Genomic DNA, 144179 nt, shown 5'->3' with positions numbered 1-144179 from the left:
TGAGGGGAAGTATGCACTGGTTTATTGCTACACCAAAAGCGGCTGCAGAAACTCACGACTGGCTGGCAAGGGTATAGCCTTTATTGTTGCGGCAGTTTTGTCACGAAGCCAGACTAACACTGGCTGATCATGATGGCTATATATTAACATAGCCATGTGCTCTTTATGTTGAGATTGAGGATTCGTTTTGCGAAACATTGTGTGTCATAACCAGGCAACACGGAAAAAAAAAACGTCCGGCGTGGAGTAGTGGTTAGTGCGCTCGGCTGGAGATCGGAGGGATAGTGTTTCGATTCCAGGTGGAGAGATGTTTTCTTTTGTAATTTAATGCGGCAGGCACATTCAGCGAACGAACACGAACTTCACCACGAGCCTAGAAAGACCTTCGCCTTAAAATTGCCTAGTGACAAGGACCCTTACCGCCCGTGCAATCCTATTAAAAATTGGCTGTGGTTTAGCTCTGGTTAAACCTAATCGAGTAGCGATAGCTACAGACCACTGGCTACGCTTATGCTTCGTTTGTAGTTAGACATGTTGTTAGGATATTTAGTAGTTTCCCACTAGACTAACAGAAGAAAAACGTTGTAGTCAACCAACTGGTGAGACATTATTTTTCACCTGCCTTCAAAGATACAGAAATCGAGCAGCATTCATCATCAGAGGTCGGCGCAGTAGATTCATCGTCAGAGGCTAAGCGAGTCCGTCTTTCGGCATCGGTTAACGGCGTTTGGCCAAACGTTTGGCATGCTCCTCTTGGGTCTCCTCAGCGCGCTGTCTCCTCATTTCTACGGCGATCCCTGGTCTCCTTCAGCCTGGCCGACTTCTCACCATCCATACTGTGGCATGAACTATGGCAGCGGCGACACGGTGACGTCATAAAAAGGGCGCAGCGAGCGCCCAATGGAAGGAGCAGCGACCGCAACGAGCCGAGTTTCCGCAGAATAGAGGCCTGTGGATTACGTCACATAGACGGTGCGGCGAGCTGGCCAGCTGTGGCGATCTCTGGGCAACGGCGTACGCGCGCCTGTAGGAGTGGTGGCCACGCGGCGACCGCGACGAGCCGTTGTGTGACGCGTCCGCGGCGCAACATGTAGGCCCCCTACTATCGGGTTTTACATTAGAGCGCATAGCAGCAGCAAAATGAGAATGAACCTAAAAAGGCGAAGAGAGCAGCGATACGCTTGAGAGGAGAAGCCGCGCCGTTTGTCGTGCAGCCGGGGAGGTAGGACGGGAGATAACATCTAGTGGCGCTCTATAAAAAGCGGTAGGTTTGTCGGCGCCACCGTGTTTTGAGTCATGGAAAGCGAATCGGAAAGGCTTAAACAAGCAAGGCTTATGCACTGAAATGAAAACAGTGAAGGCGACGAGCCGAAGAGACCTAGCCAGACAACCACTCTAACCTGGACGTGCAATCAAAAGTAAGCAAGGCTAACCAAGCTCTGCCTTAGCACTGGCTACGTAATCCTGGCATAGCCGAGTTAAGCCACAGCCAATTTTAAAGCGAAAGACTTTATTCGCTCATACTGTCGTGGACAAAATGCACCCCGCTTTTGCGGCGGCTTTGATTGGTCGAGACGGAATGACGTCATGGAGGTCTCGACCAATGACAGAGTACCACCCCAGTATGCGCAAATGCGTGCCTTATATGGCCATGCCAATAAGAGATCAATTACTAACTATTGTATAATTTATTTAGGGACTAATAATACCTAATTATCTGTTATCAATGACTAATAATGAATAAATAATTAATTACTAATAAATATATGCATGACTAAAACGATCTAATTATTATTTAATAACTACTCATGCTAAATTACTAATTAATGACGAATTGTTTTATTTAAAGACCTAGCGACTAAATAATTAGGCAATAATTGCCGCCTAATCATCGCTAGTTATATATTACCAACGACTAATTACCAACGACGAATGAATGAGTGATTATTTATTTTATTGATACCTAATTAATGACTAATCAATGCCCTAAACTTGGGCATTTCTAGATATGTAGACAATGCTTGGAACATTCTCGAAACTCGTCACCACTTGACAGCTCAATGCACTAGCAGAATGTGAAACAGTAGACGCTCACTTTACTCGTAGCAGCATTCATCGCTGCATGCGTAACAGTTGCGTAGTAGAATGCGGCACTCAGGCTTTCGCCTTTCACTACTTTAGGCGCTGAAGTCCCTCATAGTTTTTTTCTTTGGACATCTAAAATGCACAGTGACAGGTTGTTCACTTGCTCCTGGAAGGTTAAATGAAGGCCAAAATGAAGCCTGTGCAAAGACCGGCTTCACCTAGCGTAGTGAAGCTTTCGCTTCAAAAACAAAAGCCCAGGATTCATTACTTTGGTGCGCGTCAAGGTGCATGAGGCTAACAGCTTCTGCATTAAAAAGTGTCGAAAAAGAGCTCACCACTTTGCACATGTGCAGTAAAGTTCATTGTTAAATCCATTTTAACATGCAATGCTACCACTAAGCGGGGCAACATGATGGGCCGGTTGCTGGAGAGCAGTTCATGAAAATAACCGGTCTCGCTGTGTTGATATGTGGTACTTCGCGAGCACTTAGTCTGCATCGGTCGATGGGTTTTAAATTTGGCTGAAGCCCTGCTGGAAGTGAAATGCCCTTTTATGATGTACTGCGTAGAACTTGTGATAAAAAGGCAATTATGATGTGAAGTATGCTAAAGAGAACTACGTCTTGTGGGAAAACAGCCCGAAGGATTATTATGCACAACAGCACTTTCAAATTTACAGTATTGGCACGAAACTGCGCTACTTTTATGCGCGAAACATAAAAGGTAACACTGTTATTAAAGGGACATTTGAAAGTGACTTTGTATGCCGAGGCGGAAATTTTAATAATATTAATAGTAATAATTCGTTCACAGGAAAGGAAAGGCTCAGTATTTGTCACACTTGTTCTGTGGACACAACCGCTCCGTAAGGGAAGGCAGGTAGGAGTGAAAGCGGAAAGAGTGAAAGTGGTGCCTCTTTTTCGACCACCTGCCAAGACTGAAAATATTGTTTTGTGCAGAAATGTGGCTCTAGGGAAATCAGCATAGGGTGGCAGTCCCCTTCTGTCAAGCTTAGTGAGCCGACATGGGGCCTGACAGGGTTACTCTGCTGCCTCGTCTGCATACGTGTGGTCATCATGGCATGATAGATGGTCTACCGCTGTGTACCTTTTTCTTCTCATACAACCTGCTATGGAAATCAGACAAGTTATAAATTTCTAAGTCAACAAGGCCAAAATCATTATGCACGGCGGCATGTTGCGGAATCTCTAAATAACAGCTTGGGGGGCGAGTTGGCGCAGTATAGTACACAGAAATGTGGCGCGACAAACACATTCACATGAGAAGAAAACATAACACAGGCGCGTGGGTTAATGGAAAAAAGTTAAAGGAGATGTGGCATATAGTGACCAGACAACGTTTGTTTTTTTGTGGCTATGTAAGGGTTAATTAGAGGTGCTTTGAATGGACCTGTCCTACTGCACAGGTGACATGCTTTGGATGGACCTTTCTTACTGCACATGTCTGGAGGTTTTTTGCTAGTGTGTGTCTATATGGTGAACTGTGGCTGTCATGCTTGGACAATGGTTGTGTTGTACTGGGACGATTGGGGTAATAACTGCTTGGCGAAGAAGAGGTGTGTAGAGATGTACTTGGGTGTAGAATTTGTGATTGTCATACTGGCACGATGTCTGTGCTCTACTGGGATGAATGTGCTACTATCTGCTTGGCAAAGAAGAGATTTCTGAAGATGTACTTGAGTGTAGAAGAGGATGTAGTAGCTGAGTGGTAAAGAGAAAATGTCTGTTCACTTCCATATTACAATTGGTAGCATTTTTAGCGCGCATGTTCTGGAGAATAATTAAACAATGAAGTGATTAAACCCTACGCAGCAGTTCACTCCTTATCTAAGAGATTGCGGCAGAAATGGGAAACTGCTCTAGGAAAATTTCATATACGGAAGAATGTTCCAATCTGTGCAGTGAAGACACTTACGTTGTGCCAGACATTTCTTCTAGGATGAAGCCATTCATTGTGCAAGTGCCTGTGTAAGCACCAGCGACCACATCGAACACTGACAGAGAAAGTCTAGATGAAAAATTCGGTGGAGGGATTTGGATCTCTCTTAAAGAGGTAAGGGGAAATCGTTTCCTTTTGTTTTTTCCACTTGTTTGATGCTTTTTTACTGCTTTTCTTTTTTCCGTCTCCTCTTTTTTGTTCTTTTTCTTTTTTACTGTTTCTACTTTTTACTGCTTTGATTACTTTCTCTAATCTTGCTGGTTTTCTTCTCTCGTCATTTCTTCCCCTTTAACTCTTGCCTAACTGTTTTCGGTTTTGTGAAGCAGTGACGAGGCCTGATGTTAAAGCTTTGCAGCATTTTTGTACGCTTTAGCACAATGTTTACTTTTTTTACACAATTTCCACAACCGTGATTGGTTTGATGTCTGGTACTATATCGACGTCCTTAGCTATTAAACGTAGAGTTGACTTTTTGGTTGTAATTAACTAATTACTCCACATGATATAAATTTTTCACACAGATACACTTTTCACCTCACTATCCGATGCAAATGTTCTTTCTGTTTATCAAAGAATTCACTTTTCGAAAATAACGATCTGACACACCCCACAGGCGCCCAAATCCTGTCCACACTCAACAGTCTATAAAGGCCTTTAGGCAAACGAGCTATGTGCTCACTTAAACTGTATACTTACTATATACTATAGTTACTATATACTTACTGCGAGAACTTCATGTTTATCAAATTGTTTTTTAGGGTAGGATGGGCTAGAACTTAGGTGAGTTTTGTAGAAGCAAAAGTTTAATATCACTCGGACGAACCATGCTAAACACAAACGCGTCTAAGCTGGTCAGTGTTTGTTGAATGGATGTGACCAGTTAAACCACTCATTGTGTTCTTTTCAGTAACTCACGAAAGCACTATTCACTCGCAGCTGTAATGAACAAAAATGTTAGTGAACATGTCAAGTTCTATCCTGTGAAGCACGGCCTACATCTGTCTTGACCTGTTGGAGAGGTTTTCCGAAAGACAGATCAATTTAGTAGTCGTGCCAGGAATGCATTTTAGCACCCTGGGAATGAAAGCCATAATGAGACGAGCACTTGTGCTGCCGCTGCGTATTTACTTACCGAGAAAACATATTTTTTCAGTGTACATTGAAAAATGTCATGCACTATAAAGGGAGAGCTTCAAATGATGCTGTACAAAGAAAAGCCTTGATGTCTATCTTGTTTACCAAATGGACGATATGAGCAAGCCCTGACGCAGATGAGGAGAAGCGGTATAGCTCTCCAGGAAGGGCGTACGTGGATTAGTAGGGAGCTGCGTTGCTGGTGGCGTGGTGAATGCGTGGCTTGTGAACTGGTTCAATATTCTTCTAATGAGAATTGTTGCGCTGTTTCATGCTGGATATGATCACATTTTGCGAGAGGGGACGTAATACTTTCACTACGGAATGAAAAATGAAAATGGATCTATCCGCTGAAGCGAGAAGTGCAACTTATGCCTGGTAGATAGAACTATTTTTGAACACCGCTCATGGGAAATTTTCTCATGTGAGCACAGGTATATGGTGTATGTTCCGCGCCTCAGCGCCAGCGTGGGTGAGCTTCGTGAGCACCTCTGGTCGACTCGCCTCTAAATCACAGGTCATAGATACATTGCCGTTTATGTAGCGATAATAAATGGAACAATCCAGATAACGGATGCCAGTCGCATAAAGGGGCTAATTCGGAGGTACTCCCACGAAACACCAGGGACCTGGTGTTTCGTGGGTATTTCATCACCTCATTGAACAGTGGGCCCTCACTTCTGGCGGTTGTTCGCGCCGAGTTTTCATTTATCGTTTTCCCTCACGCAGTCTTCGTTTTCTGTCTGACTCTCTTTTCAAAAAGAAATCAAAATCTTGGCCGTAAAAAGCAAACCTGTCTACTTTATTGTCTATATATGCATTGTTGCGCCTCACGGTGGTGGCTCTTTGTGGTTAGAGGTTACTGTTGAGTAGGGCAGCCTCGGTTAGATTCCAGCCGTGGCTGCAGAGTTTCAATGGATACGTAACGTAAGGCACCAAAGTTCTGTCTCATGTCAGTTCACGTTAACAAACTCCAAGCCGTAAAACTTATACAAAGCCACGGCCTCCCTTGTAGCCGATTCGTAGGTATGCAGAGTTTCTGGGCTCTAGTATTGCTACCCTCAACTTACTAATCGTGCTGAGGATACTGATTTATGTAGAGCAAACAATTTTGAATCCATTCAGGTCAATTACTATGGTAGCAAGGCATTCCCATTACATCTGGGAGCACTTCTGCTTAACTCGTCTGCCCTGAGAAGCACATTGCGGACCATATGTAGCTGCATATACTGTGGCTGAATCATTGCCAAGTTGAAGCCGTTCTTAAAATTCTGCTGTGTGCCAGCCTATATAGTGATGTCTTAAGCAAGCAACCGTAGACATCCTGGTAACTTTCCTTTATATTATAAATATTTGATCCTGCAGTTTAGAATGTGTGCTGTTGTTGAAAGCGGTTAAGGCTAACTTGGCTTCTGTCGTTCAGCATTTTATTGGACTTCAGTTTCCAAATACATTTTTATTTCTATTTTTCTGTCTTTCTCTCTTTCTCTCTTCCGAATAATTCAATGAAGCACTTTTTGGTTACATGAAATTCTATACCGTTGCAATATTTATCATTAAATATAATTGCTTTTTATTTCTTGTACATCAGCGTTCTTTCCTGTGTGTTTTTAGAGTGTAACCACCAACAAACATTTAGATTCTACTCTAGCTTAAAATGCAGGCACGGTAAACACGAAGTGCTGAGGAGGATGAAAGTAAGGCGATAGAAACGAGGAGGGGAGGAGGAGGAGGAAATAAAAGTACGAGAGTACCGTGGAAGGATAGAAGTACCGTGGAAGTAAGTGGAGGAAAGCGTAAGATCAGGGTATGATGAGAGTATCTGAAGATGGGATAAAATGAACAAAGATAGGACGAGAGATGTGGAATTTGCAATGCTTCATCTGCGACGGCAGCTCCTGCAAAACGCTTCTGCCGAACAGAGGCTTGAATCCGCTCTTTCAGGCTCTGCGTCCCGTATGCATACACCTATCGTTCCAATACCACAGCATATGCGCTAACAACAGAGACAATTTTTTTTTTCCAAAAACACTTTCTGGCTTGCATTCGGATACTGTCTTCGCTACTCATCTATTGCTCTTAATACAGTGGAGAACATTATGGATAGGAATTTCAATGGACAAATATCCGTTCCGCATTAAAGCTCGACCTCTATTACACGGAATAAAAGCGGTTTGAACTACGCTGGTAGGTTTAAGATGAAAATCACATTACTGTGGACCATGTATCTCGAGGTCGAAAGATAACACTTCTTCTAAGGAGGTGCGGACGCTACACATAGCTTCCCGCAGTAATCCAGCAGAAAGGTCTCTGTCCTGAAAATTTTCATCTCGCAGCGCTTGTTTTATTCGCGACCAGAACGGCCAGCGGTCGCCTGCCCCTCGAGTCCGTCCTGCCCTGGCAGTGAGCGGTGGTAGAGGCGCATGGCGTGCTTGACGCTCTGCACCAGCGGGAAGTGCTTCTCGGAGCACACGCCCCGGATGTCGTCCTTCTCCACCTGAACCAGCATCACGCACAGGTCCGGGTACTTGAGCAGCGCCAGCCGCACCTACGTCATCATGCAGCAGACAAATGCCGAGATTGTCATGGGGCAAACCAAAAGTAGGGTATTATTTTGGCATAAACGCAACTGCACTCACAAAGAACATGTCAATTTGCCGGACGTCGGGCTCGAAAACAATGTCTATACGCATCTTGAGCCCATGGCCAAAGTTTACAAGGCGTAGAAAATTTGCTTTAGGTCTCAAGAATGCGGAACAGTAATTTGCGCATAAACTCACCCTAAACTACTCGCACACCTTTGTGTGATTGCTTCATATGCGAAATATCATGTGCAGCCGAACATTGCCAAGACAGTTTGAAAACGCGTACACAATCTTAAAGATATGTAAAGCATTAAAACAATTCAATAGCCGCTAGATGCCGCTCTTACGAAGCTCTTATTGCTCTATTAAATAAACAAATTAGACGACCTGTAAAATTTCTGCTGGCGTCTCTCATAGCCTGAGTCGCTTTGGGCCGTTAAACACTAAGAACCAAACCGAAATTCTTGTTTCTCCTTATATATGCATTGGGTCTCACCTCAGAGTAAAAGTTTGAGGCGCATCATGACGAAACGAATGCATGGCTTAACTTGGGCCAGATATAGTAACTAAAATAGTAATAACATTACGGATACCGGGAATCTAAGTTACACCAAAAAACGCTTCAGGCATGTCGTCGCGTAGGTGTGTCGACGCGGGGCTGGTGGCACACTACCGAACTGGTGAACAGGTTTATGCGGTCTGACACTGCTGCACATATCCATGACAGGAAATGCTCCGACAGCAGGTAAGGATTTCTAGAATACCAATTGGACGTTTGCCTAGAGTAGGCGCAGGCATCTTGAGTGACATGATGGTGCTTGTAACATAATTCAACGTTAGCAAGCACTTTAGCCACGATGCTGACGTCAATGGCGATCATTTCGAAGCGTGATGCCGATGATGTGACAGGACAGAGCCTAAACAAGGAAAGTGATAACGATATAGAAATATATTATGCTGCTAAATAAAGCATGTCTTGGTTGCCCATACCACTGAAAGCAGGATGTCGTTCTTCACCAGGGATAACGGCTCCCTTCATTTCTTGGGAAGTGAATCGTTGTTTTAAAGGGGACATGCCATGGTCATCCAATATATTACACTTTTGTAGTCTGGCAGATAATAATGAACCTTTTTATTCTATTTATGATATTTGAGCGCCCTATACGTAATACTTATTTCGAAATACGTGGCTGAAGCGTATACTGCGAAGCTCCTCCCACCGATAGCGGTCGCCATGTTGAAATGCTTGGTGACGTCAAAGAGCGACACCGGCCAACGCATCGTCTGCTGCTATGCCGGCGCCGATACTGTGCTATGTTCGTGCTTGCTAACATGAATAAATGCACTCAGCATATTTTTGAAAACGGAAGACAGACTGTAGCGAAGCGTTATTTTGTTCTTGCCAAGCCATCCACCTTCGGCGCGGCCGCCGCCATCGTCCGATAGCAGCACTGACCTCACTGCCGTAAACAACGCCGCGAGGGCCATGCCTTCCGCGAGAGCCGTCCGGCGGATCCCTTGCGGCAGTGTAAGAAAACAATGTTTCATTTTTTTTTGTAACAATAATAGTAGACCCTATTATTGTTACAAAAAAAAAGAAAAAAAAATCGAAAATATGCTTCTTGTGAAGTGCCGAACCATACAGTAGAAGTTTTGGCTCACAGCCGGTGCGTTGCCAGTGTTCTTGTACGCTAGCTCTGCTGAAAGCGTCGCGGAAAATAATCATTTCAATTACTACTAAACAGTGGAGATTAGAGTAAAGAACTTTCATGACCGATTAGTCCATTTACTAAAACTTCTCGCTGGTCTCACGGAGTGCCGTCTGCTGTGGCTTCGCTGCGAAATAATTTAGGCCTAGCGATGAATAGGGAGAAGCAGACAGCCAGGGCGCTGTCGTCCTTTGCGACCGCGGGAGTCGTTGCTGTAAGCTTGCCACATACGGTGCTGTGAGCCTAATGAGTTTGTGGTGGTGGTAAAATATTTATTTTGAGAACCAGCGTACATTACAAGGATTGAGGTGGTTCCTAATCCCGACTGGTGTATGTTAGGCCGTCCCTGGCAGTGACCGTTTCAGCCCAGACAACCAGCACCTTTTGCGCTGCTGGGTCCGATCTGAAGACCGCGATGTTCCAACCCTCTTGGTCCGGAAGCCCCAATGGGGCAATGGCTTGAAATTTTCGCATAAAAACATTATGTGATTGAAGGTCCTCTAGGGGTGCCACATATAGAGAATGTGGGGTCATTCAGGCCTAGGTATAGGGCAACCAAGCTGGAGAGGGAAAGATTTAGGCTTGTAGCTGTCGCCAGATTACTTGATAGGGTTTTCAGAGAGAGGTGTGAAGTGGGGGATATAAGTCGGTGTTCTCGGCAGTGAAGTGTTATGTCATGATAGGTGAGCAATCTGTAGCGCATGCTTCCCCCCAGTCTTCGGTATGCCCCGCTCGGTTGACGTGCGATGAAGCCGTTGACTGGGCTGCCTCTTTACAGGGGTTGCCTACATGACCTAGTACCCAGACGATGTGAATGGGCCGGGGAGCTGTGGAGCCAGAAGTTAAGGTTTGATGGGCGACTGGGTGTGTTTTCCCTCTTGAAAAATTTGGAATGGCTGGTTTGGAATCGCTGAAAATGAGTGTGGTAGTGGAAGAAGACATGGCCAGCGTTATGGCTGCCTCTTCGGCTTCTGTCGACGTTTTTGATTTGACAGAGGCAAAAACTGTGTGATTGAAGTTATAAGAAATCACAATGATGACAAATGCCGTGGGGTATTTGTATTCTACCGCATCTACTTAGGCCGCTTCGGTGTCAGTCGCGTGTGCATTGTGTAACGCCTTGGCTCGAGCTTCTCGTCGTGCCTTGTGGTGAGCAGGGTGCATAATTTTAGGTTAGGGTTGGGCGGTAAGGTTGCCACGGATGTGTTGAGAGACTAGGTGGCTGTTTCCAGTGGGGAACCATATTGGTTGGAGTTTCAGCGCGGCGAGGATAAACCTGCCCGTCTCTGTGGGGGAAAGTCTGTTGATCTGGGCAGTACGATGAGCTTCCACTATTTCTTGGATTGTGTTGTGTACTCCCATGTTTAGGAGGCGTATGGTAAGAGCGTGTCTTAAGAGGTAAAGAGCGATTTTGTATGCCTGACGGATGAGTGCGCCCACTTTCTCTGTTTCTGCCTTTGTAAGATAGAGATACGGGAGTGAATAGACCATTTGGCTGATGACGAATGCCTGTACAAGGTGCCGGAGATTGTGCGCTCGCATGCCTCAGTGCCTATTCGCTATTCGTTTGATGAGTGATAATTTGATGGGTGGTGATAGTCAGTTTCAAGAAACTTTCTGTGTTGAGCTAATTGTTTTGCAGGAACATTCCCATAACTCGAAGTTTGCTAACCTCGTGTACTTGGACCCCATCTATGGTGATGTGTATGAAACCATGTTTTTGCTTGGTAAGGTGGTGGTTTGGGTGGAGCAACAGCAGTTCGGATTTGGTGTGGGAGCACGCTAGGCCGATGGATGCTGCGTGCGTTGCCACTACGTCCGCTCATGCTTGGAGTGTCCTCTGTTTCTTACATTTCCCGTGGTTGCCCACAGGATAATATCATCCGCATAGAGGGTGTGAGAGAAGTTTGGGATTTGTGTTAGTTTTTGAGCAATCGGGATCAAGGTCATGTTAAATAGTAGGGATGAGAGGACTGAACCCTGCGGTGTTCCGCGTTTGCCTAGGCAGAAGGCGGGGGATTCTATAGGACCGAGTTTGAGTTCCGCGTTGGGGTCGCAGAGAAATGATACAATATATGAGTGGGTGCGTTCTCCTACCCCTCGGTTGGAGAGGGCATCAAGGATTGAGTCATGTTGTATATTGTTAAATTCTTTGGTGAGGTCCAGAGCCAGTAAGGCTCTCGTGCTGTTTCTATGCTGATGTGGAATTTCTTCTGAAATTTGAAGCATTATGTCGTGTGTGGATAAGTGGCTTCTGAATCCCAGCATCGTGTGTGGAAAGAGATTGCGAGTATGCATGTGGTTGCGTAATCTGTTAAGGATTACATGCTCGAAAAGGTTGACCATGCATAATGTGAGAGTGATTGGTCGGAGGTGGGTTATGTATCTCTCCGGCGACTGGTTTGTAGTTTGCTGTCACAGAATAGGCGGCATCCATTAATTTGCCCATGCTGCATTTATACACACGCAGAATTGTTGTTATGTACACCCCATATGTTCACGGAACCTGTATATGTGACCATCGGTCGGGCGCGCAAGAACGCGTACGTGCACGTTGCCTCGGAACAGTATAGCTTTCCCTGTGTTAGCTACAACTCTCTCCATGCTCCATCAAATGAGTACATGCTGCCTGTGTCGCACGTTCTCCACTCAGTCACCCCTACTACATCCAAAGTATAGAACTTCCTTTTTATATGCGTATATTCTTTTTTTCCCTGACAATGTGACCCCTCGAAGAACCGAAGTTGGGGGCGTACGCGACTGTTGGTTTTGTTGTGAGTTATGTTTTTCAAACCTAAGATGTCGGCCATGGAGTGCTAAAGTGTGGTGTGTATACGTGCGCCTTCCTCTGTGAGTGAACTACTTTGTGCGCTCTCAGTTTGTGTTTTGTTTCGGACTGTGACCCTGCGCACAAGGCATCGTTGACAAGGGTTTAAATAGGAGCCGCCGAGGCCCCAAAGTCAGTCCGCCCAGTTCGCTCCCGAAGAAGGAAACCCGAGCTGCCGCGTGCTCCCGGGGGATACCCGAGCGCCGCTGCCGGCACCGCATCCTCAGACCGCAAGCTGCACCGGAAGGATATTCTCCTTCGAGTGCCGCCCGTCAGCGCCGACCCAGTGATGGACTGCCGCCGCGTTCCCCGGTCAATTGTATGTTCGAAACTGTTCTGAACTTTCTTTCTCTTGCTGCTACTTGAATTGTTACTTCCTTCCCGGAAAAGCATGACCCTGTATACTTAATTCGAAGTATTTAATTAGATTGTTCCTTCACTCATGTCATTGCCTTTTAGGATGGTAATTGCTGCTCTCTAAAATGTTTTGTGTATTCCCCGTTCTGAGCCTATAAACATCTTCTTATTGTTGTTTCAAGTCAATGCGTGTTCCTCTCATTCTCCACGTTTGCTTACCGGCTACGCCGGGCATTGAATGACCACCTCCCTCTTTTGTCATGTCTCGGTGATGACCTCTGGTGATTACCGAGCGCGTGACACTTGAACTTAAACAAAACTAGTAATTAACAGGAGAAGGTATTTACTTTTGCATAACAAGTCTTTCACGGGGCAAATTTAGTGTCGTTTTCAAAAATTAATATATTACTAATTTGCAGTTCATGACCAACACACACAAAAAAAAATTCTCATATGCTTTACTCTGTTTTAAGGAGAGTTGACATTCTTCATACTCGCGTATAGGGTTTATTGACATTGGCTCCAAACGCACGCACTTCATCATCAGTTCGGCACTAAACTTTCCAAGCTTACACACGAACAGTCGGATTTGCTTTGCAGTGAGAATTACTTTACAGTAATGGCACAGCGGGAAAGGTTCGGAGCTTTGCAGGCGTTGTCTATTCAGGGCCAGGGTACTCTAATTTGTCATTGCGACACTGACACGCGCAAGCTGGTGAAGACGTGGACAAAAAATATAGGGCAGATTTCACTTACGTGCAAGACTGATGACACAGCAATCTTGTTTGTGTTTGTCCGACTCAGTTATCTATGGTTATACTTCTATATACGTGATTGTTGTCAATAGCTCCTCCTCCTCCCAAAATCAATGAACACTCAGTCATCAGCGAGTAAAAGTGTTTATTTTAGTACCATCGTGTGGAAGTTGGCCATGGACATTTACAACATTTACTTAGTGGTCCGAAAGTAGTGACTCTTGGTCTGAACACTGGCAATTACGTAGTCGTTCGAATGTCTATACATCACCAAGTCAAGACTGCTACCCCATTTTGTAGTACTCTCGCTCTGCACTACTCATAGACAATTCTTCGGCATTCAGAGAGTCCATGAAACTACTCTCGCTCACTGAATTTGTAGAACGCCGCCGGGCTCGCCATTCTACGGCATAGGCGCGTTGCTTAGCCAACCGCTCTTGCCTTTATTCTGTCTCCTCAGCACGGTGCCGGCGTTTGCGCGCAGCACGTCGCTCTAGCGATGCCTTGTACAATTCCTCAAACATAAGCGGAGTGCGCCTGCGACGCCCCGTTTATCCTCTCCTAGCGGGCGCCCTCACGCGGCGGGCCGAGGAGGCCGTCACGTGGTAGCCGCCGCGCCGTGCGAATGAACGACTACGGCCGAAGAGACGAGTTGGGGGCCCCTGCTCTCCTCTGGTCGTGTCGTAACGCTGTCACGTGGTAGCCGCCGGGCCGAGCGAACGAACGACTACGGCCGAAGAGACGAGTTGGGGCCTCTGCTCTCCACTGGTCGTGACGCCACGCTGTCACGTGGTGCGCCGGAGCGAAGGAACGGCCTCCACTGACGGCAGAAAAGTGCTAGCAGTACTGCTTTCGCAATAAAAAAAACACACAAAATGCCCCGCCGCGGTGGTGCAGTAGTTAAGATGCCGGCTACTGTTCCCGAGTACCCGAGTTCGAGCCAAACCGCCGGGGGCTGTGTTTGGAGGGGACGAAACCGAGGAGCGTCTGGGTGCTGTGCGATGTAGGTGCTCGTTAAAGATCGCCACGTGGACGAAATTACTGCGTAGCCCTCCACTACGGCTCCCATTTCTCCCCACTTTCACTCCCACCTTCCTCTCTTCCCTTTACGGCCCGATCCAGGGGTCCACAGAACAAATGTGACATATACTGCGCCTTTCCTTTCCTGTGAACCAATTATTATTATTATTATTATTATTATTATTATTATTATTATTATTATTATTATTATTATTATTATTATTATTATTATTATTATTATTATTATTTAAGCTTAGCAGTGGTCAAACTTGATTGAACCAAAAATTGAAGGTCGAATGATAGCTCTTCATTATGCTGTGAGTTTGGCATTCGTTTGCTGCATCAGATGACTGGGCGCCGGTTTGAGCGAAGGCTTCTGCACTCGCTTCTTGCACTTTCGTTCACGGGTCCGTTCCTGGTTCTTTGACAGTTGTAATTACCGTTGTTCTGGAGTTTCCGTATTTATGTTGGCTCGCCATCGCGGTCGGCCTCGAATTCGGTTTCTCTACGAAGTACATCCGCTGTGTAAGTTGATTCTGCCTTTAGTTGTCGAAGATATTTACAGCATTGCGAGCTTCACTATCCAATGTGCTGAACCCCTAATCAATGAGAATTATACTAAGTAATCGCGCAATCTTTTCGAATATAGTCCTCACAGAGCACGGTATCCAGCTGCTAGCCACAAGCGACCCTTCGAAGTAGGTATAAATGCTCACCTTTTGCAAGCTGTAAGAATACGACAGCATGGACTAGCAGGAGGATGCTCGATTCGGCATCCAAGAAGCCTGGAATCTCATTTCGTATCCCCTTCAAGCAAGTTGGTACCTCCTTTCAGCTTTGTTGCTGCATGTGTATCAGTAACTCACACCACCCATCGACTTATCAGTGCTACTCCATATCATCGGCCGACCACCATTTGGCACATGGCTCAAGGTCAAATGTTGATGCGATTTATGCGGCTCACGTGTCAATACTTATGTCACTGTAGTTTGACTGCGAATACTCGACCTTGACTTTGGCTAAGATCCACTACCGACGCAGGAAACTCGTCTATTGCTTTGAGTAGAGCTCTCTCTGCGCAATTCAGTTCTGTGCGTTTTCTCACCCGCGCCCTCGAGCTCGATACATGACGGGTGCCAATGCCCAAGGGAGAGCTCCAAAACAAATAAATCACGCAATTGTGCGGGGAATGCCGAGTGCGAGGACTTTCCCTTCTCGTCTCCCATTGCTAGTCGTGATACCACGGCGTCCTCGTGTCGAAGCAGCCTATCCGTGCGGCGGGTGCTAGCTGATTGACCTACTGGCCTGTCGAAATAAGAAGACGAGAGTGAGAAGTGTGGGCCTAAATTGAACATTAAAAAGACAAAGATCGCGGCGTCTTGCCCTATCAAGTCCTGGAGCATCAAGGACAAGAAGTGGAAGCTGTGACAGATTTTCTCTTCTTGGGCTCCAAGATTACCTCGAAAGGAGACTGCAGCCATGAAATTAGGAGACGCCTGCTTCTGGGAAAGAGAGCAATGGTTAGCCTTGACCACCTAGTAAAGAGCAGAGACATTAGTCTGCCAGCCAAGATCCGTATAACTCGTGCTATAGTCTTTCCAGTTGTGATGTATGGATGCGAGAGTTGGACTGTGAAAAAGGTTGACCGCCGAAGAATTGACGCATTTGAATTGTGGTGCTGGCGAAGACTCTTGAGAGTTCCTTGGACTGCCAGAAGATCAAATCAGTCGATATTGTCGACCATAAACCCTGACTGCTGTTAGGTTTCGGGTCGCGAGTGCCTGGGTAGCGTACCGCTGCCAGCAGTTATTACGAGCGGCGCGCGGCCCCTCGGTAGCGCTGGCCTGGCGGCTCCGTGGAGGGCGGACGGCATCAACGGTCCCAGCAGAGACGAGGCGTCTTTTAACGAAACAACCTTTACTAAAACATCATGAGGGAGCGGGCAGAGAAGCTGACTCGGAGAGAATACAGACACGTTCACACAGCTGGTGTCTAGCGTCGTCTCTACGGCGCGTCAAAGTAGTCTCTATCTCAACGGAGTTGGCCGCTGCTTTTTATAGGTTTTCCAGTTCACAGGGAAAGGCTAAACCCTCACAGGAAATGGAGCGCCCAACAAGTCTGGGCAAGATGGGATGACTCAATCGCGGGTGGTCCGAACGCATCTCCTCCACCTCCTGCAGACAGGCGAGGGCGGCGCACTCTCTCACGAGCTCCAGGCTTGGCCGGCGTTTGCACACACACGCACGCACACACATTTGGCGCGTGGCAGGATCACGTTGAGACTTGTCCGCGGGAGGAAGCGTTGCGCGGCCGATGAACGGCGCCGAAATGGGCGATCCGCTCGCGGTTCTGCCTGTTGCTATGCGGTGGCCGCATCAGCTGTCCCACTTGTCGGTGGAGAAACGTAACAGACTGCCCCGCCGGGGAAGGGAGATCCCGAAGGGCACGGGACTGCATCCGCTGTCCGGAGGGATCGGGATGTTGCTGCTAGCCGGGGTCGTCAGATTCTGCTTCTCTTGAGCCCAAACAGCCTGAAGAAGTCCTTGAGAAGTCCGGGTTTCCAGGGAACTCTGCAACTTGTCTTCAGGAGAGTTTGCTGACACCCCACAACGTCAAAACCACGCTAAAAACACAACTGGTCAGCCAGCAAGCACGGCACAATCTTCACAAATTATACCAGACTATTTCCCTCTTATGCCCCCATCTATATTAAAGGGCAGCTCAGCAGCACTTGGAACGCGTCCACAAGTTTGAAAATCGCGCTTTCAAAAACACCACTTTCAAACAAATATAATACAATACAATATGTTCAAAATCCTATGTCAGGAAGAAAAACACCAACAAGTGAATACAGGCTTCTTCTCACGTTAGGGGCTCCGACTTAAGCAATCGGCGTTACCATTAATATCACCCTTTTCACTAAAGCTTCTGCTGTCCATTTCACGAAACAACCTTGCCTTCCTGTTTCAGGGCAAAGACCCCCATGAGGATGAATCACTCACTTTTCGGAACAACCTATCCCTGTCCTTACGGGTTGCGCACCAGTCACGCATTTTCTTGGCACGAGCGCATTTGTGCCATTGGGATAGACGCTTTCTTTTTCGCAATAGCTTCCACTTGCTCCATTCTTTCTCGCGCCTACCTTTCCGCGTTTTCCTGCGGCAGCACTGGAACACAAACTTTCTGCTTTCTTTTCGCAATCGTTCGAGTTGGCTCTCCTTACGATGGCAGCATTCTTTCTCGCGCCTGCCCTTCCGCGTTTTTCGGTGGCAGCACTTGAATACTAGCCTTCTGCTTTCGTTTGGCGCCATCTATGACAAGCTAGCGGTAAACTTTCTAGCGGTAACCGGAGCTATTAGGACACCGGGGTCGTCAAAGCGGTCAAATTGCGGCGCCGCGTCTGATTCGCGGCCAGCAGCGCAGGACTCACTTTCAGTCAAGTCTGAACAACAACAACGGCTGGCGTCAGTCCCACTTCTAGGCATTTGCTCTGGTGGCGCGCCACTCAGTGCGTCGCCTCGCTCAGAGCTAACCGGCGAACGATCAAGCTCCTTCGACAGCTGGGGCGCTTCGGATTGTGTGAGGGCCATAGGTGCTACGTCCGCGTTCGCACTGGGGTTGCTTTCGCGAATACAACCTAGCGTGGTATCGGGGCACGAACGATTTTGACTCTGCTCTGGTCGCTCGCTGTCGCCTTCGCAAGTCTCGCTCTCCACAGCATACGCGCACTCCTCGTCGGTCTGCCCTGGCTGATCACAACTCGCGGGCTGTGCAGTTTCCCTGATCGGCACTTCGTTTTTCTGCGTGCCCTGCTCTACAACACAGTCGATTTCGGAAACCGAAATTCCGTCATTTCCTAGCTGGTTTCCTTCTCCGCCACGCCCTACACAAGCTTCTGCATTGAGAGGCGGTTCAGTTATTACCAGTTCCCCACACTCATTTGATGGAACTGTATCTCCTACAGCTACTTGGGTCGGCATGCAGTTCACCTCGCTTAACGGCGTCTCTTCGGACTTCTCGCCGATTAAGCCTGTGCTAACCGTCTCAGCTAGTGGCTCGACCAAGGTAACACAATACTCCTCTGTTCGAGGCTCGGTCGGCTCGCTACTGCGGTCACCTTGCTCGGCCGCTTCCCCAAGCTGTTTCTCACACTCCGGTGCAAGTTCGATTTGCTCCGGAACTTCCGCACTGTCTAGCCATTCGCTTACAGCGGCTTTCAACTGATAGGCCAAATCAAAGTATGCCCCGTTACGATGTTTCTCGCTCTCATATCTCTTCCGAAGATCCTGAGGCGTTATCTGATATCGTATCAGCAATGACTCTTTTAGTTCATCGTAATTTTTCAAGCGGTCGCCAACCAATCGCATGATTTCTTCCGACGCTTCAGCGGATAGAAGAGCTACCAACTTCTGCGCCCAACTATCTCGCTCGAAGCGTTTACTTCTACAGACATTCTCAAAGTCTGCCAAATACTCGTCCACATCCTCGGCAATGAGGAACGGTGGCGGACCATCTCGCGGTATTGAACCGTTACACTGAATGGCATTGAAAGCTTTAATCCTTTCCACGCTCCTTCCATGTGCTGAAATCTCCAGCTGCATCAATTCCTTACGCGGGCGTCCTCTTTCTCGAAACGTTCCCTATGTTCACGCATCTCTTTCTCGTGACGTTCGTCATTGATCTCAAGGCATTCCAAAAGCTCGTAATCTTCAGCTTCCAACGCAAGAACAGCCTTTAACACTTCTGGTTTTCTGAGTTTGTCTGACAAATTCAGACCCAACTCCTTCGCAAGCTCCAGCAATTTCGATTTGCGCAACGACTTCAAATCCAAATTCATGGCTGTTCCGAGTGCTGCCTTCTCTACTGCCCACTATTGCCTTGCTGCAATTAACCCAGCTACAACGACAGCACAATTACCAGCTCTGTTCTCTGCTTAACAAAAGCCTGGCAAAACTGAGCAGAAGAAAGTCCCGCACTCACCAAACCTCGCAGCCAAGAATCCAACGCAGTCGTTCCGCTGCATGCAACCAGTCATCACAAAGGGCTCGTTACACTGCTCCCGACTTTCCGCTAAGCTGCTTGATTCACGAGTCACGCCTGGGACATCTCCCCTCTTCCCACCAGATGTTGCACCTCGGTCAGGCCTGTCTCGTTTCACCGACCACGGTCACTCCTTGGGCGTCCTCGTCCCTCCGCTGTTCACCAGTTGTTGGACGACGGTATCGCCTGGCTCGTCCCTCCGACCACGGTTACGGCTTGGTCGTCGTCGTCCCACCGCTGCCTACCAATTGTTACGTTTGGGGTCGCGAGTGCCTGAGTAGCGTACCGCTGCCAGTAGTTATGACGTTCGTGGCTCGCGTGCTCAGCTCACCGCTGACGCCAGTTGTTACGTGCGGCGCGCGTCCCCTGGCCTGGCGGTTCCGTGGACGGCGGACGGCATCAACGGTCCCAGCAAAGACGAGGGGTCTTTTAACGAAACAACCTTTACTAAAACACCATGAGGGAGCGGGCAGAGAAGCTGGCTCGGAGAGAATACAGACACGTTCACACAGCTGGTGTCTAGCGTCGTCTCCACGGCGCGTCAAAGTAGTCTCTATCTCAGCGGAGTCGGCCGTTGCTTTTTATAGGTTTTCGAGTTCACAGGGAAAGGGTAAACCCTCACAGGAAACGGAGCGCCCAACAAGTCTGGGCAAGATGGAATGACTTAATCGCAGGTGGTCCGAACTAAAATCCCTTGATAATTTGCAAAGTATCAAGGGGCTTTAGTCCGAACGCATCTCCTCCACCTCCTGCAGACGGGCGAGGGCGGCGCACTCTCTCACGAGCTCCAGACTTGGCCGGCGTTTGCACACACACGCACGCACACACATTTGGCGCGTGGCAGGATTACGTTGAGACTTGTCCGCGGGAGGAAGCGTGGCGCTGCCGATGAACGGCGCCGAAATGGGCGATCCGCTCGCGGTTCTGCCTGTTGCTATGCGGTGGCCGCGTCAGCTGTCCCACTTGTCGGTGGAGAAACGTAACACTGCTCATTGGAGGGTCAAATTCTAAAGTTAAAGCTCAGCTACTTTGATCATCTGATGAGAAGAGAGGAGTCGCTGGAGAAAGATTTGATGTTGGGAAAGGTTGAGGGTCGCCGGAGAAGGGGTAGGCAGCAAACGTGATGGTTAGATGGCATCCTCGAGGCACTGCAGATGAAGTTATGTGATGTTAGGAAGATAGTGAGAGACCGGAAAGCGTGGCGTGACATGGTCCATAGGGTCACGAAGAGTCGGACACTACTGAACGACTGAACTGAACTGAACTGATGTCCTTCCTCACTAAAGTGTGTTGCTGGGCGAGTTGGTGACTGATCATGGTAAAGGAAATAGCGTAAGAGGCGGGACAAAAAAGTAGACACAACACGAGCGCTGACTAACAACTGAATGTATTCAAAGCATGAGCGTATAAATACAATGAGCGACAGATGCATAGGAGTGAAAAAGAATAGCCACAACGTCAACAGAAAAATATCATGCTCATTATTAAGAGTTACGATAGGCGAGCTCGTGGCGCGACAACGAAGCAGAAGGTACGCTTGCGCATGAAGCCCTTTTGCGGGCGATGATAAGAGCTTCAAAGATTTCCCTTGTATGTTTTTGAGCGTAACATTTCAGAATGGTGAACTGTTAAAAAACATTAATTGTGGTTCAGCTCTGGTTAACCCTAGTATAATTGCGAAAGCAATGACTTCCGCCAATGCTTTCTTTTGTCTGCTACATTATTCCCCTATCAAGCCCTATCAGTGTAAAGTACTACGTTATTGGGGACTCTTAGGCTCATCCTTTAAGAGTATGACGCTAGAGCGCAAGCCACCAGCTCACATATAAAACCCGTATGGACTTGCCTGCGTGTCGTAGGGGTAAAGCGAAAGCAAACGGTTCTGGCAGGCTGATTCTGATACAACCCTCCCATATGAAAGGAGCGACATGAGTTGGTAGCTCCTACCCGTGGCATAGAGTTAACGTGAATTCAAATTTCACGGCAGGCAGATTTCACCGAGGCGAAGCGGGCTTTCGATATTTAACCATTATAATGATGATGAATTTCCATTTGATGTAAGGGTGCTTCTTGGCCTCCACTGCATGTGGCGCTCTATAATGGCTTCGAATTATTTTTCGAGAGGAAGTTTGCACTAGTTTATTGCCACACAAAAAGCGGCTGCAGAAACTCACGACTGGCTGGCAAGGGTATAAGCCTTTATTGTTGCGGGTGTTTTTATGTCACGAAGCCAGACTAACACTGGCTGATCATGATGGCTATATATTAACATAGCCACATGCTCTTTATGTTGTGATTGGGGATTCGTTTTGCGAAACGTTGTGTGTCATAACCAGGCAACAAAAAAAAAAGTCCGGAGTGGAGTAGTGGTTTGCGCGCTCGGCTGGAGATCGGAGGAATAGTGTTTCGATTCCAGGTGGAGAGATGTTTCTTTTGTAATTTAATGCGGCGGGCACAACCAGCGAACGGACACGAACATCACCACGAACTAGAACGGCGTTCACCTTAAAATTGCCTAGTGACAAGGAACCTTACCGCCCGTGAAATCCCATTAAAAATTGGCTGTGGTTTAGCTCTGGTTAAACCTAGTCGAGTAGCGATAGCTACAGACCCCTGTCTACGCTTAGGTTTCGTTTGTAGTTAGACATGTTGTTAGGAAACTTAGTGGTTTCTCACTAAACTAACAGAAGAGCGACGTTGTTATCAGCCAACGGGTGAAACATTATTTTTCACCTGCCTTCAAAGATACAGAAATCGAGCAGCATTCATTATCAGTAGTCGGCGCGGTAGATTCATCGTTAAAGGCTGAGCGAGTCCGTCTTGCGGCATCGGTTTCACTGCGTTTGGCCAACCGTTTGGCATGCTTCTCTTGGGTCTCCTCAGCGCGCTGTCTCCTCATTGCTACGGCGATCCCTGGTCTCCTTCAGCCTGGCCGACTTCTCACCATCCATACTGTGGCATCAACTATGACAGCGGCGATGCGGTGACGTCATAAAGAGGGCGCAGCGAGCGCCCAATGGCAGGAGCAGTGACCGCAACGAGCCGAGTTTCCGGAGAATCGAGGCCTGTGGTTTGAGTCACATAGAGGGTGCGGGGAGCTCGCCAGCTGTGGCGATCGCCGGGCAACGGCATACGCGCTCCTGTAGGAGCGGTGGCCTCGCGGAGACCGCGACAAGCCGTTGTGTGACGTCGCACAGAGCGCCCAACGTCCACGGCGAAACATGTAAGTACGTCCCGTACTAACGGGTTTTACATCAGAGCGCATAGCAGCGAGAGGAGAAGCCACGCCGTTTGGCGTGCAGCCGGGAAGGTAGGACGTGAGACAGCAGCTGGCGCGCGTAGTGGCGCTCTATAAAAAGCAGTGGGTTCGTCGGAAAGGCTTAAACAAGAAAGGCTTATGCACTGAAATAAAAACAGGCGAAGGCGATGAGCCGAAGAGACCTAGCCAGACAACCACTCTAACCTGGACGTGCAATCAAGATTAACAAAGGCTAACCAAGCTCTGCCTTAGCTCTGGCTACCTATATCCTGGCATAGCCGATCTAAGCCACAGCCAATTTTAAAGCGAAAGCCTTTAATCGCTCATACTGTCGTGGACAAAATGCACCCCGCTTTTGCGGCGGCTCTGATTGGTCGAGACGGGATGACGTCATGGAGGTCTCGACCAATGACAGAGTACCACCCCAGTATGCGCGAATGCGTGCCTTATATGGCCATGCCAATAAGAGATCAATTATTAAATATTGTATAATTTAATTAGGGACTAATAATACCTAATTACCAGTTATGAATGACTAATGAATAAATAAGTAATTACTGATAACTATATACATGACTAAAATGATCTAATTATTATTTAATAACTTATAATGCTCAATTACTAATTAATGACGAATGATTTTATTTACAGACCTAGCGACTAAATAATTAGGCAATAATTACGCCTAATCATGGCTAATTATCAATTACCAACGACTAATTATCAATAACTAATCAGTGATTATTTATTTTATTGATACCTAATTAATGACTAATCCCTAAATGCCCTAAACTTGGGCATTTCTAGATATGAAGACAATGCTTGGAACATTCTCGAAACTCGTCACCACTTCCTTCATTATTACAGCGCAAAGACGGACGGGACAAGAGGAGGTCACAACACCGCTGACAGTCAAATAAATTTTGATAGCTCAATGCACTAGCAGAATGTGAAACAGTAGTCGCTCACTTTACTCGTAGCAGCATTCATCGCTACATGCGTAACATTTGCGTAGTAGAATGCGGCACTCAGGCTTTCGCCTTTCACTACTTTAGTCGCTGAAGTCCCTCATAGTTTTTTTCTGTGGACATCTAAAACGCATAGTGAAAGGTTGTTCACTTGCTCCTGGAAGGTGAAATGAAGGCCGAAATGACGCCTGTGCTAAGACCGGCTTCACCTAGCGTAGTGAAGCTTTCGCTTCAAAAACAAAAGCCCAGGATTCATTACTTTGGTGCGCGTCAAGGTGCATGAGGCTAACAGCTCCTGCATTAAAAAGTGTCAAAAAAGAGCTCAGCACCTTGCACATGTGCAGTAAAGTTCATTGTGAAATCCATTTTAACATGCAATGCTGCCACTAAGCGGGGGCAACATGATGGGCCGGTTGCTAGAGAGCAGTTCATGAAAATGACAGGTCTCGCTGTGTTGATATGTGGTACTTCGCGAGCACTTAGTCTGCATCGGTCGATGGGTTTTAAATTTGGCTGAAGCCCTGCTGGAAGTGAAATGCCCTGTTATGATGGACTGTGTAGAACGTGTGATAAAAGGCAAGTCTGATGTGAAGTATGCTAAAGAGAACTACGTCTTGTGGGAAAACAGCCCAAAGGATTATTATACACAAAAGCTCTTTCAAATTTACAGTATTGGCACGAAACTGCGCTACTTTTATGTGCGAAACATAAAAGGTGACACTGTTATGAAAGGGACATTTGAAAGTGACTTTGTATGCCAAGGCGGAAATTTTAATAATATGAATAATAATAATTCGTTCACAGGAAAGTAAAGGCTCTGTATTTGTCACACTTGTTCTCTGGGTACAACCGCACAGTAAGGGAAGGAAGGTGGGAGTGAAAGCGGAAAGAGGAAAAGTGGTGCCATAGTGGAGGGCTCCGAGTAATTTCGACCTCCTGCCAAGACTGAAAATATTGTTTTGTGCAGAAATGTGGCTCTAGGGTAATCAGCATAGGGTGGCAGTGCTCTTCTGTCAAGCTTAGTGAGTCGACATGGGGCCTGACAGGGTTACTCTGCTGCGTCGTCGGCATACGTGAGGTCATCATGGCATGGTAGATAGTCTACCGCTGTGTACCTTTCTCTTGCTATACAACTTATACAACCTGTTATGGAAATCAGACAAGTTATAAATTTCTAAGTCAACAAGGCCAAAATCATTATGCACGGCGGCATGTTGCGGAATCTCTAAATAACAGCTTGAGGGGCGAGTTGGCGCAGTATAGTACACAGAAATGTGGCGCGACAAACACATTCACATGAAAAGAAAACATAACACAGGCGCGTGGATTAATGGAAAAAAAGTTAAAGGAGATGTGGCATATAGTGACCAGACAACGTTTTTTTTTTGTGGCTATGTAAGGGGTAATTAGAGGTGCTTTGGATGGACCTGTCCTACTGCACAGGTGACATGCTTTGGATGGACCGTTCTTACTGCACATGTCTGGAGGTTTTTTGCTAGTGTGTGTCTACATGGTGAACTGTGGCTGTCATGCTTGGACGATGGTTGTGTTGTACTGGAACGATTGAGCTACTAACTGCTTGGCGAAGAAGAGGTGTGTAGAGATGTACTTGGGTGTAGAATTTGTGATTGTCATGCTGGCGCGATGTCTGTGCTCTACTGGGATGAATGTGCTACTATCTGCTTGGCAAAGAGATTTGTGAAGATGTACTTGAGTGTAGAAGAGGATGTAGTTGCTTAGTGGTAAAAAGAAAGTGTCTTTTCAGTTCCATAGTACAGTTGGTAGCATTTTTTGTGCGCATGCTGTGGAGAATAATTAAACAATGAAGTCATTAAACCCTACGCAGTACTTCACTCCTTATCTAAGAGATTGCCGCAAAAATGGGAAACTGCTATAGGCAAATTGCATTTACGGAAGAATGTTCCAATCTGTGCAGTGAAGACTCGTACGTTGTGCCAGGCATTTCTTCTAGGATAAAGCCATTCATTGTGCAAACGCCTGTGTAAGCACCAGCGAACACATCGAACACTGATAGAGAAACCTAGACTAAAAATTCAGTGGAGGCAATTGGATCTCTCTTAAAGAGGCAAGGGGAAATCGTTTCCTTTTATTTTTGTTTCCACTTGTTTGCTGCTTTTTTCACTACTTTTCTTCTTTCCGTCCCCTCTTTTTTGTTCTTTTTCTTTTTCGCTCTTCCTACTTTTTACTGCTTTGATTACTTTCTCTAATCTTGCCTGTTTACTTCTTTCTCTCATCATTTATTCCCCTTTTATTCTTGCCTAACAGTTTTCTGTTTTGTGAAGCAGTGACGAGGGCTGATATTAAAGCTTTGCAGCATTTTTGCACGCTTGAGCACAATGTTTACTTTTTTTACACAATTTCCACAACCGTGGTTGTTCTGACGTCTTGTACTATATCGACGTCCTTAGCTATTCAACGTAGAGTTGACTTTTTGCCTGTAATTAAGTATTTACTACACATGAATTACATTTTTCACTCACTACCTGATGCAACTGTTCTTTCTGTTCATCAATGAATTCATTTTTCAAAAATAACCATCTGACACACCCCACAGACGAACAAATCCTGTCCACACTCAACAGCCTATAAAGGCCTTTAGGCAAACGAGCTATGTGCGCACTTATACTGTATACTTACTATATACTATAGTTACTATATACTTACTGCGAGAACTTCATGTTTATCAAATTGTTCTTTAGGGTAGGATGGGCTAGAACTTAGCTGGGTTTTGCACAAGCGAAAGTTTAATATCAGTCCGACGAACCATGCTAAACACAAACGCGTCTAAGCTGGTCAGTGTTTTTTGAATGGATGTGACCAGTTAAACCACTCATTATGTTACTTTCGGTAACTCACGAAAGCACTATTCACTCACAGCTGTAGTGAACAAAAATGTTAGTGAACTTGCCAAGTAAAGTTCTATCCTGTGAAGCAGAACCTACATCTGTCTTGACCTGTTCGATAGGTTTCCCGAAAGACAGATCAATTTAGTAGTCGTTCCAGAAAGGAATTTTAGCACTCAGGGAATGAAAGCCGGAATGCGACGGGCACTCCTACTGCCGCTGCGTATTTACTTACCGAGATAACATATTTCTTCAGTGTACTACATTGAAAGATGTCATGCACTATAAAGGGAGAGCTTCGAATGGTACTGTACAAAAAAAACTTTGACGTCTACATTGTTTACCAAATCGACAATATGAGCAAGGACTGACGCCGAGGAGGAGAATCGGTATAGCTTTCCAGGAATGGCGTACGGGCATTAGTAGGTAGCTGCGTTGCATGTGGCGTGGTGACTGCGTGGCTTGTGGACTGGTTCAATATTCTTCTAATGAGAACTGTTGCGCTGTTTCATGCCTGATATGATCACATTTTGCGAGAGGCGACGTAATACTGCCACCACGAAATGAAAAATAAAAATGGATCTATCCGCTGAAGCGAGAAGCGCAGCTTATGCCCGGGAGACAGAAGTATTTTTGAACACCGCTGAATGGAAAAGTTTCTCAGAGAGCACAGGTATATGGTTTATGTTCCGCGCCTCAGCGCCAGCGTGGGTGAGCTTCGTGAGCACCTCTGGTCGACTCGCCTCTATATCACAGGTCATAGATACATTGCCGTCTATGTAGCGCAATAAATGGAACAATCCAGATAACGGATGTGAATCGCATAAAGAGGCTAATTCGGAGGCACTTGAGTGGTGTACGGAACTACGTGGAGGTCCCTGGTGTTTCGTGGGTATTTCGTCAGCTCATTGAACAGTGGGTCCTCATTTCTGGCGGCTGTTCGCGCCGTTTTCATTTATCGCTTTCCCTCGCGCAGTCTTTTCGTTTTCTGTCTGACTCTCTTTTCAAAAAGAAATCAAAATCTTGGCCGTAAACAGCAAACCTGTCTACTTTATTGTCTATATATGCATTGTAGCGCCTCGCGGCGGTGGCTCTTTGGGGTTAGAGTGAATAACTGTTGAGTAGGGCAGCCTCGGTTAGATTCCAGCCGTGGCTGGAGAGTTTCGATGGATGCGTAACGTAAGGCGCCAAAGTTTTGTTTCATGGCAGTTCACGTGAACAAACTCCAAGCCGTAAAACTTATACAAAGCCACGGCCTCCCTTGTAGCCGATTCGTAGGTGTGCCGAGTTTCTGGGCTCTAGTATTGCTACCCTCGACTCACTAATCGTGCTGAAGATACTGAATTATGCAGAACAAACAATTTTACTCCATTCAGGTCAATTACTACGGTAGTAAGGCATTCCCACTACATCTGGGAACACTTCTGCTTAACTCGTCTGCCCTGAGAAGCACATTGCAGACCATATACTGTGGCTGAATCATTGCCAAGTTGGAGCCGTTCTTAAAATCCTGCTTTGTGCCAGCCTATATAGTGATGTCTTACGTAAGAAACCGTAGAAATCCTGGTAAGTTTCCTTTATAATATAAATATTTGATCCTGCAGTTTAGAATGTGTGCCGTTGTTGAAAGCGGGTAAAGCTAACTTGGGTTCTGTGGTTCAGCATTTTATTGGACTTCAGTTTCCAAACACATTTTTATTTCTATTTTTCTCTCTTTCTCTCTTCCGAATAATTCAATGAAGCACTTTTTGGTTACAGGAAATTCCATACCGTTACAATATTTATCATTAAATATAATTGCTTTTTATTTCTTGTACATCAGCGTTCTTTCCTGTGTGTTTTTAGAGTGTAGCCACCAACAAACATTTAGATTGAGCGGCGTTGGCTACTCTAGCTTAAAATGCAGGCACGGTAAACACGAAGTGCTGAGGAGGATGAAAGTAAGGCGATAGAAACGAGGAGGGGAGGAGGAGGAAATAAAAGTACGAGAGTACCATGGAAGGATAGAAGTATCGTGGAAGTAAGTGGAGGAAGGCGGAAGAGTCAGGGTATGATGAGAGTATCTGAATATGTGACAAAATGAACAAAGATAGGACGAGAGATGTGGAATTTGCAATGCTTCATCTGCGACGGCAGCTCCTGCAAAACGCTTCTGCCGAACAGAGGCTTGAATCCGCTCTTTCAGGCTGTGCGTCCCGTATGCATACACCTATCGTTCCAATACCACAGCATATGCGCTAACAACCGAGACAATTTTTTTTCCAAAAACACTTTCTGGCTTGCATTCGGGTACTGTCTTCGCTGCTCATCTATTGGTCTTAATACAGTGGAGAACATTATGGATAGGAATTTCAATGGACAAATATCCGTTCCGCATTAAAGCTTGACCTCTATTCCACGGAATAAAAGCGGTTTGAACTAGGCTGGTAGGTTTAAGATGAAAATTACATTACTGTGACCATGTACCTCGAGGTCGAAAGATAACACTTCTTCTAAGGAGGTGCGGAGGCTACATATAGCGTCCCGCAGTAATCCAGCAGAAAGGTCTCTGTCGTGAAAATTTTCATCTCGCAGCGCTTGTTTTATTCGCGACCAGAACGGCCAGCGGTCGCCTGTCCCTCCAGTCCGTCCTGCCCTGGCAGTGAGCGGTGGTAGAGGCGCATGGCGTGCTTGACGCTCTGCACCAGCGGGAAGTGCCTCTCAGAGCACACGCCCCGGATGTCGTCCTTCTCCACCTGAACCAGCATCACGCACAGGTCCGGGTACTTGCGCAGCGCCAGCCGCACCTACGTCACCATGCAGCAGACAAATGCCAAGATGGTCATGGGGCAAACCAGAAGTAGGGTATTATTTTGGCATAAACGCAACTGCGCTCACAAAGAACATGTGAATTAGCCGAAATTCGGGCTCGAGAACAACGTCTACATGCATCTTGAGCCAATGGCCAAATTTTACAAGGCGTAGAAAATTTGCTTTAGGTCTCAAAAATGCGGAAGAGTAATTTGCGCATAAACTCACACTAAATGACTCGCACACCTTTGTGTGATTGCTTCATATGCGAAATATCATGTGCAGCCGAATATTGCCAAGACATTTTAAAACCGCGTACGCAATCTTAAAGATAAGTAAAGATTAAAACAATTCAATAGCTGCCAGATGCCACTCTTACGAAGTTCTTATTGTTCTATTAAGTAAACAAATTAGACGACCTGTAAAATTTCTGCTGGCGTCTCTCATAGCCTGAGCCGCTTTGGGCCGTTAATCACCAAGAACCAAACCGAAATTCTTGTTTCTCCTTATATATGCGTTGGGTCTGATCTCAGAGTAAACATTTGAGGCGCATCATGACGAAACGAATGCATGGCTTAACTTGGGCCAGATATAGTAACTAAAATAGTAATAACATTACGGATACCGGGAATCTAAGTTACACCGAAAAACGCTTCAGGCATGTCGTCGCGTAGGTGTGTCGACGCGGGGCTGGTGGCACACTACTGAACTGATGAACAGGTTTATGCGGTCTGACACTGCTGCACATATCCATGATAGGAAATGCTCCGACAGTTGGTAAGGATTTCTAGAATACCAATTGGACGTTTGCCTAGAGTAGGCGCAGGCATCTTGAGTGACATGATGGTGCTTGTAACATAGTTCAACGTTAGCAAGCACTTTAGCCACGATGCTGACGTCAATGGCGATCATGCCGATGATGCGACAGGACAGAGCCTAAACAAGGAAACTGATAACGATATAGAATTCTATTACGCTGCTAAATAAAACATGTCTTGGTTGCCCATACCACTGAAAGCAGGATGACATTCTTCACCAGGGATAACGGCTCCCTTCATTTCTTGGGAAGTGAATCGTTGTTTTAAAGGGGACATGCCATGGTCATCCAATAAATTACACTTTTGTAGTCTGGCAGATAATAATGAACCTTTTTATTCTATTTCTGATATTTGAGTGCCGTAGGCGCAATACTTATTTCGAAATAAGTGGCTGAAGTTGATACTGCGAAGCTCTTCCCACCGATATCGGTAGCCATGTTGAATGCTTGGTGACGTCAAAGAGCGACACCGGCCAACGCATCGTCTGCTGATATGCCGGCGCCGATACTGTGCTATGTTCGTGCTTGCTAACATGAATAAATGCGCTCAGCATAGTTTTGAAAATGGAAGACAGACTGTAGCGAAGCGTTATTTTGTTCTTGCCAAGCCATGCACCTTCGGCGCGGCCGCCGCCATCGTCCTATGGCAGCACTGACCTCACTACCGTAAACAACGCCGCGAGGGCCATGCCTTCCGCGCGGGCCGTCCGGCGGATCCCTTGCGGCAGTGTAAGTAAACAATGTTACATTTTTTTTGTAACAATAATAGGGTTTAGAAAAACGAATTTCGAAAAATATGCTTCTTGTGAAGTGCCGAACCATACAGTAGAAGTTTTGGCTCACAGCCGGTGCGTTGCCCGTGTTCTTGTACGCTAGCTCTGCTGAAATCGTCGCGGAAAATAATCATTTCAATTATTACTAAACAGTGTAGATTAGAGTAAAGAACTTTCATGACCGATTAGTCCATTTACTAAAACTTCTCGCTGGTCTATTACGGAGTGCCGTCTGCTGTGGCTTCGCTGCGAAATAATTTAGGTTTAGCGATGAATAGGGAGAAGCAGACAGCCAAGGCGCTGTCGTCCTTCGCGATCACGGGAGTCGTTTCTGTAAGCTTGCGACATACGATGCTGTGAGACTAATGAGCTTGTGGTGGTGCTAAAATATTTATTGTGAGAACCAGGGTACATTACAAGGATTGAGGTGGTTCCTAATCCCGACTGGTGTATGTTAGGCCGTCCCTGGCAGTGACCGTTTCAGCCCAGACAACCAGCATCTTTTGCGCTGCTGGGTCCGATCTGAAGACCGCGATCTCCCAACCCTCTTAGTCCGGAGGCCCCAGTGGGGCAGTGGCTTGAAATGTTTGCATAAAAACATTATGTGATTGAAGGTGGCTCTAGGTGCGCCACATATACAGAATGTGGGGTCATTCCGGCCTAGGTATAGGACAACCGAGCTGGAGAGGGAAATATTTTGGCTTGTAGCTGTCACCAGATTATTTGATGAGGTTTTCAGACAGAGGTGTGAAGTAGGGGATATAAGAGTCGCTGTTCTCGGTAGTGAAGTGTTATGTCATGATAGGTGAGCAGTCTGTCGTGCGTGCTTCCCCAGTCTTCGGTATGACCCGCTCGGTTGACGTGCACTCGAGCAGTTGAGTGGGCTGCCGCTTTACCGGGGTTGCCTGCATGACCAAGTACCCAGACGATGTGAATGGACCGGGGAGCTGTGGAACCAGAGGTTAAGGTTTGATGGGCGACTGGGTGTATTTTCCCTCTTGCGAAATTTTGAATGGCCGTTTTAGTATCGCTGAAAATGAGTGTGGCAGTGGAAGAGGAGATGGCTAGCGCTATGGCTGCCTTTTCGGCTTCTGTCGACGTTTTTGATTTGACAGAGGCACGAACTGTGTGATTGAAGTTATAAGAAATCACAATGATGACATATGCCGCGGGGTAATTGTATTCTATCCCATCTATGTAGGCCGCTTCGGTGTCAGTCGCGTGTGCTTTGTGTAACGCCTTGGCTCGAGCTTCTCGTCGTGCCTTGTGGTGAGCAGGGTGGATATTTTTAGGTTGGGGTTGTGCGGTAAGGTGGTCCCGGATGTGTTGAGGGACTAGGTGGCTGTTTTCAGTGGGTGAACCAATTGGTTGGCGTTTCAGCGCGGCGAGGATAAACCTGCCCGTCTCTGTGGGGGAAAGTCTGTTGATCTGGGAAGTACGATGAGCTTCCACTACTTCTTGGATTTTGTTGTGTACTCCCATGTTTAGGAGGCGTATGGTAAGAGTATGTTTTAAGAGGTAAAGTGCGGTTTTGTATGCCTGACGAATGAGTGCGCCCACTTTCTCTGTTTCTGCCTTTGTAAGATTGAGATACGGGAGTGAATAGACCATTTGGCTGATGACGAATGCCTGTACAAGGTGCCGGAGATCGTGCTCTCGCATGCCTCTGTGCCTATTCGCTATTCGTTTGATGAGTCTGATAATTTGATGGGTGGTGATAGTCAGTTTCAAGAAACTTTCTGTGTTGAGTTAATTGTTTTGCAGGAACATTCCCATAACTCGAAGTTTGCTAACCTCGGGTACTTGGAGCCCATCTATGGTGATGTGTATGAAAGCATGTTTTTGCTTGGTAAGGTGGTGGTTTGGGTGGAGCGACAGGAGTTCGGATTTGGTGTGGGAGCATGCTAGGCCGATGGATGCTGCGTGCGTTGCCACTACGTCCGCTCCTGCTTAAGGTGTCCTCTGTTTCCTACATTTCACGTGCTTGCCCACAGGGTAATATCATCTGCATAGAGAGTGTGAGAGGTTTGGGATTTGTGTTAGTTTGTGAGAAATCGGGATGAAGGTCATGTTAAATAGTACGGAGGAGAGGACTGAACCCTGCGGGGTTCCGCGTTTGCCTAGACAGAAGGTGGGGGATTTTATTGGACCGAGTTTGAGTTCCGCGTGGTGGTCTGGATAAAGGCTACAATATATGAGTGCGCGCGTTCTCCTACCCCTAGTTTGGAGAGGGCGTCAAGGATTGAGTCATGTTGTACATTGTCAACTGCTTTGGTGAGGTCCAGAGCCAGTGTAGCTCTCGTGCGGTTTCGATGCTGCGGATGTAGAATTTCTTCGGAAATTTGAAGCATGATGTCTTGTGTGGATAGGTGGCTTCTGAATCCCAGCATCGTGTGTGGGAAGAGATGGCAAGTATACATGTGGTTGTGTAATCTGTTGGATTACATGCTCGAAAAGTTTTTCCATGCATAATGTGAGAGTGATTGGTCGGAGGTGGGTCATGTATCTCTCCGGCGACTGGTTTGTAGTTTGCTGTCACAGAATAGGCGGCATCCATTAATTTGCCCTTGTCGCATTTATACACACGCGGAATTGTTGTTCTGTAAACCCCATATGTTCACGGGACCTTTATATGTGACCATCGGTCGGGCGCGCGAGAACGCGTACGTGCACGTTGCCTCGGAACAGTATAGCTTTCCCTGTGTTAGCTACAACTCTCTCCATGCTCGAGCAGAAGACCACATGCTGCCTGTGTCGTACGTTCCCCACTCAAAGTCAGCCCTACTACGTCCAAAGTATAGAGCTTCCTTTGTCCGTATATTCTTTTTTCCCTGGCAATGTGACCCCCAGAAGAACCGAAGTTGGGGGTGTACGTGACTTGTTTTTGTTGTGCGTGATGTTTTTCAAACCTAAGATGGCGGCCATGGAGTGCTAAAGTGTGGTGTGTATGCGTGCGCCTTCCTCTGTGAGTGAACTACTTTGTGCGCTCTAAGTTTGTGTTTTGTTTTGGACTCCGACCCTGCGCACAAGGCATAGTCGACAAGGGCTTAAAAAGGAGCCGCCGAGGCCCCAAAGTCAATACGCCCAGTTCGCTCCAGAAGAAGGAAACCCGAGCTGCCACGTGCTCCCGGGGGTACCCGAGCGCCGCCGCCGGCACCGCATCCTCAGATCGCAAGCTGCACCGGCAGGATCGTCGCCTTCGAGTGCCGCCCGTCAGCGCCGACTAAGTGATGGACTGCCGCCACGTTCCCCGGTCAATTGTATGCTCGAAACTGCTCTGAACTTTCTTTCTCTTGCTGTTACTTGAATTGTTACTTTCATCCCGGAAAAGCATGACCCTGTATACGTAATTTGAAGTATTTTTTTTAGATTGTTTCTTCACTCATGTCGTTCCCTTTTAGAATGTTAATTGCTGCCTTCTAAAATGTTTTGTGTATTCCTCGTTCTGAGCCTCTAAACCTCTTCTTATTGTTGTTTCAAGTCAACGCGTCTTCGTCTCATTCTCTACGTTTGCTTACCGGCTACGCCGGGCATCGAACGACCACATCCCTCTTTTGTCATGTCTCGGTGATCACCTCCGGTGATTACCGAGCGCGTGACACTTGAACTTAAACAAAATGAGTAATTAATTGGACAAGGTATTTACTTTTGCATAATAAGTCTTTCACGGGGTCAAATTTAGTGTCGCTTTCAAAAATTAATATATTACTAATTTGCAGTTTATGACCAACACACACAAAACAAATTCTCATATGCTTTACTCTGTTTTAAGGAGAGTTGACATTATTCATACTCGCGTAATGGTTTATTGACATTGGCTCCAAAAAGCACGCACTTCATCATCAGCTCGGCACTAAGCTTTCCACGCCTACACACGACCAGTCAGATTTCCTGTGCAGTGAGAATTACTTTACAGTAATGGCACAGCGGGATACGTTCGCAGCTTTGCAGGCGTTGTCTAGTCAGGGCCAGGGTACACTAATTTGTCATTGCGACACAGACACGCGCAAGCTGCTGAAGACGTGGACAAAAAAAGCATAGGGCAGATTTCACTTACGTGTAAGACTGATGACACAGCAATCTTGTTTGTGTTTGTCCGACTCGGTTATCTATGGTTATACTTCTATATACGTGATTTCTACCTGTTGTCGATAGCTCCTCCTCCTCCCAAAATCAATGAACACTCAGTCATCAGTGAGTAAAAGTGTTAATTTTTGTACCATCATTCATTCGGGTTGAAGTTGGCCATGGACATTTACAACCGCTTCAGCCATGTCCCCCCCCCCCCCCCGCGTAAAGCCTACGTGAGTTGCGACACTGCGCGCAAAACTGCAGTTGCGGTTGGCGGAACCTTCAAGCACGCCACCGTCAAGATCTGTCGAAACAAGTCGAACGACGGCGAGCTTGAGATGGAGAGCTCAACGCCTTCATCCTTCAAGAAAGTAAAGTGCGTCATCGTGGACGAAATCAGTATAACATCACGCGGACCAGCTCGACGCCATCGACCGTTTATTATACCACTCAGTTACGTCATGTCCCCAAGGGCGTCTGCGGTTGCATTAGTTGTCTGCTCGGAAGGGAGCGTTAGGCGTCCGTGGGTGACGTCACTACTGCGAGCACATGCGACTGTGCATGATCCCCGGAAAACCCACCGGCTTAAACAGCATCGCTTTAAAAAATGGAAATGGCTTAACTGTTCTAGTTAGCGAAAAGAGCGGAAGCTCTAGTTAAGCAAAGTTACACACTGTGTCTCCTGGTTCTGTGCCGAGCCGTTCTCTCACTAGGCCCGGCCTCCATGGCGACAGGGAGCGACTACTTAAGTAGCTGCGGCGCTTATATAGTGCATGGGCGGAAGGGCGACGACAGCGAAAGAGCAACTGCGGCGGCGCATCACGGGGTTCGACACGTGCTTAGTGACGGGATCAGGGCAGTTGGGGAGCCCGGCGCAGCTGGGGAGGTGCTCATTGTAAAACGTCAGGTCTTCCTTCGGGATTAGAGTTTAAAATATCTTTCCTGTCGTTCAAAGTTGCAGCTCGAAGAATAAGTGCTTCGCTCTTTAAAAAATCACTAGACTGCGCTTAAGTTGGCTTAAGAGTGGAAATGGCGAAAGCTCATTTGTAGGACGTTTTCCTAACTGCATCGCTATTGTCATTTTCACCATCACTATCGCTACAATTATTGTTGTAACTAAATGAATCCTTATTTTTTCACTATTACCATCAGTATCCTTATAACTATGCAGCATCATTATAACTTGTCGCATCGTCATTGAAAGCACTATCATCTCCATGCAAGACAAGGAGAATTGCAGTTGGTGTCTCTCGGCTGATGATACGAAAGATAGTGTCTCGATTTCTGGTGGAGACATTTTTAAAGATTGTCGACTTCAAATAACCCTCATAGTGCCACTGCTAGGCTATGGAGATTTTAGGCACGAGAGCATAGTGCAGCTCCAACCGAGTGCAAACCACATCACCAAAAATAAAAGACAGGTATTCACATGCCTTAATTTCCTGATAAAATGAACGGTGGTGCAACAGCGACACTAACAAGGAAGAAACATAACTGTTAGTGTCTTTGTTGCACCACTGTTCATTTTATCATAAACTAACCCTCCTCTCAGGCCGTTATTCTTGATTTCCTGCAATCCGCGTTTTTTATTCTGACCCACTGGCCAATTTTCTGTATTTGGAAAATTTTGAGCAGTCAATCACTCAATTATTCTAGACGGAAGGTTTTTTCTATAGCATAGAATCTGCCACAATCTTGGAAAATAACCTTAAACTAATCTGAAGAAAAGCTGCTCTGCCGAGAGCCATACTGTCCGACCAGCAAGAGCTGATCCCGAAGGCCCGCAGGATGGCAGAAGTTATCGGAATCCTCGACTGTAAGTGCCGCCCACGCCTTCCGGACCACCAGTAACTTTTACTTATATAAAATGCTTTCACTAGCATGATCTAACTAGGCCGCGTTGAGGCAAAGACCAATAAGTAAAACTTTTACATATGATCGGCTTTACTCCAGTATTAGTATTCCCCGAGGTGGTGCATATTTTTGAATGGGGAGTCCTTACTCATTAGCATTCACCGAGACGTAGCCGTAAGGCTACAAAGAACAGTACACAACCCTGAAATAAATGTCGTAAATGACGGAGAGTTAGTCCCAGCAGGGGATTCGAATTTGGCACGAGTGCCTGCGAGGAGCAGTTGCTGTATCATTTTTTTCCCTGCAAGTGCCAAGCTTCCGTCATTATGGCTATGGTCGAATGCACACTTCACTTCCGGCGCTTTTCAGCCATTTCATTAACTCATTGGCGACTCGAGTAGTTTGCGCTAAATGCTCAATGGGACTGCCATGTGCGAGCCGTCGCAGTTAGACCGCTTTTCAGAGCGATGAACCTTTCAAGCCGCGGAGCCAGGTTCAAGGCATGGAATGGAAAAATTCGTCAATTCCCAAGTTTCTGCTGCATATAGAGATCCTATTTCGCATTCATATAAATTACTTGTGTGGCTCCTTATCAATTGTTAGTCATCTAATTTAAACTCATTAAATTATGGTGGTAGATAGGAAGGGTCTGCTCAGTATGGCTCATACTTACGCTTCTAAGGTAAGTAGATCTTTCGTGAGAAACAGTCATATAATATGCAGCAGCCACATGGTCCGAGCCAACTTCAAACTACAATACTGACCCAAGGACAGGATTGCGAATGACAGGTATTAGCACCTCTTGTGTAATAATAATTGTATTATAAGACTTTTAATCTGGCAACAACTTACAGGCCGAACATGTCAATGTTTTGCGCGACTAGTCGACGCTGTTATTTTCATTCAATGCGAAGGAGGTTTAGGAAAAATATTGGAACCCGGCTGCTGTGCTGCCGGCTAGTGAAATGAGCACGCAGTGGGCTAGGTTCGTATAGGAGGAGGGACAGTTGGGATAGGAGTGGTCGGTACTATATTGATAGAGGAAGGGGCAGGAGGAGGTAATCAGCGCACACATTTGGATGTGCCGAAGCAAGCCTCCGGTACTGTGAGTGACGGATGAGGAGGTAAGTAAGGGCGTTTATCAAGCCGAAGTTGGATGGTGGCCTCCTAAACCGTGCGCTGAAGGAAACTGAGAGGGCTTGAGCCATTAGATAAAAAGTGTGCGGTTAAGAGTCCCGCGGGCGAGTAGATATGGACCAAAATAGTGCCGTCACTCCCTGAATGCCCAAAAACGCCCAAAGAGCCGCGAGCGGTGCTCCGTGGCCGCATGACGACGAGCGACATTGAGTTGTAGGGCACATTGGACCCAAAGGGCGAGAAGATTGTTGTGATCCGGTATGGGTGGAAAGAGGCACGAGCGGAGGCTACAATGAAATGAATACATGCTTGAGCTAGTAACCGCTGACCTTAGCTAGAAAATGAAGGGCGGGTAAGCTTGGAGTCACGAGAAAGTTTCAGTTAACAGAAGAAATCCAGAAAGGAAGAGGCCCATGCAAGTTAGTATAGTGGTAGACGCCGAGAAACGAGTTTTAGAACAGAATTGTAGATGCCCACGATGGCGGTCTGAATGTGTTCAGTTGAGTGTGCGTGAATTACATGTGTGTCACAAGGCAAGGCAACTTGCATCGATTGAGTGGGCAACTGATTAAACATAAGTCTCGTGGAGATACGAGCGCCTTCTGCCCAAATGGCGAAAGAGGGTTACCCAGTTACAGCTGGCAAGAGCAGAGTGGAGGGCTTGTCTTCATGCAAACATCCATATTAACTTAATAGTGTCCTCCTCCATATCCTTCCCTAAATCAACGCTTCGGCACTCGCGGTTGGCTACCAACACCGTATGCCATCTTGATGAAAACCCTCAAAGAACCACGGAGATCAGCAGTCTCTCAAATATGCCTTTTTGTCACAGAGCTCTACTTCTGTCATGATGTCTCCACTTTCAATGGAAGCAACGGCGTTGAGTGCTGCTTCATTGTAATTGATCAATAATAATAAGATAAGGACGCAGATCAGAGTGAGTGAAAGGGTCGCTAACCTTTGCCGCGATGGTCTTCTCGGTGTCGTAGCCTACCCATGTCCTGCCACTACGCGCGTAGTAGCCGATGGCGGGCTCGATGTACTTCACCTCGTTCCAGTGCCTCTTGCAAATCTGAAAGCAAGAGATCGAAGAGGCTATGGAACAGACTCAGCGTGGCAAGTTAATAGACCTGCCTACAATATCCACCAGTTCCTTTTAAAGCAATAGTCAAGCAATCGTTGGCTAAATAAAACCACAAAAATTTGTGGCACCGGGAACAGGGGCGCGTAAGCTCAGCCTTTAAGGGTATGCGACCTGAGAACTTTAATGGCTCCCGTCTGCGGCAGCACTCGTTCGCCCTCTTTCAAGCAGCACATGCACTCTCCTATTTGCTCTATTGGTGACTCTAATGCTTCAAGCATACTTATTACCACAGAGCCATAAGCTACCACACTGAAAAAAAACAAACCCGATACAGAAGTAAAGAGCGTCTCTTCGTTGCCTAAGGGCAGTGTGTCTGGCCGGAGATCCAATGGTACTTGAGAACTCGATCTCACTGTCTCCCTTCCTGCTCAAAGGGGCGTCTCGAGTGGTTGCTGCTTTTAACTCGGTCATCTTACGCGGACTCGTGACGTAACGCTGTTCGCGGATCATTAAGTGCTTGGCTCTGTAGCCTGTCGACTATAACCTACCCAGAGGCATATTCGTGATTTTTCGCTCAGAACTCTGACAACCGCAAAGACAGGTATTCCGAAGAACGTAAAGCTGATAACGGTATGTTCCTGAAATGGGATTCTCATAAGGCTTAAGCAGACACTTTGGGTGAAATATAGCAATAGCCATAAACAGCCCATCGTCAAGAAAATGCAGCGTAGGCGTTGGCAGGCGCTTCCAACATTGTGGTCTCCATATATATGGCAACAGAACCTTCCTGAAACCTTGGATTCCGAGGTAGAAATGCTATACTGCTATATAAGCATGCGCGTTCGTGTAAATGTGGTTCAAGCGGGGCTGCATATTTGTGTTGGTTGGTCTTGCTCCTATTGTGGAAAATTACGACCGCATGTTTACTAGGACGTGTGAGATATATATTTGGGCGATTATCTAAGTGCATGTGCGCGAACGAAGATCCGTAAGGTGAGCAGGAAGAGAAAGCTAAAGCTACTAATTCTCTCGCGTCACACCCTCAAAAAGAGAGTTAAGTGAACAGGTTATTTACCTATGGTTGGTGGCTTCTGTCGCTCATAGCTAAAACAATGATTGCTGCTACTTCCAATAATAGCTTGTGCAGGGGCACTTTGGCTCCTGGATGCACTTCTGATACAAAGAAGGCCATGTGTACACTTGCCTCCCCGTACGAGGTGTCCTTGATGTGCTTCGCGGCCGCCCCGAGTCCATGCTGTGCGACATCCCGCAGTTCGAACTGGTTTCCACCCAGAGTGAGCGTGAAGCACAGGTGGGACTTGGGGGACCGGGCTGCCAGCTGGGCTATCTTGTCGATCTCATGACTCTGCGTGTGTCCAGGAAGAAGCAAGCGATGAAATAATTAAGACGATGACCGACACAAAAATATTAGGTGTCGAAAAGACGCCATCACAAACATCGCCCTGTGCGCAATTTACTCTCGTGGACGGGTCTTTTCTGCTGGTTTTTCTGTTATCATACATCAAGCGTCCGAAATACTGCGTTTCCTCAGTGCTATGGTTGAAAGGAGAAAGCAGGAGCATCACTAAACTTAGTTCTCGGTGTACATGTGTGTTCTGAACATTGTCTTCTCGGTCCTATATCATCTGTTATTACTGTTGAAAAATAATTCACGTGCACCTGGTGGACCAAAATTTTGTAGCGGCTATGAGAGACATCGTAGCAAAAGGCTAGAGGTAAACTGGCATCTAATGGCTGGCTTCCTGCGGCCTGATACGTAGAGATCGCCAAAGCGATCGAACAACTGAGGTGGAATGAATGTTGTATCACAAGTGGCGTCAAGCCTAAGTAGAAAAGGAAGCCCTGCAAATGGCTTCGAGCCCGATGCATTCGACCGATATTATGCCTCTCGTAAGAGTTTATGCGCTAAAATACAAGCTGGAACTACCGAAATGGGGTTGCAATCAGCGAGGAACTTCGGCATGTGTTAAGACACAATGCTTTAAAGAAGTGTAAAGCCGTTCCCGATTGCTCGAGAGCCTACGAAAATGGTGTACATGCAGCAAGTTAGCCCGCATATATCCCAGCCCATTTGCGCTTGCGCTGTTTGCATCTATGGCGACGGTATAGTAGCGTAAGGCTAGGAAATGCAATGTTGAGACATCCTTGTGCGAATTAATCCGGTCAAGTTACCAAATAACGTCCACAAGATATTCCTCGTATGTCATGTGGAGCAACTGTTACCATGATAACTGCTCACGAAGGCAGGCGTCTGAAGGTAGCGCCATGCTCCTACGCTCCGGTGTCAAGTGCCGGTGAGAGCTGACTGGTGTTCGGCGAACACTGTTAAAACCGAGCGCCTCATTGGCTGACATCGATCTTGCAACTTTTGAATCCCTTTGAAAGAGACGGTCACGTAGAAGAGGATAACGGAGCCATATCCTGGTCTTTAAACATAAGATGCAAGCAGTCGCGGACAATGATGAATTTCGTAGGGTATAGAAGCATGAATTAGTCCTTGCGAATAAATATAAGTTACATTCACGCTTTGCAGTGAAAACAAGGCCGCACACATCGGCTCGTATAGGATTGACTAAAAACTTGCTGTTAAGTTAGCTTTGTAGACTTGCAAACAATTTTAAAAGCGAAAGCTTTTAGTTATCGCTATGTAAATGATTTGCCGTGCGCGTGTTTGACCTTCAACCGAGGGGTAACCACATGGCATCTATGACTAGACCCTACCACCGTCGCCGAAACAAAGACACGGTGCTCGTTTCTGCCTAGTCATACAACAACCATGACGTCACTCAAACGTAGCAGCACTGGAGTCATGGAGCTCGCTCTGTCTATATAGCCTCCGCTTCTGCTGAAAAAGAATTTGGAGGACGCTTAAGCTTCGCCTTCAAGAGTGGAACGCGATAGCGTTATTGCACCTCTTTTGCACCGCCCACTCATTCGCTCGGTATGCTCTTGAGTCACACAAAAACATAGTTTGCCCCGCGCCGGACTTTGCACTCACGAATCACGCGGTGAGCGCCGAGCAACGCAGCGTTCGGCGCGGCAACGAAACGTGCGCCTGAGCAAGCGGAACGAACCAAAGAACTCGGTGTCTCGGAGGGAGAAAGCCGGGCAGCGACGCGCCATGAAGGCGGACGCGATCATGGGGCTGACGCCTTGATGGGATCGTCCTCTATCTCACTTGGGAGCACCACGCAGAAGCATGATTCCTCGGAAGCAGCTCGGCACACATCGCAGGGGACGCTTTCCCAGCAGAAGCGCTACGGCGCAGCGATCACGTCAGAGGCGTCCGGCATCAGACGCTGCACCTAGCAATCGCGCTGTGAGCGGAAAGAGGAGCCGCGTCGCCTAAACACCACTGTTCGAGTGACGCACGCTGAATGTTGGAAGGGGAGAGAGCGAGAAAACTTATTAAACGCAAGGGTATTGGGGCATCCTCGCACCGTTACCCGCGCGGCCCGAAGGGGAGAAGCGAGTGAGCAAAGATAGTGATCTAAAGAAATGAAAGACGCTTGATTCTACAACCCGTGAGGGTGCACGGCGAAACGTCAGGGGCGAGTTGCGCGCCACGTGTCGGGGCAGCGCCGCACATTGCGAGGAGGGGTTCTTCTGTGTTTGCCGCAAGATGGCTCTGCATGTGCGCAGAGCGCAGAAGAAATGTAGCGGAAACGTACTTCGGTACTCGTGTAACTGCGACTTCTGTAAGTAACATGCTCATAATTACCGATATACACCGCAGTATAAGGTTCTACGGCACGTTTCTAAGGCAACACCGCATTCACTAGAAGCGCTTTTGTACCGCTTTCAAGCATCGAACTCGTGGCTGAGTGATTCTGCTTCCGGCCACGACAGTGAACGGACGCAGGATGAAGGGCTCCTCAGGAGCGGCTTCAGCGGCCATGTCAGGCCGCGGTAACAGGACTGCTGAAAAGGACAACACTTACCAGGTCGTTTTGCCTGCACTTCCAACAGGTCGGTTTGTTTTGAATACCGTTTTTTTGCACGCCGATATCAGGGCCCGCCCGTACCGGGTGGAAGATTTCCGGGATGCTTTAGCACAACACTCGCTAATCCCCGATGTTATCGCTATGGGGGCGTATCGGATGAGCCACGTCTGGGCCGTCACTCTTAAGGATACTGAAGCCGTCAACAAGATTGTCAGTGTAGGTGAGCTGTCTGTGAAAAACGGTCGCTGCTTGGTGATTGACCCGGCGAACCAGGACGTGCGACTCAAACTTCACTGGCTACTTCACAACGTGCCAGATGAAGATGTTCGTGCTGCATTTGCGCCGTACGGAAAGGTGTCAGACGTTTCCCGGGAGCGCTGGCGTGTTAAAGGTATGCTGGAAAAGGGCTCTACAACTAGACTCGTCACGCTGAAGCTGAAAGCTGGCATGAAGCTCGACGACCTGCCGCATCAGCTGAATGTTAGCGGTGAGCTCGCGCTCGTCATTGTGCCAGGCAGACCCCCGTTGTGCCTACGCTGCCGGATTACGGGTCACATCCGCAAAGAGTGCCGGGTTCCTCGCTGCGGAACCTGCCGACGGTTCGGGCATGAAGACAACCAGTGTGCACGAACCTACGCTAGCATTGCCGGACCTGGGACCAGCGAAGACTCGTCCGAGTTAATTATGGACGAGGCGGATGCGGAGGAGGCTGCTGACACTAGAGGTCAGTCAACGAAACAGGACGCGCCTTCCATGACGGATTTAACAAAGGATAAGGTGACGGTCTCAAATGAAAAGAATGAACCTCGGCATGTCTTGAACGCTCCATCCCAGGACCATGAAAGCGAGTCAAAGGAAGGGTCAGAAGACTTAACCAAATTTTCTGACGCTGAGGATCATCTCAGTACTGAGCCTTCCTGTACTGATGCCATGGAGGTTGGGCCGGAAACAGCAGCCTTAATTGCCGCGAAACGTCCGCATGAGGAAAGCGTCGAGGAGACTCAGCTGCCAGGCGGTGTTTGTGGTGAGCCGCCCCCGAAAACTTCTGGCATCCGAAGAGCCACGTTAAGACCGAAGCCGAACTTCTCGGCCGGCACGCGGCAGGCGGGTAAACCGCCTCCGTAGTTTTTGTGGTGACCGGAACGATTTGTGGGTCGGCTGCCTACCGACCAGCGTCACGAACCTTCTACAACCAAGTGGTGCGTGTGTTAGCAAAAATGAAACAATGGGCTTGGAATTCGTTTGAATGCATCCCGACATTCTGCTGGCAGGACATTACACGCATGCATACGCCGCTGTTTGTCAGAAGCGGAGGCCACGCAACCATGAAGGTAGGCACCATGCCGGTACTGGCGTCTCTCTCTAGTACATGACTCTCAAGCTTAATTCGCCGTTACACGTAGCTACTTTAATGTTAGAGGACTGGGAGCGAGAAGGCGACAATGCCAGCTCAGTCGCCTCCTTGTGGATAATGATATAGATATAGCAGCCGTGCAAGAGTCAAAGATTGAGAGCCAAGAAAGCACTGACCGTATGGTGGCTTCTTTTCAAACAAACTTTTATGTGTGTGTATGCCATTCTGTTGGTGTATCGGGTGGATGCCTTTTATTTATACGTAACACGCTGGGAGTAAGCGTAGAGTCCGTTTTTGCCTGTCCAAGTGGTCGGCTTTTGGTTACCGATTTTACCTACTCTAATTTATGCTGGCGTGTTGTGTGTGTATGCTCCCAATTCAGGGCGTGAGCGTGAATTGTTTTTTCAGTCTATTGAGTTGTGGTTGAAGGTCGACAAAATCTTGCTTGTACTTGGTGACTACAACTGTGTGTGCGCAGCTGTGGACCGAGCGGCCAAGTGTAAACCTCGAAGAGACAGAAGCTCCGTGCTGTTGAATGCACTTGTGCATGAGTATAGCCTTGAGGATGTTGGTAGTGTGTTCTCCACTGGAAACCAGCCAGAGTTCACGCACTTTCAGCGAGACAGCCATGCTAGATTGGACAGGGTGTATGCCTCGGTAGATCTTGTTTCCCTATGTACTGCATATGAGGTCAAACCTGTGTCTTTCAGCGATCATTGTCTCGTGAGTGCAGTGTTTGGTCGCAAAGGAAAGAAATCGCGCTTTAACTGGTACCTATGGAAAATGAATGCCAAACTTCTCGCCGATGAAGAGTTCCTTACGGAAGTTAAGACCGAGTTTGAAAATCGTCTTGCTATGCGACCAGTAAGTTTTGCAGAGGAATGGGACAGCTTCAAAGAGTGGGTCAAATTGAAATCCATAGAAAAGAGCAGTAAGGTGCGGCATAAAGAGAAAGAAAAAGAAAAAGAACTGAATGAACAACTCCAGTTTTTTTTTAGCATGGGAAGTTCTGTGCCAGGGCATTTCGCCAGTAAAATACGAGAGATAAAAACCGATTTGGAAACAATCGACAGCGAAAGATACACAGCGGCTATCATACGTGCAAGGGCTGAAAAACTTTGGGCTGGAGAAGTGCCGACAAAACGAGCGCTCGCAGACGAAAAAAGATACGCCTGCCAGAAAGTAATAAGGAGTATAAGGTATGCCGGCCATATCACAGAAGATGCTAAAGATATTCAGCGTGCGGTAGCAGAGCACTTCGAAGAACTGCTTAGCGCTAAGCCTCAGACTGTAGGCGGCTTTCAAACAGATTTTCTAAGACTGATGCCTGCACTGGATGACGAAAGTAAAGCGCGCCTAGAAACACCGATAACGTTGCAGGAGATAGTATCTGCAATAGATGACCTGACAACTGGGAAGGCCCCTGGGCCGGATGGCCTAAGCGCTGCCTTCTTTAAAACGTTTCAGCAGTATGCGGCTCAGTTTTTGCTCTGTGTAATCACTGAAGCTTATGAACGTAATACTGTCCCATTGTCTTTCTCTACATCGCACATTGTTCTAATACCCAAGACAGATGATCCGGAGAAACGTCTGTTGGTGGGGTCATATCGACCGATTAGCCTCACCAATGTTGACTACAAGGTGTACATGAAGGTTTTAGCAAAACGACTGGAAAGCGTAATAAAGAAATTGGTTGGGTCTCATCAAACGTGCGGCATCAAGGGTCGATCCATTGCCACGAATATACATGTCGCAAGAACCGTACTAGAATGTGTTGATGCACTCGGTGGTCAGATAGCCATGATGAGTTAGATTTGGCGAAAGCCTTTTACCGTGTTTCTCACGAAATTCTGTTTTCCATTTTGGAGCATTCTAACCTTGGTGACGTCATAGTGGAGGGTGTTAAAATGGCATATGCGAACTGCACGACCCGTATTATAGTGAATGGTGAACTGACTGACAGCATCGCAGTACATTCATCGGTAAGGCAGGGCTGCCCACTCTCACCCCTGCTGTTTGCACTGTATTTAGAGCCACTTTGCTTGGCTATCATTGATAGCGATCGCATTTTAGGGTTCAAGCTGCAATCAGCACACGTGAAAATGCTAGCATATGCCGATGACATAGCAGTGTTTTGTGCAACTAGAAAGAGTATTTGTGAAGCCACGGGTGTCGTCCAAACATTTTGTGATCAAACGGGATGTAAGATCAATTGGGAGAAAAGCTCTGGGTTTTGGCACGGTGATTGGGACGTGACACCTGATTTCTTCTGTAAGCTGCGATGGTCTGCTCTCCCAACAGGATATCTAGGCGTGCCTTTAGAATGTTATCAAGATCCCAACGTGCACTGGATGGAAGAAACATCCAGAGCGAAAGAAAAAGCGGATGCCTGGCAAGGAAGGCAACTCTCAATATTTTCGCGCGCTTCTATTTGCAATGTTTTTCTTATTTCGAGGCTGTGGTACCTCAGGAATGTGTTGTGTGTCTCACGAACCTCAATTCAGAAAATGCACCGCGTTTTTGGTGTTTTTATATGGGCATCCACATGGGAAAAAACCGCCCGGACGAATTTGTTTATTTCTGTTAAAAGGGGCGGGCTTGGCCTTGCACATCTGTTCTTGCGTCAGGTGGTTTCGCGATTTATATTCCTCCGTGATCAAAAAGATACCTTTTTAAGAACCGTGATGCAAGTGCGATTACAGAGGCTGCTCCCTGAATGGATTGTGTCATGTGAAAACATGCCTGGTACTGTGACTGGCTACCTGCGCGAGGTTGTTTTTTCGTGCAAGTTGCTTGAAGTGCGGTTTTCTTTTGATTACCTTTACAATGTTCCTAGAAAAAAACTGTATAAAGATCTCATTGACGTGATGCTGCCGGTGCCTTTTTACCGGGCATTAAACTGTGGAGTCCCAGGGCAGGACGTTTTGAAAAGAGTTAAGAAGATGCCCGTGAGGCCATCAGCTAAAACATTCCTTTTCAAACTTCACTCTAATACGCTCCCTGTTAAAACCTGGCTGAATGAAAAAGGTATCTTCGTCCCATGGACAACAAATTGCCTGTTGTGCAAAAGACCGGAAACAATTGAACACGTTTTCTTACAGTGTTGGGATGCTGTCTTTCTATGGGACGTCCTCCAAAGGACAATTAAAAAGGAGCTTCCATTAACTCCTTACGGTATAAGATTTCTACCAGTGCAGAACGATGATGCACCTTATGAATTAATTATGCTTCTTGGCCTCCATAGTTTGTGGAAAACACGAATGCAGGTGCGTCATGCAGATATAGATACACGATCTTCGCGTGAAAACTTTATTGAAAGTGCTGTTTATATACGTGAAACTTTCATGAGGCAGCAGGATCCGCCACAATGGCATTGTCTCTTTGATGAGTTAGTGCACTTGAAAAGATTTTAGCCACGTACGCGTTAGCTCAAGTGTAGTTGACGTTTTTTATCATGTGTATTTTTGTTTTGTGTTTCACGGTAATAAAGAAAAAAAAAACTCGTGGCTGAGTGGCAGCGTCTCCGTCTCACACTCCGGAGACCCTGGTTCGATTCCCATCCAGCCCATCTTGGAAGTTGCTTTTTATTTATGAAGTGCATGCCGGGATTTATCGCTCACGACCAACGCCGCCGACGCCGACGACACCGGTCTTTCTGGGACACGAGCTCCTTAACGCTACCGCGTTGAAAGGGAACCCAAGGGTCGCAGCATGGCGCTGCAGGCGCCAGTGACAGCAACATCTCCGACCGGCTCCGCGTAACCTATCGGGCAGGCCGACGTGCACTGCTACTGACTTGCGTGCGTCTGCCCAGTCTACACGTGACAGAAACTGGTTCCGCGTGCGCGTGCGCTTTCTAGCTTGCTTGTGCTGTACGTGAGGCCGCTGTGAAACATTTCATTGGTGTGCGCTCATGTGGGTTAGAGAATTGGTATTTTGCGCCTATCTCGTCAGTCATTTTATTTTTTCGTGAGGGAATAATCACGTCGTATACGATGTGAAAATTAAATGGATACCCTAAACGAGTCTGCGGCACGAATGTTTTTCGCTTTTTCGTGTCATCATACTGTGGATGCTTAGGTCGCCGTCGCTTGCCTCCTCCGTCTTCGTGTACTGGTTGAATTTATTTATTACATTTTGCTTTTTTCTTTCCGTAGTGATGTACTCGCTTTGGCTCCAGGCCCTGACCTAACGTCCCTGATTAGCTCTTCCCATTTTCTGATGTGAAATAAATGCGAAAACGTATTTTGCTGATGTCGTTGCACGTGAATGAACACGGGTAGCTGAAATTTGAAACTGACGTTTCTAGCGTTTGTCCAATTCGAGAAAGTGGTGGTGGGTTGCTCGTCCGCTGCTTTCAGAAAACTCGACGTACGCGATCGCCCGAGTTCGTGCTGTATGAACTACTAAGGACACGGCGTCATTATTCAATAGCGTCCGCAATAAAACGCCCCAGTTGTTGTGGTGGGAAGGCTTGAACCAGATTGCCTGCCTTAGACTGCCTGAGAGTTGTGACGCCTGAACCATCCAAGACACGGCGGCATGGTGCCGCGTGTCGATGAGTGTCAGTATAACAATGTGCGCATTTTTGTTTTCGTGGAGTTGGCTGCGGTAGCTAACTAACCGACAACTGGGACAGCCGTGTCTCTCGAACCATATGCAAAGGCGCCCGCTTGTTCGCTCCTTTAAAAGGGCGCCTCGTCTCCTCATCGGCATTCCTGCGCAACGATTAAATAACGTGAGCGATGCGATGTGACCAATCTTGAACAATAACCGCACTTATTTACGAGCCCGTCTTCACAGTTCCCGGGATAGCATCTTGCCGGAAGATGAGTAATGGGCCGAGCACGCCTCTGTTGGGCTATTTCGTTAAGGCTGCGCACAGGACTAAACAGAAGAGATTACAGTGATTAGGTATTATATATTAAGAGTAAATTCTTCACCCAGGGACAGGTGCACAGGGAACAACTTTAAAAACGCTGAAAGGTCTCCGTGTCTGTGCTCATCATAAACCTGTTAACTTCTTTCTGAATTACGGTCCTTCGCTGCTTGCGCGACCGCCGCCCTATGACCGAGTGCCTGAAGCCGACGCCTTACTCAACATCTGGCTGCCCTGTAATCTTAGCCTGTGCATGATGCCTTAATTTATAGTTGTGGTTAGCATATTTACCATATGGGCTACTCTAACAAATCCGAAGGCCTCCAAAACAGTTTTTCCCGCCAACTACAGTCGTTTTTGGATAGTTAATCTCAAGAACTACTACCAGGACATCGCTTCCGTACGCTTAATGCGGCACCACCTTTGCGCGGTCATATCGAAGGGTTGTAAACTCCAGAGCGGCGCTCCTTGCTACCCTATGTGTACGGCAGAACTTTGCATCAAATGCCCCTGCCAGTTTCGCCTTTGAAATTGCACGCGCTGCCGGTTTACAGGTGCGCAGTATGTGCAAACCTATAGTGATTAAAGGGCCGCCGCCACGCTCTCCCTTATTGCTGCGAGCAATGTATCATTCCAGTTGCTTCCCAGTTACAGCCCTACTGCATTTATATTTTACTTGCATATACAATCGTGGTACCTGCCTCGAGTTTAACTGCACAACCAGTAGACGAATGCGTTATCTGAGGCAAGCAACATGCAAGGGAGGCAAGCGCGAAGCATCCCCGCTTTTAGGCAGCCGCGACACCATTTCAAGCATAACAGAACTGCCCAGCGAAGAATATAACCGACACGCGGTGCTGTCGCCGGGTGTCTGCTTCACGCGCCGTGGTCGAGAGCAGAGGAGAGCAGCCTCTGTTGCACGGTCACGAGCGCTGCTGAATTTCGCCGCCAAGGGTGGTTGGTTGGTTGGTTGGTTTGTGGGGTTTAACGTCCCAAAGTGACTTAGGCTATGAGAGCCGCCGTAGTGGAGGACTCCGGAAATTTCGACCCCCTGGGGTTCTTTAACGTGCACTGAAATCGCACAGCACACGGGCGTCTTGCTGTTCATCTCCATCGAAAAGCTGCCGCCGAGGCCGGGATTCGATCCCGCGTCCTTGGGAACAGTACTCGAGCGCCAGGGGTGGTTGGTTGGTTGGTTCTTGGTGATTAACGTCCCAAAGCGACTCAGGCTATGAGAGACGCCGTAGTGGAGTACTCCGGAAATTTCGACCCCCTGGGGTTCTTTAACGTGCATTGACATCGCACAGCATACGGGTGTCTAGCTTTTCGCAGGGGCGGAGCGCATGGTGTAGTCGCGCAGGAGCGCAGTCCTGGCCAACACCACTTAGATTACAAGACCTGTGCAAGCTTATGTGACGTCATCGTAGTGAGATCATACTGAAGGTCAGCTTCACCCTACGCGGTTGCGTCTTTTTTCAACGCTGCTCTGGAGCTACCTCTTGAAGTTTTTAGTGCTAGCGCTGAAAAGGGTTATATTTGTGTGACCTTTGTTATCTAATATTGCCAGTCTTTTAAAGTATATGAGAAGTTCGACACAATCCACCTGGCATTTATTTCAATGGCAGAAATGAAGTTGGGAGGAAATTTTCACCTTCATTCAGAGTTACTTGAATAAACATTAAAACAGGCACAAAATTCATCTGAGAGCACATTTACTGTTAGATGGATAGATAAAGATAAGAATGGCAGGCAGAGATATTACTCAGAAGGGGGACCTTGACGACACCCAGTGTAGCTTGTCGTGAATAGGAGGTCACTTTCTCGGAAGTGCTGGTCACAAAGCTTTAACGTAAATATGAGAAAAGCTTCTTAAGCTGGGATCAGCGATTTCCATGAGTATATTAACGCAGCGAGCTGCTAACTCGGCTCTAAAACAATCATTTAATACGGCAACTATGATCATGTGGCCACTAGCGCAATAAAATTGTTTCCATAAAAGAATAATTTAGGTTGCAGAACAATTTGGTTCCGCACTCAAAACAGGGCGAATGCTACTCGATTATTAGTAGCTGTGCAGTCCAAATTGCGTGCTCGATATAGGCATGTCTACGATTTAATACAGCATGCTAAATCAAATAGTGGTGAATGCTAATAGCAGCACAAGTATTAGGAAGCAAACAAGGACGATTTCTTACCACAGTGCACTTCATCGGTAATAAGTTTTTCCACGGCAAAACCTTTGTCCACGCTGCATTTTGAGGCGCGTACGACGGAAACTGTACACTTGCGCTTTGGATGCATTGGCATAGTTAGAGCGCCAGTTTAGCGCACAACAACACCCAGAAATTGTAGATACCTTGCTCGCAAGAGTCTTTGCAGCAAATATTGGCTGAAAAACACGCGCTCGCAGGCCGAATCGTTCCAGATCGCCTTGCTTATTTATTTATTTATTTTTTATTTATTTATTCAAATACCCACGGGCTCCGATTGGAGTATTATGTGAGGGGGGTTGCATAAACGGGGTGCGAAACAGAAGCATGTAGAAGATGGTTATTTTAACATCGTTATTTTCAAACGTTAACAATATACAATGGCAAACACAAGAAAAGAGAACAAAATTTGAAAAGCACACTATAGAACACACTTCAGTAACAGCACACTTCAGAACAAAATGTTGCCTATTTTTTCTTTGAAAATAACATAATCTGAAGTGTGAACAATGTTATCAGGAAGACTATTCCAATAAATGATGGCACGGGGCAGGGCTGATGAGTTGAATGCAGTGGTTCTTCCCGAAAGGCGTTTAAAACTGAGGTGATTATGCAATCGGTGAGATGTGCGGGCCGGTTTTGTGAGAGGTATAAACAATTTTATGGAAGAGACAGATAAGTGCTATTGTTCTGCGAGATTCTAAGGATGGAAGGGATAACGACGCCTTAATGTTAGTTATACTGGAATGTCGGCAATAGTTGCGAGAAATGAAACGAGCGGCACGATTTTGTACGCGCTCTAGGGAATTAAGCAATGTTGGTGGGGTGACCAAATGGAAGATGCGTATTCAAGTTCAGGGCGAACAAATGTTTGATATGCCAACTGCCGCGTGGAAGAAGGTGCACCTCCGAGGTTACGTTTTAAAAAACCTAATGTACGGTTAGCTTTGGCAGTAATTTTTTCTATGTGGGTCTTCCATGAGAGATTTGGCAAAAAGTGCACGCCAAGGTACTTGTATGATGACGCAAGGGTGACTGGACTGTGATTAAGCCAGTAAGTGAAACGGTGAATAGTCTGTTTACGGCTAAATGTCATTAAATGGCATTTAACAGTGTTAAGGGACATTTGCCATGATGCGCACCAGTTATTAAAGCGGTGTAAATCTTCTTGAAGGACGATGTGGTCATTAGCAGAGCGGATTTTGCGATAAATGACGCAATCGTCAGCAAACAATCTGAGTGTTGAGGTGATGCTTAACGTATAGGTCATTGTTGAAAATTAGAAACAGTAAAGGGCCTATTACACTACCTTGCGGTACGCCTGATGTTACATCAATTAGAGGGGACGAATTGTTATCAACAGAAGTGAATTGTTTACGAAATGATAAAAAGTTTCTTATCCAAGAAATTGTTAATGAATCAAGGTGCAAGGATGAGAGTTTCGCGATTAAACGACAGTGTGGAACGCGGTCGAAGGCTTTAGCATAGTCGAGGAATATACAGTCGATTTGAAGATTTTCGTCCATACCGTGAAGCAGCTCATTAGTAAACTTGAGTAGTTGTGTCTCTTGCTTGTGTTATGCTTGCATTCGGCGCCGCCGATCTGTCCCCAGATCTCACTGTTGTGACGTAGGACAAGTGGAAAGGGGGACTTGCGCTGGCTTTCTCTTAGTCTAGGCGGTGTTGCTCTGGGCCAAAGCTAGCGCGTGCTCGCGCATGGGTTCGGCCAGACGCTTTCATCAGTAACATATAGGCCTGATTGCTGATTGCGTCCTTCTTTGATTCCGCCATATCTTTTCGTAAGGAAACCCGGGAACCAGTGCTGGGCAAGATACTTCAAAAAAGTATCTTCGATACCGATACTCAATACCCTGAAAAATTGTATTTTCGATGCCGATAGAGGATACAGAACTGAAATCGGGTTTCGATACGGATACTCGGTACTGTATCGTAGATACTTCGATATCTCACTGAAATTCCAGCATAATAAAGGTGATAATACGATTAGCGACATCAGAAAACTGTACCGTGTTTTCTAGAACCTTTACAGCACTCCTATAGCGTAGTTTTTATGAAAGGGCTTAAACGAATACGCCAGCACGTAGTTATTGAAGCTCCTCTGTTTACTAGCTGTCCTTGCCAGAAGTTCATACTGAATTGAAGCCATGGTTGCAATGAAGCGATTGCTTCCACAACAAACCTAGCGAAATATTTCTTTAAAAGAATGCTGTTCATGCGAACCGACCTATGAGCACTCGGCTATGCATTAAATACATTTGAATTTTTTTTGTTTATTTTTTCGCTTTTCATATCATACGACACGTTACTTACCCGGTGGCTTCTGCGTAAATTTCCGTGCTAAAACGTTCAGCCCGACTGCGTTTGGAGAACTGAGTTATATTGCCATTAGTGCGATAAAAACCTTTGAAGCTCTGCATATTGTTAAAGGTAGAGGGAAAACAAGAGGAGAAGAGCCAGGGAAGAGCACAATGTGGGCGTGCTAAAAGTGACAAAAATGAGAAAAGCCTCTCTACATACGCATCATGAGCTCACTGCAATGTTGTATTAGATGAAGATGCTTTTTTATTAGCGTGTAAGAGTGAACCATAGCCGCGTTGACACAAGCATCCTGGAGGTCATTAGGAAACTCGATGTTCACTACCGTCCTGGAGAACTACGGCTGGTTGTGGATAAAAAATGGAAGTGCTTTTTAACAGAAAGTGGCTAATATGGTGTCAATCAATTCGCATATTTGAAAACGTACAATTTTTTTAAAGATAGAAATACCTTTACAAGATTTATTCAAGCTTTGCTTAAACATTTTTTTCAAAACAAAATGTTTGACAACGTATAGTTTCTTTTTTGAACTGTGCTGGAAATTTTCATTCATAGCTTTTATGTCATCTATATCAAAAACCCTTAGACGTAATATCTTTTCCAGAAAAACAGTCCAGCGGAAGCCTCATCCCTGTTCAGTTACAAAGAATGGATTTGTTTGCAGTCAAACGCAGTGAACAAGAAGAAAGGCGGTTAGCCGACAGCATCGTGGCGGACTGAGGCCTTAGAAGATTATGTTCTTGCCGCCATGTAGAGCTGGCACGCTGAGCCCAGGGGCTTGGGGAAGGGTCGCGCAAAAGTTACTGCGTCCGGCAGCACACTCAGGACGCTGCTTGACGAGAACCAGTGCCGCAAAGACGAACGGACGAACCGACGGAAGGGGGGTGGGGGATTATGGCAGAGGGTGGAAAAAGCGGGTACAGCAGTGTGCGTGACCCCTACTGCATGTTCGCCTTGTGTTTCCGCTTTGTCCGTATCTTTCTGCGTGTCTGTTAACGGCTTAGCATATTCGTGTGACGCACTCGGTGCTCAAATGTAAAGCACCTCGCGAGCACCTACTCACCATTGCCACCTTCAGGTTTAAAGAAAGGGAATCTGCAAATATTGTTAACATTGAGCGCCGGACCATAAGTAGGGAACTCACGCGGTACAACAAGCCGAGCTGCCTCAGGGCCTGTACTGCCGTCCGAGAGAGTGCCGTCAACCAAAACTCTCACAGCGGTTTCAATATTTGAAGTTTTTTTTAGCATCGAGTATCTTCAAAATACACGATACTTTAAAAATATATTTTCGATACCGATACTCCGATACTTTCATTTTCAACATACGATACTAGTACCGGTACACAAAATGTATCTAAAGATAGATTTAGTGGCAGCAGTTTAAACTGCCGAGCTTAAGGGCACTGATTTATATACTGCAGAAAAGTAGTGGTGCACCTACCAGAAACTGTGCGGAGGTGCTATTGTCGTACTCTTTGTACGGGTTGGTGAGCGTGGTGCGCTCATCCGTGTGTCTCACGTAGCTGGTCTTGAAGCTCGCAAAGTCCACCAACCTGCACGCAAGCAATACACGATATTGCTAGCAACGTCCTATTTATGCGTTCTTTGCATGAACCCGCTTGACATCGAAACTTTGCTTTTATATTGAAAACAGTAGTTGCCACAATCGATCCAGCAAAAATGAGCAGAAAATGGCAATCGAACAACAATAACGGCAGAAAATAAAGACAAATCAGCGGGAAATGCTAAAAGGAAAGGTTAACAGCGCCACAAAAAGACACTCACAAATAGGCACAAATAGACGCACAGCACAGGCGCTGACACTCCAACTTCTTTCTCGAAACACCACCACATACAAACTTCTTGAACAACCAAATGCTCTAACAGAGTCAGCAACATATGCATAGCAATTTAGGCCCACCCTACCTTACCAAAATTCAAATGTCGACTAACTGAGTATTTGGTTATTCAAGAAGAATTTTTTATGTGCTGATGTTTCGAGAAAGAAGTTGGAGTGTCAGTGCCTGTCCTGTGCGTCTATTTGTGCCTATTTGTGAGTGTCTTTTTGTTAAGCTGTTACTCTGTCCTTTTATGCACAATTCACCAACTAACCCAGCAGTCAATTTTAATTGGAAAATCCTAATTTTTCTGCACTGATCTTCCGCACAATAGACGGCTTCTGATTACGTGTCAGAAAATAGGTTCCCTCTCACTCCTTGCCTATTCTGTACTTCCAGCCACAGTGTGTCCCAAGCTGTATTGGATGCAGTATAAAAGCGATAAAGTTCAATTCTTAGTTTTTCGCCACAAGACGTGATAAGCTGAGCAATAGCGCATCAAAAAAAAAAAAAAAAAAACGTTAAGTAATGCTTTCTTTTCGCATTAGCGTATATGTATTGCGTACTGCATTTGAGATACCAAGAAATACAGCATTCATTGTAGTGACGTAAACATTGCCCGCAAGGTGTTCGGGAGGGAGCGTCCGCAGCCTCGTCGCCCTTTCACAGCTTGTTTATATGTTCATAGAATTTCTCAGCCTTCTTCGAAAAATTGATCTTAGGAGTCGTTTGCTTCTGTAGCAGTTCAGTGCAGCTTAGATTCATATGTTTCTTTACACTGAATAAGCAGAGCAGCTTCATCCGCTGAAACTAAGTAAAAAAAATCAAGAACCTAAATATAGTTTTTACTTGTATCCGTCTTTTCTCTGACAGTTGTTCCTGCTTTGACAAATGCTGCAACGGCGGTATCAGTAGAGAATAACTAGAGAGGCTTTACCCATGCGAAAGGCATTCGTGTTATTTCGTACTTAAGAATCTTCAGCAGATCGCTCTCCACGGCCTTCTGCGTGCGGTCGATGCCGATGGTGAGCAGATACCGCCGTTTGAACGAGTCACGGAGGGCCTGCAGAACAAAATGCAAAACTAAACCAATAGAAACTAAGCTTCAAACTCTTAACCCTTCTCGCCCAATGATAGAACGTGCTTTTATTTATGACACTAGTACAGTATATAAATGAAACCGCATGAAAACAATGCCTCAAATGAGGCATACTAAAGTAATTTACTTTTTGAGATGGTGTTAAAGCGAGAAATCAGTTCCGTAATGATTTTACATAACAGATAACATTACACAGACGAAAGTGGGAATTTCAGATCGGACCGGCGACGTGTTTGTAGCGAATAAATCAAGCAAATCATCTCACATTATTCAACTCAGTTATATTTCATTATTTGTACTACCATTGATCTAACACCATTCGATCCAACTTGCATTGAGAAACTCATGCTTTTTTTGTGCAAAATTAAATTATAATGCACCGCATACACTCATGACGTGTTTGAACTAAAGATTTATTAGCCAGTGGTAGGTACTGCTCCCAAAGATTATCCAAACCAACATTTTAACCGCGGTCTGCTGGCCTTTAGAAGATTCGAGTCAATCTACTCCTGGCCCCGCTCTCTCGTCAAACCCTTGAGATGCCCTTCCATCGTGTGCCCACTGGCATTTACTGCTGACGACGTGAAAATGGCGACATCGCTGATGGCTTTTTCGATCAATAATGCTAGTGAAGATTTCACTTTGACAGCTTGGCCTAACGTTATAGTACTCAGTAGGGCAATGTTCGAGAGCAGCAGTTGAGGTATTCGAATCATATTGCTACGCGTTACGTCATTACTCGCGCGATCCCGACTAGCTGCGCTACAGACGTCGCTGCTTACCTCCTCCACGAAGTGATACTACAACACGGTGCCCCTCGTTGACTACTCACGGATCGTGGTCACTGCTTCCTCTCCAGAGTGGTTGACGAGCTACTTCGTGTGCACCGTCCGCCACAAATTTACCACCGCCTATCATCCTCAGACCAACGGCCTCACAGAACGCCTCAATCGTACGCTCACAGATATGTTATCAATGTATGTCTCCGGCGACCATCGGGTTTGGGACATTATACTACTTTTTGTAACATTCGCCCACAACTCTTCTCGGCATGATGCCACTGCCTACTCTCCCTTTTATCTGCTTTTTGGACGACACCCATTCCTCCCCTTTGATACATAGCTACCCGCTACTAACGCAGCCACTAGTACTTACGCTCGTGATGCCATCTCCCGCGCTAATGATGCTCGCCGCATTGCTCGAGACAGACGATTGGCCTCCCAAGCCTCCCAGCAATCCTGTTATAACAGTCGCCACCGCGATTTGCACTACGCTCCAGGCTCTCTCGTTCTGCTCTGGCTCCCATCCCGCAAGGTGGGCTTATGCGAAAAACTTCTACCACGCTACACAGGTCCCTACCGAATCTTGCACCGAGTCACCGATGTCACATATGAAATCGAACCTCTGAACACGAAGTCGTCTGCACCACGAGCTTCGGACATTGTGCATGTGACACGACTCAAGCCATATTATTCATGCCCGGCTTCGTTTACTTAGAACACACTGGGACTGTGCTTCCGCTGTCCCATGCTGGCATTCAGAAAGTGAAGAACGAAGTGTCTGGTTGGGTGAACGAAGACGACGTTGAGGGTTGAGTTGAGCCGTTAAGCAGTGCCCATCGATTCCGGAGTTGTGTTGCCCATTGGTGCGTGATTTCCACTCGTAACGATATGCGACAGCGTAGAGAACACGCAGTGCGGAATCGCGGATGTGTAGGGCCTCAGCCTCGCCGGAGTGTTTTCTGCACTAGTGGCGTGTTATTCGATAGATGCCTTTCTTCCCATTTGGCTGCAATGGGCTCCCAGTTATCTACTACTAACCTCACCGTCAGAGCGCGGATGGTGTACACTGTGCTAGTATATAAGCATGCAGTGCTTTTTTTTTATTTACGCAGGCAAGCTTGGTCAGACTGTTATCGAAGCAAACACTTCTGCTGGAGAGTTTTGTATGCTAATGGCCGCAGTTAAGACTTAAAGGGACAGAACACTGGAATTTAGGTTTCCAATTTGTTTTGGCGCAATGGAAGGGTTGATGTCTAAAACGTTCGATTTCGTAGCAGTTTTGGTAGAAACGCTCTAGAAAAGTTTTACCGAGAATTTTTAGATCAGTGCATGCGCCCGTTTTTATGTAATTCGATGCTGAAAACCATGAGCAGCGACCGCAATGACGACTGGTGGTCGACCAAAAAGACATACCGAAAACAAATATAAATTTCACTCCCTTGACAGTAATTCGACACTTTTTTGCTTAGAGTACCGTCCTTTTCACATTGAAAGCTCTTACGGCACAATAACGCACGCCTCGTCGAAGAAAGTTTTTGTGGGCACTATCATCGTTTCATTCACAGAATTTCAAACACTGTGGTGCCATCTAGTGACAAATCCTGAAAACATTCCTCTCGCGGTGCGAAAGTAGGGCTGGTTTTTATTTAAGGACGCAGTGTAGAGAGCGCAAAAAATAATAAATAATGACAAGCACTTCTAGAAAAAAAGACAGCGGTGTGGACTTACTGCAATCAGCGATATTTTGCTGATATGTCGTCACGGGGGGTACTACACCGAAAGTAATAGGGTTTCTCTGCTAGATAGCGCCTCAGTTGTTTTATGCTATTTTCAATGGCAAATTAAAATGGTAAAGCCTCTTTTCTTTGATATTTTAGTACTCGATCTGTACTAAATGAGGCAAGGTCTTTTCGTCTCCACCATTTCCTCATGACACATTTTGGCCAATGTTCTGTCCCTAATGCTAATGGCCGCTCTTCAGATTTAAGCATAGTGACGCGTAAAAAGAATTAGCATAGATGACTGATGAATGGAGCGGCCATAAAGAGAAATACTAATTTTTTGTTCACCGCTGGCTGTAATCTGCTGAACCATAATCTAGGTCCCGGTTGAGGATTATGACTGGCCTGATCCTGTTGTTCACGACGCCTTCATGGCCCGCAACGCAATAAATTCCAATCCCTTGCTCCGGTGGATGGTGACATCTGCTTTTTTTTTTTTTTTTTTGCTCACCACTGTATCGTCCATTGCCAGAACCAAACTATACAAGAAGAGACAGATACTGTACTTCTGCTGTTTTCCGTTTGGAGGCGCCCGCAATGTTTCAATTAGATCATCTTATTCGAAACTTGTCAGTTAAACATTAAGCAGGTGTTTAGGAAGTGAGAGGAAATCTCGGTGGTAGAACTCTACCGTCTAACATTGTTTTCCTTGCTTTTGTCTCGTATTAGGGAAGAAACGTCGAGAACACTAAACCTTTGTAAAATACAGGAATGGCAGACGCTTCACTTGCTAATTTGGTAAGCGATTGGTCAAACATTTGTTTAAATAACCAATTTTTTCTACCATGAACCGATAAATATGAGCCAATAATACTTAGAGAGCAAGTTGCATCGTTTTATTCGGATGCAGCCTTCCATAACCGAACATTGCTAAACGGAGCTGACAATTTCCGCTCTAAAATAAAGTGTCTTGAGGTGTGAGGTACCGTGATGATGTGGGTAATGTTCTGGACGTTTCTGGGCAGCAGATCGAGCCCGGCCAAGTGCAGCCCGTCGACGCCACTGCGTTCGAGCCATACGCGGGCGTCGGAGGCGAGCTTCTGCGCAGGCCAGCCGGTGTGGAGCATCGCCTTCAGCTCCACCGAAAGCAGGAGGCGCACGTCGCCCGCCGTCTCACGCACATGCAGGAACTTCTTGAACGCGCCTGCGCAGGGAGTGCAGCGTAGCCATGGTTACAAATCTCGTCTCTCGACTTTTTGGCAATGAATTTAAAGCCACACACGGAATAACTGAGACAGGAGCCCCGACTGGGGCGCACTGCAATCCACTCCAAAGGCCCATAATGCCGCATTGGCATTTCTCGCTACTCTATCCCTCTATTCCCTTCTCTCGGCGACACGCTATCGCACGGGATATTCCTATTTTACTTCAAAACGAAATGCGCTGGCAATATTTAAAATAGATTTGTAGCCTGCGACACAGGAAGATATATTAATTGATTTGTGCACATACCAGCCTGAGAAGTCTTTGTTAGGCTGTGTGAGGCCGCTTGAGACCACTAGTAGGGAAAGCGGAAAGGAAGGAATGAAGTCATTAAGCCACTCTAAATTGGGATCGTTCCAGGCAAATGCGTGTTTTCTTAGCCTGACCCAGGGAATGGGCGCAAAAAAAAAATGTACGGAAAATTCTTCGGTCACCGTAACAGTGGTGCGGGCAGGAAGTTAATTGCTTCCTCCTCGCCAGTTATGCGCCGCCAAAGGTGTTCTGTCGCACGCTGTCCCCTTTCACTACCCTCCCGCCTGCGTGGGTTGCTTGCGTTAGCATGGCCCGGAACAAAGCTGGGGTGGAGTTATTTCTATATGAGCAAAAAATGCTTGGCTTGGCTGAAGTATACTACTAATTCATAAAGCTGTTTGAAAGTTAAAATTAAAAAAAAATAGAGCCACATTTGGTGCCTGGAGAATTTAAAGACAGTTTTGCTTGCCCATATCCGACATTTTTTAAAAATATTTTCTGTCTTAACTTCGACATCTTGATAAGCTGGAAGATGTGCAAGCTGTTTGTATGTCACCGCCATAAACTTGGTAGTTAATGGACATTTTATAATGAAACTCGTGCTTAAAATACATCTTTGAAGTGCACCCTTCTCCTGAATGAAGTTTCATGAGAGGATTGAACGCAAGCTAAGTTGAAATGAAAGTCTTCCATGAAGTTAAATATCTTTCCACGAACATCTAGTTGTGCCCAATCTTGCATACGAATGCAGAGTTTCCACATATGAAAGATAACTGAACAAGCGTTAGGGGAAAACCTCAATTCCAAGCAAAGCCAATGTCTCGACAAGGCGACTTTGTTTCTTCCGCGCAGAGAGATTTTTACTGACAGGGTTGTCATACAGTATACAGCTTCAGTTGCATATAAATTTAAATGAAACTAATTATTTAATCTCCAGTCAGGATATAAATCTCTAAAGGTTGGAAAATACAAGAAGGGATTTCTAATACTTAAATTTAGAACATTGCTAAAAGGCATAAAAACGTCGACTGAAAATTACAGTACCTTAAATATATTTCCTCTGCACCAAAAAGTCTGGAATGAGATGACGTATTGCAAGGGTAGTACAATTCATTGCAATTGTGCGCCCCTTTCCTAAAACATAAGCCTCGTGGTGTTTTAAAACCCTTCTTACGCTTCTCAGTTTAGTTCCCCTGTAGTGAGGAAAACGATGCAGTGATAGCTTTGTGTGGGTAGTGAGGGACGAAGAGGTATAGGCGGATAGTGAGCGCTCGGTTGGACACACTGCGCTTAGCGCTCAGACCATCGGCCACAGTAAGCAACCCTTTTACAAACCCTTCAATTCATTTCTTCTCATATAATGTCCTGCTTAGAAGGTATTGCTTACTCTTATCCGTTATTACCTTTTTTTTTTAATGCGAAAGCCTTTTTAGGCTCATTGTAAATATCTCGCGTCTGCGAGATTTGTCCGCACGATTCCCCGAGATTTGCTCGCAAGAGGCTACAGCGAAATTCTGCGAGATACCGCGAGATGTGTCAGTGAGACGTCATAATAGGTCTTGATGGCGACATAATTTCCCCTTTCTTGAAGCTAGGCCTTCATTCACGTATGTCGATGAGAAGAGTTTCGAGACACCGATATCGCTGACGACGAATCCAAAGAAAAAATTAAAGCAAAAGTTCAATCCTGCTATTTATTATTCGTCCATCCTTCATTTTGTCTAACATTCTTAGCCTTAATTTGCTCGTACTTCCCCACTTCCGGGAAGCTGTTTTTAAGTATTCAAACCAATTCCGGAAAGCTCTTGGCAAGTATTTTGCTGCAGCTCTGTTCGTATTAGGTCTCTTTGGAATGCCTTTTCCCTTCCAAGAGACAAGTGTAAGCATCAAACCTGGATCAGATACCGATTCATCATTGACCACGGATTGTACTTTCCCTTCTCCTGCCTCCTCTTTGATTTTTTAGGTGACAGAAGCATACCGGTTCCAGTTTCATAGAATTTCATAGCGAATGAGACGTTCTTTCATTACTTAACCTGCTCATCTATCTCCAAATCCCTCCCTTCCTCGCTTTCTTTATACGAAAAAAGAGCACATAAATCCAGCCAGAGATGACCGCTCTTTCCTGACAAAAACAAGCACCTCTTAAATAAACAGTGGCTTGGCTTGCGAACTGAGGCTGTCTAGTTATATATTCGAGCCATCGTTTTCCTCTCATATTTTCAGTCTTCAGATATAAGGTAGAAAGCTTTTTTGCATTTCAGAAAAGACGAGCTGGGAAACTGTCGACCACGTATTGTTTTTTTTTTTTTTTTTAGCTAGACTGGTGAACTTCAAAACTCTCGCGGGATTCCTGTGTAAATATCAGTCGAATATTCCGGAGCCTTTCGAAGGATTTGGCGAGGCAGACTGTGCGCGTTGTTTGTGTATTACTACAGCTAGTTGCCAGCTTTCCATGTTTGAGAACAGGTACAATTATAGATTTTTACAAGCCTCCAATATTTTTTCTGTCATCTGTATTTTAATAAAGACTTTAAGAAGAGCTGTTCAGCATGTTTGCAATGATGCGCTGCCAGCCAGTAATAGATCTCATGAGGTCCACGCGTACTCTGTTTACCGCGGACAGTACTCTATTGAGAAAAACTTCTAGCTGGCCGACTTTGTAAATAAAGCAATCGGCCGTTAGGTGCAGCTTCCAATGACGCTGTCCTTTTCAGAATAACTTTTGTTCGATGCGTTGAAGTGATTAGTTCGAGTAAATGGTCGCTATCAAAGGGATTATATAAAATATCTCATATCAAACTGCTGTCGCTTGAGGGTGAATTTAAATCGGTCATTTTCCATGAGCTCGGTGAGATGTACGTAGGTTACCAGTGTTAAGCAAACCAAGATTTTTTACTTAATATAAAATTCTCGATTCCTTTGCCTCGACTGTCCCTTTTCTAACTTGCGCAGAATTAGAATTGGCATTAAACTCTCCCACTATAAAGAACTGCTCCAGCAGCAGGATTAGAAGATCTAAATAATGTGCTGTAACTATAATGCGCAGTCGAGATGTATTGAACAACTTTATTGATCTGAATATACAATATATGGCGGCTGCCACCTCTCCTAATTTAGATTTGAATTGATGTTCCAAGTTTCGGATACAGTTTTAAACTATGATCATACCCCCCTGGAGAGCGTGCTCGCTGCTCTCGGTCACGGCGAAAGATTTGCTGTTCTTACGATGTTCGTTAGGTTGTGACGGTGTTCATCTTCTACAAACATAAAGCAACAAGTGAGTGCATTGCTAATATGTCTTTCTTTAACATTACTTAGCTTACTGGGGTGTCCCCAAAATTCCATTGTATTTCTGTTTTCCAAACAGGGCAGGTGCCAGAATATACAGAGCGGCTGCCCTCAGAGTTTATACAAAGGTGAGGTTAGACATCAGTTATCTCGGGAGAAGTACATTTGGATCAAGTTATTCGGCTTCGAAAGCACCGTGCGCCATAGCCATACTTCTGACAGTTGAAACAGTGTAGTGGGTCCGCGGGTAAGGGGTATGCGGTCGGAAGCTCATTCTTGTGTACCCTAATTCCACAGGGCTATAGGGAGCATGCTCGATACGAAGGTAAGGACCAGGCGCTAAGTTTTTATTTCTTTGCTGTCCCTGCATATCTTGATTAGGTAAACATTGGTCAAATTATGCTATTTTAGCCCGTTAAAAAGATCTTCGATTAGTACTTTAGGCCATTATCAGAAATGACATCACGAACAGTGTTTAGTAATCTGAGGGGTCTAATGATAACGACAATGACGAAATGCCCCGATTCCAGATAGTTATTTTTTTGCATTCGCTGCGGTAAAGCAATATACAAAGAGGTCTCTATTACTAGCTGGCTTCTTCATAATTTACCATTGCCCTATAGTGTCAGCTACCACCTAAGATCTTTGAGCCAATGAACGGCGAGATTTGTCCCGAGTTTTTCAGCAAGTTGACCAGTGATCACGTGGATGCTTGGAAACGTGTTTTTATCTTTGAAAAGGTACAGCGCAGGGAATCAGGAGTGCACCCATATCAAATCAGCACGATTTGTTGAAAGTTCAGAGCAAGCCAGCAGAAAGATATGTTCTTGAGTGGTAGACAACCACCACTAGGCCCAACATGGGGAGAAACATGAACTTGCAAGAAAGTCCTGCTGGCTTCAGCCATATCCTGACTGTAACCGAAATGGTGTAAAGCAAGGTGGTCATCCATAGGTCACCCCTCGCCGCAAGGAAAAACGGGAACAATTAAGAAAGGAATAGGAGAGGAAAGTGAAAGGCCAAGGGGAGGGCAGGAAAATGTGACTGTATTGAGACGCGCGGTATTGAGGCAATAACGCAGTTACCAAACTTCAAACGTCAAAGACTCTCTATTCGCTCCGTGTATTGAGACATAATTTTAAGGTTATTTACCTTGGAATCCTAGTTACCTTTAGCTTTACTGTCTGAGCCCGTAAATATAGTATATGAGTGGACCAAATCTTCAGTCCAAACAACTGTTGAAGCAGAGTGATGCGTAGTGAACAACCACTCCACATAACTGAGTGACGGGAAGGCACCTGACTGAGGGCTGCACTAAATTTCACGTTGCTTTACACACGTATACGATTTCCTCTGCTAATGACAAAGGCACAGTTGGATCTCTCATCACGAAGATTGTCGTCGCAGCGTGGGCAGTGAGAAAAGTATGTCATTCAAGGTCAAAAGTTCTGGAGTCAAACATTTTTCTCGTCAGCAGTAAAATGGAGCCTTCAAGCCATTATTAAAGGTCAAATGGCACTTAAAATGCTAGGCAATGATTTGTTATCACAGCAAGAAACAGTCGCATAGCATTTCATGGCCCCATAGTCTTTACTGACGCCAAGAAGGCTTCGCTTTGCGGCTGAAATAGAAAACCCGTTGGCTTCTGTACTTTGGACCAAGAATTAACGTACTCTACTCAGTGCCCTGTGTGCCACATCGTAGCATGGATTTCCTTTTCGTCTGAATAGTGTACGAGTGTTGTGACCTCACACTGATGTTGCCAAATGCGGCCGTCAATTGTTCAGTAAGATGGAGAATCTTTTCTGCGCTTTCGCCCTAGAAAACCTAACTCGTACACTCATTTGCAGCACTTCAATTGTTTCATCGAAACTTCAGCTGTATAATTTTGCTGCTGAAGTTCGTTCTGCACCTCAAGACAAGCTCCGAGCCTTGATGTAAAAAAAGGCCACAATGTCCTCGTAGACTCTGTTGACAAATATAATGCCGCAGAAATTAATGGTTGTCATAGTAGACAGCTACCTGATGATGTTATAGCTGCAACCTTAACTGACATAGGAACACACATGGTCCAGGTACTGTTTAGGAGTAGGTGTTCTTATTGGAACCAAGAATTAGATGATGCTTCATATATAACTACAACATTTTTGCCCCTATACAGGAGGACGTTGCAGAGTTTCAGAACAAATGCAGGCCGTAGGTAATGTTGCATGAAATGATCGCGGGCACCTGGGTCGTAGTTGTAGAGCACGTCATTGCCGCGTGGCGAGTGCGGCTCCGGCCGGCTGGGCACGCTGGCGTAGATGAAGTGAGAGCACACGCCATACGGGTAGATACCCGCCCGGTACCGCGGAGAGAACCGGCACAGCAGGTTGGCGTTGGACGACGCTGCTGGAACGTTATCGCGCGGATATTGAAAGGATACGTGATGAATTTTAAAACAACTCTGAGGCAACATTTGCAGGGTGTACACTCAATAAATATGCATTGTACTCCCTAGTCAAACGAGTAATAATTGGTATCAAACCTATTTTTAAATTATACCCACTTGTGAGGCACCATTAGGTGTACACTTGCCTGAGTACTTGCTCGGCGCGTTCTCTGTACACGAGAAAAAGAAGAAAGCGATAGTTTTATTCGCACTTTAATGAAACATGCGCTTACAGGTAGTAACAGACTATATCTGTGAGCATTCCCGAAATGCGGCAACATAACCGACAGTTCAGCGAGCTCTAGGGAGGGTACCAATGTAACTCTGTAGAAGCCGACGTGCAATAATGAGCAATCACGTGACTGTAACGCCCTCGCTCAAGCCAATTTGGTGTCCATTCGTGCGACTAAAGGACGCAGTGTTAGTTATCTCGCTCTGAAAACGGAACGAAAAATCTTAAAATCTTGACTACTCGTCTGACTTGATGCTCGACCTGTGTATTCTGTATAGAGTGACCTTATATCAAAGCTCTCTGTTCCCCGTGCAGCCAGCGCTCTCTTCAGACGTCTGTTTTGACGTTTACTTACGTTTGTCGCTGGCACTGTCCTCGAAGGCCTTCCTTATCGCCGCCATGCTTTCTTCCTGGGCGTCTGCGAGTTAATGAATGTTAATGAATTTGATGAATGTTAAAGTGTGTAATGAATTTCAGGCAAGGTGGCCACATTAGCGAACTCACTTTTAAATCAAGAATGAACCGGGAGGCTCAGACCGTTAGGTAAGAATGAACACAGTTATTTTTTTTTATTTACCCTTAAGGCCTTTTCGCGTTAGTTGTCTTGTTCATGAGATGTACAAACCGAATAAACAACAAAGCAGTTGTGGAACGCAAAGAAAAATTCCTGAAATGAAATGCTTTTCAAAAATGAGGGAAAAAAACTGCTTACTTGCATGCTTGATCACACTGCCAGCGACACACAAGCAGCGAAAAATGTCCTTTCAGGCTGTCGACTTAAAGGGGCGAAGGTTAACCCTACACAGCTAAGTCGCTCTAAAACAGGACGAGGAACTCCCTTAACCAATACCGTAGAAGTAAAATAATGAACGTGTGCCAATAAGAACCCTCCTTAATTGTGGAAGCCAGCTCAAGCTAGTAGTAGCCATTCATGAAATCGAAGTCAAGTTATGTTAAAACTGTACGCAATACAGGAAGCACTACATTCCTCGGCTCTGTACTGGCCAAGCATCTTGCAGGTGATTACCACATCCTTTGAAAACCATCTAGATGGCCATTTAGTTTGGCTTCTTCAATTCGCACGATTCATTTATAAAAACTTAAAGCGGGAGGGGAGGGGGGGTGCAGCGCGTTTTCAAGATCATAATTTACTGCACTTCTACTGGCGCTCCGCCCAAAGCGGCCCCTTGTCACGTATCAGTCATGGTTGCCGCTGGTATGATTACTATAGCCCGCTAATCTGAAGTCAGCATTACATGAAAATTTCTTTCCGCTGGCTTGATTTTATTCAAAGTATGAAATTTACAGTGCCACCTCTAGGGCTTCCCCTCCACTGACAAGACGTTGCCGGCGACATCATTTCTCCATCTGCCTTTCAAAGTCATAAAACAAATATGGCCTCGAATAGGTTCACGTCCACAACACTACAGAGCTATATTCTCGCCGCAATCGATCATATCCCGTATTCAGTTGCCACTTTGTGATGATATAAGCTGCATGTCATCGTCTTCATTGAATTCAATCCGTGCGCAGTGGATCCAGAAGACATCACTATCGCATTAACTTCTTTCCTTAAGTTTACGAAGCTGACCCAAAATAAGTTTGTGCGCAAAATTCCCAAGCGCCCATTTCTCTGTTATTTTCCGAAGCCTTACTAATATGTCATGGCCTCGAAGCGCAAAGCAAAATAACTAAATCAGATGCAGTTCTTTAGTAACCCTGTGATATTTGACGCCTATGTACGACTTCTATCCGTCGACAGCATTTTATCTGGCTTCTGAACCAAACCTGTCCGACGCTTATCTGAGCTTTTACCGGTGCAGCAGTGTTAATGAAAGCCTAAACGTGTGCAGTTATATTAATACATGATACACGACGTGATAGTACTAAAATATTTATGAAAGCCCAATATATAAACTTCTCCGTGATATATATTTCATAAGCTACGTAGAACACTTACAATCCTCTGGGATTGAGATGCTGGCCTCAGCAGAAATGAAAACCAAACTAACGCTCTCTGCTTACCTTCAATGTGCCCGCCTTCCTCGCTGTTGAAGTTCTTGAGTCGAACTGAAAAGACGAAATAGACAAAACTCGGCTCACGTGCTCTGATTGGTTCTTAGCTAATGAAACTCACACCGGTACGCTTGGTAAGTAGGGCAAGGTTCAGTTGCTAAAAAAAAATAAACCTATAACTGAAGTGGCTCACATGTACCAGTGCTGTACGAGTTTATACGTTTTAAACTTTATCTGCTATTGAATATTCTGCTCTAAGCTTTTCTCCAATCGTGTTCTGGCAGTAAATGCCCTTGCATTGGGAATTGGGGCACATTGAAACCACACCCGGTTGAGAAGAATTCGAGACACAACATACAGTGTTAGGCTGAAAACTAGCAGTGAAAGTGGTGGAATCGTTCAAGTCATAGCTAACTCAGCGATTGCATCAAGTTTATTTGGGATGTGGATGTTTTCCCTCCGCCAGTTGTGCAACAGGTAAAAACGAAACATATGCATTAAGAAGGTCACACACAGTGACTAAATGCGTCCGAACTACTTCTGACGCGACTAATGAGTCCAACAAAGATTTCCTGGGAGCGAGGCTGGTATCGTGGCAGTTTACGGACTCTGCTTGTAAAGCTGGTTGCATACGCATAAGGTGGCCTTACCATGGCCGTCTAGTTTAGATAATGACAACCGTTTCTCTTTTGGGAGATGCCATTTTTTATAGATGTCTGGCACGGTCATTACCTTGAATTAAGCTTCTTCATCTAGCCATAGAATATATACGACAATCTCCCGCTCCAGATCGCTGCAGATGTATTGCAAGACATCGAGTGAAGCTGTTGATTAGTGCACTCACCTTCCTGCTGAGTCATGCCGGCGAAAGAGAACAGCGTGGCCGCCGCAAGCGCCGTGACGCAGACTACGGTGAGAAACATCCCGTACTTCCGCTTGGCCATCGTAAACCACCAGGACACCTGGTAGCCCAACTTCCCACTGCACACGCGAAACACACTACTTGTCTGAGCTCTCTTTTAGCTTAGCCTGTACCACCTTCATATATTCCCGTGATTTGGCCGCAACTTCGGCATAAACTGCATTCGGTCATCAAGCATGGTAATGTGTCTTTTACTGTTGCTTCCCTTGGCCCTTACCTCTTATGTAGAGATTTAGAGAACAATCTATTATTAGAGACATACTATGCAATACGGCGTTAATGTTATTGCTTGTTTCCTTTGTCAGGTGGCACTCTGTAAACAACACTTTAGTAATCATTATAGCTGCTTGTGCTATGACACTAGTCACGCCTGCACGCGAGTGAGATCCATCGCGGCAATGGAAAGAATTGATGTGCGAAAACTAGTTTCATTGTAAACGGACATTGAATTGGAGGCGGTGACTAGAGTAATAGTCAAACCTCTTCTCTGCCAATGCTTCCAATCCCGGGTTTCTGAATTTTCCTAGGCAGGGATGATAAATGTCTATCTACCAGTGAACCTGCGACGTTGCAACATATTTGTGAGAGATATCGAATGCATGGCTAGCCGAGAAAACCGAACCTTGCAGGCGGTACCACTACCTCAATGACCACCCGAGGTGTGATGCTTTTACACTTATGGATCACAAACTCGACCAAGAATCTGCTTAGCATGTACAGGTTCAACACCAGAACCAGTTCGTTTCAGATTTCACCAGTTGCACTGTCGAACGACCATGCACCAGGATAAGTAATGAAGCGGGCTGCTACGGCGGTGGCCAAATGTCAATTTTCGGAAGAGTGGCCGTGATACATGTCCATCAACTAATTGCGAAAATCAATAATGAAAATGTCACGCCAGCTGTTGCCAGTTTCGCACATGGTGATTTCACTTTTTGGACCGCTTGGAAACATTGCTGGCCAACCTCCTATGTACACTCCTCCGCGCTCTATCACCATCATTTAAGCTGCAACAACTGTCGGCTGTGGAGAGCACTGAGCCGTCGTGCCACATATAGGTCCCCTAACAAAGTATTACCTTTGCTCTTTTCTGCCCCTCGTAAAACTTCTTCTGTTTCTCTCGCCGAGCAATAGAGTAGTTGAGTGTCAGATGCACATACGTATTTTCTGCACAATGTAGCGAGGACCACACATGAGAAAGTCAATCTAATTGTCATGTATGCATTACGTTTCCTGACGTTTCTTATATCGCACATCACCGATAATGCATACTTTGGGTTCGCTGTGAATGCATCCAAAGTAGATGACGTCAATCTTTTATTCACTTGAGCCGGCTAATAGACGTTGCCTTTGTAATACTTACTCTCTAAGCGCTTCAGTTGCATCAGCACGGGTATTCTTGTCGCCTGAAAAGAAAGTGGGAAAGATATCTCATAAAAACGATTACCTGCAAGTTATGCCCTAACTCTTTCTAACCGTGTGCGTAAAAAGAACAAATGCCTTTCTGATAAAGTGATGTTGAGGTGGTCTGAAAGGAGCTTTATTATATTACCCCGCAAGGGACTTCCGTTTTCTGATTGAGAAAGGAGTGAGGCAAGGCTGCATACTGTCACCCTGCCTATTTAACCTATATGCAGAGTTCATCATGAGGAAGGCCGGTCTAGACGAGTCTTCAGCTGGAGTGAAGATTGCTGGAAAACGTATCAACAACCTTAGATATGCGGATGATACCACTTTAATGGCAGAAAGTGAAGTGGAACTCAAGAGACTTCTGATGCGCGTACAAGAAGAGAGTGAGAAGTTTGGGCTTAAACTGAACATTAAAAAGACAAAGGTCATGGCGTCTTGCCCTATCAAGTCCTAGAGCGTCAAGGGACAAGAAGTGGAGGCGGTGACAGATTTTCTCTTCTTGGGCTCCAAGATTACCTCGGAAGGAGACTGCAGCCATGAAATTAGGAGACGCCTGCTTCTGGGAAAGAGAGCAATGGTTAGCCTTGACCGCCTAGTAAAGAGCAGATACATTAGTCTGCCAAATAAGATCCGTATAACTCGTGCTATGGTCTTCCCAGTTTTGATGTATGGATTCGAGAGTTGGACTGTGAAAAAGGCTGACCGCCGAAGAATTGACGCGTTTGAATTGTGGTGCTGGTGAAGACTCTTGAGAGTTCCTTGGACAGCCAGAAGATCAAATCAGTCGATACTGTCGACCATAAACCCTGACTGCTCATTGGAGGGTCAAATTCTAAAGTTAAAGCTCAGCTACTTTGGTCATCTGATGAGAAGACAGGAGTCGCTGGAGAACGATTTGATGTTGGGAAAGGTTGAGGGTCGCCGGAGAAGGGGTAGGCAGCGAACGCGATGGTTATATAGCATCCTCGAGGCACTGCAGATGAAGTTATGTGATGTTAGGAAGATAGTTAGAGACCGGAAAGCGTGACGTGACATGGTCCATAGGGTCACGAAGTGTCGGACACGACTGAACTGAACTGAACTGAGGCGTCGCTTAGACGTGTTTCCCCAATAGCCGAAGAAGAATAAGAACCATCTGGCGATAGCCTTGCAAGCATAAATGCGTACCAATAGAATTTATGTCCTGAACAGGCTGAATCTAAGTTCTACCCTTGTAGCAACACTTCTAGAACTGTTGATTAGAAAGCGGGAAAAGTCCAAGGGAGCATGGGTAAAGCTTTGGGGGCTACCAGCAATAGAAAGCGTGGAGCATTCGTCATTGTAGTTTGGAAAATAAAAAGAATAATGGAAGAGTATACAATGCACGCACATATGTGCCCGAGTTTACATACGAGGTGCTGGTGTTTGAGGAAAGAGATCGAAGATAGCAGGACTAAATAAAGTTGGCCTCCAGCGTGGAACAGCGGAATGTCCTAGCTGAAGTGAGGGCTTAGAAACAGCGGGCTAACATTTTTTCTGGTGGCGCTTGTGCATGAAAGACCCTCCTGGTCTTAGAAATGCATCTCTAGTATTGTAATACGTCCGCGCTCACGATCAAGCTGTCTGCTTTACTGCTGCATGAAGCTGGCACGAAATACTTCGCGGATGCAAATACATTCGTAGGAACATGCGCGGCTCCACGAAAAAAAAATCAGCAGAAGTCCACAATAGGTGCGGCGTCCATTGTGAATCAACCACGTCGACGAAGCCGGCCATATCAGCATAAATCGACAAGCGGTGGCGCCATGACTCGCGAGTCCCAGAGGGAGCGCTACCTATGTCCCGTTAATGCTCGGGATGAGCAGTATGCACCATTTAGGGCTAGAATATAAATGAGGGGGTGGGGACAACACTGTGCCGTCCCTTCACCGTCGGAAATAACCATGTCGGTTCCGTCATCGGCGCTCCTTAATAGGTTCTGCTTTGGCGCTGCTCATGCCTTAGACGAAGTGCCTCTCTCTATCAACAAGCGGGGCTCTTATATTCGTCTTTCTTGGTGCTCTTAAAGGAGTATAGGCACCAAAAGTTGGCGCCATTTTTCTTTTTATTAATGATGCATAAGACATTCCTGTGTGTAGATACGCACGCAGTTTTTGCCTACTACCACTAAATATTCTATAATAAAATTTTATTTTCTCGCCAATTTCAGTTTCGGCAGCCGAGGAACCTTTAGGTCACAATAAAGTCCTGACGTGCAGCAATGAAAACAGTGATATAATCGCTGATTCTTCACTTGTAGGGGTTTTTGTTGAAGGAGCACGCTGGCATTATCATTGTTGCGAATTCAAATGACACAGGAATTAATATATCGCTGTATTTGCATCTTTTAAGTGACCCAGAATTGACTATGACGTCGCAGCCATCGCTTGGCTGTTGAAACCGTAGCCAAAACAGGTGAGGAAACAATTTGATTAATAATTATTCAGCAGTCGTAGGCGAATGTGACGTGGTGATTCGTGTACAGTAATGTCTTAAGCATCATCACAAAGGAGAGAACACGAAACCAAAACTTAAGTGTCTGTAGTCCTTTAAGTACTCCGCCACTCCCTGACGGCTGCGTCTTCTTTTGGGATACACGCGCCGGGAAAATTCTCCAGGGCAGAAGACGCCCTGCGCTTACGTGCATGGTCTAGCATATTAGGCGCTGGTGTCGCTGCAGCAGGCAGTGGCAGATGCGTCTCATTGGTCTCGACCTGGATAACTTGGGGACTTGAAACTACCCGGCTCGAGAACCGGTTATTGCAGGCAGGTCCGGAAGCTTCAACACCGTCAACGACAGCCAGGCTGAACACGACATAATAGACATCTCGTCATTGAAAGAGGCTTCTAAAGACTTCACATCGGACTTGATCGCTGAGCTCACCACGAAGTAGAATCATCACCTCACCCTCGATAGACACCAAGTTCTTCAAAATGCTCAACCGTGTCGTCATGAGCCACAGAAAAATCTGGACCCGAGCAATTCCGTGACGGGGAGGCAGGAAAAGCAGCGCCTGGCATGTAGGACCGAAGTAACACGCAGTCCTCCGTCGTATGCTCACAGCCACAGCACCAGCCAGTTGTCCTAATGCTCACATTATCATGTCTAAAGGCTCCGCAACGGTTTCAGCTTAGCGCCGCACAAGGCGAGCAGTAGTGACCCTCCGCTCCGAAGCGGGAGTATACGTGCTTTATGTCCCAGTACACTATAGAGTGGCACGGTAACCATCAGGAAGCGAGGTGAGCAAGTTATTTCCAAGTTCGCTATGAGTACCCCATTTATAATGTGCCCCTTGGATATGAAAGTGACGTCAACATGGGGTCCGACTTTTCATATGGAGCAATCGCACCAGCCAGCGCATTGTCACTGGCGCACGTTGATAGAGCTTTCTCGTTACCAGGAAGTGCCGTATATTCGGATATCTAATTTAGGATGACGGATTATGGGGTTTCCGAAAACCTAAGAGGTGGCGTGTGGTCAGAATCATGAGATTAGCGAAATTAAGGACAGCAGTCCCAGATGATACTGGCGGTGATCGTGGAGGTTATTGATAGCGCAATGGTGGCCTCCTTCTCCTCACCTGTAGAGTCAATAAAATTGAGTCTGCATTGAGACGTTTCACGTGGTTCTCTGTGAGGGCTAGCGCTTTGCAATGGCTGCTGTATAGATGGATCCATCAAGATAGGCTACAGTGGCGTCTTCTCCATAATGTCTCATTCATCATCTTGCAAGAGTGCGTAATCGACGAGACGGCGTCCCGGAATCGTGGACCAGCAATGGGCTAAAGGTTGTTCCCGCAACCTAAACTACAATATCAATTAGGCAGTCAGTCACAACAGCTTGTGATCACTAAAATAAACATTGCGCCTTGGAATGGCGCTGGATTGGCGCTCCTAACATCAATTCTGCAGATCGTTGTCCAGGCAAACAAAGACGGATTGCCGCGTCGGACAGCAGCTCGTAGACAGGACTCCAGGGGACGCGATGGCCAGGATTTATGAGTCAGCCTTGCAGCGCTAAATGATAACTTCTAAAGCAGCTGCCCAGTATGTTTCGCTTGGCCATCGTCAACCATACAAAGTTTGCGGAGCTCGGACACTCTCAAAATCTCAAGTAAACGCGTACATGAAGCATGAAAATGAATAATTCCAGAACAGTGTGGGGAACAGTCGCGGATGACTTTGGTCATTCTAGAAAAATCACAGGAAACAGTGAAAGATTATTCTCAAAATTGACGCATGAAGAGGTAGCCTCTATGATTATACACTCTCATTGCCTTTCTACCCCGTCGCGTCAAATTGGGAAAGCCGGAAAGTATCCAAGTCACCTGCGGCGGAGTTTCGCCATGTTTCGGTGCATACCAGTATGCCGCTTTTCGCTTTTCCTACAGGAAAGTTGATTGCATCTAAGTTTGGTACAAGGCTTCGGACGATAATATAAAGGATGGAGAATGGGCTGAGCTTTGTCTTCTCCCAGGGGCTTTATAGCAGCTTTGGAGATCGGGGAGGGAACTTTTTTGTAGGGCGAATATCACGCGTGTTAGTGGTACTATCGATGACGATTTCATTGAGGCATACCCTGCCACAATTCCAATTTCGAATTCTTTTCAAATTTTACGAATGCAAGTAACTGATTCCTGGTGAAATCAATAGATTTTGTGAAATCTTCAGATACAATCAAACCCCGCTTCTTAATTTGTTAGCGCAAGAGCTTTTCTTTAATTATATGATGCACGCAGTCAATATATATCGGCTTGTTGTGTTATCATAAAACTTTTTTACTCTGTTTACTCTCTTATTCTCTGTGATTCTCATTCTCACAGATAACTTATGTTTGCTTAATTATGGAAGCAAACATACTCGGCCAACATATTCGGTCAGTTTCCTTAAGGCGAAAAACAATAAATTTCAACGGTGGCCCATAACCTCATGAGTTGACGAGCTTCGACACAGTGTTCGATGCTTCCAACGCATGCTCCCAAGTATCGTTGGTATTTTCATTAAATTGTGGCACTTTTGGACAATAAGGATCTGATATCACCCAGCGCTCTAACTGTGCTAACGTACTACGGATTGTTTTTAGTCCATCCAGCAGCTATACTTGGCAGCACCGAATTTCATGTAAGGCTGTCATAATGTCGACAGGTTCCTGCGTAATAAGACCGCTGTCGTTCTCAAAGTCACCCGCTAAGATCAGCAGCTGACACTTGATAGCGAAGCAATCTGATGCAGCAACACTAAAGGCTCACCAGCACACGCAACACTGCCATACATGTCTGCACTTTCTAAACAGCCACAATATTAAATTTTACAATAATTCATAACATTCATCTAGCCGAAATGACTTCATGTACATCTTGTTCAGGCTATGGAGATGTGTGTTCTGAACAGTAATATTGTTGTTGTGGCTGTAGGAAGAAGGAAAAGAAAATGCACGGGCCTGCTACTGGCTCTGTAGCTGAGCCACCTCCGCTGCCTCGTGCAGATATAAGAGAATATAGAGAACAAAGTTAGGAAGAGGGAAAGAAAGACGCGCGCCGCAACAACAGCCGTCGTCCACCACCAGCGGTGGCGCGTGCAATGACGGCCTAGAACAGATAAACATTCGGTGTCAGGCTAGCCTCCTGCCGCAAGCGGCGGTGACCTGGGAGTTGCAGGCTGTCCAAAGCAACCACATAAGAGGCAACAGTTAGCAATCAGTTTGTATTAGTATTTGTAGCACAATTTGCAAGAGCGCGAGAACTAAAGCCGTGTAAATTTCTAATCGACTAAACATGGCAACAACTGTTATACAAATAATCTTAAATAGTGATTTAGGGCAACATCTAATGCAAATAAAGGTTGCAAACAATGATTACTGCAATTGCACGCACGCCTTCTAGCCCCATTGCGGCCGATGTGGGACCTACAGCGGTTTTGTGTTGGCAGCCCCAATTGGGCTGGGTGTTGGTTTTGAACCTAAAGTCCACTTTCTGTTGCACGTGCCTTCAAGTTCTCCACAAGGGACCAATTTTGGTATCATGCGGGCCCTCCCGCCTTCCAGCCCCATTACGGCACATATGGGATATAAAGCAGTTTTATGTGGGCAGCCCCAATTGGGCTCGACGTTGTTTTTGAAATTAGAGCCCACCTGGTGTTGCACAGGCCTTCAAAGTCCCCACAAAGGACCGATTTTGGTACCATGCGGGCGCGCCCGCCTTCCAGCCCCATTACAGCCTATATGGGACCTAAAGCGGTTTAGCTAATGTTGCCTCATTTGGGCTTCACGAGGGCTTGCCCAAATTGAGCCCTTGTTCATATTTCACCTGCCCTCAAGTAACCTACAAGGGGCCGATTAGGCAGCATGTGGATATGTCCGTTTTCTTGCCCCACTACGGCCGATGTTGGTCCCACAAAGATTTAATGGGGCGGCCTCATTTCGGATCTATGAGGGCTTTCCCATAAAAAGCCCACATTTAGGTTGGATAGCCCTCAAATATCCGGCAAGGGACCCTTGTGGTCTGGATGCAGGAATGTGCTCTGCATTAGCCCAAGAAACGCCGCTATGGGACCCATGCGGGAGGAGCAGGGGCAAGCCCAAATGGAGCTTGCCCACTTTTGCCCCATAGGGGACTGATGCAGGTTTTATGATGGTTGCCCCAGCCCCACTTGCCTACATCGGACTTACTGGGGCCCCACATTCTGTGCTACCTGGGGAGGACAATACAGAGAGCTATGGAATGGAAATTAGTAGGTGTAATACTAAGAAACAAAAGCGTACAGAATGGGTCAGAGAAATAACTCGAGTTAATCACATTCGAGTGGAAATCAAGAAGAAATGGGCATGGGCAGGGCATGTAATGCAAAGAGAGAATCACCAATGGTCGCGCAGGGTAACAAACTGGATCCAGTTGGAAAGAAGCCGCAGCAAGGAAAGGCACAATGTTAGGTGGGTGGATGAGATTATAAGTTCGCAGGGATGAAGTGGATGCAGCTCGCACAGGACACGGTTAATTGGAGAAATATGAGAGGTCTTCGCTCTGCAGTGGGTATAGTAAGGCTGATGATGACGATGATTAAATCTACATTCGCTTTCTCTCTTTGCGCTTTCGCGCAGCAGTTACATTCGCAAACCCCTCAGAGACTACGGCGCGGCACTGCTGTCCAAGCAGATACAGCGCCCGTTCAAATTGTGGCTTGGATATCGTCTTGTATCGAAGGGTACGTGATCAAATGTAAGTTCATGAGCGGGACATACAGTGCGGAAAGTTGTGGCTGTTCAACACGTGAATTTTCAGCGTGCGATGATGGCATGGTTTCCATATATACGGAACACCGTCATCATGTGATAACTATGGCATCGCCGCCGGCTGAAAAATGGCGTGTTAAATGTTAATGTGTTATTCAAACTAACCAGTAAAGCGAATTAAAGCCTTTCAATACCTTTCAAAGTCTACAGCTTCAACCAGTTCACATATTTTATCAGTAGATGTCACATGGTAATATGTTGCTAGGCGCATAGCGTGTGGAATGACGAATGTTTGTTCGCTCTACTCATCTTCATATCAGGCTTATCCGAATCTATTCTGGGGATCTATCCACCAAATAATTGATGTTTTTGAAATCAAGCCTTGTGCACCTGGGTCTGTCAATCTATTGGAAAAAGTGGTCGGTTTGAGGTTTTTATAATTAGATATATTCATGGAAACCGACTCACAGTACATGTAAACCGACTCGCATGGGGAGGGTGGCTGCTTCTGGCCCTACAGGGCTGAGAATTGTAGGTCCCTGCATTTGCGGCGGGAGATCACCTGCCATCGGCGGTTGTACCTGTTGTAGGCCGTCATTGCACCCGCCACCGCTTCGGTGGTGGACGACGGCTTTAGCGACGCGCGTCTTTCTCTCTCAATCCTTTTAAAAATCCCAACACCCTCTTTTCCCTTGTGCTGTGCAGCCTTAGTGGCAATTAAAACATAGGAATGAAAATGTTGCAGATGGTCATTCAAAATAGAAACAAAGGTTGACACTGGCAAACAGTTGGCATGATTGGAATAAATGTCATCATGGACCAATTTAACTTGAGGTAGATGAGAACTGGCTTGTCGAAGAGAGCAAACTTCTACTGACAACGGAGTTAATAGCGACTGCACATATACAACCAATCTGTATGAAAAAATCAATTAGGAGGGGTAATGAAAATTGTGAACACGATTGGAAATAATCATATATTTTAGAATGGAATGTGCCGTCAGTTGCCGAAAACGGGAATCCAAAGGAAGTACTCGAGCTTCAGAATTCAAGACATTTAATGCCGCAAAACTAGGAAGGCCCAGGCAAAGCCGCAATGCTTGCCGTTCAATAAAGAGAAGTCGTCGAAGTGTGTAAGCCGCGCAGCCTGTAAACAAGACACAGCCGAATTCCAGAATATAGCGCACATAATGTTTATAGATCATAACAAGTGTATATCTTCTTATTCCATATCTCATGAGGCTGATGGGACGCAGTAAACCAAGGCAAACTCCCCTTTTCGCTTAATATGTTCAATATGAGGTCTCCAGCTCATTGAACAATCATAGATAACCCCTAAGTACTTAAGACTTCTCACCCTCTCTCTAGATGGCATGAAAGAGAAATAGAAACAAGTTGATTGACCGGAAGGACTAGAATGAAGATTGTATTGACATTTGGAGTAAAGTACAGATTGAATAGCCAAGATTCAAAAGCATTTAGGTAATTCTTAAGCCATGATATAAGATAAGTACATCTGTGGATGAAGAAAAGAAGGCAATATCGCCTGCGTAGACGTACAGGTGAACATCGTCTCGGAAAAGTAGTAACGAAAGGAAAGTATTGAAGAGGGGACCGTACTGAACCTTGAGGAATGCATTTCGGGTGAGAAAACGTGCGAGATGAAAGACCCCCTGATAACTGTAAAAAATCTATCTGATAAAAATTCTTGAATCCAGGAGAGTATGTATGTAGTTCGGAACTTGACAATTTATCAATTGAGAAATTGGTAGTCTGTAATCAACACTGTCGTAAGCTTTTGAAATATCTAAAGTTACTAGAGCAGAAATTATACCAGACCGACTAGCCAAACGAATTCTGCTCTCTAGGTCAATGCTAGTAGACAATATTGACCATATGGACGGAAGCCAATCTGTCTGAGAGTGCAGTAAGCCAGCGCTAACTGTGCAGCAACACGAACGCTGGTCGGCAGTGAACAACAACGTTTATCGACCAGAATCGAGATTATAAAACCTTTCGTGCTGAGAGGGTTACAGAAGCGAGAGGAAAGCAGTCACGCGGCTGCCTTCGGCACAAGAACGAAGGCACGCGGCTGCTTTCGGCAAAGGAACGCAGGCACGCAGCAGCTTTCGGTACAGGAGAGCAGGCACGCGGCTGCCTTCGCTACAGGAACGCAGGCACGCGGGTGCCTTCGCCACAGGAATGCAGGCACGCGGCTGCGTTCGGCACAGGAGCGCAGGCACGCGGCTGCCTTTGGCACAGGAACACAGGCACGCGGAAGCTTTTGGTACAGGAATGCAGGCACGCGGCTGCCTTCGCCAGAGGAACGCAGGCACGCGGCTGCATTCGGCACAGAAATGCAGGCACGCGGCTGCCTTCGGCACAGGAACGCAGGCACGCGGCCTTCTACACAAGCCAACAAACAAAAATACAGCATTTCTCCTCCCTTAAAATTGAAACCGCTGTACAGGTTTTCTTATCCTGTTGGATGGTCTGAGCGTGGGCCGCAGGGGGCAGTCAATTCCGACTGAACCAGTGGGCACTACGTTGTTGCTGGAGATGGTACTTCACTCTGGTCAGTTGCTAACGGCTGAGGGCTTTGTTCTTGCTCCGATTCAGTGGTTCTGGGCGTATGCACAGGTGGCAGATCCGCACTGGTCGCCTTGTCAGGGCCGCCTTCTAACTGCGCGCTTGCAGTGGCCTCTACAGAAGCAGTACCTGGCGTAAACTCTTGACGACGGCGGACTTGGTCGACGTGGCGCTGCACTAATCCGGTTGGCGTGTTCACTGTTATCATTCTCGCCCCCTACGTGGTCTGTACACTCCCAGGCACCCATCTTTGGCCGGCGCCATAGTTCCGCACTTATACGCTGCTGCAATGTTCCAGTCGCGACCGTCCGCCTACGAGTGCGCATCTCTGGATGGCAGACGTGTGTCTAGCCGGGAACGTAGCGGAAGGTGACCTTCCTTCTCTTTGGGGGGTTCCGCCTGTAGTTGAATAACAAACGCAGGAGGTTGTCTTCCAGCTGTTTGTCTCACATTTTCCGCAACCCGTCCTTCACGGTCCGAACCGCTCTTTCTGCTGCTTCGTTAGACTGGGGGTGTAAAGGCGCATCGCGCAGGTGCACGATATTGTTTCTCGATACGAAAGTGGCGAATTCTTGACTTGTGAATTGTGTGCCATTATTAGACGATTGTGCGTGGCACACCAAACCGGCAGAACATGCTCCTTAAGCATTGGATTGTAGTAGCTGTATTCGCGTGCTTCAGGGGTACTGCTTCAATCCACTTCGCGTGGGCATCAACCACCATTAGTATCATCTTGCCACTTAACGGCCCTGCAAAATCGATCAGAATACGAGACCACCGGTCCGCTGTCTTATGCCAACTCACTGGTGGGGACGCCGTAGGCAGTGGCAGGTTTTGCACGCACTTGCGGCACTGTGCAGACAAGTTTTGCATGTTCCTGTCCAGGCCTGGCCACAAAAACGATGAACGGGAGACTGATTTCATTGACGAGGAGCCCTGATGGGTTTCATGTAGCAGGTGCACCATCCATTCCTGCGCTTTCCGCAGTATCGCCATTCTGTTGCCCCAGTAGATATGACGGTGAGCCCAGGATAGCTTCAGCTTACGATCAAAAAACAGCAACAGGTCTCTCGCCATTCCTTTAGTCGTTTTAGGCCATGTATGCAAAATGAGTGCGTGACACTGGCTAACCTCAGGTCTTTGGCCGTCAGCTCCTGCAATTCGTGCGTCTTCACTGTACCTTCTTCCAGGGATTCCAATGAAAGGACATACTCCGGTGGTTCACCCTCGGTCCCCGGTTCCGTAGTCGGCGCTGGCAGCCTGCTGAGGGCATCAGCTGTCAACAGCTGTTTCCCTGGTACGTACTTTAACATGTACTGGTAGCCACCCAAGAATAGTGCCCACCGTGAATTCGCGCGGCAGCCATCCGCGGCGTCTGATGGTCACGCCTGAGCAGTCCCAGCAGCGGTTGATGGTCGGTCACCAGGGTCACCGACTTAGAAGATGGTCACGAAAGCGAGAAACGCCAATGAGGGCTATAGCCCTCATCTTTGGCGCACTACAGTGCTTCTCCCTCTAGCTGCGGGTAGTTTTGCTCTGCTTTTGTTAGTGTTCTAGCACGCTACCCAGTTGACATGTGCTCATTTCCTATAAAAGGAAACAACACTGCGCCCACAAAGTACGGAGATAAGTTACACTCTAATTTCAACTCCTTGTTAGGATCAAAATGCACGAGAATTTGTGCATTCTTCAGGCTTTGTTTAGCTCGCTCGAATTCATATCGTAAATAAATGTTTTCTCCTCCTCCTTCTCGAAAGCCGACTGTTGCGGCTGTAACCACATCCAACGGGTTCTTTTTTCCATGAGTCGATATAACGGGCTGAGTCAAGTCGACATACTCGGCAGAAACAGTGCGTAGTACGTGAGCATACCAAGGAACGAACGCAGCTCGCTCACGTTATTTGGGCGCGAGGCTTGCATAATGGAGTCTACGTTTTTTTCGATAGGGTTTAGGCCTTGCCGATCGATACGATGCCCAAGTTAAGTCACTGATGTCTGCCGGAACTTGCATTTTTCGGCCCTAAGCTTGCCACCACGCTCCCGGAATCGTTCCAGCACTTTCTTGAGCCGCATTTCGTTGTCCCTTTTGACTTCTGACACTAACGTCGTCAAGGTAGGCTTGGATACCTAACAGCCTGCTGAGTACAGCGTCCATCTTTCTTTGAAATATAGCTGGTGCAGAAGCTATACGAAACGGAAGTCTGATGAAACGAAAAAGTCTGCAATGCGTTTTAATGGCACAAAGTCCGCGTGACACTTAGTCAAAGGGCACTTGATTGTACGCGTCCTTCAAATTCAAAGTGCTGAAGTATTAAACTCCATTTAGGTTCGCGAATATGTCCTCGATCACTGGAGGTGGGTAATGCTCTATATCAGAAGAGGTGATAAGACCCCAAGGGAGAGTAAACGATCCATTGCGCGAGACCTTATCACGGAGGGCGTAAGGGAGGGATCTGGCCTTACAGAATTTCGGCGTCGCCATCTCCGTGAGCTTTAGGCTGGCTGGATGTTCCTTAATGAGGCCCTGGTCTGTCGAAAAGACATACTCATCAAGCAGTCTGTTTACCATGTGGTCGCTTGGCGTGTTCCTTGCTAAACCCGGCACAGTGAGTTCTGTCATCGGAACGCCCGTCTTGCCAAGTGCCGCAATAATATCGCGGCCGCGCAGGCTCGACCCTGAACAGTCAAGCAAAATAAGTGGACAGGTTACGGACACATTTTAACGCGGTTGCGTTAAGGAGCTCGTGTCGCAGAAAAGCCGGTGTCGTCGGCGTCCAGTGAGCGATAAATACCGGCATGCACTTCATAAATAAACATGCACTTCATAAATAAAAAGCAAGTCCCAAGATGGGCTGGGTGGGAATCGAACCAGCGTCTCCGGAGTGGGAGACGGAGACGCTACCACTCAGCCACGAGTTTTTCTTTTTTTCTTTATTTCCTGGCTTTGGTTCATACCATTTCACAAGAACACAACACGAATAACACAAAACAAAGCACATATTGGAAGGTCATCATCAGCCAATGTCAGGCTGGCTTCGTCTCAGTACATTAAAACTCCCGCAACGACAGCAAAGGCTCTACCCTTGAGAGCCATTCGGGAGGTTCAGCAGCCACTTTCTGTATGGCAATAAACCAATTCACACTTTCTCGAAAGTATATTCTAGCGGGTCGAGCATCCCTGTCGCAGTGATAGCCCGCCATTCTGGAGCGCCATATAGAGTGGAGGCCCATGAGCATGATTAAATCATACGGAACGCCATCTTCATTATCAATGCTTAAATACCGGATGCCGTGGGAGTCTAGTGGAAATTCTTTCTTTATCGTACGTTGCAAAACATCCCAGAAATAAACCCCTTCCCAACAATGCAAAAAAACATGGTCTATTGTTTCCGGCTGCTTGCAGATTAAACAGTGCGGCCCCCACGGTAAAAAAAAAAATCCCTTTCCTCCAAAAACTTCTTTACTGATAATGTTCCGGTGTGTAATTTAAAGAAAAATGTCTTAGCTCCTGGCGACACCTGCATTTTCTTTACTCTCTTCAAGACATCTCTGCCCGGACCTCCACTGTATAAGGTTCTGTACAAGGGTTGTGGCAAAACAATGTCACATAAATCGCGATACAGCTTTTTTCGTTTTACAGTGGGCAAATATTCATTAGAAAAACGCACTGAAAGAAATCTTACACTAGCGACGACCTCCCTGTAATAACCAAAAATCCCACCCGTAGCTTCTTCGGTGGAGACAACAAACTCCGGCAGTAGGCGCCGTAGCCTAACTTGGCAGACGGTGCGTAAGAAAGGGTCCGAAGCATCCCGAAAAAACAAAAACCGGTTGACCACCTGCCGTAAAAACAGATGGCCGAGTCCCAAACCGCCGTCTTTTACCCGACGGAACAAATTCGTCCTGCTGCAGCGTTCCCATTTACCTGCCCAAACAAAAACGGCGAAAATCCTGTGTAACTTCTGTACGTTTACGCGCGAACAACTCAAAACTTGCATTGCGAACCAAAGTTTGCTGATAAAAAAAAGATTGCATACAGTAGCTCTGGCAAAAATCGACATGTTGGCGCCTTTCCACTTCTCGGCTCTCTCCCGTAGTTCGGTCATTTGCCCTTTCCAATAATGCTCGCTTTCGCGGTAGGCATCCAGCTCGACGCCCAAGTACTTGGTCGGTGTGTCTGTCCACGTAACATTGGCAAAGCGATCTGGTTTCGACGGCCACTGTCCATGCCAGAGCCCAAGGCACTTGGCCCAGTTCACCCCGCTACCGGTAACTTGAGAGAACTCACGGATACATTTGACAGCCTCGGTGATACTCTCCTGGTCAACCGTAAAAATAACGATGTCGTCTGCATACGCGAGCAGCTTCACTTCGGCTGCTTGTAACCTAAACGCACTAATGTTGACATTATTCATAAGTTTCATGCACAATGTTTCAATATAAATGCAAAACAAAAGAGGGCTGAGGGGACAGCCCTGTCGCACCGAACGCTGCAGTCGAATGGGGGCTCCCAGACTCTTATTAATAATCACTCTCGTCGTGCAGTTACGGTACGCCAGGGCCACACCCTTACATATAACTGAACCAACATTCACATGTTCTAAAAGGGAAAACAAAATTTCGTGATCGACGCAGTCGAATGCTTTTTCGAGGTCGATCTGAAGCATGGCGACCCCACCATCCCAGTGATCACAACACTCAAGGACACTTCGCGCCTTTTGAATGTTGGTCACTATTGACCTCCCTTTTATCCCACACGTTTGGTGTGGTCCTACTATATCCTTAATAACCGTTTGCAACCTTCGGGCCAAAACCTTCATAAAAATTTTATATTCAACGTTTGTAAGTGCTATGGGTCTGTAAGATGTTACCAGGCGTAATTTGTCTATTTCATCAGTTTTAGGAATGAGTACGGTGTGGGATGACCCATATGACGGAGGCAGGGCATTTACTGTGTAGGCATCGTTATAAATGGCGTTCAAAATAGGTGTGATTTCGTACTTAAATTCTTTGTAAAAACCCGCGCTGAAACCATCCGGTCCCGGCGATTTACCGGCATTTAAACTGTCAATAGCGTGCTCTACTTCTGTTTCAGTTATCTTTAGTTCTAATCTCTCTTTCACTTCATCGTCCAGACGCGGTATCGTCGCCACAAACTTATTCTTAAAAGTGGTAGCGTCTACCGTGTGGGATGCGAAGAGGGTTTGGTAATGGGCGTTGAACGCTGCTTTGATGTGGTCGTTGTCCGCAACCAAGGTACCTCCCCAATCTATTTGGTCGATGTGGTTCCGTTGAGCGTTTGCTTTTTCGAACCCCAGCGCTCGTTTTGATGGCGCCTCCCCTGCAGCTGTGTCTTCTGCCCTTGCCCTCACTAACGCACCTCGATAACGATCTTCGTCTATCAATTCTAGTTTTTGCTTTGTTTTCCGTATATCTTCAATCCATTTCCCCGGCGCTCGAGCTTCCTGTTTAAGCAACGTACGGAGCAGTGTCCTTAACTCCGTCTCTTTCTGTTTTTCCTCAAACCGTATACAGGTTGCCCTCTCTATTGCTTTAATTTTTATAGTTTCTTTACACAGCTCCCACTGTTGCCAAAGGTGCATATTTTTACTTGGGTTTATTTTTTCAATTTCTTCTTTTACTATGCGGGTAAAATGTTCATCCCGCAAGAGTTTATTATTGAATTTCCACATTTCCCACGAAAAAGAATTCCCTCTCTTTACCCATCCAAAAGAACATTTAACTAAACAATGGTCTGAAAACGATACCGGCTCTACTTCATAACTATTGCATTCAGGTAAGATGTCGAGGGATGCATAAATGCGGTCCAGCCTTGCATGGCTCGAACCCTGGAAGTGCGTGAGCTTTACGGTGCGGGCTCCCTCGAGACACTCTGCCACATCCTCGAGGTTACACTCCTCAACAATTCGCGATAGCACTTCAGTGCTTGCGTCTCGGTATGGCCGTCGGCTTGTCTTGTCTCGCGCACTAAGGACGCAATTAAAATTACCTAGGACGATCAGTTGTCTATCGGTGCAGAGCCGCTGCTGGATGCCTTGGAAAAATTGCGCCCTTTCATCTGCTACATTAGGCGCGTAGAGACAGACAATCCGCCAATCCGTGCTATTCAGCGAAAAATCTAGAAGTGCATACCGGCCCGACTCACAAGAAAAATGACCAAGCACTTCAAGCCCCGGCAACTTCTTCACAAAAAGAACACAGCCAGCCGATGTGCCTACAGCGTGGCTAACCACAGCAAAAAACCTAGGCGTGAAACGTTGCACCATGCTCTCGGTCTCTTCCTCACCGTCAACTTTCGTCTCCTGCACAGCTAATGCATCAATATCATGCTCCGTTAAAAGTCGGTACACCTGGCCTTGTTTTCTCTTTCCTGCCAGACCTCTAACATTTAGCGTGGCGACCTTCAACGGTGATGCAGGAGCCATTTTTTAAATAAGAAGAAGAGACCGAAAGCACGGTGCTCACCTCCCGCGCCTAGCACAAGGCTAGGCGCCTCCGTCGCTGCTGGCGCCGTCCTCCTCGAGCTTCTGGCCGTGCTCGAGAGGCGCCGTGTCGCCGGCCCGCCTCTCGCTCGCAAGGTTTGAGCGAAGCTTCAACGTGGGCCTCCTTGTTTGAGGCGCCTTTGCTGGTGGTTCCTCGGAAGTGGGCGTTGCCTCCTTGTCGTCGCCGGTGCTGGTGTCGGCATGTGGGCGTTTCCCGGGGGTAGCGGCCGTGGTCGTCCGACCACCGCAGTTGTGCCGGTGAACCTCGCTCACTTCATTTGCTTCTGCGTCCTTGGGAGCCGGCAGGCTCTCCGCGTCCGCTGAGGTCTCCTCGCTTGGCTGTGGCAAATTCACCGTAGCTGGCGCGAGCTCTGGCTTATCGGCAAGGGGGGCGTCGCCACTCGGAGTCACCGAGGTGCCCTGCGACACGGGAACCTTGTCCAGCACGTCGGCACCCTTTCCTGCTTCCTCAGCCTCGGCGACGTCCATCAGCTCCCTGTTGTCGTCCTTCGCACCGAGCCCGGTCGCTGACGCGTAGGTGCGGACGCAGTCCTCGTCCGCGTGTCCATAGCGCCTGCACTTGGAGCACCTGGGCACCTTGCAGTCACGGCGAACGTGGCCTGTGCCATGACACCGCAGGCACTGCATCGGCCGCCCGGGAACCACCACGAGAGCCAACTCGCCGGCGACGCGAAGCTGGTGGGGCAGGTCGTCCACCTTCATACCTGGCTTCAACTTGAGCAGCACTGTTCTCGTGGTGGATCCCTTTTCCTTCATTCCAACGACGCGCCAACGCTCCCGCGTCACCTCGGTCACGTTTCCGAACGCCGCGAAAGCAGTCCGGATGTCCTCGTCTTGGACACCGTGCAGCATCCAGTGCAGGCGTAGCTTCACCTGCTGATCTTCAGGGTCGAATATGAGGCAGCGGCGTCCCTTGACTTCCAGCTCCTTTAAGGCGGCCAGCTTCTTCGCGGCTTCCGTGGTGTTCATGGTTACCGCCCACACATGGTTGATTTGGTACGCCCCCAACGCCACGACGTCGGGGAGCGCACCGACGTTAGTGAGGGCGTCCCTGAAGTCCTCGACCCTGTAGGGCCTCATACGCACGTCGCCGTGCAAAAACATCGTGTTTAACACAACACGTCCGGTGGGCAGGGTAGGCAAAACGATCTCGTAGTCCTTATCTTCTTCGGCACTAAACCTGTTTCCGTGGCCAGCAACGGCCGCTATCGCCGCTCCGACGGAGCTCATGATTCTGCGACCGTTCGCTATCGCGGCAGGAAGTAGAATACTCAGCCACGAGTTCGATGCTTGAAAGCGGTACAAAAGCGCTTCTAGTGAATGCGGTGTTGCCTTAGAAACATGCCGTAGAACGTTATACTGCAGTGTATATCGGTAATTATGAGCATGTTACTTACAGAAGTCGCAGTTACACGAGTAGCGAAGTACGTTTCCGCTACATTTCTTCTGCGCTCTGCGCACATGCAGAGCCATCTTGCGGCAAACACAGAAGAACCCCTCCTCGCAATGTGCGGCGCTGCCCCGACACGTGGCGCGCCACTCGCCCCTGACGTTTCGCCGTGCACCCTCACAGGTTGTAGAATCAAGCGTCTTTCCTTTCTTTAGATCACTATCTTCGCTCACCCGCTTCTCCCCTTCGGGCCGCGCGGGTACCGGTGCGAGGATGCCCCAATACCCTTGCGTTTAGTAAGTTTTCTCGACGAGGTGCAATAACGCTATCGTGTTCCACTCTTGAAGGCGAAGCTTAAGCGTCCTCCAAATTTTTTGTATCGCATCGGAAGTTCGAGTTCGCCAAGCAGTTGCCCCGCGTAGCGTCTTCACTTGGGGCGTTTTCAAGCGTGGCGTTCGCTGTTATTTGTAAACGTTCCGTGATATGACGCACACCGGGGATCATGTGTCCACTTTCATTTCCAGATCTATTTCCCCCCACACTGAAATGTGCGCCGAGACGGTAGCTCCAACCCGCTTTTCCTTTCAGAAATTAACGTTCTGACGTGTGCCTCATCCGTGCTCTCATTGCTAGACCTGTTTCAACTGTCAGTGCCTTGGCACTCGCAGTTCGCCTAGCAGGATTTTCATCTGTTCTGGCATTGTAGCATTTCTTCGCCACATAACCACTCCAGTGGAAACATCGTTCGTTAGCCCAGCGGCTGGCGTTATCGTGTTTCGCGTTTCCACATCGTCCGCATTCTTGCACTGCGCCGCTGGTATGATTATCTCACGACGAAGAGCGATGACTGGCTTGCATTTTTAGCATCGTTGTTTGTTCTGCACTTAATTGTTTTCATCCTTCTCGGCTGTTTCTGCTGCTATTGTCAGTGTTTCGGCCTACTCCAGCATCGTCTTCCTTCGCCAGTAACTGCTTGCGTAGGTTAGTTGAGCGTACACACACAAGAACTTCAATCCCTCAGAATTCGGTCTAGCGCACTACCAAAATTGCAGCCATCTGCGATGCGCCGTATTTTGACCAGAAATGCCTGCATTGCCTCACCTTCTTGTTGAAAACGGGTGAAAACTTCAGAACTCTCCGCTACCTCGTAACTCTTTGGGTCGTAGTAGCTCTTTAAAGCTGCGACTGCTTCGTCATAAGTGAAGGAATTCGGCGTGCGAGGTGCAATCCGTGCCGCTAACACTTGAGCCGTCTGCGTGCTGAATGCTGCCACAAACAAGGCTCGCTGTCGTCCTGGGTCGGTAATAGCATTGGCTTCACAATATGCTTCTGCCCTTGTAAGGTACGCTTTCCAATTATCTGATGTGTGTCGAAGGTCGGGAGCTGCAGGCTGCTCATAACTCTCGCCGGTGCTTCACGTTGCAGCCGGCTGTCCGCTTCAACTTTTGCCGCATGGCTGATTTTCGAACTCGTCGCCACTGTAGTAAAACCAGCTCGAACTGCGCAGCAACACGAACGCTGGTTGACAGTGAACAACAACCTATATTGCCCAGAATCGCGATTATACGAAGTGGCGTCCGTGTGCTGTGCGATATCAGCGCACGTTAAAGATCCCCAGGTGGTCGAAATTACTCCGTAGCCCTCCACTACGGCTCCTCTTTCTCTCTTTCCACTTTCATTCCCACCTTCCTTCCCTTACGGCGCGGTTCGGGTGTCCACAGAGCAAGTGTGACAGTTACTGCGCCTTTCCCTTCCTGTGAACCAATTATTAATATTATTATTAACCCCTGGTTTAAAAACTGATTTATTTATTTATAGGAAGGGAAAGGCACGGTAACTGTCTCACTTGTTTTCTGTGGACACCTCAACCGCACCGTAAGGGAAGGGAGGAAGGTGGGAGTGAAAGTGGAAAGAGAGAAAGAGGAGCCATAGTGGAGGGCTACGGAGTAATTTCGATCACCTGGGGATCTTTAACGTGCGCTGACATCGCACAGCACACGGACGCCTCTTCGTTTCGCCTCCATCGAAACTCAGTCGCCGAGGTCGGGTTCGAACTCTGGTACTCCGGCACAGTAGTCGGGGGTCTTACTACCGCACCACCCCGGCGGGGTTTCTCGTGCTGTGAGGGTTACAGAAGAGGGAGAGAAGCGTGAGCGACAGGACAGCAGGCACGCGGCTGCCGTCGGCACACCCCAATACAACAGGGAGAAAGAATTTTGTTTTGAACTGAGACAAACGCGGATGGAATATGCGCTCTATTGTTTTCACCAGAATAGAAATTAAAGAAATCGGTCTGATATTATCAAGAACATAGCCAAGGTTTTGATTCTCAAGTATCAGAACCACTTTGGCAAGCTTCCAGGAGCTAGGAAGCCAGGATTGCTTTAGCGAACAGTTAACAATATTTGATAATTCCTGTGAAGAAATCTGGAACAGCATCTTCAACCTACCAGCAGTAATACAATCAGGGCCTGGAGCTGGAGCTGTTGTTTTTGAAATTACAGTTGCCAATTCCGGCATTGTCACTCCGGAAAAATCTGTCGCAGCGGCAGGGAATGCGAGTGGCCTTAGGCATAGCGACGCAAAGCGAATTTCTAGACCGCGACTAACACTACCCAATATATGAGCCGCCTCACTGAGTCTAAGCACCACAGATGAAGACCAGACTTCTCACTGTGGAGATCTAGCACGGCGCAGGAAACCAAACAGTGCACTCCGGTCCTGTTTATCAGATCAACAATAATGGAAATAAGTCATGTTTTTACTTGGATGATGACACAGCGTGTTTAAGAACGGCAGCATGAAACTTGTATTGTAATAGATTAGCGGGCTGTTGTAGCTGATTATGTATTGTAACTGATTATGATGCAGGCTGTTCCGTGTAGCTTTTCGACACCGATAAGTACGAGTTCAGTCAGGAGTCCACCAAGATAATTTTGAGGGCTGACTAGATGAGGCAACAGAAAATTCAGATGCTTCAATCGCATGGTGCAACCATGACACCACAGACGCCGCCCGTGGATGAGCGTCCAAAGGGGAAATAGACGAGAGAGAAGTTCGAAGAGCAGTTTCATATTTACCATACTTTACTAAGCGCCTATGGTGAGCCTTGTACACAAAATGTTGAAAGAATTATATTGTAGGTAATAGGAAGATGATCACTGCTGGTTCCGCAATCTATGGTCGCCCACGATGATATAAAAAACCCGCAGTTGAAAAAGTAAGATCCAGAGCTGAGGAGCACTGTCTCCCCATGGAGGTGATGTCACCAGAATTTTGTCCATGGAGGCCATTGTCCTCAATCCAGTCCCACAACTTATGCCCACAAGAATCAGTTTTCAGACCTCAAGAAATGTGATGCGAATTGAAATCATCAGCTAATGCCAGATTTTGAGAACAACGACCCCAGCGGCAAGCTTAAGGTCGGCCCTTGCTCGGCTCTTGCCAATATGGCCGACTAAAACTCATCGGGCCGGCCTAGGCCACCCACCTCGGCCACAGTTCGGGAATTGACAATGGCCTGACAACAGCCGATCATCGGCAATCGACCTCGGGCCGACGAGTATGGCCGACTTGGCCAGCCTACTGCCGCTCTAGAGCCATGCATGGGCCATGGCTTAACAACACATGGCCCAACCACTTCGGCGGTACTCACTGCCCGGTGGTATATCCACGTATAATTAGTGGTCTACTGTTCACCAAGTACAGCGTCTTCAGTTGAATTGTGCATTGAAATTAGCACTGCGGCAGTATATATGTTCATCTTCTCCTCCAAGCGTGCTCTAACTTTGTGGCATCAGCAATGGTGTTTTCCGGGCAGGCGAAAAGCAACCCATACGTATGTACCGTCTTTGCCAAAAGTAACCAGGCTGTTCCGAAGGCTGCCGGAGCAAGCAAGCGGCCGTGTGGCGGCGTTGCGCTCGCTGTGGCTTATCGGAGCTCGTCAACTCCGAGGGTACAACAGCTGACGTAACTTCGTACCCTCCCTCTCGCCCGTTGGATGATAAAAACTAGGCGCCTATGATGTACGGGCTGCGGTTTCAGGCATGCGAAGCCTGGTTGTGCCCAGCGAGGGCGCTCAGTATAGAGACGGGCCTATTCGCTCTTCTCGGCAACTGCAGAAAACCGAAAGCAGGTCATAGTAGACACGGTGAGCTCTGGTCGTTCGTTTTTAGGACAAATATATGCCAGGTTTGCCTGACAGTGTTGCCCTGGAATAAGGGTTCCGCGAACGAGAAAGTAATCATATGCATCTAATGGCTAAGCGTGAGGACGGTTTCATTATAGTTCGTTACTTAAACCAAAAACTACAAGCAAAAGCAAGAATTTGCTAGAATCAATCATTGCATTTATTTATACACAGCCTCCCCAAGGGGTTAACACAATTTTACAAGCCTAAAAGAGAGATAAGGTGGCTTGAAAGGGTTCACAAGCTTACCCATATCTTTGTACCGGAGTCACGGCCCTTAAACTGGCAGTACGCAAGGCACCTCGGAGAAGGCATATTGAAATTTCCAGGTGTGATCATTTTCTAATGTACAGGTGCATCAAACACGCAGGAAAGCGCAATTGTGGTGGTACGTTTCAGCAGCGGATTACAGAACACAAGCATGTATAAATATATAGCAAGAAACGCGACCTATAATATAGGCTTCAGGGCAGTTGCCGAGAAGAGCGAATAGCCCCGTCACTATAACGAGCGCCCTCGCTGGGCACAACCAGCTTCGCACGCGAGAAACCGCAGCCCACACATCGTACGCGCCTAGTTTTTATCATCCAACGGGTGAGAGTGAGGGTGCGAAGTTACGTCAGCTGTTGTACCCTCGGAGCTGACGAGCACCGATAAGCCATAGCGAGCGCAACGCCGTCACACGGCCGCACGCTTGCTCCGGCAGCCTTCGGAGCAGCCTGGTTACTTTTGGCAAAAACGATACCTTAAAAGAACCTGCGCGTTGACAAATGTAGGCCTAAAGAGCACTTTTTATTGGGGTTTCCTACATAATCGAAACAGGCTCAAAACCCTCCTAATAAAAAAGTGGCACTTACACCTTAGTAGGTTTGTGAGGCTTCAAAGCAATTTATTCCGGTTTTCAGCTTCTAGGCTGAGTTGAAGTTGTCACGTTTCCCTGCTCGTTGTGCCCGCCGTACCATTACTTCACTGTTACGAGCCATCGCTTGATTGCTGCCGCGGCCTTCCTAGACACGACGTCCCTCAGGTACACGCTGTATCTCCTCAGGCATCCTAGAAAATATACGAAAGAAAATATCCTCCTTCGTTCCGTATTCATATGAATGATTTTCTAGCCTGTTAAAGTGATAAACGTTTGTCAATCAAGCAATTTTAAGGACTTTCAGTGGGATCAGTGGTAAGTTTCGGTGATCCAGTCATCGGATGATATCTGAGGTCAATTGAATATGAGGTGCACCATTTTTACACATATCTGCTTGTCCAAGCAAATTTAATCGAAGGCTAAAAAAGACATTTCAGAGGCAGGCGAAGGAAACCAGATACATATTTGCTGGAAGCTACCTTGAGCGCCACTGAAAAAGGTTTGTTTGCAATTTTTAGTTGACATTATTAACCTAAATTGCTGATTAATGACTTACACAATAAATGGCCACTTAAAGGAAAGGTTAATAGCGCAACAAAAAGATACTCACAAATAAGCACAAATAGTCATCAGGGACAGCGCCCGTCCTGTGTGTCTATTTGTGCCTAATAGTGTGTTGTTTTGTTGCGCTATTAACCTTTTTTTATGTGCCTATGCACCAGCTAGACCAGCAAACAGTTTTAATTGACAATAAATAGTGTTTGCTACTTTGAAGAGTACCGGTACAAACCACGTGTCATTATGTGCGATAAAGAACCCTCACGTCTGCATTTTTCCTCGGATACAGTAGGAAACCCCGAAAATACAAAAATGAGATGGCTGGAGAATGCAATTGCGGCCTTGGCTTGGCTCGACAGCCATCTGCAGCGGTAGGCCTATAAGTTGCCCATAATTTCACCACCCGCGCCAGCACAACCGTTTTACAAGACTGTATTTGTTTCTTACAGCTGAAAATATTGTTCCATTCATTTATATCCTCACCGGTTTGTAGCCATTATCCTCATTGCAAAATGCGGCGCGCTCACTGTACCTCGCGCCTTCATGGGCGCCAAAGGGCCGACGCAAAGCAACCATCGCCAGCATATCACCCTTACTCACTGATTGGGCCACCCATCATAGCGGAAAGTTGTTTCTTCCGCTCAAAATCACGTTGAGAGCAGCACAATTAAGGTGTGCGAATGGGCTGATAGCGGTCTCGGTATCTACATAACCCGGAATTTCTCTGCAGATGAAAAAAAAGCACGCGTGAGGTTTCGAGCCGCAAATATTGAAACAGGAATTTCCGAAGGTGTTCACCGACTCTGTAAGTCCTATCTATTGTCTAAAGTGAATATTTAGTACTTGGAGCGGATAACTTCGTTGACCTACTTACAGAATAAAAATTTACTGAGCTGTCCTAAGTGGCTGCCAGCAATGCACCGCCGGTTTCCATCGCCTGTTTCTAATGTTTATTTCTAACCATTGGCTTAAACTATCGGGCGCAGCATTTGTAATGTAGCTTGAATAAAACCTGCAGATCTCATATATGGCTTAAAATATATGAAATTTTAAAATGAATATAAAAGGTACAACGACCATCTTTTTTCGATCTTAAGTTCAAACACTCTACTATTTCGTTATTCTTTTTCCACCGCGCAGCGCGGTTGGAATGATCGAAATCTAAACTAATTGGCAAAACAAACTAATTTGTTGTTTATTGCCCCTATATTTGTTCTGGGCTTGTCATGCTCGCAGTCTGCGCGAACAACTGCCGTTTTTTTCTTTTTTTACCACCGTATGAATGCCAAAACTAAACTGGTAACCTCGATACTCTTCCTGCGTTTCATTTTCTGGGGCTAATGTCTTGAAAGAACACACAGTGTATTGGTCGTTTCCCCATGTAAACAGACGATGCAGAGCGAAGTGCTTTAGGAATAATGCGAAAGCGCTAGAGCAAAAAAGTGACTGGGAACATGGTCATTTGTTCGATGATCTTCCCTTGAGGCAACGTCTTCCGTCTCGGCAATGAAAAAGGTACCTTCTAATCCCTAATTTATTGTCACATGATCGTGCTAGGACCACAAGGTTTCGTTTTGTATGCGCGTTCTAACTCACAATTGCATTTGTACTGGAGGTTACGTAGATCCAGCTGCGTTTGCAATGTTGTTGTTATGGCTGTAATCGGCATCCAGTACAGGCATGTTGGGCCCTGAGTGCTAGCCGGCTTCCTGGCCAACATGGCACGGGGCAGACCGTGGGCCGCCAAATTCCCGAGTAACCGTTGCCGAACAGGTCGGCTTCAGTCGGGATTACAAGCTCGCGCCATGGATGATGGCCGACTCCTTCCCAACGTAGTACGTGGCCGACCACCGGTCGTCCAATGGCCATGCTACCATGACCAAATAGGTCGGCGTTCAGTCAGGTGCCCGAGCTTGGGCCTTGGTTGATGACCTACTTCCGCCCAACCTTGTACGTGGCCAACCAAGGGCCGTCATTCTGCCGAGCACCGAAAGCCGGCCAGGTCAGCTGCCGACCATCTGACGTTGATCGGCCATACGTCGGTAGTCGGCCAATGCTGTCTGAGGACTTAACAAAGCATCCAGCTGCGATGTACATCGAACGCCATTTGGGAAGTACGCATATGTCAAAGTGAAAGGGGTACAACTTGGCAGCATAAACTCCAAACCAAGCATTACGCAACCTTGAGAAACGAATTCATATGCAACTGAAACCTTATGACACAATTTTGACGAAACAAGCCAATAATCCACCGCCCCTGCCTGGGCGATCTAATCTAAACGCCTGAAAGTTGTTAAGAGAGAATGTTTTTAGAGGAAAGCCAGGACTCTTGAAGTAAAATAATATCAGTGGGAATTTTCAGTAGCAGAGGAGGTAATCAAAACCAGAAATAAATGAGCGACAGTCCCATTGCAAAGCTTTTACAAAAACGTATGTTGAATCAGATACACTCTACTGTAGACATCAGCCCATCATGTGTCTGCTGGGGCTTACTCTCAGGATTTATCTTGGGTTGAGATTTAAAGGGCTGATTCAGGATATTTTGAACTGGGAGAGCTACTGCGCTTACTACATGCTCCAGCGATTCTTGAACTAGAAGCACCGGAAGCCTAAGATTCGATTACATGTGTTGTAGCAGAGCTTTCTTTCTTGGGAGCGCAATCATGTTGGAGACAACGGGCACAACAGGGACTACAGAGGCACCGGTTGTCAGAGTTTGGAAAGATGTCTCCATCCTTGTCACAAGCATCTGAGAAAAGGTCTCCGCAAAATATATAAAGAAGCGCTCCGTCACAACCGGTATAGACTTTTCAATGGAAGAGGTCACATGAGAGAGAGAGAGAACCTTTATTGCACGTAGGAATTCAGGGCGCGCAGGCCACTGGGTCCTCGCATGACCCCACTGAAATTCAAATGTTTATGCCCCTCAAGATCATAACACTGGCAGCCCGGCATGTGGCGATGGTCTGCAAGGCCGGCTCCTCCGAACGCAGCAGGACCTCCCAGTCCTCCCAGGTCTTCAAGTGCTCTAGGCCCCGCGGGGGAGGATCCGCCGGGCAGAGGGAGAGGATGTGGAGGGAAGAGGCAAAGGATTCTGGGCAAAGGGTACAAGCGGGTGTGTGGTGGGAGAGATGGTAGTGTGAAAGGGTAAGGGGTGAAGGAAGAGTGCATGTTTGCAGCCTGCGTCATAGTGTTGCGTGTTTATTGTCTAGGTAGGGGTGGGGTGGGGGTAGAGGGGTCGCGAGGATCTGTAGGCCTGTATCAACTCGCTGAACGAGTGCATGCGCTCCTTTGTAAATTCCGGATTAGAGGCCACTTCGAGCTAAAAGGTTGATAGCGGGATTCCTGGAGTGCGCAGGCACGCATATCAGCTCCACATTGCGGGGCTAGGCTGCGTCGGGCGAGTCCAGTATGCTAAAAGCAGGGACACGGACTCGGCCTCGTTCAAAATTTAGAATTGCTGTCTTTGAATCTGTAACTTCCGTGCGGGTTACGGCTAATGCAATAGCAGCTTACTCTACAGCTTCTAGGCAGCTGTTTGAGGGGAGAGGTAATGTGATGAGAGGGGATGAGGAGGCATCCACCACGGCTACGGTCGCTGCATCACCCGTGCGTGCAGCATCTACCCATACGGCGTCCGACTCACAGCCATAATATCGGTGGAGCGCCTTTGCATGTGCTCTGCTGCGTTGATCATGGTAGGTGGATGCATATTTTTCGGGAGTGGCTTGATAAGTAGTCCTTGGTGGATGTGTCGAGGGATGGAGAGAAGGGTTGGGTCATTAGGTGGTATCCTGATTCCAAGGAAGTCTAGGATATTGTTGCTTTGTTTGTTAAGGGGGAGTAATGCCGCAAAACCTTCAAAACTGTATTTGTTGTTTTTTAAAAGCCGCCGGCATACGGCCTTATCACTCTGATTCTGGATCGCATATCAGTTCCGTATTCTTTGTTTGTTAATGCTCGATGTCGCGAGTCACACCTTTATCTGTTTCGTTGTAGCACCGAGATCTGTCTCGAAGATTCCGGCCACTCGTGTGTCTTTCTACAATGTTCCAGCTTGTGCTGGTAGCGCTTGCGACGTTATCTAGATTGTTCTGAGCAGCCTTTAAATCGAGCGTTGACGAGTGCGACGGACATTCTTTTTTCGACGATCGAGGAGCACGTTTGTTGCTATCGTCGCCGCCTAGTTGCTTAGTTCTTTTGCGGGCGTAAGTCAGCCCGATCAAAAGTTTCTTCAGTGCAATCATCGACTCTTCATTTGTGTCATCGACCTTGTCAACACCACGTGACAATATACCGTACAGCGGATGTTTGCGTGAGTCTGATGTATTGGGCCGGTCGGTGGGCGCCCGCGAGCTCCCCAATGGTGTTGTGTAGACCCAAGCCTAGAAATCAGTTGGTGGGTGTGTTGAGGGGAAGGTGAAGTGCGACCTTGTATGCCTTGTGGATCAAGGCATCCAAAGCGTTTATGTCCTGTTTGGACAGTTGTAGGTAAGGATTCTCATAAATGCTGCGCTGCTTAGTTGAACTCGGCAAACTAACTGTACGAACGCTGAGGTTAAGCGCAATGCTTAGTTGCACACGGACAACGGAACTGGACAGACACTGAGGTTAAGCGCAAAGGTTGCGCTTAACCTTAGCATCTGTCCAGTGCCTTTGTCCGTGTACAACTAAGCATTGCGCTTAACCTCAGCGTTTGTCCAGTTCCTTTGTCCATGTACAACTAAGCGGCGCATTATTTATGAGAAGATGTTCCAACTAGCCCAGTCCCAAGCACTTCTTAAGTAGGTAAGCAGTAGTGTAAAGCACATGGCTGAAGACGAAGGCTTAGATCAGGCGATAAAGGTCGCGCTTCTTCATGCCCCTATGGTGGCCCGAAACTCCGAGGATAAGGTGCGATATTGCGCCTGCAACTGCCTGAGTTTCTTTAGGGTGGTGGTGTTTATATTGCGAAAGCAATACTACAATAGCGTTTGAGCCTTCAGCGTAGCGCGGCGGTAGCCACGTCTTACCCACGTGATGCTGTGACGTCACACCTCATGCGACACTAAGGTGAGAGCTGGGCTACCAACTCAAGCGGTCGGCGTAGCGCGGCGGTAGCCACGTCTTACGCACGTGACACTGACTTCACACCCCACGTGACACGAAAGCGAGAGATGGGCTCCCAACTCAAGCGGTCGGCGTGGCGCAGTCGGAGCAGCGGCGCAGTTGGCTGGAGCTGCCGACTTGGGTCTCTCGTTTCACATGGGACGGTTGTGTCAGAATCAGCCTGCTAGGACCTTGGCATTTACGTTACCCCTATAGGCCACTAAGGGTCGTTCATACGGCTTGGTTGAGGAAGAAGAAAAAGGGAAGAAGAACACTCGGTCACCCGCAGCTAATGCTTTCGCTCAATATTTGGTTCAGCAGCGTTGAACTTTTATATTTTTATTATTGCTCAGGATGTGTAGGCCCAATACGCGGGGGGTTTCAACCTCCGGTACTGGGCTCTTATTCAGTTCAAAAGTAATAGGGGAGCGGGGGGAATGACCGTTGTTGTGGCGTATGAGCAGCCGTTCAGAGTTATCTAGGGAGCAGGACATTCCGATGCTCCTTGCGCAATTTTCGGTCTCGGTGGCTGCTTCCTGTAAGGCGTCTTCTATACCGCCATCACTGCCGTGCGTGGTCCACAGCATGATGTCGTCGACATAGAGGGTATGCTTTAGAGCGGGATGTCTGACAGTTTTCGGTCGATGGTTATTAAGGCGACGTCAAAAAAAAATGGGGAGAGGACAGACCCTGGTGGGATGCCTACACTTTAAAGCATGTAGGAAGAGGCAGAAGGAGGGCCGAAGTGTACGTCAGCCATGCGATAGTGAGGAATACTAGAATATAAGTGCACGTTCGCGCACCTACATTCAATATGGATAGGGCAGTCATAATCGCCTGACGTTCGATGCGATCAAAAGCTTCGGAAAATGCAAAGCTAAGTCTGCCTTGGTGTGACAAAGAAGTGGATCAAAAATGTCGTGGGTGAGTTGCGGCATGTCGTCCTGTGCGGACAGATGGGATCGGAATCCCACCGCGCTATGCGGATATAGATTGTTGTCTTCTTTATGTGTTGTAAGTCTCGCTAACACAATATGTTCGAAGAGCTTCCCGAGGCAAGAGGTTAGCGAAATCGGGCGAAGGTTTTTGAGTGCAAGTGGTTTGTTAGGTTTGGGTATAAATACAACCTTCGCATGACGCCAGGACTGCGGGAGGACACCTTCCACCCAGCACTGGTTAAAGTATGCCGTAATTTTGGTGATCGACTGATCTTCCAGATTACGGAGCATGGCGTTTGTGATTTGGTCCCGACCAGGTGCGGAGTTTGTTCGGAGACTAAGGAGGGCTGGTGTGACTTCCGTCGCTGTGAACTCTGTGTCCAGTGTCGAATTGGGCGGTCCTGTATGTGGAGGTAGAGGCGTGGGGGCTCGCGGAGATGTTTGTGTTTCGAAGTGTTCTAGGCGGGTGTCGGGATATTCAGTAGTTCGTGTATGAGGCGTGTCACGTGGTGTTGTGTTGTTGACGTGGTGCGTGTAGCGTCAATGAGATGTCGGAGAAGTTACCTTGCGTGTTTGGTGTGCAGTGTTCCGGCGATGCTGTCACATACTTGCCCCAATTGAATCTGCACAGCTCCTCAGAATAATGTTATAGTTGTGTCTGAAGCGCGGCCTACTGCTTTTTAAGTCGTCTGTTGTGTTTATTGTTTTTCCAGCGTCCCAGGATGCTATGATACGCCCGCCAGAGGTTTCCTGGCGTGAGTCAAGAGTAGGGGTTTCGGTTGCAGTTTGTATGCATCGCGTGTTGTAGCGAACATCATCCATAAGTGATTGCACCCAAACATCAATGTCTTTGATGGGAGCGTCTGAATAGGCAGTTCGAGAAGCGCGAAAGGCATCTCAGTTAATGAGTTTGTGTGCTGTGTACGTGTGACGGGGAGGTTTGTACAAGACAGTGATCTGTATGATGCAGTAATCACTGCCTTGTGTATGTTGTGTTTTGTTCCAAGAAACACTGCATAGATAGGGGCTCAGCATCAGATCTGTACTAGTGTCCATGCTGACACTGTTGCCAATCCTCGTGGAAATATGGAACGTGTTATGCACAGTAAGTTGGAGGTTTTGCAAGAGCAGCCAGAGCCTGCGACCTCGGTGTGCGGCTTTTGTGTATCCCCAGTGAACATGCTGACTGTTGAAATCTTCACTTATCAGGAGCGGGTGTTTCCCTGCTAGCTGACGCAGCTCTCGAAGAAGTGTTCTAACGAGGCCATCATCTTAGATGGTGGATGGTATGTTTGCTATCAACATTGATGGGAGAGTCTGTGTATGATGTATAAGTTCTGCGATCACGCATGGCTACTCTGGTGTGATATGATGAGTTTTGTACGTGATATTGCGATACATAAGTTTGGATGCCCTGGGTGTGTTGGTGCTCTCAGAGTGTGTCGACGTGTAGCCAAGGAGTGTTGCCTGGTATGCAGTCTCTTGTAGAAGGAGTATCTTAGGGGTGGGGAGAAGTTATAGAAGTGCGCATTTGCCCCCGAAGTCGCGGCAATTCCAACTTAATACGGGCAGAAAATTATTGGTCCGCCCCGCCACAGTGGAGTGTAGGAGGATGAAGGAGGAGAAGGGGACAGGCCTCTACTAGTATGTGTTCTTCGGGGGAAAAGGTCGGCTAAGTTTGCAGAGAGAGGGTGTAGGGAGTTTAAGAAGTTAGAAGTTGGGTGAAGCGACTTTCCATTACTTCGACCGTTTTGTTGAGCATCGCGTCTATGCGTTGCTCCAACTTTTCGGTCAGGGCGGCGGAAAGGTGACTGCATTTAGCCTCAAGGCTTGTGTCTAATTCTTTTATTTATTTATTTATATTACCCCTCAGGGCCAGAGGCATTACAGAGGGGGAGTGGTAAATACACAAAAATCAAGAGAATGTACATGAATGTCAAATAGCACCTGAGTATACAATGTTAGCTAGAGCTACGCGGAAGTGCTCATAGTTAGTAATGCCAACAATTTCTGCGGGAAGGTGGTTCCAGTCTCGTGAGGCTCGCGGCAGGAAAGATTGCGAGAAGCATTTCTTGTTACATGATAAAATTCCAACTTTGTGTTGATGGTCAGTGCGATTGGATACATAAATTGGACGGGGAATGAGGTGATCACGAAGAGCGGGATGATGGTACAACTTGTGAAACAGGGTTATGCGCAAAACTTTTCTGCGCGATGTCAGTAGAGGGAGGCACAAATTAGTCTTCATGGCTGTTACACTGGCTGTTCGGTTGTAGTTAGCAAGAATAAAACGTTTTTTGCACAATCTCAAGATCAGTAATTAAGTTCACATGAGTAGGGTCCCATTCTTTTAGTTTGTGGTCGAATTTGCGATCGATTGCGGTAAATCTAGTATCAATTTCTAAGGACGTGAGGGTAGAAATGGCAAGTTATAGCAGAAAAAATAGTAGATGCTAAGAAAGCTGACTGACGCGCAGTCAGAGCAGCAAAACACGAGTTGCGATCCTTTAATATTGCAGCAGCCTTCCCTGCAGGCCTGCAGAATCACCTGCAGGCCTAGTGCACCGGTAAACGGACACCACGACAGCAGGGACAAGCATTTTAAAAAGTGCTTCCGCGGAGAGGTTTGCAGGAACGCCACCAGCAATGCCTTTCATGCAAGCAAGGTGCGGAAGGATAAAACTCCTTGCGGCTGAGTTGCCAAACCTGACGCACGCCAGAAAATCACTCAGGCACTCAACGTTTGATGATCTGCATTGAATACCTGTCTTGCCAAAATCGCTTCACCTCCGAAATGTCTAAGAATTGCAGACTAATAGAGCGAAGCTCCTCCTGGATAACTGCAAACTCGTTTACTCGAATTGTGCCACCATCAACTGGAACAAGAGCAACCGGGACCGTAGTAACCCCATTTCTGAGGAAACAATCCGAAGGTATCAACTCCGCTGGACGATTAGCCGACAAGACCGAAGAACCCTGACTAGGCGAAGGAACCGCTATAGGCGGAATGAGCTAATCTAATTAAATAGTAGTCAATCCCCACTCACTGGTTAAGTCAAACAGGAGGCATGATGCCTTAAGTCGGTTTTACTGCGAAAGCAATAGCACACTCACGAACGGCCTTTCGCGTAGCGGCGGCCGGTACCTCTGACGTCAGGCCAGGAGCGAGAGACGGGCTAAAGTCGAGTCGTCGCGTAGCGGCAGCCGGTAGCTATGCGTGAAGACGTGGCGCATTGCTTTCCTTCTGTTGGAGGCGCTGCGCTCGCTTTGATGTCGCAAGAGAGGTAGGTGGCGGAGCCGGGGTAGACACCCTAGCCGGAGGTATATACTCGCGTTGACCATCTGCCAAGTCAGTCGCCATGCCTCCGCAAGAGGAGACGTGTCGCCTCGCTGCTGCTAGAAAGTAACGGCGAGCTACGGAGACAGACGAAAAGCGTGAAGAGCGTCTCGCTCGGTGGCGTGTTCAAGATGCAGCTAGGTGGGCGCATCGACCTTCTCGTGAATCCTACTCATCTGACGATAATCCAGACTGGAGCATGATGGATTCTCTGAACAGCGAGGCTAACTCTGTATCCACGTGTTCATTTACCAGTGAAGAACCACAAGCCGTACTAAGGCGTAGCCAAGATTCAAATAACGGAACGTAGCCGGCGGCTGGAGGCCAAAGGACTGCCCCTTTATTGATAGGTGTGCTTGGTTTTATAACAGAACCGCCCTGATTACAGATCATGATACGCAAGAATGCGGCACGTGTAAACAGCCAAGCTTATGCTATACATGAGCACGCGTACCTGATAACACTGCATCCCCTGCCCCTAAGCTGGAGTACGTAAGACGATCTGGGGGCTTCCGCAGGCGAGTCGAACGACGTGGTGGTTGTTGGTCTTCGGCTTGAGAGCTGACTTCCGGTGCCTCCGTACCTTGGCGAGTTTCTGCCTCCCCGGAACTACGCTGAGCTCCGTCGTTGGTCCGGTCATGGCTCTGCTTGTTAGGTGATGAACCTGGGACTAGTCGTGGCCGGAGTTGGTCTACGTGGCGTCGTTGCTGTCCCTCAGGTGTTTCCAGTGTCACCATGCGTGCTCCCGTCGTGGACACTACGGTTGCCGGCATCCATCACCGGGCAGACTGAAACTGGCGCGACCATACATGCCTGCCAGGTTGAAACCGGGTCGGTTCTTCTGCTGCTGCTGGAACCACTTCGCTCGAACCGTCATGTCTTATCACCTTGGTATCCGTGATAGAAGCTGTCAGCCGGGTTCGGGGACGGAAGGCCAACAGCCGTTCTGCTGGCGATTTTCCTCCTTCCAAAGTGTCGTTCTATAACGGAATAAAAACTTGATTAGTCGTTCTTGCAGTGTACCTGTTGGATTCTTCCGAAGACCTTCCTTTATTGTTCGCACGGCCCGTTCTCCAACCCATTTGACTGGGGATGGTATGGGGCGGTTCTTATGTGTTTCACTTGGTTTTCCTGCAAGAAACTGGACATGGCGGAGCTTGAAAATTGTGGTCCATTATCCGATACCACACAGAATGGCAAGCCAAAGCGTGCGAAAATACCTCGAAGTACTTGAACGGTGACCTCCGCTGTGGTTGTTTTCAAAGGTATGGCTTCAATCCACTTTGTCTCGCATCAACCAGCACAAAAATTTGGTAGCCCTTGATGGGGCCCGCAAAGTCCATATGAACCCTGTACCAGGGCTTGTTGCTCACCGGCCAGGGACTGGGAACTTCCGCAGCCGGCATGGGCCAGCATTGTATACATTGCGGGCAACTTCGAACCAACACTTCGATGTCCCTATCTAACCCAGGGTACCAAAACAACGCCCGAGCCGTGCGCTTCATGGCACTGATACCGGGGTGACTGTCGTGCAGTTCCTTTAGCATGCTTTGCCGCGCCGCCTCCGGCAACACTACTCGATGACCCCAGTAAATCAGGTCGTGACTGGCCGCGAGCTCGTTGCGGCGACAAAAGTATGGCATCAGGTGTTGCTGTGCTGCTGATAAATACCGTGGCCAGCCATGTGCGATCCACCACCTGATCTGATGAAGCGTATCGTCCGAGCCGCTTAGGTCCACTAGCTGTTGAGCGGAAAGGGCGGTGGAATTGAGGCTCTCTGTATAAAGTACGTATTCCATGGGTTCTTGCCCTCCGCGGTCTTCCATGCACGGCAGTGGAAGGCGACTGAGAGCGTCTGCGTTAGCATTTAGCTGTCCTGGCCGATACTCCAGATCATAATGGTAAGCCGCCAGTAACAACGCCCACCGCTGAATTCTTCCTGCTGCCATTTGCGGAATCGGCTTTTCCGGGTGGAACAGACCTGTCAGTGGCTTGTGATCCGTCACCAGAGTAAAATGTTTCGCCAACAAATAATCTCGAAACTTGGTAACGCCGAAAACCAAAGCCAGCGCTTCTTTCTCCAGTTGCGAATAATTCCGCTCCGCTGGTGTCGGTGCTCTTGAACGGAACAATATGGGATAGTCCTGGTTTCCAATTCGGTGTGACAACACAGCGCCGACCCCCACTGGCGAAGCGTCGCATTCAAGCCGCAACGGCTTTTCGGGGTCGTAGTGTACGAGAAGCTGTGCTTTTGCCATAGCCTGCTTTGCTGCCTGGAATGCTTCCTCATGCTCGCATCCCCATTGCCATCGCGCTCCTTTAGTCAACAGCCTATAGAGGGGAACCAGCGTAGTGGCAAGGTTGGGCAAAAACTTGGCGTAATATGTGATCAATCCCAAGAAGGATTTAAGCTGGCTCACCGTTTCCGGTCTGGGTGCGGCTGTGACGGCTTCCATATTCTCAGGGGGTGTAGTCCAGTTGCATCAATCTTGTGGCCCAAGAACGAAACTTCCTTCTCGCGGAACCTGCATTTGTCACGGTTCAGCTTGAGCCCATTATCGCGCAGCCGCCCGAAGACTTGCCGGAGAGTTGAGTTGTCGTTCTGTTTTTCGGCAATAATGATGTCATCTAAGTACACCTTGACGCGAGGGATGCCTTGTAGAACGGACTCGAGGCGACGCAGGAACAAAGCTGGAGCCGATGCGATGCCGAAAGCGAGGTGGTTGTATGCAAACAACCCTTTGTGGGTGTTTAACACGGCCATTTTTCGTGCCTCGTCGTCCAGTGGAAGTTGATTATATGCGTGCCGTAAATCCAGAGTGGTGAACACCTACCCTCCCTACAGAGATGCGAAGATGTCCTCGATTTTTGGTAATGGGTACTGTTCCAAATGTGTCGCCTGATTCACGGTTAGTTTGAAGTCACCGCACAGTCTAATTTCACCGTTCCGTTTTACTACGGGCACGACAGCCGTAGCCCACTCGGAAATTCTCACTGGTGAAAGCACTCCTTCCTGTACCATGCGGTCAATTTCTGCCGATACCTTTTCCCGAAGCGCGTAGGGCACTGGTCGAGCCTTGAGAAAGCGTGGTACCGCGGCGTCTTTTTTGTGTAGTTTCACGGGCGGCCCCTTACAACGACCCAAACTATCCTCGAAAATTTCCGGAAATTCCGCCAAAAGTTCGACTGTCGCTGCGTCACCCTGAACCAGATGTACTTTCTGCGACGCACATTCTTCCAGTAGTGCCATGCCTGCATTCTGGAAGGCTTGGATGGTGTTCCGGCCGCACAACAAAGGCCCGTCGCAATCCACAACCACGATCGAGCTGTCCACTTGCGTGTTACCGCATTCGACTTTCATGGCCACTCGGCCAAGGACCGGAAGCGGCCCCAGGAAGCACGATAGGCGCAGTGCAGAATTCTCCAGTGTCGGCCAAAATTCGCGGTTGTTCTCGAATACCTTCCTTGGAATGACGCTGACAGTAGACCCTGTATCCACGAGCATGCGCAGGTTCCGACCTTCCCAGATGAAATCCCTTTCGAATGGCCGTACGGCCTCGTTAGTACTGTAGCTGTGAGCCACCAAAGCGTAGAGTATATCTTCTTCACTGCCATCGCTGCCGTCTGCCTCCTTCACCGCGTATGTTCCTGAAGGGTTAGCGCGACCACTGGAGCACATCCGTGCTAGGTGTCCTTTCCTGCCGCACTTGTGACACGTCGCTTTCTTGTGTCTACACACTTCTGAAGCATGGTTCGAGCCACATCTCCCGCATTGCGAGGACTCGGTCGTGGATCCTTGCTTGCATCCGGATTTCTCCGGAAAGAGCAAAAGCTTCTGCCTCTGCCAGGCTCAGCTTCTTTTGCGATAACATATGCCGTCGAGCTTGTTCGCCACGGATTCCGCAGACAATCCGATCCCGCAACATGCGATCCAAAAACTTATCGAAACTGCAATCCTTGGCGAGACGCCTCAGCTCGGTGATATAGTCCCGTACCCTTTCGCCGTCCGCTTGGTTCCGCATAAAGAAAGCGTAGCTAGCTGCTATCTCATTGGCTTGGGGATCAAAGTGATTGTCCAGGAGCTGTACGACGGCCTCGTAGCTCAGACTGTTCACCGATTCCGTCTGGCACTGGCCTTGAAGCACGTGCACCACGTTGTCACTCAGTGCCGACACCAGAAGCGCACGCTGTTTTCCTGGATCTGTGATGCTGTGGCCCTCAAAAAAGGCCTCCAAACGAACACGGTAAGTGCCCCAGCTACTAGTCATGTCGTCGAACTCGGGTGGCCTGGCTGCCATCGTGCAGCAATAATCCCATCCTCGTCGCCACTGAAATAACGGAACGTAGCCGGCGGCTGGAGGCCAAAGGACTGGCCCTTTATTGATAGGTGTGCTTGGTTTTATAACAGAACCGCCCTGATTACAGATCATGATACGCAAGAATGCGGCACGTGTAAACAGTCAAGCTTATGCTATACATCAGCACGCGTACCTGATAACACTGCAAAGATGTTTTGCTTTCGCAACCTACCAGGCTTAAACAAAGCTAAGCCCCAGCAAATTTTTTCTCCTCTTCTTTTGTTAGGAAAGCAGCACTACGCCGGTCAGCTCGGCTCGTCGCGTATGCTCGTATGCCGTAGCTGCAAATGGAAGGCACAATGAAACCGCGGCAGGAGCAGCCAACTTGGGTCTCTCGTCTCACATGGGACTGTTATGTCAGAATCCGCCTGACAGGACTCTGGTATATACGGCTTTGTTAAAGCGGGGCTTTTACGTGGGCTGGTAGCCTACCCTATCGCGTCATACCCTCAAAGGCGGAGCTTGCGTGCCCCCCCCCCCCCAATGTTTAGGTGCGAAAAACGCCTTTGCCAACTCGCACTGTGGAGGGTGGTAAGTTGAGGCCTGTCTTTACATGGGCATTGTGAAGGTCATACTATCCCAGGTAGCACAGAATGTCGGACCCTAGTACTTCCTATGTAGGCAAGTAGGGCTGGGGCAACCATCATAAAATCTGCGTCCCATCCCCGATGAGGCAAAAGTGGGCAAGCCCCACTTGGGCTTGCCCCTGTTCCTCCTGCATGGGTCCCATAGCGGCGTTGCTCGGGCTAATGCAGATCACATTGCTGCATCCAGACCACAAGGGTCCCTTGTCGGATATTTGAGGGCAATCCGACCTAAATGTGGGAAATTTATGGGAAAGCCCTCAAAGATCCGAAATAAGGCCACTTCCATTAAATCTCTGTGGGACCTACATCGGCCGTAGCGTGGCAAGAAAACGGGCATGCCCACATGCTGCCCTAATCGGCCCCTTGTAGGTTACTTAAGGACAGGTGGAATATAAATAAGAGCTCAGTTTGGGCAAGCCCTCATGGAGCCCAAATGAGGCAGCCTTAGCTAAACCGCTTTAGGTCCCATATCGGCCGTAAAGGGGCTGGAAGGCGGGCCTGCCCGCATGGTACGAAAATCGGTTCCTTGTAGGGAATTTGAATGCACGTGCAACAGCCGGTGGGCTCTAGATTCCAAAACAACACACAGCCCAATTGAGGCTGCCCACACAAAACTGCTTTATGCCCACATCGGCCGTAATGAAGGCTGGAAGGGGGGCTGGCCCGCATGATACCAAGATCGGTCCCTTGAGGGCAATTTGAAGGCGCGTGCAACAGCAAAAGGGCTTTAGGTTCAAAAACAACACCCAGCCCAATTGGGGCTGCCTACATAAAACCGCTGTAGGTCCCACATCGGCCGTAGTGAGGCTTGAAGGCGTGCGTGCAATTGTGCAATAATTCTTTCCATCCTTTATTTGCATTAGACGTTGCCCTAAATTACTATTATAGATTATTTGTATAACAGTTGTTGCCATTTTAAGTCGGTTAGAAATATTACATGGCTTTAGTTTATGCGCTCATGCAAATTGCGCTAAAGATACTAAAACATACTGATTGCTAACTGTTGCTTCTTATGGGGTTGCCATAGACAGGCTGCAACTGTCAGCACAAAATTATTATTTTTCCTTTCTTGTCTATTTTGTCTTCTGTCCGCACGAGGCAGCAGAGCTGGCTCAGCTATAGAGCCAGTAGCAGGTCCGTGCATTTTCTTTTCCTTCTTCCTACAGCCACAACAACAACAAAATTACTGTTCAAAAGCATCGCAAGGCGCTCCGAATTTGACTCGGCCTTCCTCAGAACTCTCAATGCGCAGCTACTTTGGCCGAGGCAGGCGCGTTGCCTTTACAACTTCAGGCCACACGGCGGGCGCTCCGACACATCGATCGCTTATAGCGCGCAGAGGACGGCGGCCCGTTATTACAGCGGTTGCGACATCATCGCCACTCGCGCATGGGAGCGGCGCTGCTCGAGTACGAGGAGCTCACCAATGCAACGCTCCCCTACGACCTCTTCTCGCCCTGGCCCGCTGCTACGGTTGTTCAGCGAGAGATTGTCGGCATCGCGGGGCAACGCACCACACCGCTCTGTGTAGTGCATCAGCTGACCAGAGCCGTCATGTACGAGTAACTCCAACACCACCTCCTCGTTTACACCAACAGCTCCGTGGCCAGAGATAGTTGCTCGCTAGCAGCGGCGGCTACCATCCCCGCCCTGCAACTGCACAGACAGCTGCACCTGTCATTCCTGGGTTCTTCCACCACGGCGCAGCTGCTGGGCCCACCCAGGTGTGCCGTGCTAGGCGACTCCCGCGCTGCCCTCATTCGACTTCGAACCACCGGCCGGGGAACTTCGCTGTTGTGCCAGATTCGCGCGCGTCTCGAGCGCTTGGCGGAGCACGGCTGCGCTATACGGGCACAGTGGATCTCCGGGTATTGCGGCATAGAGGGCAACGAACGTGCTGACGAGCTCGCGACCGCAGCAGATGAACTCCCACCTAGAGACGAGCAACTCGCTTTTTAGAAAGCGCGTGCGGTAATCGACGACCACCTCCGGACGCAGCACCCCGACCCACGCATCGCAAGAGGTGAGCGCATTCAAAGTGTCAGCGGCCGCTCCCTGACTCGTCTGCACCGCGCAATGATCCTCCGTGCACGCATTGGATGTGTGTTACCTGGGTAAGGACGGATGCGCCACGGACTTGCCACCAGTGACGTGTGGGACGACTGTGGCGCGGTAGAAACTCTCGAAAATCTTCTACTGCACTGCGCAGCGCTAGCCGAACCACGACGTGAGTTTCTGGGGGCTTACAGAGCGCAGGGGGTAATCCTGGACAGCGTAGCTGTGCTCCTGTGGCCACCGGGCAGCGCGGGCGTCCGCGAGCGAACGCACGTGAGCCTGTATGAATTTATCGAACAGGCGGTCTTGATGACCCACCTATTTCACCTCGCCAGATAGTGCGCGCTGTGACTGAACGCTGCGCGTGTGCTATTTCGGATAATAATGGCCGATCGCCCACGACAGCCGTCAGTGTTTTGTACAGTGTGCAAGTGCGTGCGTAGTGAACAGTTGCCTGTACGCAGAGCTATTGCGGAGGCCCACCCGATGTACCGAGTGTTCAGTGACCTAAGACATTTGCGGTTGGGCTTCAAGCAAAGTACTGTATACTGTATCATAGTGTATATATTTCTTCATTTTTACCTACCCTTTTTTTTTCCTCCCTATCGCTCACCTCTTTGATTTCCTCTACCTCTTCCTCGCTATCCCTTTATTTACGCCGCCCCAGTTGAGGTGCTTCAGATATCACATAGCAGATACAGGGGCTGGCAAACATCTTTTCTTTACTCTTGTATATACAATAAATAAATAACCACCACCGCCACACATCTTCATAACCTGAACAAGATATACATGAAGTCATTTAGGCTAGATTAATGTTATGAATTATTGTAAAACTTAATATTCTGGCTGTTTAGAAAGGGCAAAGATGTATAAAATAATTACCTAATTCTTTGCGTAAGTATTGGTTGGGAGAACTTGGACTGGGGATTTCTATCAATTATGTGCATCGGACCCCTATAAGAATAATCTGGGCAAGCCCAAGTGCGGCTTGGGCTGTAGAACCTGCATCGGTCCTATGTCATTTTTTGAGTGGCTAATCGAAATAAAAAGTAAATGTTCATTCAGAGCGGCTGACCTAATCTGTCCAAAGTAGGACCATCGGGGGGAGGTGGCAGGATGTGCCCTTTTGGCAATGCGGGAAAAATATGGGCAGCCCCGCAAGGGTTGCCTGCATCGGTCCCTAGTGGGGCCCATCGGGGCTTTGTCGACAGCCCCCTTCAGGCCTACGTGAACCACCATTGCAGCACCCACACTGAGACCACCGGGGCTGTCCTGCGTTGTCTACATCGGACCCACCGCGTCCCCGCCTTCATAGCCCACTTTGGGCTACCTGGGATGATCTTCAGTGTGCTGGATAAACGAAACATGCTAACCACCCGCTGAATTGAGTAAGCACAGGTTGGTTCTTTCACATGTTGAGAGGGCCAGTGAGGAAAGGGGCCTTACGCAGAGTCGTCATCACGGATACACCGGAGGGGCATAGATTTGGATCGCCTTTAACACGACCAACTAAAACGCCGGTGATCTTTGATGCATTAAACGGAACGCACTCCAACAGGTGGCGCCACCGACGACACCGCTGCCATCACTGTGTAAATGTGCGAGACGGGGTTCGCAGTAACCGGGTAGTATATATCTACCAAGTCCAGCGTTCAAACTGCATTGGGCGTTCTGGCTACCGGAACGCCTAGCCTAACTGGTGCAGTGGTAAGACGCCCGACTGCTGTGCCGGAGTACCCGGGTTCGAACCCGACCACGGCAGCCGCGTTTCGGTGGAGGCGAAACGAAGAGGCGGCCGCGTGCTGTGCGATGTCAGCGCACGTTAAAGATCCCCAGGTGGTCGAAATTACTCCGTAGCCCTCCACTACGGCTCCTCTTTCTCTTTTCCACTTTCACTTCCCTTACGGCGTGGTTGAGGCGTCCCCAGAAAACAAGTGAAACAGTTACCGCGCCTTTCTCTTCCTATAAATATAATCAATCAGCACCTACGGGCCAGGATCTGCCACCCTTCACCACCTCCTCCTCCATTTAGATGTTGAAGAAGGAAGAAGAAGGCTGTCGCGCTTCAAGCCATGCACTTGCCAACTTCTGCAAATAAAATCAGTTGTCAGTTAGCGCTGCGTTTGTGTCCTTCTGATCTTCGCCCTCGTCCATCGTGCTGTTATTACAAAATTGGCCACTTGCGCACCTTTAACTGACGCTCTATCTTATGGTGTTATTGCTTTTCCTATATACTAAATAGTTTTACTTTCACAGCGCCAACAGTCAGTCATGCCCACGCAAATCCGCCTACATAGACATGCAATGCTTATGCATTATATATTGGTTCACAGGAAGGGAAAGAGGCAGTATCTGTCACACTTCTTTCTGTGGACGCCTAAACCACGTCGTAGAGGACTGCTCTTGCTCCTGGCCTACGGGGCAGGGATTGGTATGTCCCCGCCGTTTGCAGCAGGTGCTAGCTTGCCAGCGGTGGTTGTCCTGTTGTAGGCCGTGATTACACCCGCCACCACATCGGTAGCGGACGACTACCGTTGGGACGAGCGTCTTTCTCCTTACCTTTCTTCTCTATTTTCTCCTGTCAGCAGGAGAGGGGCGGGCAAATCCGATCTGGCAACGTGCATGTCGTCCCCCCTCCCCACCAGTTGGATGGGCCGGTGCGGTTAGGGCTGCTAGGTTTTGTCCAGTTACAATGGCCAGCGGTCAGTATGGGTGCGCGCCGGAGACCATACTGTGGGGTTGCGAATCCCCGCGGAGGTTGTCAGCTTACTCCCCGCGGCATTGTGACGTGCCGCGCCCACGTAGCCCGTTGCCTGACATGGGGGCAGGTCTGGAGGGGTCCGGACCTTGCCTGTGGAATCCGGGTAAAAGCAGAACAAATTCAAAAACCCCTCGATGCTAGAGAGCGCATCTCCCAGCCACAGAAGCGTTGGTTTCCGTTGCCGAAGAGAACGGGTCCACCCGGGCCCGAGGCTGGGGCGAACCAAGTACGGGTTCTGGGAACCATGCCTTTAGGCTCGAAAAAGCGAAAAATCGGTGGCAGAGTAGCCTTTGTGATCTCTTTAAACCTGAAACTTGGGAAAAGAACAGTTGCAGCACTTAGTGCTAAAGCATTTTGTGGCGGTGCTAAAGTACCTGTTGTTGTTGTGGCTATAGGAAGAAGGAAACGAAAATGCAGAGGTCTGCTACTGGCTCTGTAGCTGAGCCACCTCCGCTGCCTCGTACAGACAGAAGAGAAAATATAGGAGAAAGAAAAGGCAGAGGGGGAGAAAGACGCGCGCCGCAACAATAGCCGTCGTCCACCACCGAAACGGTGGCGGGTGCAATGACGGCCTACAACAAATAAAACTTGGTGGCAGGCTAGCCCCCGCTGCAAACGGCAGTGACCGACCTGTCCCAGCACCATCAGGGGAGCCTTCAGATGGAGTACTATTGTGCTGAGAGTTACTAAATCTCTCAGCACAATAGTGCCCTTCACAGTCACTATCTTCAACGAAAACGCGCAATTACTCAGGGGAGCTAGACCCCGCTAAGATATGAGTCAGGTGGCTGGCCGAGCGAAAGCCCAGCCGGCTGTTGAGGGAACGACGGCGCTGCTCGCCTAGTACGGAGGAACCGCGGCTCGCTGGCTTGGACCTTCTCCAGAGGCAAGCAACCCTTTGCAGAACTCAGGCTGGTAGAGCTGGCCAAGGGAACACCCAGCCGGCCACCTAAAGGTGGCTCTGTCCGTGTAGTACGCAAGGAACCGCGGCTTGCTTGCTAAGGCTTCAGGCAAGGGGTTAGAGATCCCATGATCCTGGCCGGTAGTACTGGATGAGGGATAGCCCAGCCCGCCGCCAAGGGCCCGGTGGCGCTGCTCGCGTAGTACAAAAGGAACCGCTGCTCGCTGTCTTAGGGCCAAAAAGGGGAGTGGTGACCCCTTAATACCATACCTCTGTAATTTCGTGCACAAGTATTGGGTGGATATAAGCAGACCGGTCAACCCGGATGGGACCAGGTATCCCAGCCTGGCTATGTAGCCGTCTAACATACTAGATTGAAGACAAAACGGTGAATAGAACCACTGACGGTCTACAACAGGGGTACCTGGACACCGCTTCCAAGTACCTTGGAGTAGGGCTGCAAGAATCGTATTACTGCGAAATGCGCCCCTCCAGTAGCCCTAGTACAGTCGGGGCGTGGGAATCTGGCTTGGTGGACGGGGAACCTCCAAGTGGTTGAGCAACCTGTCTCTGGTAGTGGCGAACGCGTTTCCGGCGAAGGTGATGCGATTTGTGAATACGCTTGAAGGCGGAGACCATGCATTTCGGCTAAACCGAGTGCTCGCCCTCAACTGAGGCACTGAAGGGAGCTCGACTCGGGATGATTGATCATTTGAGAAAATTTCCAAGCTGCCCGATCCCTCCTCAACTCCCATAACCCCTACCTTACATTCCATTTTCCTTTCACAAGTTCCGTCCCCACCTAATTCCTCTGACAAATCACGGGGGATCTCCTCGGGTCTGCTCTCAGTTTTGGGCCGCCATGTAGAATTCCACTCGTTTTTTTAGAGCCTTCGGGCTGCTATGCCTACGGATGCAAACACAAACCAAGCTTTTCCTTCGGAGGTGGAGTAGGAGGACAAAATATCTTTATTTAATTAGCCAGCGGGGGGGGGGGATCCTCAGTTCAAGATCCCGTTGGCCGTGGCTGCAGTAACAGCGCGGCGAGCCAGCCATTGCTGGCACTCCGGGCTGGGGTCCTGCAGGGCGGCTTCCCAATCTTCCATGCAGGGATGAGGGTGTGGACTTAGAGAAGGGGTGACTTGGCACGCCCAAACCATGTGGTAGAGCCTCGCCGTTCACTACAATGTGGGGCAGCCAGGGGAACAAAGGGAGGGGTACCAGAGGTAGGAGAAATGGTGTAACAAAGCCATTAGTTTGCAGGAGGAGGTACATTGTTGCTTCTTGAGAAGACAGGGTGGGTGAAGGGGGGACCAAATCTTTTACATTGAATTGGATTGGATTTTAAAAAGGGTAAAAAGAAAGCAGGTGACGCCAGGAGCAAGAACCTTCTTTTTTTAAATTGCACGCCAGAACCTTGCCGGTAAAAACATTCTTGGAGAAAAAAGGATTATTCATACCCTGGGGATCACACTGTTTAGTATGCAGGAAGTCAAAAAACCACACACCATATAATTTTACACTGTTGGGAAGGAGTATATTTTTGAGATGCATGGCAACGAACGCTAATAAAAGATTTTCCGCTAGACCCAGGTGAGGAGGGGGTACCATTTGATTTAATTATGCTCATGGGCCTCCACTGTATATGGCGGTCATGAATGGCGGGTTACCATTACGATAAAGATGCACGGCCTGCCAGAATTTATTTTCGGGCAAGCGTGGACAGGTTTTTGGCAATCCAGAAAGCTGCAGCAGAACCTCCCGAGTGGCTCTCAAGGCTAGAGCCTTCGTTGTGTATGCGTGAATTTTAGTGTGTCATATGTAATAGCGTATGTAAATAGCATTGAGTGATTTTGGTTGATTTTGTTCTCGTGAAATTCAATGTGTCAAGACCAGGCAATAAAAGAAAATGCGCGCTGACATCGCACAGCAAACGGATGCCTCTTCGTTTCGCCTCCATCGAAATGCAGCCGCCGCCGGTCGCAATCGAACCCGGGTACTTCGGTACAGTAGTCGGTTATCTTAGCCACTGCACCTCCGCTTTTTTTCTTTATTGCTCTATTTATTATCAGATTTTACACATAAGGAGCATTGCTTCACACACACACACACACACACAGAATATTACGCGGCAAATACACAACATGGGTTAAAAGCACGCGATTTGGGCTGCGTGATCCATTACAAATCAGCCATTTGCAGCAACACTTCCGTTCTCGGAAGCCACTCGGGCACTTCGTCTTGTGTCTTGAAAACTTCAATAACACTCGCGACGGCTTCTCGAAAATACTGCCGAAGTTTCCTCACATCAACGTCTGCATGCCTGAAAGCCATTTTGGATCGCCAGATACTGTGCAGGCCCAATAACATGATCATGTCAAGCGGTAGCCCATCACCATCTTCAATTGGTAAAAATCGAATTTCGAGTGCACCCACGGGTAGGTCTTTTTTAATTGTTCGTTGTAGAATGTCCCAGAAGAAAAAGGTCTCCTAACAGTCTAAGAAAACGTGTTCGATAGCTTCCGGTTTACGGCATATGAAACAGTGATTTCCCCAAGGTGCAGCTTTCCGTCCACATTTTATTTCAGCAGCGTTGAAACTCTGTCTTTTTAATATAGCTGAGCGAGCGCTTAGAAACCTTCGGTATTCCTTCTATTTCGCGATAATTAAGGCGCACTTCCGCGCCTTAAACCACAGTCTTAATAAGCATGCGATGGACATCAGGCAGGCCTAGTGATACAGGTTCAGCTGCTGTACAGGTTCACTCTACCAGCGCCCATGCGCAGAACACGAGATCGTGCGCCAGTGAGCATTATGAGAAGCTTCACTGCCCCAGCGCCTTACTAGTTGTTTTAGAGACCCTTCTTAAAACTAAGACAGTCAACTCACGCTGCAGCAAGCTATATGCGACCAAGAGTTGATTGACAGAGATGTTGCACAACACTATTTTGAACACATTCTCAGTGTTCACCATAGCTGAGCACAGTTACGCGCAGGAGCCCCGTCGCAGGCTTGTAGTAGACGCCGCGCTACTTTGTCACAGTGCCCGGGTGCAAACTCGACCTCCGGCGGCAGCGTTTCGATGGAGGCGAACCGGAGGGAAGCGTGGGCTGTGCGATATCAGTGCACGTTAAAGAATCCCAGGTGGTGCAAATTCGCGGTCTTCCACAATGGCGTCTCACATAGCCGGAGTCGCTTTGGGATGTTAAACTGGAAAAAGTTGGGAGGGGGGGGGGTATAAGCTTGATTTGAACTAGTGACAGAGCGAAAGGCGTCGCATCTGTCTTTGACTTTCAAGGTTGTGCAATGTGACATCGCAAAACCCAGGGCTGCCTCTCCGTTAATATTAATAATAATTATTATTATTGATTCACAGGAAGGGAAAAGCTAAGTATCTGCCACACTTGTTTCTGTGGACACCTGCACCGCGCCGTAGCCGAAGGCAGGAAGGTGGAAAATAAAGTGGAAAGAGAGAAAGAGGAGGCCTAATTGGAAGGCTATGGAGTAATTTCGACCACCTTAAGTTAGGATTTGAGAAAATGAAGCCGCAGTATACATTTGGGTGAACATCACCAAATCGTGGGCACTCATGCTGAAGATACTCTGATGGTCTAGTTGCTTCATTTGAAGCGAACGAGTAAACCTACGCGAGAAATGTAACTGAAGGAACACACAGGCACCTTGTTCTGTGCCTTGTTTTTGCCTGTGTGTTCCTTCCGTCCCGTTTTATCAAAGAATTTCTGTCAAACCGAACAGCGACCATCAGAATAGGGGAGGAGAAGTCAGACCCTGTCGAGCTGGGTGATAGGGGCACCCCACAGTGATCGGTCTTGTCGCCCCTGCTCTTCAGTCTGGCCCTCCTGCCCCTGCCCGGTCTACTCAAGCAAATCGAAGGCGTGGACCATGCGTTCTACGCCGACGATATTACGGTGTGGACAGCTCGAGCCGGTTCTGATGCCTGGATGGAGGAAGCCTTGCAGAAGGCGGCAACAACCGTGCACGAGTACGCAAAGTCACGCGGACTGAGCTGCGCTCCCCAGAAATCAGAGTTGCTTATTATCCAACCGGGAAAATCCAAGAAAGAGCTGCCGCCGAACGTGATCGTCACCATCGACGGAACGGCTATCAAGCCAACACAGCAGATTAGGATCCTCGGCCTACTACTTCAGGCCGACGGGAAGGCACACGCCGCCGTCACAAAGATCAAAACTACAGCCGAACAGATACTCAGTATGATCAGAAGGGTATCTAATAGAAACCGAGGCCTCAAAGAGGACGATGTCATGCGCCTGATACGCGCATTCGTCGTGTCACGGGTTACCTACTCCGCCCCCTATCTCCAGCTGACGAAGGCGAATAGGGACACCCTAAACACGATGCTTCGTAAGGCAACGAAGCAAGCACTGGGCATTCCCATATACTCGTCCACACAAAGACTGCTGGACATGGGCGCCCACAAGACGGTGGAGGAGCTCATTGAAGCCCACCTCTCTAATCAGAGAATCCGGCTCAGTCATACGAAACACGGACGAGCCGTCTTACGCAAGATAGGATGGCAGATTGAGCCAGTACCCCTCAAGGAAGCCCTTCCGGAAGACTGGAAGACGGCCATTCAGACCAAACCCCTTCCCCGGAACATGACGCCGGGCAAGGACGACGAGAGGCGCACCGCGCGGACCAAAGCCATAGCCCGGAAGCTGAAAGAGAACCCCAGGGTCCTCTACGCGGACGCCTCGCTCCGAAAACACAGTGACCGTGCAGCAGTGGTGGTTACGTCAAAAGACAGGCTGATCGTCAGCGCGTCCATAAAGACAACAGACGCCGCAGTTGCAGAAGAAGCGGCCATGGCCCTCGCACTCGCACAGCCGAGCGTGGACACCGTGGTCACTGACTCAAAGACAGCCTACAGAAGCTTCCGCAGAGGGGTAATATCCTCCGCGGCCCGAGCCATTCTATCCAAGTGCAAGCCTCCGGGAAGAGCTATAGAGCTCGTGTGGGTCCCGGCTCACTCGCAGGTAGCAGGCAACATCATCGCAGACTACCATGCCCGAGAAATGTCAATCCGGGGCGAGAACGAGCCGGAAGAGCTACCGCATCCGGTTACCAGCTTTCGGGAAATTACAAGTATGTACCGAGAGGAAAGGTGCCGACTGCCAGAACCGCAACGCAGCGCAGCGCGGAGCGATCGGACGCGTGGCGTACTGGCTCCGTCGATTTTCGGCTGGAACCGCAGAAATTTGGATCTGACTCCTGCGAAACTTGCGCATCTGCATCCGTGAAGGCAGCGCAATCCTGGAGACACCGATCATATCCAGGTACGCTCAATTTTCGGCCATTTAGAGCAAATCTGCACATAACCACGTAGCGGATGAGCTAAGCCTAACGGCTGCGGCTCCCCCGCCGCTGGTTGCGGAGACGCCCGCTGGCCACCCAATCAACATGGCTCAGCACGAACAACGCGGCTACGACCCCACGACTCTGTCGTGGTCGTCTGTCCCTATAAGCCAGCCAGAGGACGGCCAATCCACCATTTCGGCGGAACAAGCTGCCCTTTTTCAAGTCGTCGAGAACCGGCGACTTCGCCGGCAAAACGCACGAGGAGCGGCCAAGTCAAAGACTCCTCTGAACAATGCAGACACGGGAGACGCTCGCGCTCCGTCTTCGAAAACTCAACAAAATTCATCCCCACTCTCCAAGTGGATGCCGAAACCAACCGTCAGGATGAATTCTGACGACTACGTGATCGTGATCAAGCCAAGTACTACGGTCGACCTCAAGACAGCGTTTCAACAGGGGGAGCTCGGCGCCGCCATTTCTCAATACATTGGTTGGCAGCACATGAACGCCATCACCATTTCTCCCAATTGGGAACAAAACATCATCGTCTGTGGCACGCAGAACGCAGAGGTAGTTCAGAAGCTGCTCACGGACTTCAAAGTTAACACCAGCAAAGGACCGCTCCCGCTTCACGGACACCTCAAGCTCACCGGTGATGTGTGTCGCGGAGTGATTACTGTGCACAACCTAGTAACCAGTGACTCTTTGAAACATAGTGTGCAGTGGCGTGGTGGAGAACTCGTCCATGTGCGCAAGCTGGGGAACTCCAACGTTGCTGTGCTCACTTTCGCGGCACGTACACTACAACGCAGAACTGACTCCCGTAAGGGGTTACAAGAAGACTGTGCCAGCGTGCTACCGTTGTGGCACCCTGGGTCACCGGGCGGACAATTGTCCCACTCCAGTGAATGAAAGATGCGGACTTTGTGGCCAAAACGTTGGGGCTGGTACTGAGGGGATGGCCCCCCACGAATGCAATCCAGTGTGTATAATCTGCGGGGGGCCGCACCTCACCAGCTCCCGCGAATGCACGGGGAAATTCATCAGGCCTCAACAGCCAAGGCCCAAGACATCGGGCCCCCCCGCCAAACAGAAACGCCAACAGGAGACGCAAAACCGCGGCGGAACGCCACCAAATACCAAGACAGCGGGATCAACTGGATCAACGCCACCACCCGGAGACGCGGAGTTCCCAGCTCTAAAGCCTTCTCCTGGCGGCGCCGCCTGCAAACAATCCAAGGTAGGCAGCTGGGCAAGGGTCGCCTCCTCTTCTTCTTCTTCCCCTCCCCCCCTCACCAGCACCGCCGAGACGCAGGAACTTAAACGCGAGCTCGCCCTTTTACGAGCTCAAAACGAAAAACTAGCCAGTGAGCTTAACTCGCTGAAAAATCAAATCACTACGCAACCCTCTTCTAGCGACGTGGAAGAAAACATAACAGACAGGGAGATTCCTAATAATATGGAGAGTCGCTTCGGAACCCTGGAGACTCGGGTCACCGCGATTGAAACGCAGTTGGCTGATCTTCCCAAAATTATCCATGACACAATCGCGCGTCAGCTGGACAATGTCATCACACAGGTGACACAAGCTGTAACTCACATTATCCAAAAATGGATACAGGAAAATCCTCGCGTTCTTAAACGCATGGGTGCAATGAGGGACGTTAACCGACCTTCAAAATTTAACAGAGTCATTCCCGATGAGTCTGACCTTTCTGAAGACTCCTGCATGTCTGCGCCGGGCACTAGCGGACTGGGAGGTCTTAACAACGTAATCCCGCCCTCCGTATCCGAACATGGCCCCCAGCCCTAAGTCGAGAGCCAGAACAACTCAGCCGCTTACACTAACGCAGTGGAATTGCAGAGGTCTCAAGAACAGCAAGAAGCGGGATGAACTCCGCCTCTACCTTGAGACCTCTGAATTCCTCGTTGCCGCGGTTGCCCTTCAGGAACCCGGCGCAGGCGTCAAGCTCACAAACTACACTACATTTCAACACAACCCGCAGACATGTATACTTGTTCACAAGCAATATACTGCACAGGAAGTCACACTCCCCACAACACCACCGTTCGCGTACACGATGGTGTCAGTACTGCCCCTAAGGCGGTCGGACCCACCTGTACACATTCTAAACATTTATTGTCCCCCGAAACTTAAAAATGTTACGTTAAGCGAAATTTTCACGCAAGCTATGCAGGTAGCGGGAAAGGACCCACTTCTGAGTGTCGGTGATTTTAATGCTCACAGCAGGCTCTGGGGGTATCCCCGGGAGAACACACGTGGGAGGAAGCTTGCGGAACTTCTCTCTACACTCGGACTCACCCTCCACAACGACCCCACCAACCCAACACGTGTAGGAAATTCGATTCAACGCGACACTTGCCCGGACCTCACATTTACACGCAACATACGCCATGCCGACTGGCTGAACACAGAGGAAACTCTTGGTAGTGATCACTGTATAATCTACACAACCATCTACACGCGTCCACTGAAACGCCCACAAACACAAGCTTGTGTCCCGAACTGGACAAAATTCCGCACCTCTCTGTCTATCGTAGACCCCCTCCAGTCGGGATATGACACCTGGTACAAATCACTCACGTCTGCACTGAAACAACACGAAAGGCAGATACAGCTCACGGAAACGCAAACGGACGTAGACAACCACCTCCTACATCTTTGGGAGGCCCGCCGCAGCCTCACCAAAAGATGGAAAAAACAGAAACATAACAAACGCCTCAAAAAACGCATCCTCGAACTCACACATCAAGCCGCGGAATATGCTGCTCAGCTAGCCGACACTAACTGGGTAGTGTTACGTTTCTCCACCGAGAAGTGGAACAGCTGACGCGGCCACCGCATAGCAACAGGCAGAACCGCGAGCGGATCGGCCATTTCGACGCCGTTCTTCGGCCGCGCAACGCTTCCTCCCGCCGACAAGTCTCAGCGTGTTCCAAGCCACGCGCCAAATGTGTGTGCGTGCGTGTGTGTGGGCAAACGCCGGCCAAGCCTGGAGCTCGTGAGAGAGGGCGCCGCCCTCTCCTGTCTGCGGGAGGTGGAGGAGATGAGGTCGGAACACCTGCGATTGAGTCATTCGTCGTGAACCAACATGTTTGGCTCTCCCTTTCCTATGAGGGTTTACCCTTTCCCTGTGAACTGGAAAAACTATAAAAAGCAGCGGCCGACTCCGCTGAGATAGAGACTACTTTGACGCGCCGTTGGCACGACGCTAGATACCAGCTGTGTGAGAGTGTCTGTAATCTCTCCGGGTCAGCTTCACTGCCCGTTTCTTCATGATGTTGCAGTAAAGGTTGTTTCGTTAAAAGACGCCTCGTCTTTGCTGTCACCTTTGATGCCGTCCGCCGTCCACGGAGCCGCCAGGCCAACGCTACCGAGGGGCGCGCGACCCCCAAACGTAACAATTGGTAGGCATCGGTGGGACGACCAAGCCGTAACCGTGGTTGGAGGGACGAGCCAGGCGATAACGTCGTCCAACAACTGGTGAACAGCGGAAAGTGGAGAGACGAGGACGACCAAGCAGTGACCGTGGTCGGTGAAACGAGCCAGGCCTGACCGAGGTGCAACATCTGGTGGGAAGAGCGGAGATGTCCGAGGCGTGACTCGTGAATCAAAGCAGCTCAGCGGAAAGTTGGGAGCAGTGCAACGAGCCCTGTGTGATGACTGGTTGCCTGCAGCGGAACGACTGCGTTGGATTCTTGGCTGCGAGGTTTGGTGAGTGCGGGACTTTCTTCTACTGAGTTTTGCCAGGCTTTTGTTAAGTAGAGAACAGAGCTGGTAATTGTGTTGTCGTTGTTGCTGGGTTAATTGCAGCAAGGCAATAGTGGGCAGTAGAGAAGGCAGCACTCGGAACAGCCATGAATTTGGATTTGAAGTCGTTGCGCAAACCGAAATTGCTGGAGCTTGCGGAGGAGTTGGGTCTGAATTTGTCAGACAAACTCAGAAAACCAGAAGTGTTAAAGGCTATTCTTGAGTTGGAAGCTGAAGATGACGAGCTTTTGGAATGCCTTGAGATCATTGACGAACGTCAAGAGGAACGTGAACGTAGAAAACGTCACGAGAAAGAGGAACGTGAACGTGAACGCCAGGAAAGGCTAGAGAAAGAGGAGCGAGACCGTCAATTCGCTATGGAAATGAAACGTCTCGAAATAAACGCGGGACGCGCTGGCAGTGCAAGTTGGGCTCACGGTGCAGGAGAACGGGAATCGTTCAAAATGAGGGACCTAATGCGGCCGTTTGAGCTTGGAGGGGACATTGGTTTGTTCCTGGTTAACTTCGAGCGAACGTGCGAGAGGCAAGGGTTTTCTCGGAAAACGTGGCCACAGCGCTTGCTCACTTTGTTACCCGGTGAGGCGGCAGACGTAATCGCTCGCTTGACAAAAGAGGAAGCAGAGGATTACGACAAAGTGAAATCGAGTCTGCTAAGAAAGTACAGGCTGTCAGCAGAAGCATTCCGTCGGAATTTTCGGGAGTATGAGAAAAACAAAAGTGAGTCGTATACAGAGTTTGCCTACAAGCTTATGTCAAACATGTATGAGTGGCTCAAAGACGAAAAAGCGTATGGTAACCACGATAAGGTTCTGCAGTGTTTCCGGCTAGAACAGCTTTACAGTCGGTTACCCGAGAACGTGCGGTATTGGGTCATGGACAGGCCAGATGTTAGTACGGTGGATAGAGCCGCCGAGCTAGCTAAAGAGTTTGTGACGCGTCGGGCTCGTGGAGCTAAGGACGGTCAACAGGGGGAATTCGGCTCTAAGCTTGAGAGGCCGAAGTTCAAGCCCTTTAGAGCTAGAGAGAATAAACGTGGTGCGGATGCGAGTCAAAGCAGTCCGGCCGACGATAAAGCGACGGAGGTAACCGAAGCCGAACGGAAAAAGAGGTTCGAGGCAAGGCAATCGCGCGTCTGTTATACGTGCCAGAAGCCTGGTCATTTTTCGGCACAGTGTCCAGAGACAAAACCAAAGATCGTGTTTTTGTCATTATGCCGAAGTGACGAGAACATGAAGCTTCTCGAACCGTACACTCGAGACCTCCTCGTGAACGGGAAACAGTGTCGAGTGCTTCGCGATTCTGCGGCTACCATGGATGTGGTTCACTCCTCTTACGTAGAACCAGAGATGTTCACGGGTGAGTGCGCATGGATCAAACAGGCCGTGGAAGCTCGCAGCGTGCGTTTGCCAATAGCCAAAGTGCTTATTGAGGGACCTTTCGGGGCACTTGAGACAGAAGCGGCGGTGTCATCTGTGCTTCCTCCTCAGTACCCGTACCTATTTTCAAACAAGTCCGATCACCTCTTGCGCGAAAATGGGCTTGTGTTTGGAGAGGGTAGCGTACAGGCCTTGACCAGCTCTAGAGCTCGGGAGCTTGCTGCAAAGGCGGTAGTGCCGGAGAGGGGGTCAAGCAATGAGAAAGGGTCGAAGGCACAGCACGCTGAGATTAAGACCACGTACGCCGTAGACACAAGTGAGCCTGAAAAGTCAAAGGTACCAGAGAGTAAACTACAGCTTGGGGAAGCAGCTGAGCAACGTGACCGCAGTAGCGAGCCGACCGAGCCTCGAACAGAGGAGTATTGTGTTACCTTGGTCGAGCCACTAGCTGAGACGATTAGCACAGGCTTAATCGGTGAGAAGTCCGAAGTGACGCCATTAAGCGCGGCGAACTGCATGGCAACCCAAGTAGCTGTAGGAGATACAGTTCCATCAAATGAGTGTGGGGAACTGGTAGTAACTGAACTGTCTCTCGAGTCGAAAGCAGAAGCTTGTGTAGAGCGCGACGGAGATGGAAATGAGCTAGAAAATGAGAAACTTTCAGTTTCCGAAATCAGCTGTGTCGTAGAGCAGGGCACGCAGAAAAACGAAGTGCCGATCAGGGAAACTGCGCAGCTCGCGAGTTGTGATCAGCCAGGGCAGACCGACGAGGAATGCGCGTCCGCTGTAGAGAGCGAGACTTGGAAGCGACAGTGAGCGACCACAGCAGAGTCAGAATCGTTCGTGCCCTGATACCACGCTAGGTTGTATTCGCGAAAGCAACCCCAGTGCGAACGCGGACGTAGCACACATGACCCTCACGCTATCCGAAGCGCCCCAGCTGTCGAATGAGCTTGATCGTGCGCCGGTTAGCGCTGAGCAATGCGGCTCATCGGAGGACCCGTGTAACGTGAGTGGCGAGCCGCCAGAGGAAATGCCTAGCTTGAGGGCTGGCATGAGCGGTTGTTCGGATTTGAATGAAAGTGAGTCAAGCGATGCAGCCGCGGCGCTGCCAGAGCAAATGCCTAGAAGTGGGACTGACGTCAGCCGTAGTTGTGGTTCGGAATTGACTGAAAATGAGTCATGCGCTGCTGGCCGCGGTGCAGACGCGGCGCCGCACTTTGACCACTTTGACGACACCGGTACCCTACTAGCTCCGGTTACCGCTAGAACGTTGACCGCTAGCTTGCCAGAGCTCGCGCCGAAAGAAAGTAGGACTAGAGTATTCAAGTGCTGCCACCGAAAAACGCGGAAGGGCAGGCACGAGAAAGAATGCTGCCATCGTAAGGAGAGCAAACTCCAAAGATTGCGAAAAGAAAGCAGAAAGCATGTGTTCCAGTGCTGTCGCAGAAAAGAGCGGAAAGGCAGGCGCAAGAAAGAATGGAACAAATTGAAGCTATCGCGAAAAAGAAAGCGACTATCCCAACGGCACAAATGCGCCCGTGCCGAGAAAATGCGTGACTGGTGCGCAACCCGTAAGGAGAGGGATAGGTTGTTCATGAAAGTGAGTGATTCATCCTCATGTAGGTATTTGAACAGAAACAGGAAGGTACGGTTGTTCCGTGAAACGGACAGCCGAAGTTTTAGTGAAAGGGGTGATCTCAACGGTAATGCCGATGGCTTAAGTCGGAACCCATAACGTGAGAAGCAGCCTCAGTTTTCACTTGTTGGTGTTTTTCTTCCTGACATAGGATTTTGAACATTTGTATTGCATTATTTTTGTTTGAAGTGCTGTTTTTGAAAATCCAATTTTCAAATTTGTGGACGTGTTCCAAGTGCTGCTAAGCTGCCCTTTAATGTAGATGGGGGCATAAGAGGGAAATAGTCTGGCAAAACTTAGTGAAGTTTGTGCCGTGCTTGCTGGCTGAACGGTTGAGTTTTTAGCGTGGTTGTAACGTTGTGGGTTGTCAGAAATCTCTGCTGAAGACACGTTGCAGAGTGCCTTGGAAACCCGGACTTGCCAAGGACTTCTTCAGGCTGTTTGAGCTCAAGAGAAGCTGAGTTGGACGATCCCGGTTAGCAGCAACATCCCGATCCCTCCGGACAGCGGATGCAGTCCCCTGCCCTTCGGGATCTCCCGCCCCCGGCGGGGCAGTCTGTTACGTTTCTCCACCGAGAAGTGGAACAGCTGACGCGGCCACCGCATAGCAACAGGCAGAACCGCGAGCGGATCGGCCATTTCGACGCCGTTCTTCGGCCGCGCAACGCTTCCTCCCGCCGACAAGTCTCAGCGTGTTCCTGCCACGCGCCAAATGTGTGTGCGTGCGTGTGTGTGGGCAAACGCCGGCCAAGCCTGGAGCTCGTGAGAGAGGGCGCCGCCCTCTCCTGTCTGCGGGAGGTGGAGGAGATGAGGTCGGAACACCTGCGATTGAGTCATTCGTCGTGAACCAACATGTTTGGCTCTCCCTTTCCTATGAGGGTTTACCCTTTCCCTGTGAACTGGAAAAACTATAAAAAGCAGCGGCCGACTCCGCTGAGATAGAGACTACTTTGACGCGCCGTTGGCACGACGCTAGACACCAGCTGTGTGAGAGTGTCTGTAATCTCTCCGGGTCAGCTTCACTGCCCGTTTCTTCATGATGTTGCAGTAAAGGTTGTTTCGTTAAAAGACGCCTCGTCTTTGCTGGCACATTTGATGCCGTCCGCCGTCCACGGAGCCGCCAGGCCAACGCTACCAAGGGGCCGCGCGCCGAACGTAATAACTGGTGGCAGCGGTACGCTAACCGAGGCGCGCGCGACCCTCAAACCTAACAGTAGACAGGTGCAACACGGCTGCGCGCCAGATGTCTGGTCGTAATACGTGGCGCCTATTCCGCGCGCTCATCGATCCAACACAAACACGCACGGAAACCCAACGCCACTTACAGAAAGTCATGCACAACTTTACAGGAACGACAACACAGCTAGCGCACACACTCAGGGATCGATACCTGTGCACCACCAAGGACCCCCGGGCGGTCGCCTACTCGTATGCAGGCAAAGAGAACACGGAGCTGGACACTCCGTTCCAGCTCCACGACCTCCGGGCGGCCTTAAGCAAGATGAAACGCGGCACTGCACCCGGGCGCGACAAGGTTACGGTCAAGCTTTTGGCCAACCTTTCCGATGCAGCATATGTTGTGCTTCTAAAATACATCAATAGTATTTGGGACGGAGACACTCCTCTCCCTCTCGATTGGAAGTCGGCTCTCGTCACCTTTATCCCGAAAACCGGCAAACCTATTGATGTGGAGAACCTTCGCCCCATCTCTCTCACGTCTTGTGTCGGCAAGCTGATGGAGACAATGGTGCGCGACAGACTCTCCGAATTTCTTGAAACACAGCACATTTTCGCGGACACCATGTTCGGTTTCCGCCCTCAAAAATCAGCACAGGATATACTCCTTCAGCTCCACCACGACATATTAGATCCTGTCGAATGCCCCCATAATGACAAGGTGGTCCTGGCCTTGGACCTTAAAGGCGCATTTGACAATGTGAAGCACGAAGTAATCCTCGATCACCTCAGTCACACCAACTGTGGTAACAAAACTTTCAATTACATAAAACAATTTCTTACAGACCGCCAAGCCTACATACGCATACAAGATGCGGAACACGGGCCATACACCATCGGCTCGAGGGGAACACCTCAAGGCGCTGTCTTGTCTCCCCTCCTCTTCAATTTAGCCATGCTTCATCTTCCCTCCAAATTGGCTTCTCTTCCCGGGATACATCACGCACTTTACGCGGATGATATCACAATCTGGGCCACGCAAGGTAACCTGGGCCACATCGAGTCCTGCCTGCAGGCAGCGGCGACCGTAGTCGACGACTACGCGACCTACTGCGGACTCCAGTGCGCCCCAGCTAAATCTGAATTTGTGCACGTACGTCCATCCCCTCGAGACACAACTCAGCTTCGCATCAGTCTCCCCTCGGGACCGATCCGGGAGGCCAAAGAGATCCGCGTCCTTGGCCTCTTCATACACCATCAACGCAGAGTTGACACCACTCTGGCCAAACTTCGCATGGTGGGAGACCAGGGCCGTATGGTCCGCCGGATCTCCAACAAGCGGGGCGGATTACGAAGCAAGGATGCACTGCGGCTTGCCCATGCTTTTGTAACGAGCAGAATCCTCTACTCGACACCCTATTTGTACCTGCGTAAACACGATGGGATCAATTGGAGGCCATCCACCGGAAAGTCATCAAGCGGGCTCTCGACCTTCCGGTCAGCACGTCCAACCAGAGACTTCTGGCTCTGGGCGTGGTGAACACGTTCCGGGAGCTACGAGAAGCCCACTTACTAAGCCAATACACGCGTCTTACACAGACCACGTCCGGTCGCCGCCTCTTGGACCGGCTACACATCAAACACGATTACCACATTGAGGAAAGGGTGAGAGTGCCAGAACTCTGGAGACGCGCCCTCCAGGTCCGACCCCTTCCCCGCAACATGTCCAAAGAAGACCATAACGGTCGTCGCCAGGGGCGCGCGGAAGCGTTGGAGCGATACTATGGTCACCAGCAACACGTGTATTATGTGGATGTTGCCGGCCCTTACCATGGGGGGTGGTATACGGCTGCAGTTGTACACAACACAAACACGGTTAACGGGCTAACTTTCAAAGCCTACAGCACAACTCACGCGGAGGAGATTGCTATCGCTCTGGCTCTCAGTATTCCCAATTCGAAACACATCATCACCGACTCGCGAGGGGCCTGTCGGAATTATAGGCTGGGATGGGCTCCCCCGCTTGCCCGGCGTATATTGCAATCTAGCTGCCGATACATAGACCCAACTCCGCATAATCTTATTTGGGCACCCAGTCACCAGGGACTCAGGGGAAACGAACAGGCCGATCATGCCGCCCCCGCACTCTCTCCCCGGGCTATCTCCTTGTCCTTGGAAGCCTACTCCCAATCAGACAATCTGGCCCTTACATTCAAAGACATCACCGATTACTACAAGGAGGAGCACAGGCGCTACCCGGCCCCTTGTAAGGGACTGGATCGCGCTGACGAGCGCCTCCTCATCAAAATTTTTACCAATACAGTACTGTGCCCGGCGGTGCTTAAACATTTCAACCCGTCCTTTGATGGTGCGTGCCAGTACTGTGGGAAGGTGGCCGACACCTTTCACATGGTCTGGGCGTGCCAGTCAAACCCATCCATTCCCCCCAACCCCAATCCAACTAGAGAGGACTGGGAGGCGGCCCTGCTCGGCTGTCAAGAACTCAAGGCTCAAAAGGCCTTGGTTCAACGGACGCGGGCGGCGTTGCTTGCCAATGGGGCCCCGGAATAGGGGCTCCACCTAGTATTGTGAGGGGGAGACCGATACGTCTCTAACCCAAACACTCTCTGTAATCATTTAATTGTTATTTATAAATGTTTTAACCACCACCACCCCAAGCTCACCAGGCAACAACAGACGATCCTGCGCCGAGCGCAGGCGGGATCGCTTGCGCATCCCGTATTGATGAGCCGCATGTACCCTGCGGAACACGACATGCTCTTTCCTTTTTGTAAAAAAGAAAAGGGCACCCTGCCGCACGTTTTGGCAGAATGCAAACAACTCAAACCCCCCCCCCCCTCCTCCCCTTCCCGCCAACACCCCCAATCCCCAACCCCTTGAGCGATGGGAGACCTTGTTGTCCAGCCCCGCCCTATCGATCCAGCTCGCACTGACAGACAGGGGCCAGGAGCTGCTGGAAACATATGGGTCCCGCAACTAGGGAACCACCCCGTCTGGTGCAAGCATGCACCACCGAATTATTTCGGGCTTAATAAATGTTGATTCCTCCTCCTCCTCGCGAAGTTTTGCTCGTCTATCACCTAATTAGGTCAAGATCACTTGAAGGGTAAATATAGTGTCACACGAACACCTGCTAAACCTAGCGTAGTGAAGGTTTCGCTTCAAATGTAAATATGTTTATAAGAAATGAAAGGCACAGTATCTGTGAAGGTCCCTTGAAGGTGCAACCCGGCACTACACTGAAGGCTCGAACTAGCTGCCATAATAAATCTTTGCTTCAAAACCAAAATCCAAATCAGATAAGCTCAGGTGTCCACAGAGCAAGTTTGACAGATACTGCGCCTTTCCCTTCCTGCGAGCCAATTATTATTTATAAGCTTTGGAAAGGCTGCAATAGACCTCTGGCAACAAAAGGGCAGAGAATGTACGAGAGGAACAAACACAAAGTTGTTCACCGCGTAATGTGACTGCCCGACTACCGCAAAGTCCTAATGTGGCCGTTTGAATTCCTGCGCTCACTTGTTTATGGCTTCTGCAGAGAGGTGTGTGTTAATACTTGCGAAGAAGTTCAATATACGACACAATCTGGTTACGTAATAACTCAAAGTACCTCCGCTGCAAGAATAACGGGGAGTTTCATATTCACGTGGAGGGCAAACCGGTGCCAAAAGTAGATCAGATCTGGATTCTGGGGATGGTCATCCAATCCCACGGTCATAATAACGGAGAGGTCCTGAAACAATTACTCGATGCAAACCCTCGGGCTCTTGAGGAGGGTCGCCACTAAAGGAAGAGGCCTCAAGGAGGAAAAGTTACTAAATCTAACCCAGGCGTACGTAATAAGCAGAACCAGTTACGCCACGCCCTACCTGGACATCAAGGCCGGCGAAAAAGAGCAGTTAGACTGCTTGATTTGAAGATGCGTTAAGAAGGCGCTAGGACTGCCCATGGGTACCTCGAGCAAACGACTGCTCGAACTCGGGGTGAATAACCTCGGAGGCAGTGCGAGCCTCCCAATTAGACAGACTAAGCATGACCGAGACGGGCAGGGTAATCCTTGCAAAAGTAGGCCTCAACCCAGACAGAGGAGTTCAAAAAAAATCACAATTAATAGGGAAAGCAGGAATGCCTTGGTAGTCCCCCACTTCCTTAGAAATATGCATCCAGAATTTATGTCGAAAGAAGGGCCAAAGGAGCCGAAGCTCTAGAGCGACGGTTCAAGAAAATGGGAGCGAAGGAAGTAGTCTGATGCGGCAAGTGGCAGAACAGGTGCGGCGGTAGCTTCGGTAGTCGATGGCCGAGAGGCACCGGTATCCGCGGCATCCATCAGAGGCCGCAACATAGAGACTGCGGAGGAAGTTGTGATAACGCTAGCTTGCGTAGGAACGGCAGCCAGCCCAGCCGGGGTATTGCAGTGGTAAGACGCCCGACTACTGTGCCGGAGTACCCTGGTTCGAACCCGACCTCGGCGGCTGCGTTTAGATGGAGGCGATGTCAGCGCACGTTAAAGATCCCGAGATGGTCGAAATTACTCCGTAGCCCTTCACTACGGCTCCTCTTTCTCTCTTTTCACTTTCACTCCCACCTTCATCCCTTCCCTTACGGCGCGGTTGCGGTGTCCACAGAAAACAAGTGAGACAGGTACCGCGCCTTTCCCTTATTATAAATCAATTTTTTTTTAGGAACGGAAGCCAAGTTCATAATTAGAGACAGCAAAACTGCCATTCAAAATTTTGGAAAGGACAGCATATCGCCGGAGGCGGCCAAAATCCCCACCCAAAAAATGCTGAATAGGAAAATTCAGTTAATTTTGACACCCGCTCAAACTGCCGTCCCTGGTAACGAGGCGGCTCATGAGCTAGCTCGAGTTCTCTACTTCCGGGGTAGCCGTCGAGCCCCCCGAATGAATGAATGAAAAACTTTATTTACACAAAGGGAATTCTCCCGGCGTTGGTGGGGCCCTCAGTCCAGGGCCCCAGTGGCCTTTGCCGTCTTGCGCGCTCTGTCAATCAGCTTGAGCTGGTCGTCAGGCGTCGAGCAGGACAGCGCAGCCTCCCACTGCTCCGGTGTTGGTGTGGTGTTTATTGGTGCTACCTGTGTTTCTTGACAGGCCCATGTAGCATGGTAGAGTATAGGGGGTTCTCCGCATAGTGGGCATTTATTTTCATATGTAGTGGGGTGGATTTTACTGAGTAGACTCAGATTGGGGTATGTGTTAGTCTGTAGCTGTCTCCAGGCGACCGACTGCTCTCTATTGAGGTCTTCGTGGGGAGGCGGATAGAGCCTCCTTAAGGCTCTTTGATGTTCAAGGATGGCTCCATAGCGTCTAGTGACTGCGTCCGGTTCCCTGTCGTTGTGCGCCCCCCGGTTGGCGTATGCTCGGGCATTGTCGTCGGCACGTTGGTTACCTTTGACAGTCTCATGGCCTGGTGTCCACGTTATGAAGCATCTCGAAAAGCTTTCTTGCCTTGAGTATGCGGATGGCCACAGTGGATATGCGTCCGCTGCTATACCTTCTGCATGCTTCTTGCGAGTCCGTAATTATTTTTGTGGTAGCCTCCTCACCCTGGTGGGTGATAGCGAGAGCGATTGCCGCTTCCTCAGCCTCGAGAATGCTTTTTGATCTTGATCGAGGCGCAGTTGATTTCTTTAAGCTGGTGATCAACCACACTGGCTACCGCTCCGCGTTGTTCTTTGTATGTGGTCGCGTCGACGTACAATATGTTTTTTTTAGAGCGCAGCTCTTTGGCGGCCGTTCCTGGGTTTCGCGGCGGCGTCGGCGTTGGCCTCGTAACAAGTTCCGCCCCCCTTTCAGCCCCCCGTTCGAGCCGGCCACCGGAGCCTCGCAGGAGGAGAGGGGAGGTACACTCAGTGGCGAATGATGGGGGCAGGAGCGCGCGGAGCCTCGCAGGAGGAGGGGGAGGTACACTCAGCCGCGAATGATGGGGGCAGGAGCGCGCGCAGCTACCGGAGCACACGAGGAAAAAAAAGGGGGTCGCCGGAGGCAGCGCTAGCAGCGACTACTAACGTCGCTAGCTAGTCAACACAACGTGCTGCGTAGAACACCGTCGCCGCCATGCAGAAAGAGGAGACCCCCCCCCCTCTTCCTGACTGGAGGCGAGGGTGCTCTTCGGTTGCGGAAACGCCGACCCGCTCCGCAAGTATGCGGGCGCACAGAGACGACCGGTCCGGAGGGGGATAAAAATTTGGAGGACGCTTAAGCTTCGCCTTCAAAAGTGGAACGCGATAGCGTTATTGCACCTCGTCGAGAAAACTTACTAAACGCAAGGGTATTGGGGCATCCTCGCACCGGTACCCGCGCGGCCCGAAGGGGAGAAGCCGGTGAGCGAAGATAGTGATCTAAAGAAAGGAAAGACAGATAGATAGATGGATTTATTGAAAGGAAAAGGCAGAGAGGTTGGCCCGAATAATTCAAATCTGGCCTGCTACTCTGCACTGGGGAAGGGGAAGGAGAGAAGAAAGAAGGTCATGATGGGTGACGATGTGGGAGAAGGCATATGAAATATATATACAGACACAGCAGCTTGCTTTACAAACGTGAATCAAGTCCGCTGGCGCTCAAATAACGGCAAAGAGCGCGCACTGCCTGGACGCCCTTCCCCTTGTCCTGCCAAGCGCCAAGAAGCAGTTCCTCTGACAGAGGCCTCTTGTCTAAACGCTTCAAGGAAGCAGCTAGCACATTTCTTTCGTTCGCATACTCTGGGCACACCAATAATACATGGTCCACAGTCTCTGGGATGCCACAAGTTAAACATTCCGGTGAGTCCATCTGTCCAATTAAATGTAAGTACTTGGGCGGTAAAGCCACGTTTAAACGAAGTCGATGTATCAAGCATGTCTGATGACGCGGAATATCACGCGGAACATAAAATTTAAATGTTCGATCAAGCCTTCTTAGACGGATGTGTCGGACGTCTGGTTGAGCCCAGTAAGCTGCTGTAGCAATATTCATATAACTCTTTAGAAGACACGTCGTATCCGCTCTTGAAAAAGGCACAGCTGTTTGGAAGCCATTGATGAGTGCGCTTTTCGCTTCAACATCGGCCTGCTCATTCCCATGGAGGCCGCAGTAGGCAGGAATCCATTGAAACATTATCATGTGGCCTTGCAGCTGGGCAGATGTGATGAGATCCATAATGTTTAGTGCCAGGGACTGATAGGCAGTGTGGCGTAAGAAGTTTTCCAAAATTTGTAATGCAGTCTTCGAGTCCGTGAATATACACCATTTTTGAGGTGGTTCCCCACATATATAGCGAATAGATTCCCGAATGGCTACAAGTTCGGCAGCGGTTGATGTAGAGGTATGTCCCAAAAGGAAATGCAGAGTCGTTTTCTGAGCTGGTATGACCACAGCTGCAGCGGATGCCTGTGCTGACACAGATCCATCGGTGTATACGTAAATATAACTGGGATATTCTGACCAGATGTGTGCCAGAGTGAGTTGTTTGAGTCCACTAATTGTTACCATTGATTTCTTTAGTATTCCGGGAACACGAAGGTGCACCAAAGGTTTATCCATCGTCCATGGTGGTTGGGTGGGATGATATGGGAGGGCATATTCTGTCGGTACTTGTGACTGATGGCAGCGGAGTGCAGTTGTAAAACTGCAGTCCGGCCTCTCATCCAGAATCTTGCTGAGTGGGTGAAAACAGTGTCTTGTAAGTGCTCGTAAATATACACGAAGTGGTTCGTGTGACAAGTATATGGACATTGGGCGAGCGTGTGCCTCTTCAATTGTGCCTTCGCCGAATGATCAATACGACGTGTCCTTTACAATAGCTGAATTAGACGCCGCTCTTGCTTCTTGTCGGCATTCATCTGCACCTGGTCCTGACGGGATTACTCATTCAACCTTATCGAACCTAGGCAAGGATGGTAGAACTGCACAACTTAATTATTTCAATGATATATGGGCTTATAGTACTGTTCCTGAACACTGGAAAATTAGCCGCCTGGTTGCTCTTTTGAAGCCTGGAAAGCCTCCTCTCGAACTTACCTCATACCGGCCAGTTGCCCTAGCAAGCTGTGTTGGAAAAGTTATGGAGCGCATGGTGCTGGCAAGACTTGAGTGGTATCTAGAGAGTAATGATCTTTATCCGAATATGATGACTGGATTTCGCCGCGGACGCTCTTCCATTGACAGCGTCATCGACCTTGTGGCGACAGTAGAACACGAAAAGCGTCACCGTCGACTAGTAGCTGCTGCATTTTCAGATATAAAGGGAGCTTACGACAACGTCCTCCATGAAGCTATTCTTGATGGACGTGGGAGTTGGTGGCCGGCTGTACTTGTGGATTGTAAGCTATCTCAGCGGCCGCTCTGTTTACATGACTACGCCTGAAGGAGATACTACCCACTTTCAGGTCGGTCGTGGAGTTCCACAGGGAGGAGTTCTCAGCCCAACTTTATTTAACGTTGCGCTAATTGGCCTGGTGAGTGAACTGCCAACTAACATCCACATAAGTGCATATGCTGACGACATCTGCATCTGGGCCTCTGGTTCGACGCGCCCACAACTACGTGCGAGACTGCAACGAGCTGTGCCATCAACATCGATGTACTTACGGCGTCAAGGTTTATTTTTAGCGGCAGAAAAGTGTGCAGTGATCGCGTTTACGGGAAAATGTGTCAGCCGCTACCCGATTACCCTTCATGGAGTCGTAATACCATACGTCTCCAGGCACAGATTCTTGGGAGTAATTATTGACCACCGACTATCTTGGTCGAAACATATTGCTATGGTGAAGAAGAGGCTAATTAATTTTTGCCATGTACTTCGTTACATAGCTGGCATCAAATGGGGTCCAACTGAACGCTCCTTAATACGCCTTTACGAGGCTCTGTTTGTTGGCTACATCCGGTACAGTCTCCCAGTACTCTCTAGTATGAGCATTTCCTGCTTGCGGACTTTAGAGAGCGTGCAAGCGCAGGCACTGAAAATATGCCTTGGACTGCCCAGATGCACCTCTAACAAAGGAAAGACGCTTGATTCTACAACCTGTGAGGGTGCACGGCGAAACGTCAGGGGCGAGTGGCGCGCCACGTGTCGGGGCAGCGCCGCACATTGCGAGGAGGGGTTCTTCTGTGTTTGCCGCAAGATGGCTCTCCATGTGCGCAGAGCGCAGAAGAAATGTAGCGGAAACGTACTTCGCTACTCGTGTAACAGCGACTTCTGTAAGTAACATGCTCATAATTACCGATATACACTGCAGTATAACGTTCTACGGCGTGTTTCTAAGGCAACACCGCATTCCCTAGAAGCGCTTCTGTACCGCTTTCAAGCATCGAACTCGTGGCTGAGTGGTACTCCGTCTCACACTCCGGAGACCCTGGTTCGATTCCCACCCAGCCCATCTTGGAACTTGCTTTTTATTTATGAAGTGCATGTTTATTTATGAAGTGCATGCCGGGATTTATCGCTCACTGGACGCCGACGACACCGGCTTTTCTGCGACACGAGCTCCTTAACGCTACCGCGTTAAAATAGCGCTCGCATCCTTCATCCGCAGAAAGCAACCGTACAGCCGGGGATCACGGTGCGTGCATCCCGTTCTCACTCGCTTCCAGGCTCGCTTCACTCGCTAGCGGCGTCAGCGAGTCGCTGTTATCTGTTCGTTGCGCAACGTTCCTATGGACCCACGCGCTGCCTCCCGCAACCTCCCGATAACTCAATTGCTCTCTTCATTTCTCGGACCACAAAGCTTCTTTCATGACAGCCAAGGACTGTTAGTGGAGTGTTTCTTGAGGGAATGCGTGTGAAAAATAAAAAAAAGAAGTATGTAATTGTGCTTATGTGCCTTGCTCGAAATCCTTGCCTCTTTTTTTTCTCTATTGGTTCACGGGAAAGGAAAGGCGCAGCATTTGTCACATTTGCTCTGTGGACACCTGAACCGCGCCGTAAAGGAAGGGAGGAAGGTGGGAGTGAAAGTGGAAAGACAGAAAGGGGAGCCGTAGTGGAGGGCTACGGAGTAATTTCGACCCCCTGGGGATCTTTAACGTGCCCTGACATCGCACAGCACACAGACGCCTCTTCGTTTTGCCTCAATTTATCGAAAAGATGAAACAGCTGATGAGCTGCGCTCAAATTTCGCATTAGGAAGTAACATAATCGTGGGCATTTTTTTCCCTGTGAGGCTTCTTTCGTGTGCCTCGGATCATGCCTCTCTTCTGGCCTTGTGTATTTTCGGATGCATGTTTTTCGGAATCGGGTTGACCTTAATGATATCTCTTATTTCTTTCGGTATGCTGCCCGTGCTGGTCATTTCTCTGCAAGCATCTCTCATGTCCAGTATATTTAGCGTGTTCCTTCCCGTTTGCGTCTGCATGAGTCTTATTTTCTGCGCGAGAAAGTGGGCCTCGATGTGCTCTTGCACTATGTTGTTTATGCACAGTTTACTGAATTTTTCGGTCGAGGTGTTGACCGGTAGTCCAAGAGCGCATTTGTAGGCTTTCCTCAGGATTGCCTCCAGTTGTTCTTTTTCCTGTTCGAGCGGAATTTGGCAGGGGACGCCATATACAATTCGGCTTAGAACGAGGGCCTGTACTAGCCTACATGTGTCCTCCTCGGACATGCCTCGTCTTCTGTAGGAGATTCTTGCTATCATTCGCGTGATCTGCGTGGTGGTACTTGCTAGCTGCCTGATTGATCTAAACGGCAATTGCTTGGTATCCGCATGCCTCTTCCGGAATCTTCTTTTCCCCTATGTAGATGTCTATGCAGTTGTGCAGATCGTACCCTCTTCTGTGGACTCTGAGCACCTCAGATTTCTCCGGAGAACATTCGAGGCCGCAATGTCGAGCGTATGCGTTGACAGCGTCTGCTGCTCTGTGCAGACAGTCTTGCGTTTCTCCTAAGGATCCCCTGGTCACCTAGATCGTGATGTCATCAGCATAGATAGCATATCTGGCTCCTTCAATTTCTTCGAGTTTTTTTGCTAAGCCGATCATAACAATGTTAAAGAGCATAGGGGATATCACTGAGCCATGCGGTGTTTCCTTTTTGGGGGTCGGGAAGGTGTCTGTCCTGATGCCGCCTATTCCAATGGTGGCGGTTCTGTTACTCAAGAAGGCTTTCACGTAGCTGCGTATTCTCTGCCCGCAATCTAAGTTGCAGAGCCCGTCTAGCACTGCCCTGTGACTGACATTGTCGAATGCCGCTTTGAGGTCGAGCGCGAGCAAGCTGTTTTCTCCGTATTTCGGGACCGTGTTAAGCACCTCCTCCTTGATCTGCAGGAGGATGTCCTGTGTTGATGTTTTCGGAATCCGAACATAGTGTGCGGCATGAGGTCGTTGTCCTCCAGGTGGGTCTGCAACCTCTGAAGCACAATTCTTTCGTGTACCTTTCCCAAACATGACGTCAATGAAATGGGTCGCAGATTTTCCAGGCTGGGAGTTTTTCCGGATTTAGGAATCATTACTATTTCCGCATGAGACCAGTCTTTCGGGATGGTCCCCTGCTCCCAGTGTGTGTTGATGAATTCAGTAAATCTAGCAAGGCGCCCGTGTGCTGTGCGTTGTCAGTGCACGTTAAAGAACCCCAGGTGGTCGAAATTTCCGGAGTCCTCCACTACGGCGTCTCTCATAGCCTGAGTTGCTTTGGGACGTTAAACCCCACAAACCAACCAACTAAATCTGTGGATTGAATTCTCATCCAAGTTCCTAATCATGGCGTTGGTAATGCGATCCTTGCCTGGGGTGGTGTTTTTTGTGGCAGACATAACAGTGTGTCTGACTTCTATAGCAATGGGTTCGTCAAGAGTGGGATTTGCTTCTCCCGTGTATTTCGAGCTGTAGTCGGCACCCGTTTCGTCACCGTTGTATCGCTGCTTAATGTTCTCTAGCAGTTCCCGGTCTGTACCTTGGAATTGGTGCGCGATCCTTTGGATTGTCTTATGGTTTTCACATTTGGTCTTAGTTGGGTCTATGAGAGCCCTTAGCAATGCCCACGTCTTGGCCAAACCTAGAGTCCCCTGTAGATCGTTGCATTTCTGGTCCCAGTCCCGTTTTGAGAGCTCCATCGCATATTCTTCGGCTTGTTTTGTGACCTCGGCGATCTTTAGCTTGAGCTTTCTGTTGTGCTTCTGCCTTTTCCATCTCTTTAGCAACCCCCGTCTAGCATCCCAGAGGTGTAAGAGATGTTTATCCACGTTGGGCGTTTTGTTGGTGAGAGTGACCTTCTTAGTGACTTTTTCCCAGTCGGATTTGATACCCTCTACCCAATCCTCAATGTCCTTGATCTCTGTATCCTCGGACTCCGCCGTGGTCTTTCTATAGGCTTCCCACTGTGTGAGTCTAGCTTGGCCATAATTTTTCCTGATCGGAAGAGTTTCTATCTGGATGTGCAAGATGCAGTGGTCAGTGCCTAGCGTCTCCCCGTCGTTTTCCCAACTTGCCTGCCTTATTCCTTTGACGAACGATAAGTCTGGGCACGAATCGCGGTTGATGCTATTTCCTACTCGCGTTGGCTGGGTGTGATCTGTGATTAGGCTGAGGCTTCTGCGATCAGCTTCTCTGGCTAGATCCTTGCCTTTCGGAGTTTCTCTGACATAGCCCCAGCTTTTATGGCAGGCATTAAAGTTCCCAAGGATGAGAAGACCCCTCTTGCCTGCTGCTTTTTCTGCCTTGCCCAACAGGTCGCTGAAGCTAGCGTTCTTTTGGCTGGGCGGGCTGTATACATTAAGCAGGAAGATGCTTTCTTGGCTTCTCTTTTGTGTAATGACTTCGATAAGAACGTGGTCAATGTCCGTTTCGTCGATGTCGTGTCTGATTGCGGTGATAGTTTTGGCAACTAGCGTGGCGACCTTGCTTTCCCCCTGCCCCTCATATGCTGAGTAACCCGGGAGAGTGGGTGAGCAGCCGGTTTCCTGTAGGGCGATTATGTCTGGCAGTACTGTACAATTTGTGATATGTTGTTTAAGAAGACCCCGCTTTTTGCTGATCCCGCGGCAGTTCCATTGCCATATTTCAAGGGTTTCCAACTTGACCGAGCTCTTACGGTGCCTCGCCATGCTCTGTCAATGGCCTATTATAGGGGTTGCCTCTGGATTTCATGCTCGTGAATTGTACTAGGCGTTCTCTATCTCTTTGCGCCTCTGCTTGGATGTTAGAAATGAGATTGCTAAGATTAGCTAGTGAGTTGTTCACGGCTGCCATGGCAGTTGCGAATTCTTGCCGCCCTATGGTGGCTGGCTGAGTTTCATCTGTTCGCGCGTTCGTGTCGGTCTGCCCTGTTCTCTGGGCTTTGAGCTCTTCTATAAGGTCGTTAAGTTTGTCTCAGTTCAGCATTTTCCGCCCTGAGTGTCTGAATGGTTTGTCTTAGTTCTTGCACTTCGTTAAGTTCTCCACTAGTGTTTTGACTGAATTGTGCCTGCGCGTTCTTGTTCTTTGGAACAGTGGGAGAAGCAGAGAAAAGCTGCGCTGCCCAGTTCAACTTACTCTGTTCCTCCTTTTTTATCTTCTGCTGCTGCCCCTTTTTTGTTTCTGGTGGCTCCCTGGTCCTTGATCTCGAGCTCGACGCCGACCTGGACCTGGATGGCGAAGTAGCATCTGAGCTGAACCAGCGTTTCCGAGCCCGGCCGCGTCCGCCCGTGCCGCCATCGCCCTTTGCTGCGCTGTCGGTTTCCTCTTTCGTTCTGGTCCGTGGACTCCTCGGTTTTCTTAGGCGTTGCTTGCACTCCTTTGCCCCTGTGGGATGCGCTTCCTTGCACAGCGCACACCTGGGCTCACACGAATGACCGTCCTCGATGACTGGTACACCGCAGTTCGAGCACACAACGGCGTCAGGTGTCGGGCATACGTCCGCCCTATGCCCAGGCTTGAAGCATATATAGCAAACTTGGCGCGATGATCGGTAAGGGTAGCAACGCGTCTCACCGCCGTAGTAATAAACGTAGCGGGGAACGATCTTGCCTTCGAATGTTATGACGGCGTTTTGAGATTTTCCAAGCATTCGTGCATAAAGGATTTTCACTCCTTGGGTGCGTACCCTAAGATGGGACAGCAATTCGGTAGGTGTTGCACCGACATCCAGTCCGTGGATCACTCCTTTGCATGAATTGTCCGGCTCGGCAACGTAAGCCGTCACAGCGTAGTCTTTTCAACCGAAGCGTAGTCTCGGAATGTTCTGTACAACGTTGGCAGTCTCCTTGCTTGGCGTGCTGATTATGGCGATGTTAGATCCGTTGTGCAGCCGTATAAGTAGGCTGCCTTCGTTGCAGTTGTCTGGGTTTCCACATGCTTTAGTTATAGCCCGGGCCATCTGATGCGTGCTCAGCTGGCTGATGTCGAGCCCATTCTTTGGTCTAATAATGATTTTGAAGTCTGCTTTCGGCAGTGGAGGTAGTTTGCCTTTGCGAATAAGATTTTCCTTTTGTTTGGGCTGGCTCGGTGGTGGTTTGCCTGCCGCTTCAGTCCCGGTCTCCGGAACGGCAGTCAGCCTCGATTTGTGGTATTTTGCGACGAACCATCCTCCGCTGTCGAGTGTCCTCTGTGAGTCGTTGGTAGCGTTCTCTTCGTGTTTTGTCTCTTGAGTCGGTGTTGTGGCTCCGGTCGATGCCGCTGCGTTGTCAGCAGCCATTCTTGGAGGCTCCCGCGTGAGCTTGAGCAGCGTTTCGTCGGGCCGATGGCCTGGAGCTGCTAGGATTAGCGCGGCGTTCTCCTCTTCGGATCTGCGAACGGCCAGAAGATGGTGAAATCTGGACTTACAGATGAAAATATGGTATCAGCAGATTCAGCTTGATTAGTGGAAGCCGATGGAGTATCTCACTTTCTGTAGCGTTGATGTTTTCCGGGTAAAATACGGCGTCGAAGCAGAAGGTCATGTGGAGCGCGTCCGCTCCATCTGGCCCCCTAGCGGTGTTCTTCGAGCCCCCCGAACACTGCGCATACGACGAGTGTCTGCAAAATTACGGGGAAATCATCTACATTATAAATTGGGACGTAGTCTGGTACCGCCGCCAGATGTTAGCCCAAATAATAGAAAAGCTGTTGCGTGGAGGCGACTACAAAGTAATACGTTCATGAACCCGGTCTGGAATTTCACGCGCTGCCAGACCTTAGGGACCATGATCTGTGCAAACACTGTGGGGCGAGAGGGACCCTCGACCACATAATTTAGGAGTACCCACATTCTCCAGGGATAGGACAAAATATTACGAGTAGCCTGAGATACCCTACTGCGAAGCGCGGACCCTGCGATCTAGCACCGCACCATCCATGTGGCGGAAGAGGCCGAAACAAGCCTAGGGGTACCTGCCAGCCTCTAATCCGCGGGCGCACGACTGCCCGTCTTCAAGCCCATTTTCGATGGAATTAAGAGTTGTGCAACCAAGCAGCCAGACGCTACGTATGCGCTAATACAAGGGTGCTCCTGCCTATGACGTGCAGAATGGAATCATCCCCTCAACCTCCTACCGAGCTCTGTGTCATCATTTCGAAGTCAAATCTTCACTACTCTAGGTGGAGCCAGCCTTCGTATGATTGATTGATTGATTTATAGGAAGAGAAGGGCGCGCTGTCTCACTTTTTCCTGTGGACACCTCAACCGCGCCGTAAGGGAAGGGAGGAAGGTGGGAGTGAAAGTGGAAAGAGAGAAAGAGGAGCCGTAGTGGAGGGCTACGGGGTAATTTTGACCACCTGGGGATCTTTAACGTGCGCTGACATCACACAGCACACGGACGCCTCTTCGTTTCGCCTCCATCGAAACGCAGCCGCCGAGGTCGGGTTCGAAAACGGGTACTCCGGAAGAGTCGGGCGTCTTACTACAGCCTTCGTATGCGATTAAATTCAGCCATCCTTTGACATTCAAGGAGCCTTCTAAGAGTACAAACTTGCTATGCGGGTAGGTGTCCACAGAAAAATGTGAGATACTTGCCTTTCCTTTCCTATAAACCAGCATGCAATATCACCATGGGTTAACCATTGACCTTTAAGGAGCCACAGGACAAAGTGTAGCTATGTTGTTGTTGTGGCAATAGGAAGAAGGAAAAGAAAATGCACGGGCCTGCAACTGGCTCTGTAGCTGAGCCACCTCCGCTGCCTCGTGCGGACAGAAGAAAAAATAGAGAAGTAAGGAAAAAGAAGAGGGAGAGAAAGACGCGCGCCGTAACAAAAGCCGTCGTCCACCACTGAAGCAGTGGCGAGTGCAATGACAGCCTACAAATAAAATTCGGTGGCTGGCTAGCCCCCGCCGCAAGCGGCGTTTACCTACTGTCACGCACTTCCCGCGGTCCTTATTGAAGGAAGATGAGGTTTGGCGGAATAAGGAGAAGAGGACGAGGAAGCTGGGTCTGTCCGCTGTGGTGTGCTAATCTCCAGCGTATCCTACCATCTGTGTAAATA

The 144179-nt window shown here is 48.5% G+C and overlaps 1 protein-coding gene and 1 pseudogene across 1 annotated transcript; both read right to left on the bottom strand.

Annotated features, from left to right (window-relative positions):
- Positions 1-29138: 29138 nt before the first annotated feature.
- On the bottom strand, positions 29139-67145 carry LOC146180674 (chitinase-3-like protein 1). The gene is made up of 9 exons (XM_084577819.1): positions 67100-67145; positions 66659-66682; positions 66311-66469; positions 60262-60479; positions 56642-56736; positions 55277-55388; positions 40293-40454; positions 38963-39076; positions 29139-29348 (listed from the first exon to the last, which is right to left on the bottom strand). Exons 1-9 carry the CDS (start codon positions 67143-67145, stop codon positions 29145-29147), a joined length of 1134 nt encoding a protein of 377 aa, XP_084433945.1. The 3' UTR covers positions 29139-29144.
- Positions 67146-67468: 323 nt separating this feature from the next.
- Positions 67469-88680, bottom strand: LOC146180673 (uncharacterized; annotated as a pseudogene).
- Between the last annotated feature and the right edge of the window lie 55499 nt (positions 88681-144179).

This window comes from Amblyomma maculatum, chromosome 8, assembly GCF_055883805.1.
Source record: "Amblyomma maculatum isolate TAMU_Amacu chromosome 8, ASM5588380v1, whole genome shotgun sequence".
In the NCBI taxonomy this organism is placed as follows: domain Eukaryota; kingdom Metazoa; phylum Arthropoda; class Arachnida; order Ixodida; family Ixodidae; genus Amblyomma; species Amblyomma maculatum.
This window is presented reverse-complemented; position numbering and strand designations above follow the sequence as displayed.

Bases quoted from the DNA above. Each gene is read 5' to 3' on its own strand.
- LOC146180674 (XM_084577819.1), bottom strand. From the start codon at position 67,145: ATGGCGGCGATAAGGAAGGCCTTCGAGGACAGTGCCAGCGACAAAC. The intron at 55,389-56,641 runs GTACGAAATAAC...GCTTGCGTGCAG, and splicing joins GATCTGCTGAAGATTCTTAA to GTTGGTGGACTTTGCGAGCT. The intron at 40,455-55,276 runs GTAGGTGCACCA...GGACACACGCAG, and splicing joins GCACCTCCGCACAGTTTCTG to AGTCATGAGATCGACAAGAT.